A 144,179-nucleotide genomic window follows, 5' to 3' on the forward strand; every position below is an offset into this window, starting at 1 on the left:
GAAATTTCTGTTTTAAGACCACCTTTTCTGTGACGTATCTGAGGGGTGGTCTTAGGTTACACCCCTTCTGTGATTTATGTATCATGTTTCTGGGGTTGGTCTTGGTCTACAGGATGGGAATTTCAAAAGTCTTTATAAGCCATTGCACAGCATTTTTGTGGGTCCTCCTCCTCTCCTGTTGCAACAGATCAATAAATATCAAGCTTACTAGCTGCTTTGCTTCTCAATATTCTCTGGTTGGCCTCTGTTATTTTCTCCTACCTATGTAAGGACTCTATATGGGCTCTTGGATACCCCATAAGGGAAAAGGGCATATTTTTATTTTCAACACTTGGAAGCAAAGTCCTTACGGTTTCAAAATGCCTAGTGGTTGAAGACTGTAATGCAATTACTTGGGAATGACTCCCAGTGACCTGAAATGGATTTACTTCAAAGTCCAGAACCAGGTCTCAATTGTGCTTAACATTACTGTCATGGCGTATTAGCATGCATTCTCACTCGGGAATAAATCTTATGGGAATAAATCCCACGGGGCTCAAGGAGGCTTATTATTATTCCCAAACCAGGCTGCTTTTCGGATTGCTGCCTCAATTGCTGAAGCAGAGCTTGCCAGAATCAAAACAAAACAGCTGGATCGCTTTTCATAGCTGCCTCTCCTCCTTTCTGGGCGGCCTCTGCCGCCGTTGAATCCTGCTCCATAACGCATAAAACAAAAAACTCAGCCATCCCTTTCGACAGGACATGCGTTGCTCATTGGGTTTACCCAACGCCTCCCAGGCACAGGCGCAGTTAGAACACAGCGGGGAGGAGGAGCCGCTGCAGGCAGCGTTCACGTGCAAAAGGGCGCTCTCTTTCCTCTTTCCGGCGTCTCTTACGGAAAGCCGGATGCTTCCTGCCCCAGAAAGGCTCGCTTAGAGCGCATGCGTGTAGGGAGAAAAACAGAGCGATAGAGAGAAAAAGACGCCCAGCTCAGCAAACCATCGAGCGATGGAAAATCGGTAGCCTAGAAGGGACCCCACCAGAGGAAGACCAAGGCGGCGGAAAGGAGCAACGGCCCGGCGCTCGGTTTCCCCGCGCTCCTGGTGAGGCGTTGGGCTCGCATTTAGGCCTCAGGCCAGGCGGGGGGGGGAGGTTTGGGGGCCGAGAGGGCGGGGAGGGCGGGGAGGGGGAGGAGCCTCTGGAGGGTCTCGGGCGGGAAAGCTCCTTTGTTTGCTGACCGGATTTCCTGGTTGTGGGTGGTGTTTTTTTTTTAAAACCCTCCGTTCTCCCTTGCGTAGCTCCCAAGGTGGGGAAGGCAGAGCAGGAGCTCCAGCACCTCAGAGGTTTGTGGCGCCGTCGTTTCCTCCTCCTCCTTCCGCGCAAGGCACGTAGGAGCGAGGGCCTACAAGTTCCGCGCGGAGAGGTTTTTCTTGCATCGCAGGGGGCGGGCGAAGAAACATACACGCACGCAAGTTGTCCTGCAAATGCTTCTTTCGTGAGAGAGAATATTCCCTCTCTGTTGGAAGGGATCAGGGACGAGAGAGGCTTCTGCTGCGAAGTCACATAGTCCAGGTCGGTCTAGATTCCGTCGCGACAAAAGACTCTCTTGCGTGTAGGAATATTGTGCTCTTTATTAGGCCGATTTGTTTCTTCGCCCTTGTTTCCTTACATTTCTAACCCTGTTACGGAGATCGAAGGAGGCCTCGCATTTAAGCAGAAAATTGGTATTTTTTTTACTCCAGCCTGTATTCCCGCTCGGGGGAGTTGAGACAGTAGCCGAAAAGTACAGGTGAACGAATGGAGGAGGGTGTTGGATGCGGGTGATGCTTGGAGGGGTGGAAGCTTCCAGGGCAAGGAGAGAACCAAAGATGGAGAGCAAAGGCTGCAAGAAAATACAGATATTTCTTAACTTCTGGGGTGGAGCATAGGAAGCTAATTCTGGCAAAGAAATGTCTGGGTGGATTGCCTTGTTAAAGGGGTTTGGGGGATGATTCAGAGCATAATTTGGAAATCCTGCTTTTTTGGATTTGTATAACTCACTGAAAGCAGAATGTGAAGTAGATTGATCAGTAAACAGTACTGTATTATCTGCTGTTTGGCTGAGGCGGAACAGTCTGATTAAAATGATGTACTGTAGAGTATTGTATTGCCTATTTTAGATGTAACACTGGAGTGTTGTAGTGAAGAGTAATTAACAAATATACTAATATACTTGGAACTAGTGGACATAGTTTAAGATTTTTGAGATTGTTACATGAGGTTTTCTTTAAAGACTGTTGGGTTAAAAATGATTATACATAATGAAAGTTCTTAATATCTAAGATATAACTTGGTTTCATAGAATATTTTGGAAACAGCACAGTTTGAAGCATCTGTAGGAAGGCAAAGATTGTTCTTCTCAAACTTGTGAGGCAAAAATGATCCTGTTGATTTTTATGCATTTTTAGTACTGTTACTGCTACTCTGAAAAGCAAATATAAATAAGGAAATGCAAGAAGAATGTTCAGAATAATGGCATGGTTTTTAGGGCAGATAATTTTACTGAAGGTTACTTGGGTTTAGAAAAAGATGCTGGCTGGTTCGTATAAAATAGTGAAAAGAATGTTCACTTGGTTGTGTTTAGGGACACTCAGAGCAGCAGGCTTAAAACAAAATCCTTGTTTCACAACAAGCAATTCTGAGAAGCCTAAAGTTTTCATAGTCAAAAGGTTAGACAAAGTAGTGTGAAATATAGCACCATAAGAGAGGAAGCCAAGTTACTACTAGACCTTGAAACTGGAAGTACCGTATTTTTCGTCTCATAGGACGCACCTAGTTTTTTGGGGGGAAATAAAGGAAACCCCCCCCCCCGTTTATTTCCCCCTCAAAACCAGGTCGGGGAACAGCGGGTTGGTGCGCACCGACCCCTCTTGCTCTCCAAGCTTCAGCGAAAGCCTATATTTGCACCATAGGACGCACACAGATTTCCCCTTCATTTTTGGAGGGGAAAAAGTGTGTCCTGTAGGGCGAAAAATACGGTAAATATCGTCACCAATCTTGTGGTAGTGAATGCCATAGTTTAACATTCTGTTACTGTATTACGAGAGAGGGAAAATGTGTTTTTATTTTTTATTTCTCTATACCGTGTTTAGTTTTTATAAACCTGTATTATTTTTCATCTTTCTTTTTCTAAATGGAAATATTTTTTTCCTGGTTAGTTATTACCAGTTCAGCCTCTACTGGTATATATATGAAATTGATATTTTTTGCACCAAAGTTCATCATACTACTTTTAACAACTTCATTTGCCTCCTTCTTCTTTGGCGATCACTTGTAGCTGAGTAAGATTGTCTTCCATGAATATGGTCTTAATAGTGAGTCCATAAGTGACTGTGGAGGCCAATTCTTATGTTGTTGTTTCACTCCATTCAGAAAGATCCTTTTGAAATGCTTTGTGATCTGTTTAGGTGTTCACTACTGTAAAAGAAATTGGTGCCACCCACAAACTTGGCCACATTGAATAACCCTGTTCTGTGAACCCAGCATAAATAGTCTCCCAAGTTCTTTGCCTTTGCATGGGAAGAAATAAGAGTGATTTTCAATGGACTTTTTTAGGAGGCAGAAGCAGCAATGCATGCCTTGTGCATTTTGATTTTCTTTTTTTAAAACACCAGTCTTTTAGGAATGTGCATATCTTAACAGTCTTTTTGTACATTCTCTGGTCAAGATGCATATTTATTTACTAATTTTATATCCTATCCTTCGTTCCAGAGGAACCTGGGCAGCAAACAACAAGAGGCAAAACAGCAAAAATATCTTCAAAAATATCTTAACAGTTCTGATATGCACAAAATCAGACCGGAAAAGATCTCAACTTAAAAAGGCTGTTGAAAGAAGGTCTTCAGTAGTCACTGAAAAGATTACTGAAGACTTGTTTAATATTCAAGAGGAGGAAATTCCAAAGGGTAAGTGCCACAACACTTAAGGCCCAATTCCTGCATTGTGTGGAATGGATCTATTTAAATTGTAATATCCAAGATGCATTGGAAAATGTGTATGCTGTGGCAGAATTGTGTACAATGCCTGCTCAAAAAGAACATCCTGTGGCCAATATATGGAGCCTTGAAGAAATATGCCCTGTTTCTGTCTCTAGTTGCTGCAGTCTACAAGGATCCAGGGCACAAGCCTTATGCATAGTCTCTGGGGTGTTGCTGGAGAAAGCGGATCTGTCTTCCAGTCAGTATAAGAATTACACAAACGCCTGTTTCGAAACAGCAAAACACAAATGTAGAAAATGCAATAGTTTTAGTGTTTATACCCTTAAGGAAGATACAAAATACTGTAATAAACCACTGATAACCTTGCTCACCAGACAGTGGCTACAGCTTTGCTATTGTTTCCCCTCAGAATCTGATCTGGGGGTTGGGGGGAGCCCCTAGAGCTGATTTTGAGGGTATGCAGGGAGAGAAAGGGGAAGTCTTGAGTGGAACTCTGCCATCTGTGACTTATTTCTAAGTAACCATGTATAGGATTGGACTCCCTGTCCCTGATGTTTTTCTCCCTGTTTTTCTCTGAAATGAATATCTTGCTGGAATAAGCACTTGTCATTTTTCCTACATATTTAGGGTGGTTTATCTTGACATCTTGGCGCTCCCACCCTGCTCTTGTGATTGTGGTGCAAATCCCTCAGGATGCCAGCGGCACTTGCAGAAAACAGTCAGGTGATCTGCGAAGTATGGGCAAATAATCTAGAAGAGGAAATGAGAAAAATTCGGGAAATAGTTCTTAGTTACAGCTACATCGCAATGGTAAATATGTCTTCCAGTATTCAGCTTTCTAAATATAGGATTTATGTAGACAAATGAGTTATTATAGCTTAAATTGGTGTGTTCAGCTAATTGGTAGATGTGATATAACACCTGATGAAATTTAGGAGGATTTTCAGTGTCCTTAATGCAGATTGAGATATCAGATGAGCAAATGCCTAGCTTCATTGGTTTGGGCTGTAGGGGATGAAGCTATAAGCAAGTATAAAGTTCCTTTTGCAATGAGGTTAAACCTAAGAGAAGCTCCTTCCCAGCCAACTCATATGACAGCCTAGATTGATAAAAGACATGGTATGTGAAGATGCCTTTAGCGTGCACCATAGCCTAGTTATTAAAAGATTGTAGAGTTTATGTAGATTAAATAGTCTCTAGTTCACTGAGTGACCACAACCTAAGATAACGGGTTCTTCTGTTCCAGAATCTGAAAATATGTAGTGTTCATGTGCGAAAGAGCCATGTCCCTTCCTCTTTAGCTTATGCAAATCCTATGTGAAACTGAAAAATTGTATTTCAGTCAGGAACAGTTCACATGTTCCGGAACATGGCTTAGAGTTGGGGGAGCAGGACTCTAATCAGTCTGAGGTTTGCTTTTTTACTTTTATTAAGCTAATTAGACTACTACAGTTTAAATTGTAGGCGAAGAAAACCTTTTTTTGTTGTTGTTGCATTCCTGTTGTCCTTCATTCCCTTGTCCCTCCCAGTCACCTTGTATCTCCTTCCGTTGAATTCAGGGGCAATGGCACATGAAGGATTCACTTTGCAGATAGTGCACAGATAGTGCCTGCAACAGGCTGGAAAAACAGCTGCCAAGGGCATCTGAATCACCATGTGTCTCTGTATCCAGGGGGAGGAATGGCTATGCAGTTGTAGTGCTGCAGGCATTCTCTCACTTTATCTCCCATTTTAGAATGGCTGGGGGGGGGCAGATGTTTCACCAAAGAAGGAAAAGGGCCACAAAAAGAGAAACTGCAGTTGGCTATAGGCATTATTTTATGCATGCTTAATTAACTTTTCGTGACGCTGATGCCAGGAAGCCGGTAACTGCAGAATTCAGGAGATAGTCTGTGGTGTTTATTGCATTGGTGTGTGTTATATCTGTGAATAGAACTTACCAGGTTTGGGTTGGACTTCTCTTTGTTTTTCTAGGACACAGAGTTTCCTGGGGTGGTTGTTCGACCAATAGGTGAATTTCGCAGCTCTATAGACTATCAGTATCAGTTGCTCCGATGCAATGTTGATCTGCTGAAAATCATCCAGCTAGGCCTGACCTTCACAAATGAGAAAGGCGAATACCCTGCTGGGATCAACACATGGCAGTTTAACTTCAAGTTCAATCTTACGTAAGTCTTCAAAGTTGGGGAATGTGTGAATCAGTTTTTCTCTGAAAGGTTGTTCCCACATAGGAGGAAGAGCTGTTTGCCAGCTAGGAAAAAATCCCATCTCAATATGAAGGGGTTATGTTTCAAATCAATGTGCCAAGCACAGAATGATGGGTTTTTTGTCAAAATGTTATTAAAAACTTTTAAACCTAGGATTATTGCCAAATTGTTCGGGCTTTAAGTCTTTAGCAGGCCCTTCACCCTAATCAGGAAAAAGTATTTCTTGTAAGTATCATTATAAATTTTTAATTTATGAATTGCCTTTTACATGCTTCTCATGGTAGTTTGCAAATATGCCATACAAGCAGCACAAAAAACAATTCAAGGCAAATGTTTATTATTTTTAAACCAAAAGGAGATACTTTTTTATCCAGCTGGAAAATATTGTCAAAACAAAAATGTCTTCCTTTTTTTTTACCCCAAGTATATGGCAAGAAGCTGGCATTTTTTATGGCAAATGTAGACATAGTGGCCCTGCATTTACTCAAATGTTCTGGGGCCTTTGTACTTACACACTCCCAGTCTCCTATTTCTTTGTGGACTTTCCTCTCATTCCCCAGTGAGGAGTTTATGCTGGAGAGTCTGGAATTTTGCACAGGGATAGCAGCTGTTCCTCATACAAGCCTGCCTGGGTTTTGACATCTTAGGGGGAGGCCCATCATCTTCACAGGCATGCTGTGTGGAGCCATGGGAGAGGGCCTTCTTGGTGGCTCCTCCCAGACTTGGGAACACCTTCCCTAGAGAAGCAAGACTGGCTCCCTTCTTGCTGTCCTTCTGAAGCAGGGTTGGGCTGGGTTTAAGACTTTCTTGCTCCAAGACGCTTTTGGGAATTGACTTCTTTTAATGAAAGGGCTACTGTCGTGCTGTTTCTGTTGTAATTATTTCCATGTTTTACCCTGATTTTATATATGTATATAGTTTTAATTCTATCAATATTTAATTGCTTTTAGATGATTGTTTTTCCCCTGTGTTTTTAGTGGTTCATGTTTTTATCTGTAATCTGCCTTGAGCCTCATTGGGAGAAAAGGAGGGTGATAATTAAATATTATAAAAGTTCCATTGATTCATTTAGGCACAGTGAAGACCTGATATATAACATTTATTTGCCCTTCTCACTAGGGAAGATATGTATTCTCAAGATTCAATAGACCTTCTTGCAAGCTCTGGATTGCAGTTTCAGAAGCATGAAGAGGAAGGGATTGATACCTTGCATTTTGCTGAACTACTTATGACCTCTGGTGTGGTGCTCTGTGACAATGTCAAGTGGCTTTCATTTCACAGGTTTGTCAAATAGCATTTCACTTCTAACATTTAGCCACTTTTATGTTATGTTGTGAAAAAAATATGCTTGATTGTAGAGTTTTGCATATCCCATAAAACTTACATTGGGGGCCTTTGACAGAGAAGCTGGGAGCAAGTGCTTTCTGCCCTCCCCTTCTGCTTAAGTCCCCTTAACTTGAACGGGTTATTGAGTGAGGTAATTATGAGAGATGGGAAAGGTGATGAAATTCTTTGTGCTAAAGTAAGACTCCACAGTGTAGGATTCTGCATCACTGTTCTGTGCCCTTTGCAAATAAATATAAGCTTATTAGTCGGCCCCCTGCAGAACAAAGCCTGCATTGTAGGGGGTTGACTAGATGACCCTCGGAGTCCTTCCAATCCTACAATTCTGTGAAGCATTGCCTTGTTTTTAGTTTTCAGAACTACCAGCACTCAAGTGCTTGCTGGTTGATTAAATTAAGTACATGATTCACTATGAATTCCAAAAAGACCCTATTTGGGAAATGTTCTTTCCCTGCCAGAAATCTGCAGTAGTTGAGCGTTGAGCATGTACTGTTAATTAATGTTGATAATAATGATAACCTTGGCTTCAAGGTACCTTCTAGTAACTGGTTCTAGGATATCTCCTAGTAACAGCATTTTAGTAGTACCAGCCAGGTTTGAAAATAATGCATTTAAACCACTGGTTGATCTGTCTTTGCATAATTCCTTCCTCAGTGGCTATGACTTCGGTTATATGGTAAAACTTCTGACAGATTCAAGGCTTCCAGAAGAAGAACATGAGTTCTTTCATATCTTGAATCTTTTCTTTCCATCTATATATGACGTTAAGTACCTCATGAAGAGCTGCAAAAACCTAAAGGTACAGTACTTGATTTTACTGTAATTGCAAAATTTGAGATACATCGGTTGCTGCTTTGTATAGATGTAAACAAAGTGAGCTGAAATATGGATTATTTGGTAGGTTTATGGCTTTTAAAATAATAAATAGTATAACAATAGTAGAATTGGTTTGAATTGCAACTCCCTCTTACTGCTGGGCTGGGTACATGACCAGCACCTTCACAGTGTTCCATCACTTCCTTCCTATTAACCAGACTACCAAATCTCCCTGATAGCAGAGCAGATGAGCTTTGCCAAGATGAGGTGTGTGTGTGGGAATCTTCCTTGCATTGAGAGGGAGTGTGGGCTGGTAATTGCAATGGAGGGTTGAATAGAGCTGAAGGGACAGAAAGAGAGACTGGGGTTGGGGACAGCTGAAAGCAGATAAAACCAAGCTGCCTTTATGCTTCCTTAGAGATGGGTATAGGGTGTGAAAAACAATGATGGAGAAAAAGAGCTGACACTGACTCAGCCTCAGCCACTGTTAATATGGCCCACAGAAAAATGGTTCCCTGCTACTGGCCTACTATTTGATGACCAGTGTCACATGCTCCTTGCAGTAAACAACCATTGTGTGAGTGGCAACCTACTGTACCATGGTGTCATTCAATACAAATGGCAGAAGTGTGCACTTGACCCTTGCTCTCTGTGAGTAATTGTGCACATATGCCTCATTCACCAAGCTGTTTTCACACCAGTGTTATAGGGAGTCTTCCTGTGATCTGATGTGGTACTCTGAAAGAAGTTTGCGACTGGTCTCTGGCGAGCTAGAATTTTTTTGTTTTGTTTTACATTTTGTGAACTACACTTTTATTACTGTTCACTTAAATTTATGACTCATGGGTTGATCAAATTGAGTTTGGAGGCAAATGTCCAAATGCCAATCCTGAGGCGTGTACTAAGATATGCCGATAGCAAAATTGAACTTGTTTGATAGCTCTGTGTTTGTATTGTAGTTTCTAAAGCTTGCTGGTATAGTAACTATAAATTCTTGTCCAAGGTTAACCTTATTAATAAATACAAGTCTAACCCTTGGCCTTCGATTTGAAATTCTTGTAAAATGCTGTGAGCTCTCTAATTGTCATAGGCAGAGATGACAAGAAGTGAGGTGTATTAGGTCTGATTTCTTCTCTCTTGCAGGGAGGCCTTCAGGAAGTTGCTGACCAGCTGGATTTACAGCGGATTGGACGGCAGCACCAAGCTGGATCAGACTCGCTACTCACTGGGATGGCATTCTTCAGAATGAAAGAGGTAGGCGTTTCTTGTCTCCTACCAAATAGTGAGAGTGTGCAGTAGCTTGCCAGCAAATTCTAACCACCTTGGTATCTCCAGCTTTCCTTTGACTAGACAGAGTTTCCCTTTCCATGCAGTTGGTTAGTCATATGAAACAACTTGTGACGTGTATTTTTTCTGTTTTGCAGTTGTTCTTTGAGGACACAATTGATGATGCAAAGTACTGTGGGAGACTCTATGGCCTTGGTACGGGAGTGGCTCAGAAACAGAGTGAAGATGTAGAAGCAGCTCAAGAGAAAATGAGTATTCTGGCTATTATCAACAATTTGCAGCAGTGACAACAGAATGCTGTTCAACAGAACATGGGTCCATGGGGGCAAGCTTCCTCCTTTAAAGTGTTACATCTCAAACACATGGCAGAAGAACTAGCGTTTTTACAGAGGGCAAAAGGCATCTTTGCTATGAATCTTGGCTGATTCTAATCAGCAGTTTCATAATGGCTGGTAGAGTGTCATGCTCATAAGTAAAAACAGATACAAACTACAGTGTATATACCTCTTTTCTTTTAAAACTTGCTGAATTTGCAAGGCGCAGGTCATTTCAGAACTTTCAGCAGTGCTGCAGTTCTCTCATGCACTTGCAGATTTAGCTTTTGAAAGCTTATTTTAAACCTTTTTTTGCTCTCTGTGAGGGTGATGTGTTCCTAAGCCCTCTGCTAGCTTTTATCTTTTGTGTAAGTAATTCTGTGAAAGTGATCCATTCAGCCCTGGTGGTGGAGACATAATGCATGAGATGCTTACATCTTAGTAGCAGCCGTAAGGGTTGTGCTGGCTTGTATTATAGCTAGCTTCTCCTTTTAGATTGCCGGGCCATGTGTCATATAGCAGTATGCTTCATCTTAACTACCATAGAATCAAAACTGCCTGCATGATTGAGACTACAATAACAATGTGGACCGAAAATTAATTCCAAGTTACCCTTCTACCAAGTTGTTGAGTAAATGGATAAAATCACACGTACCTACCAATGAAGGCTAGTTCAGCTTTTAGATGTCCCTTTTATAGTACTTTAAAGAGCAACCCAAAATTGTTAAACGGTTACAGACTAAAAGTGCATTTAATAGCAATTTTCATACAATCTTGAAAACCAAAATCTGTTTGAGGGAGAGACAAAATCCTGATAGTGTGGTATTTTTAACAAGCTTAATAACTCCCCATTATGTAAAAGTATTCACTGGTTGCAGTTAAATGCTCATGTATATATGATTGGTTCTTAATTTTGTAAAATAAAGAATTTTCTTAAGGCATGAGACTTTTTGACTTTTTCCACACTTCTTTTGAAATTGTGTTTTAAAAAGGTCTCCTAGATCAAAAGCTACAAAGCAAAGCTGGCAGCATGCCTTAATCTGCCAACTGATTTCTGTGAGAAGTTACCCCCCCCCTTTCAGTAGTTTTAGCCAATGAGTGATATCAAGCGAGTTTTTGGGATCTTTGGGGGTCTTAAAAGGCTGCTGTTTTCCACCCCACCCTCAGCTAGTGGCTTCTGTCTCCTTAGATCTCCTAAGACTTGTGGCAAATATAATGTACAGTGGTACCTGAATGCCACAAACCCAGAAGTGTTCCAGTTTGCAAACATTTTTTTGGAAGCCAAACCTCCATTTCAGCTGTTGGCATTGTTTCCGGGGCCAATCAGCCGCGCCTTGGTTTGTGAATGTTTTGGAAGTCGAAGAGACTTCCATAACGGATTGAGTTTGAGAGCCAAGGTACCACTGTACTTACAGATAATGGTATACTGAGGGGAGGTCAATAATATCTTGCCTTACCTTATACGCAAGATTAATTGGTATGCATACTACAATTAGCACCATCCATGCATGTTTTTTTTCTTTATTCCCCATCCTACGTTTGGTGTAAAATATCTTCACAAGGTTGCAATGATGAGCGGTCAGCTGTGCTTTGTATCATCCATACTAGCATTTTTAAAAGGTGCCCTTGCAGGTCCCTTCGTGCAGTAGGCAGCATCCATCCTCAAATCTTTGCAAAATTTGCTTATGAAAGCAGTGATGAAAAAATAAATTTCATTTTTAGAACATATACTATTTATTGGTCAATTGTCGTGCACAGAAAGTTCATAGAAACTATGTACGTTAGAGAATGTACATTGGAGAATCCTTCCACAGAGTATTGCCTCAAAATAGAAAATAAGTTGACAGCACTAGAAAAAAAATGGATACTTCTGGTAGGTTGGGTTTTCTTTCTGCACATTATTTCAGAAAGCTCTCACGGACCAGCATGACTATGTAGAAGTATCTTGTTCATCCATTCTAGAATGAGACATATTTCGTCCTTACAAATGTGAGTTCCTTTGTATTTTCTAAGTAGTTCTAATGACTTCTCCTGTAATTCTGGAACTACTTCATGGTGCTGGACACTCATGTGAAGCACAACAAGACAGCACTCAAGTACGTCGGGGAAGGGAGAAACCTGGAAAAAAGAAAAAAAAATTTACACACTGGAAACTCCTATGTATAACTCCAAGCTGAGGTGATATAACGACATTGCCAGATTTAGTGCTATTCCAAAGAGCACATTTTAAAGCTACACTGTGCTGCTGCAGTAAGCAGCTTTTCAGCTGCATGGGTATCTTCAGTGATGACTGCTGCATGTTTCAGGTGAACATAACTCGCTTGCTCATAGGTTATCACACATGTATATTCTGGGGTCACATATTTTAGAATTCATTCACTTTTCCAACTTGAAGCTGTACAAGTCAGCTGTTTTGCCAACCAGTCATTGACATCATTGAAAGGGTAGCTTGAAACGAGTGCTATGCAGATTTTTAAACCAACTGATCTTGTAAAAAACAGGATTTTGCCCTCCAGCTGTTGCTGGACTACAACTCCCATTCTCCCTGGTGAAATTGAATCTTAACATCTGTAGGGCCACAGGTTAGCCACCTACTGCTACAACAAAACAAGCATCTTCAAACATATCTTCAAGGAGACCCAAATCTCTTGATTTCCTTCTGTCAAGTTATAACAATAATAATTTATTATTTATACCCTGCCCATCTGGCTGAGTTTCCCACAAGCTTGTGCTATTAAGTAAAGCAGGGAAACAAGGATTTTGCTCCATGTTAAAGTCAGACTTACCTTTATACTATCTGGGAACTCTGCCAGTTTCTGATTTGCTTCTGTTAGTTGTTTTGTCAAATCCAGAAGAGAAACTGGTTCATTCACTTGTTCCTTACTGTAAAGAAGTTTTAAGAGATCACAATTTCAAAAATACAAAAAAGTTAAATATTCCCAACCTGCCACTCACTTTAACTTAGAAATTAAAGTGTGATTATAAGGCTTGATAACTTTGTGTCATTAAACATTATGAAACTGACTTCAATATAATAAATACCACTATAGAAGGAATGCAGCAACTTGTCTGAAGCAAAAAAATCAGATCAGTTTTTTGTGAAGTGTGTCAAAGGTTTCTCTTAGGGTTAGTGTATCAAATATTCACAGCCAAGGTCTCCCTGAAAAGCTCACACTGAGTGGAGAGACTATTAACACCTTTTCCATGTGTCATATCCAACTAAATCAATGCAAACATGGAACAACTTCTGCAAGTACAACAGAACTTCTCTCATCTGGTAATCCCAACCACACCGTCAGAAGGTCTGAGGGTTTGCTTGGGTTTTTTTTACAACTATCACACAACAGAAATTTATGAATTGGGGCCTAGTTCAATGGGATTCCACAGCCAGCTTTGAGCACTACCATCATCACTAAAATGCACCACTTACTTCTGACTCTGGCTTGCTGGGGATTCAGCTAAATCCTGGCTGTTGGTGGCACTTTGGTGGAGGTTGTTTTTCTGATGTTGGTTGATCATGTCCGCCAAAGTCTGCTGAATTCTAGAGATCTCTCTCTTTGTACTTTGGATTGCAGCATATTCTTCTGAAAGGAGCACACTACAGCCCCTCAGTTTTGCTTGTCTTTCCACTAAAAGGCTTGAGCTGGCTACTGAATCAGTCTCTGAGTGTGTGCAATTGTTATGTCCTCTTGAAAGCGGATCTTCAACTTCAGTTTCTTCAGGCAAAGAGACTCTTTCGATGTTACTCTGGCCAGGAGTAGACAGCTCAAAAGTGCAAGCCTCAGAGGTCAGCCCTGGTTGTTCCACGACATGCAAATCCACACGTTCCGGGTTCCACCAGAGATCGTATAGTTGCCCATAAGCTACAAATGCCTCCAGGCTTTTGCAGGCTGCCATACTTTGCAAATCTGTGCTGTCCAGCTTCTCTCTTAGATGAGCGCAACCTGTCAAAACATAATATATGCACAGTTGGAAAGGAACATGGGTTCACTTACCATACCTTCTAGGCTGGCACATTGAGGAAGGCATTCATGTGATGGGCTGCTTGCCCTGATTCACTCAGGAGGGACTACATGACAGGTGATTTAATGTAGAACTTCCTCCCCCTAGATACCCTCCAGTTTTTCATCTGTGACAACGCTACAACTTAGTAGTATCCAAAAGAAGTAAAACACAGAAGACATCCCCGTCACTAAGCAGAGGCCAGTTCCCTTTTGACTGGTGGAAATGAAATACACAAGAAGTGTCATTGGAAGTGGCCTTGTAGATGCCTCACTATGCCAGCCTAATCAGGGTCAGATACAGAGTGGAATGTTAGTTATTTTTTAAAACAATGCCTTGGTTTACACAACAGAACTTCTCTAGAACACTGCGCTGATTATCCATAATCTGCATACTGTATAGAACAAGGAGGACGTAAGCAGTCCTCTCCCTTTCAACAGTTCAGTACAACTGCTTTGTTAATCTATTAATTATATTTAATTCTCTGCTAAACTTACGGATTGTGGTGTACCAGGGCAAAAAGTCATGGGTTGTATCCAACTAAATCATTACGTGAGCATGATGAAAATTTCCTTCCCTCTCCTCCTTCATGTGCCCTTACAGGGGAAGTTCCGATGCCCCAACAGTAGATGTTCCGTGTATGCAATGATTGAGATGGATACAAACTCATGGTCCTAGCTTCTGATGCAACACAGCTATCCCTTTCTTGATTTGCTTATCAACGTGCATCAAAGCTGGAGGAACATGGTTGCATGCAGAGTACGGTTGCTTAACCCAAGAACCTTGGCATCCCATTACATGCAAATGCAGCCTCTGCTCAATATTGCTTAAGACAAATTGAACTATGCCCTTTTAATGAATAAAAGGGAAGCCAGAGGTGCCAATGATGGGACCCAAGAAAGCAAAATTCTTATAGGAAAGTTACCAGAATACCATCCTTGGATAGGAACTTTGTAAGTTGGGGGGCTCGAAGTCTTGATCTGTTCCAATGGATTTATATAAAAACTGACCTAAATGTGGGATGAGTTTTTATACCTGTAGGGAGGAGGAGGTTGCAGATTTCTTGCATAAGTCTGAAGTTTCCAGCATCGTAGCTACGGGTCACAGCTGCAAGAGTGGCTTTCACTGTCTCCTCCCAGGAAGCAGTCTGATGGCTCAGAATTGCCAGTGTGAGATCGTGGGAAATATGGAACAAAACCTAGAGAGAGAGGGGGGTGGGGTGGGAGGGACCGTGAAAACACAAAAGGTTTCTGAAGATCCGACATGGGGAACCTCTGGCCTATGGGCCAAATCAGGCCCACCAGAGGTCTTAATCTGGTTTCCGCAAGTTGGTTCCTCCCCCTGAGTGATAAGCATCTGCCCCAGACCCAGTGTCATGTGATGTCAGGTGTGGAACAGGCTCCAAAGGGACAAGAAGGAGCCTTAAAATATGCCCCCAGTTGCTCCTCATTTGGTGGCAACCTGGGAGCTCCAGAGTGTGGACTTTGACACTTTGGTTGACCGTGGGTCAGTCAATGTGGACCAAAAAAGGGTGGCCACCCCTGCTGTAGAAAGTGGCTTGATGCTTTTAGCTGTGGTGATCACAGGGGCTGTTTTTAAAAGCACCGTTTTTACAAAAAAATATGGTTTTGAAGCAGGAAATGAAGCTCTCTCTGTCTAGCTGTCTCTCCACCCCATGAACTATCACGCAAGCCTGTCCACAGGAGACAGTATGTGAAGGCTTGCACCATTAACTTAAGGGGCTGGCAACCAAAGAACCAGCCTGATATTCAGCAACATCCATGCCTGCCTACTCAGAAGCAAGTCCCACTTAATTCAACAGGATACTGAATGTCCAGTGGGACATCTAGTCCTTGGGAGATGAGAGTCTCTTCACTTGGCTCACTCCTTCAAGACGCCCCTGCCTAGCAAACAACGCCAAATGATGGAAAACACGCAAGTCAAGAAAACTGATGCAAGCTCTCTCTCAAAGCACACAATGCATACATCATGAAGCATAAAGTCGCCCTACCAGTACTTTTCCTAAATACAGAAGGAACAAAATGGATTGATTGAAATGGGGATTTACAGCACTATCTTCTTGACCCATTTTGGAAAAGCATGGCTAAGAACTATGCTTAATCCTGCACTGTACTCATGGCAGTGAGATCACCTTTCCTCACCCTTCTCTCCAATTCAGAGAGACCATACAGGCAGAGCCCACATGCAAATTACCTGCCTGGGATGACTATGGCTAGTAGCGGGAGGATACTCAATAGTTCGCAGCTGTTCAAGCAGGTTCTTGGACTGCTCAGCAGTATCGACACCAAATATGCTCTGCCACACATCCACCACCATTTCTGTGAAAGAGCAGCCTTGTTTCACTGTCCAGCTGTGGTAGCAAGGTAGGGATGGGCTTCGGTTTTCCACCAGATTCTTTTCAGCAAGGCACTTTTGGAGCAATTCGTTGACGCTGAACACCAGCCTTTGTCCCTGTAGATTAAAACCATAGTCAGGAGGAACAAGGCACCCAGGGACCGATTCATTTAAACAGAAAAGGAAAAGCAATCCAGAACGAACATTTCTCGTAAAACTTGATGCAATGTATTCAATGGGGTTATATGGCTGAAAGGTAGATGTCACATCACAAATACAAATGTCTCTTGGGCGAGTTAGGAATATTTTATCGGAAACTTAAATAATGAAGGTATTTCCTATTAGCAGAATTTTCCTATGGCAGGAACTGAAATTCTGATTTTACAACAATAAGGAAAAAATAAGACCACTGTATTGAATGAAGAGTACTTCTTAGTAAGTATGTATTTGGACTGTAGCTTAAGGATTTCTGTTTGGCTCTAGTTGTTTATATACACGTACAACAACTAAGCAGACCTGCATGAAGTGTCTAAAACTAATAAACACTTCAGAGGCAAGTGCTAATAGTTGTGAAAACAGTGTTTCTACTTGAAACAAGAAGTAGATTACCATGTTGAATGGTTGACTGTATTGTATAACTTGTCACATTTGAGATACTTCATCTCATAAGTTGTGTTATTGATAACTTTCCCACCAAAAATCAGGCTTTAACTCTATTTGTAGTCATGGATTCTGTTTTCAAGCAATTAAGATGGTAGACTTTAATAAGTTATTTGAATTACAAAGAGATATTATATTTAAACCAATTATTTTAAATGACACAATATACATTAAAAATTCAGACTTTTTGAAAAAGAAATCACTTTTTCACATTTACCCTGAGTAGGAATGATCACTTGGGCTTGCAAAGCTAACCAGTATCTCCCTCTGAACAAAAATGCACAGGACTGAACAGGTGATACAACTCCAGAGTCATCCATGGTGCAACAGTAAAAGGAGTAACACACACTGACCAACAAACTCTCATGCTGCTGGAGGACATCTTGTGCCCCAACCCAATTCTTGGAAGACAGAAGTTCTTGGGCGCATTTGAAGGAGAACATCGTTGACAGATCTTTCTCTCCAGCTATCAGAGACAGCTCAGCAGCAGCTTTAAGGGAGGTGGTATCGGCCTTTTTAGCCAGCACTTTGGCTGCATCATAGGGAGAGGCAGCTCCCAGGTAACTGAAAGGGAACCATCAACAAAAGAAACTCTTATTTCACCAGCAGACACTTCGTTTCAAGACAACTTAACCACCCAAGTCAAAAGTTAAGTCTAATCTAGTGCAAAGAATCAATGCTTTCGAATTATGATGCTGGAGGAGACTCTTGAGAGTCCCATGGACTGCAAGAAGATCAAACCTATCCATTCTTAAGGAAATCAGCCCTGAGTGCTCACTGGAAGGACAGATCCTGAAGCTGAGGCTCCAGTACTTTGGCCACCTCATGAGAAGAGAAGACTCCCTGGAAAAGACCCTGATGTTGGGAAAGATGGAGGGCACAAGGAGAAGGGGACGACAGAGGACGAGATGGTTGGACAGTGTTCTCAAAGCTACCAGCATGAGTTTGACCAAACTGCGGGAGGCAGTGGAAGACAGGAGGGCCTGGCGTGCTCTGGTCCATGGGGTCATGAAGAGTCGGACATGACTAAACAACAAGTGCAAAGGCGCTGTGGTTCAACTGCTGACTGGAGTAGAATATCAATGCCATGTTAAAACACTGCTGAAAGAACTGGACTCGCTACCAAGCTAAGTTCAGCATGCTGGTTGCAAAGTGCTACAGCAGCTTTAGAATGCCTAAATGAATGTCTCTCCCTTTAGACACGCAACCAATCTCTGTACGCTGCAGTGAACTGGACCCAGTGTGGCAGCACCCATCCTCTGCAATACCCAGCAAGTTCCCTCTCTTATTATCTTTACAGCACTTGATGAAGACCTTCCTCTTCCAGAAAGGTTTATAACTGGAGATTCTTATCCCAGTCTACATCTGTACCAAATCTGAAACTGTTTTTATTTTTAAAACATATGGGAAGCAATTCACAAATGAAAAAAAATCATTTTCACTTTCTTGAAGTACCTGATTTTATATCAAGGCTGGTTCAGGGGGTACATATGTGAATCAAGCTGGTTGAACAAACAAACAACGTCTGGCACCACCAGTGCAACATCCTGCTAAGACCCAGGTTCGTTTATGGCATGAAAGGGGCAAATCTTTATCTCCCTTGACCTTGATGGGCCAACTATTGACAGGTGAGCAGGACTACACACCTATCAAAAGTTGGCCCGCACAGGGTGGGGGGAGATACTCCTCAAGCCCATCACTGATACATGGGGAATTCATTCCTGTTTTATGCAGCATTTCCTGGTGGGAACTGGCTTGCATGACCCAACTGAGCAGGACTGATGTCCCTGCACAAAAGAAGCAATCAAAATAGAGGTATGTGTTTTAGTGCTCTTTGCTGAAACTTTGGGGCAATCCACACATTCCTAGAGGGAACGGAGCAGGATTCAACTCCTTATGCATCAGATCCATTCTGCTGTCTGCGGCTGGCATTTCTACCTTGCATATGATGTCAGGTGCAGGTGGCTGGAATTTTGGAAAAATGACCTTGTGGACCCAGTACGTCAGGCAACCTGCAGGTTCCTCACCCCTGCCTAAGAAGCAGCTGAAGGGAAGTGATTCAATATTCACCATGGCCATTACTGCACATCACATTGAGCATGGCAAAGATCAGGTTGAAGCGAACAGCATTGAGCTGGCTGTCACATTCCAAAATCTGTGGATCACAGTTCTACAGTACTCTGCACCAATTAAATGATTGTGCCCTCTAGCATCTCATGTTGGAAGGAAGGCTCTCCAAAACAACCAAATTATTTAGGAGATCCTGGCTCTTAGGTTCAAAACAGCTCTCATTTAAAGTAAGAAAAGTGTTGCTTGCACCAATACCATTTGGCTGCCATGGAATAATGGCCGTCCTTCTCCAGCACTGCTGCCCAGCTGGTGTACAAATCCTTCAGAACGGGATCTTCAGGACGCAACCTAGCCTTGGCAACTGCAGTGGCTTCCCTGGAGGAAATGAGAAAACCATTTAGATACACCACACTAATGCACAGGAAAAACGAGCATGCTTCCGTTTACTTCAAAAGGAAGTTGATCCTAACAATGATCATGAATTGATTCTACTTCATTCAGATGCCAAGGCATTCACTAAACCAGCAACAGTCTAACTTGAATGACTTGTAGCACTGTTGCATTATCTGTGAACTTTACAGGCTCACATACACATGCACAGCAGTAGAGAAATCACACGATTGCTGAAAAGTTGGCAAGTCTTTCATGTATGTGTGAATTACTGTCACTGGAAGGATTTTATCTGCGTAGTAACAGGCATATATGACCTATCTATGACCATTCATCTGCAATGGTTCATGTACAAGCGAGTAATCACTTGATCTTTGGGGGCTTGAACACATGTGTGAATTGGGCCAGGTTCTTTACCAGGTGGGATAGAATACAGTGTTATTTAAAATGAGAAAAGTAACTACATTAGCTCCTTACGCAGCTCTAACACAACCGTTTATTACACCCTTGTGCTAAACTTGATATCCATCTTTGGCCACTGCCACTTAAAAGGCTGCCAGCTATGGATTTATCTGGCAATACATTTTCCTTCGTTACATATCCAGAAATGCAACTGAAGGAATGGATCTGAGTGTTCACTATTCCCAGGACTTTTAATATCTAGGATTTAATGTATTTTAGTTTTTAAGCGGCCATGGGTGTGTGTGTGTGTGTTCTACATTGTAACCCATCAAAACAACAGGAGTATAGTAACCTGAAAAGGTTGTGTGATTTCAGCAGCTCCACAGCCTCATACACTTTATGAATGGAGAGGAGATGGGACGCGGCTTTAACGTACTGCTCTTGAAAAGAGAGCTGCTTTGCGAAGGCTTCTACAGTCCATGCCCAGGTCTGATAGCCAGCTGAAACAGTGACAGCAAAATTATAATACAACAATGAAGTGAACACATAGAAGAAAGGACTTCCTACAAGAACGGAAAAACATTCTTGTCTTGTAGTGTAAAGATAACACAGGATTCTTAACTGTGGGGGAGGAAACCACTTTAGAATTATTCTGTTCTCCGGAGTCCAGCCACTAAGCCCTCAGAGTAGCCTGGTTTTGCTGTGTCTGGATTAAGCCTGCTTGGTAGAAAAGTAGCAGGTGCTTCTTTCAGGGTGAGGGATATCAAAACATACCCATTGGCGAAATGGCCACCAGCTGGTCTGTCAGCTCTCCCCTTTCTGCAGCGGACTGAAGAGCACTTTTCAGATCTCCTTTCCACAGCATGAGCTGCTGAAATAATTCCGGGTGTCCATTCTCCAAGTGGCTTTTTCCTGTGGGAAACAAAACGTGTTCCCTGGTTAGCGCCACAGAAGGAGAACGGAAAAATACGTACAGCAAAACAACAATAAAATATTCAAGTCACCACTGGAACACAATGTCTATACCAGCTTTCTACTATGAGCTCTTCAGTTTAATGGTGAAATTTTGAGACCATGCTGCCACCTCAGCCCCTTAAACACCCACCCCATCCTTATTTTCTGTAGTTGGAATGAATATTAGGCAATTTGTCATACAAGCGTACAAGAGAATGTAGAGGAGCCACTTATTTCAAGGTTAAAGCTTGATGGATTCACTAGGTACTAAACAGCCACACAAATATCACCCCCCCCCAAAAAAAAAGAAGGTGGGGAAACTTGAGTTAGGATTCAAGGACTAACCTTCTGCTTCTATCATTCTGTACAGGGCAGGTCTGTCTGTGAATAGCCCCAAATGGATAGGATCCTTTGAACAAGAGGATATATCTTCATTCTGAGCTATAAGAAATAAAACAAAATCACCTTCTGTTTCACATATACGTTTATGTTCCTCATGACAGGGTAAAATATTTTGAGTAGTTTTACAGTTTTCGATTACTTATAAAGCACTATTAATATACAAAGAACTCAGTGAAGTTTGCGGCCCGGCCTAAAACCATAATTACTTTAAGAACTCCCCCCCCCCGCCCAAGAACAGATTCCAGATGACCACTCAGATTGAGGCTCTCCCATACACACATTCTTCTTATGTTCAGTTTGATGTCCTTTTGTTCGCAAGTAGATTTTCTGCTTAATCTCTGGAATGGCAATTTACTGTTTCATATGTATTCATCTATTAAAGACACCCTGGCCTACTCTGCATATTTTCAACCCGTGTTATTTAACAGTACAGACATTTCAGCTGAGCACAGTCAAGCGTAGCCATCATTACTGAATTTGCTGCCCATACCTTTGGAGTGCAAGAAAGCTGCTAGTCTCATACAGTCCTGGTGCAGGTCTTCTTTTGACCTATGGTCCATAGATGTGCTGAGAGGTAGGATGGAGCGAGGCTTTTTCCTCTTCATAGAAGAATCTGATCCTGAGAAGAGAGTTGCCATAATATTGTTCTAGGCTACAAGTGGGAATCTCTAGCCCAGTGTTCCCCAACCTTGGCCTCCAGCTGTTTTTGGACTACAACTCCCATCATCCCTAGCTAGCAAGACCAGTGGTCAGGGATGATGGGAATTGTAGTTCAAAAACAGCTGGAGGCCAAGGTTGGGGAACACTGCTCTAGCCACAGGCTTCAAGAAATTCATTTCCAAAACACACTGGACAGGATTTATGGGCACAGGATGCTGACATATTCACTGAATGGGAATAACTAACCTCAGGTTTGCCTACCATAAAGTACCATTATTTGAGAGCTAAAGTAGCCTTCCCTAACCTAGTGCTCACCAGGTATTTTGGACTCCTATAAGCCCCAAGCAGCATGGCTGATGGTCAGGTGCGCTAAACCACAATTAGTAATAAAAGCAAATGTATTTCCTTTTTAAAGCAAAGAAGGCTTAACATGTCCCCATCCTATGTAGCCCCCCTAGATTTCTCCTACAGGATGCATACCTACCTGGTTTAAACTGATCCTTCCTCACAAGCGGGGTCTTGTGGATCACAGGTGGTTTTGGAATATCGGTCACACAGGCAAGCGGTGAGCACACTGGAGAATCCTTATGAACTACAGTGAATAACAAAACTACATTTGCATAATGTCTAGCATAAAAATGGCCAACTTTATACATGCTATGGAAACAGAAACTCAAAATAAATAAATAAAAGCTGGGCAAAATAGAACTAATGTTCACATGCTTCTTATTTCCTATGAAATATTTCATGGCCTCTGGCTTTCAACGCTGGTTGAAAAACAGGTAAAGTGTAAGAGAGCTGAGAAGTGTAGGCCAACTTCCAGTTCAGTTTAGTTTACCTCAAAGATAACACCGTCTGATTTCAGAGCTACAGAAACTAAGAGCCCAGAGATCCTACTTGTGCCAGATGTCAAGGGTTCATCCTACTTTGTTTTCGGTATTCAAATTTCAAATAAAATGAATGAAGATGACAACCATTCTCATAACCACTTAAAAGGTAATCTCCGCTCTTTGAACTACTATGAGAATGATTATATCCACAGTTCCATTTGCAGACCGGAGAGGGACCTTCTGTTCTTTAAACAAGATCTGGGGAATCTTTGGACAGATGGTGTAAGAAAACGTACAAACGAAGTAGTTACCTTCCATGGAAATCCTCTCAACTGTATCCTGCTCCTGTTGCTCCTTTTCTCCCTCTTGGTCTGACAGGCCATTCTCCTCTAAGAAAGACTCTTTTGCGTTCTCACCACCATTCACCCAGTCACTTACATCCGATATTGAAGGCAGCTTTCCCAACGGCTTCTTCTTTTTCTTGGCTTTTGGTTTGAGCTGAGTGTTTCTCTTTTTCTCCAATTCAGTGTTCTTCTTACCTACAAAATAACAGAAACGTCCTGAAAATAAAAGCTGTGTGCGTTCAAAATGCGCTTAGGAGAATAGCCACACACCCTCACTCAAGGAGCGTGCTCCAGATGAATTGCACTGATGAGTTGTGCTCACCATCATTCTTTGGAGCTCTGTCTATGCTGCCAGGTGAGCTCTCATCTTCATCACACTTCATGAGGCCTCAATTCCTGCTGACTTAGGAACACTCACCAGGGCTACGTTTGAGAAACACTGAACTAAATGCAGAAGCAAATGCATCTACTTCCCCTCACCCCCTTCCTAGTCCCCCTGGTGTCAACATATCAGCAATCTACTGACCTTGGGGAGGGCGGCTGTGCTCTTGCTTTGTAGCTACCCATTTATGAACACAGAAGTCATCTGCTCCAGTATAAATGGAGTCCGCTTCCACAGGTGACCACTGCACACAAAGCAGCCGGCCCCGGTGTCCCCTGTAGTTGTGCAAAGGCTCTTCCTTCAGAACATTCCAAACCTGTAAACATAACCTCGCATTAAGAAAAGCAGTCAAAACTTTTCCTGTTTTCAGTAAGAAGGCTAATGCAACTGGGTCACCTCAGAGGAGGAGCATCTGAGTCTCCAGACCCCTCCACTTTGGAGTACAGCAAGCAGCACTTCCAACAGAGTCTGTGCAAAGATTGCCTACTATCTGTATAGACATTCTCTTTACCCACATCCCATTTTTCTCAATTCGGCATTTTTTGCTCATGGCATATTTGTACAAGGTCAGTTTCCTCTCTTTGTGTGTGTACCCCCCCCAAAAAAAGTACACTTCCTGTATTCTATATTTACACATACACCAAAGTACAGTGGTACCTCGGGTTAAATACTTAATTCATTCATAACCTGAAGCACCACTTTAGCTAATGGGGCCTCCTGAGGCCACCGCGCTGCCGGAGCACGATTTCTGTCCTCATCCTGAAGCAAAGTTCTTAACCTGAAGCACTATTTCTGGGTTAGCGGAGTCTGTAACCTGAAGCGTATGTAACCTGAAGCATATGTAACCTGAGGTACCACTGTACACTTAGGAAGAAACTTATGTTGTTTTTTCTTATTACTTATGTTTTGCAAGAAAGACAAAATACAAGAATGCACCCGTCTATAAAAGTGCTGATTTCACCTACAAAATATCCTAAAGCAGGACCCTTTCATGGCAGCTGCCTCCATTTATTTACACAAGTGCCTCCTTAACACCTAACAAAGCACACACATATTGCGTACTCTGTACAAAATGTAGCAAAAGAAGCCACTATTCAAGATACAACTCTCCCTGATTAAAAAGAAGAGCAAAATAGGCATCCCTAAATCCCCTATCTATTTAATTAGCGGCGGCAGAGGGAAGAACTGTACAAAAATCACAACCCTTTCACAATCATACCTGGGCAGTGCCATCATAGCAAGCAGATACGAGCCGCCCGTCATGATGTGGGCTCCAAGACAAGCTAGTAATCTTAGCTGTGTGCCCCGCCAAAGTACGGAAAGGTTCAGTTATTGTCACAGGTCTCTCTGGAGAGTTTTCTAAAGACAAAATACATGGTGTTGGAAGCAGCTGGACAAATGTTCCTAAACACATGTCAGAGAATAAAAAGTGCTTCTAAAGGTGCCAATGTTATTTGGTCAGAGACCCTCGGCAGCGCAAGCACAAGGGAACAGTAGCCCATGTCCACACTCTAGAAATCTTCTGTCACAATGGCTAATGCCATACACACCAATGTGCTGTTAAGTAATGTGTTCCCAAGGATAGTTTTCTTGCACAGTTCTCTCAAGACAGCAACAATATTAATGCTTGAATTTCTGAAGAGTTTGACTTCAGTGGATTTAACACAACAATACTGGGGGGGGGGGAATGCAACCATCACAACGTAAGGGAAACAAAGCGTACTGTCAAAGCCAGGCATAGGCAAACTCGGCCCTCCAGATGTTCTGGGACTACAACTTCAAGCATCCCTAGCTAACAGGACCAATGGTCAGGGATGATGGGAGTTGTAGTCTCAAAACATCTGGAAGGCCAAGTTTGCCTATTCCTGGTCAAAGCTAATGGTGACTCAATAACAATATACTCCTTGCATCCTATTTGCTCAGCAAATTTGAATCTACCAAGATTAATGGTTTCATCTGAGCAGGTATTACCAGTCCAGGATCACAATTTTGGTTGGGCATAACATAATTTCTGTCAAATCTCTGACTGCACAATCAGCTCCTGAACATGCTAGTTCTGTGTTACTGTCATCATTTCAGTTCTCCGTTACCCCATTAGTTCCAGTGCCCCCCCCCAACCCAAGACAACATGCTAACATTAAGGCTAATTTTATCATATAGTTTACAGCTTTTTCAGAAATCTCCCATGAATGCCAAACTTCACTGAGAAAATAGTTTCACAGGAACAGAGGTTTTTGCTGTACCACACACAAAAAACGAGGTTTCCAGACTTAGCTGCTGTTATCTCTTGACACTTCCATAAAAGCAGATCTGTGCAATGACCCACATACACACAGAGCATTGCTCAAACAAACGGAGAAGAAAGAATCCTTTAGTGTTTGAAGCCACGAAGGAACCAACACTGCCCAGGAAGAGGAGAAATAGCAGCACCGCCAGTTTGCTGTCTGAACAGAGTGATTGATGGCAGGTTCTAAAAGCATGAGCAAGAGTTACCTATGACACTCTTGATATTGTGTACATAAATGACAGCATTGTTTGAGCCAGAAGCTATCATGTAACTCAGTTCTGGCTGTGCCCCATGATCGTGATGCCAGCGAATAGCATTGATGAGCTTGTGGTGCTGCTGGATGGTGCACAAGAGTTTCAAATCAGGAGCCCGAAGTATTTCAATAGAACTGCAATATTAAAAATAAAGGAGGGGGAGAAAGGAAGAGATGATCAATTAACAAATTGAATAATGTGGCAAACAAAAATGTTTGCCACCTGCCTTCCCAAAACAATATATGCAACGCCTTAGGCTAGCAAAAAAATAAATAAAAATTAAACAGCTTAGTACGTCCAAGTAAGCCACTTCTATTTTTGTCATGTTTAAAATTAAGTTAGATTTGGAAGGTTGTTAAGTACACCCTGTGCTGACCTTAAATCCACAATGCCTACTGCATATATAGAGTTAGCATGAACTTAAATGTTAGTACATACCCATCTTCATTACCAATAGCCAAGATGCTGCCATCTGGTTTCCAGCTGATCTCTGTGTGTGCTGGTAGTTTGTGCTAAAATGAAATAGACAAAGTAGAGAGCTACCTCAATAGTCCCGACACTCTTTTTATATAACCAGCAAAAAAATAAAATACACGAGAACTGATTACTATTATTATTTGAATTCATATACCGCCCTATACGGTATAAGTCTCAGGGCGGTTCAAATAATAAAAGCAATGTATGAAACCACAAAATACACAATCAAAATGAAAACAACAACCCATTAACACCCCCCAAACAAAAACCACACCCCACATCTTGAAAGGGCATAGGATGTCAATCAAATCAACCAAAGGTCTGGTTAAAAAGGAACATTTTTGCCTGGCATCTAAAGGTGGATAATGAAGGTGCCAGGTGAACTTCCCTGGGGACAGCATTCCACAGACGGGGAGCCACTGCAGAGAAGGCCCGTTCTCGTGTTGCCACCCTCCTGACCTCTCAAGGAGGAGACACACAAAGAAGTGGCCTCAGAAGATGATCTCAGGGACCAGGTTAAGTTCATATGGAAAGAGGCGGTCCGTGAGGCACTGCGGTCCTGAGCCATTTAAGGCTTAATTGGTCAAAGCCAGTACTTTGAATTGGGCCCGGAAACTAATTGGTAGCCAGTGCAATCGGACCAGGATCGGTGTAATATGCTCAAACCATCTTGCTCTGGTGAGCAACCTGGCGCTGAATTCTGCAGTAGCTGAAGTTTCCAAACCGTCTTCAGAGGCAGCCCTACGTATAATACATTGCAGTATTATAACCTTGAAGTTACCAGAGCATAGACAACATTAGTTAGGCTATCCCTGTCCAGATAAGGGCGTAGCTGGGCTACCAACCGAAGCTGATGGAAGGCACTCTGGGCCACTAAGGCCACCTGAGCCTCGAGCGACAGCAAAGAATCCAGGAGGACCCCCAAACTACGAACCTGCTCCCTCAGAGGAATAATAATAATAATAATTTATTATTTATACCCCGCCCATCTGGCTGGGCCTCCCCAGCCACTCTGGGCGGCTTCCATAAAAACCCAAGGAAGTGTAACCCCATCAAGAGCAGGTGATCTCCCACCTATCTGGTCTAGAGAACCACCCACTAACAGTGCCTCAGCTTTATCTGGATTGAGTATCAGTTTGTTGGCTCTCATCCAGTCCATTACTGAGACAAGACACTAGTCCAGCACTTCCACTGCCTCACCTGAAGATGTAAAGGAAAAATGGAGCCGAGTGTCATCAGCATACTGCTGACAACGTACTCTAAACCTCCAGATAACCCCACCCAGTGGTTTCATGTAGATGTTAAACAATGTGGGGGATAGGATTGAGCCCTGCAGAACCCCACATTGGAGGTTCCACGGGGCTGAAAAGCTGGAAACGACCATCCAAGTAGGAATGGAACCACCACAAAGCGCTGCCACCCACCCCTAGTTCGGACTGTCGCTCCAGAAGGATACCATGGGTCGATGGTAAGAGCTGCTAAGAGGTTGAGAAGAACAGGGCCATGTTTCCCTCGTCTCTCTCTCTCAACAGAGGTCATTATACAGGGCGACCAAAGCAGTTTCTGTGCCAAAACCAGGCCTAAACCCCGATTGAAATGGATCCAGAAAATCAGTTTCTTCCAAAATTGCCTGGGTTAAGAGGAGATAGGAGCACTTGCACATAGGAGATGGGAATCCATGAAATTCCTGCACCAATTTTCACAAGTGAACAATTTCAGTCAGCCAACATGCCAACATGGCCTGGCACAAGAAACACCAGCGAGGAAAAGCCATTTGTGGCCATATAACTACCGCCTCCCTACAATCTCCTGAAACCATTTGATTACGTTTTTCCATTTGTAGTTGGATTTCCAAGCCATACATCTTGCCGCAGATGTGTGAAACCTATAAAGCAACTGTAACTTCTCCCTGAATGTAGAATGCTATGACAAAAGTAAACAGGAAAATTCAGGACACACCATTGTCTGACAAGCCAAAAGGGGGGAACTCAAAACCTCTGTTCTACCCCTGTTCTCTGGCCTCTCATTCCTTGCCTTATTTCCTTAATTCGCCAGAACGGCGTTAAGGACATTTGCTCACGCCAAGAAGGAGGCGCACACTATAGCTTTGAAACCAAATTACGAGTGTTTATTGACTATGAAAAGCTTCAGGCTAGCACCAGCCAACACATGGCTGGCCCAGAATCCAAAGTCATGTCAATTGTTCACCCAGGCTTTCCTGTGCAAATAGGTTACAGAAGAGTAAGAACAATGGATGGCAGCCTCACCACAAGAGACGATGCAATGCCCCAACATGCAGAAAGAGAGCCCCAACAAGGGACAGATGTGCTGAGGTTTGGGGAGGTCTTTAAAACATCTGCTCAAGTTCATAATTGAAGGTCTGGAATTTCAAGTGTGCTAAATCTACAACAGATTTGCAATTGTGGGATGGATGGAAATCAGAGTAGCAGCCTGCAGCTTAAGAACTGGAAGTGTGAAATTCAGCCCCTTCGCCAGCAGCCTCTTACTTTGCTCTTGCAGTAATCCTCTCAGGGTTACTAAGTCATTGCGCTGTAGTGACAGCTGATGGCATTCTCCTCTCATTCACTCATCTGTCTATTTGTATGTAGCTTTCTTCCACAAGATTGTGCCCCAAATGGTCCACAATGTATCAAATAAATGACAAAAAAAAGTAGTACAGAAGACCAAAAAGATGTCTTCCAGAAAGTGTCCCTACAATTAACCTACACAGCTTTCACTTCAATTGTGGCTGCCTTCCTCCCAGCACCTCTTCTTTGATTTCATTCTTCATTGCTCAACAAGGAAGGAAAAGATGGTTCTCTTTCCTCAGAGCCCCATACACACTCATGGCGATGACACTGTGTGCACACTCCCTCCTCCATCAAACTTCCATTCCAGCTCTGGAATCTTAGGCCTAGCGATCCTTTGATCCTTTTACTCCCTTTCCTTCCCAATGCCTTCCTCCTAGTAGTCCACAATTCCCATTCCCCCTCATGCCTACGCTATTTCCCTGCTGTTCTAATTTAATCATGGTTTCACTTTTCTTCAGTTCCATGTTTCAAACCCCAAGCCTTTTCTTAGGTCTTTGCTTTTCAGATCACTTTGTTCCACCTCCTGAACTTGAGCATACTAAGTCTTCGGAGGCCCTGCCATTCCCTTGTCCTTCCTTCAGCCTCTTTGCCTCTGGACTCCCTCAGCTTCCCAACCCCCTGGAGGCTCTTCCTGGCCCACAGTTTTAATTCCAGCTGAACTGACAACTCTCTTTTCCTTCAGAAACTGTACTGCAAATTGTTCGGTTCCCTGAGCAGCAGCACACCTAACTCAGCCCATCAGTATCAAAGGCTGCACTGCCACGAGCACAACACAGAACACGTAAATTCTTACTCACTTTGACTGAATTAGTTACTTTGATTAGTTTGTTGATGTCATGGGCTTCATCACCAAGTTTCCAAGGATTGTGCTGAAAGACAATCCCCTCTCCTGCACAACTATACAAAGTTGCTGAAGGTCTGTCACCATCCCCTCCTGCAAGAGAGAAACAAAGAAATTAAACCGGTTAGTCTTTTTAAAAGCAGACACCTTGAATACAGCTGGCAGAAAGAAGTGTGCTGACCAGCTTAGCAAAACATATCGAACAGGATTCAACTAACTAAATCCTGCTAGCAAAACCCCATGCAATGATTAACATTAATGCAATAGGGCTCTTCTCCCCACGACAACAAAATCACTGAAGAATTAAGCCAGATGCACTACTGCCCCACCCGATACTTAACAGGCAATAGCAATTTCTTTGACTCACCATTCACACTGTGCGGCAACATTTTTAGACAGGGCACAATGAATACAAATTTCTTAAACGTCAGTTGTTTTTCTTTGTACACAGTAATGTTGGAGAATGCAGGGACAGGCGTACAGTTCATAGAATGTATCAGAAGTCATAGAACAAGGGACTCAAGGGTCATCTAGTCCAACCCCGCCATACAGGAATCTAAGCTAAAGCATCCACAACAGATGGCCATCCAACCTTTGCTTAAAAACCTCCAAGGAAGGAGAGTCCACCGCCTCTCGTGGGAGTCTGTTCCACTGTCTAACAGTTCTTCCTGTCAAAAAGTCGTCCCCCCCCCGAATGCTTAGTCGTAATCTCCTTTCTTGTAACTTGAATCCATTGCCTCAAGTCCTACCCTCCAGAGCAGGAGGAAACAAGTATTGTACTATGCTTTGATTCTTAACACTGGAGACTATAGACACCCCACTGTCTGCTAGTTAGCTTCTTAAAGGCTATTTCAGCGATCCTAGATGGATTCCCCAGACTCACCAAAGGACAACGGAAGGACGGGAGGTCCCCAGGCTAACGTGTACACCGTTTTCTTGTGGAAGGTGCTGGAGATCTGTGGGGGCCTAAAGGAGAATTTGGGTGTCATATTTAACAGAAAGCTCACCGAGCATGCATTATCTGGTGTAAAATGCAAAGCATAATTGAAAAAGATTGCAAACAGAAATAAAAGTGGTAAAATGGCTAAGCAAGTTAGGAAGCAAAAGTTAGAATGGCAGAACTTTTCAAGATACTTTTGCATTCCTCCACGGCAAATTTTAGGAGACTGTTGGTGCTCTGTTTTGCATATGCAATTTTTTGTGCCGAGTCTCTATTCAGAGAATAGTAAATCACTGTGAGCTTTCCAATGTCAGTTTTGCTCAGATTTTAACCTTATGAATTACTTTAAATGAAGTAAATCAGCTTAACAAAAAAGGTTTACATTTTATATTCAAAACAAATTCAAAGCTTTATTCAGAAAATTATGTTTACTGGAATATCTGTAAATATTTTTGGCATGACATTTCAGGAGTACACAGTTCCTTTCATTGCATTAGAATGTGAATTTTGTAGACTTCTATCATATCCACCTATAATCTCCTTAAAAAATACTCCCCCCCCCACCTTTATAACATTTCCTCAATTATTTTTTTTAGCTTGGTTATAATCTGCCGACTCACACAGATCAACAAAAGCCAAGTCATTTCTTACTTGTTGGAGTAGGTGTCATAGATGCCGACCTTCCCATCATCTGTTCCAAAAGCTAAACAGCCTTCTTTCTTTGGGTGCCAGGCCAACTGCAAACAGAAAGAGCCACAAGGCTTTCAACACTTTGTGGATGTCTGGGATTCATTTATATCTATACAAGGTGCTGCTTTCCACATTCGTCAGGTTATCAAAAGGCGAAAATTTTAATTGGAAAATCAATCATTTTAAATCAGATTTGCCATTTTAGAGAATGTATTTATTTTTACTATTACAAATCGGCCAGGTATTGGACTCTGCTACTCTAGGTGCTTCCATACATTCCTGGTACAGCAAGCATTAGTCGTACCCCCATTTAGGTTGCTACCAATATCAATCTCGGAATCAGAAGAACTTTTTAAAAAAACAGAGAAGCATCAAAGCACACACTTACAGCTGTGACCTTGGATTTAATGCCCTGCCAAAAGGTTTTCACATCATAGTGATTGTTGATAGACGTGGTGTTCCACACCCGAAGCATGCCGTCCCCAACTCCTACAGCAAGGCAGCCTGTATCCACGGGGGAAAAGGCCAAACAGTACACAAAACCCCCAAGAGAAGGCAACGTCCAGCAGCAATTTAAAGTTGCCAGGTCCCAGCACTTCACCTAAAGAGAGAGATTGGGGGGGGGGGAGTTAAAGGTTTGGGGGGGAATTAACAAAACATTTCTCCAGAAGCATGCCGTTTACAAAAGGGGAGCAGTGCTGATAAGCAGATATCTGCTCCAAAGATGACTAAGTGGTCCTATATGGAATTTTAAGAACTTGCAGACCAAAATCATTTCCACAAAATACAAGACAGGGTGAAAAAATGCCAGGCTGGGTTTGATTGTTTCCCGGCTGAAAACTTAAAAGATTACAGGACTTTCAATCACTTTTCGCTTCTATAAAATTGACATTATCAAGGAAACTAATTCTCAGAAGACGGAAAACAATCTCCAAAACCACAGGTAACACAAAAGACAGACAGTTGTTTGCACTGATAGCTGAGCTGTTAACTGAAGGCTGAAAAAGGCAAAGACCAGAGCAAATCATGGGAGGTCCAGAGACAATGTTAATGAGACAATAAAGCTGGAAAGTGAGTCAAGGTGAATTATGGGAACAGTTAACCCTGAAATGCCCTTGACAGACACCATATTAATTCATTCATCACCCTCCCCTTCCGGAGTTATTTACAGTGGTACCTCGGGTTACATACGCTTCAGGTTACATACGCTTGAGGTTACAGACTCCGAAGTAGTACCTCGGGTTAAGAACTTTGCTTCAGGATGAGAACAGAAATCGTGCGGCGGCAGCACGGCAGGCCCCATTAGCCAAAGTGGTGCTTCAGGTTAAGAACAGTTTCAGGTTAAGAACGGACCTCCGGAACAAATTAAGTACGTAACCAGAGGTACCACTGTAATTATTTTGGAGAGATGTTGTGTGCTTTTGCATAATGCTAGAATACGTGCTTGCTAGGAACAGATTCATGGCTACTGACAGCAACTTAGCAGGGTAACCCTGCAAAACAATAAAACTCTGGAATATTTTAAAAGACTTTTGGTTCTTACATCCCTGTCCATTGAAATGGAGAGAAGTAGCTGCCTAGCCTCTACTTGCAGGGAACACAAATTGAACGCTATTCTGGAGTGGTTTTGTCCTTCGGATGAAGCTCCCAGAAGTTCCCATTTCCGCTTCCCATGTTGAGTCAAATCCCACTGCAGCAGCTCACCTCTGTGAAGAAAAGAACAGCAAGACATGCCAAAAAAACACTAGACATGGTAATGGTATTATACACGAAATCCTTCCATTAAGAATGGGAAAGACTCCACACATCACATTCTATATATGACTCAGGCTGCCGAGAAAGGAGGAAGTCTCCAGAAATGGGGAGGCTACAGAATGCCAAGGAATTATTCCCAAATCCCATGCTTGCATTGAGTTTTCTATTACTGTTGCACTGCATTTAGTACTCACCCAAAGCAGCTGGATAAGATGTGTGTGGGCTGACTTGGGGGCCAATGTAGTGTTAACCAGAGGCGTTCTTTCACAGGTGTTTCAACACCTCCACCTCTTCTTTTCAAAAAAGGCAATTTCAGAGTCATTACCACTGCAGAAACAGAAGGAATGGTTACAGCATGCTTACCCACAAGTGCTGCCAGGCTCCACTGATATCAGGACAAGGGAGAGAACAGCTCGAAACAACTATCTTCCAAAATGAAAAGCTGACTCCTCACATGTATTTGAAGTGCACTTATGAATAACCAGGAACTTTATGAACTGTTCTTGCCTCAGTTCTTAGAATCCAATCTAACTCCTGGCCCTTGATTTTCTGGAGTACAAGACACCAAAACTTAGGACTAGCTAGGCCAGACTTAGTAGGTTTCAATTTCTTGCACACTTAGAAGGAAGAAAATCCATAGAATGCTTATTTCTGACTGAACATGCAAAGGATTGCATTTTCGGTTTAAGAGTATCCTTCACTTCAACCAAGGAACTGCTCTGTCTTCATGTTTCACTCAGTCTTGGATGACAACAGTGCCAGAAATTACATGGCATCAGAAGAGGTTTTGTCATACTTGCTTAGGGAAGCAAAACATTGCACGTCAGGGGTGCTAAATGCAGTTACAACATGTCAGTACTATGCTGTGAACTGTCAAAATGGTAATGCACAAAGCAAGCAAACTGAGAAACACACACAAAGCATGCCTTGCCAAAGAAAAACTAATCAAATTTTTATACACTTACCTCTGCTTCTGGTGCAGCTCCACACACGGATAGTCTGATCTTTGCTTCCTGATGCCAAGTAATAGCCTTTTGTTACAGCTGCCTCTTCCGTCACACCTCCAACAGCAGTGTCTTCTTCCAAGAGTACCATGAAATCAAGTTAAACAGTACCACTTTATTTTTGAATGAAAGATCTTCTACATAGTCTTCAGGCGCTCTTAGAGCACCCGATACATACAGGGTGATGATCACAAGAACAAACACTATCCCTTTGCCCCATGTACAGGAACATACCTTGGAAGTCATCTTGTCGACCACATATACCTTCCTCCCCAAGCTCAGGGCACCAAGCCAGAGAGTGTATTTCATCATCATGACCTCTCAGTCGATGAACAACCTCTCCCTTTCTGCTGATGTCAATCACAACCACTATTCCATCTTTATAGCTTAAAAGAAAGGACATACGTTAGGGGAGGGATGCCTGAATTCTCAAGCTACCAATAGTGCTTTACCGAGTTAAGTCAGTACAAAATGCAACCCATAAATATTTTGTGCAGTCTACTGTCCCTCCTCCACACGCACATTCCTCCTCTCCCATTATACAAGGAAAGAAAGAGCAACATATGTCTAGAACAGGGGTGGGGAACTGGATACAGCCAGTGGAATCTATACTTGATTTCCCCGCTGTTCATGGACAAAATACTGCCAGTCACCCAACATAATAATGATCCCAGGCAACTGACAGTTGTCAACATTCAAAGGAGATCACTGTAACCAGCAAGTGCCTTCAAAGTGGCTTGATGTACCCAAAGATCAGCCGATCAGCCATTACCCTTCAAAGTCCACTCAGAGGATACAGACAACTCTGTTGGTGGTGACCTGTTTAGCCTGGCAAAGGGGCATCACCACCCAATCCAAACCTCCTCCCACAGACTGGTGCAAAGACTTTGGAACCATTGGTACCCAATAAGGGAGGATGCAAATATAAAAATTTATAGAACATGAAGAATAGCTCATGAACAGTTCATGAAGAACTACAAACACACACTGCTGCCCAATTCATGAATGTTTACAGTACTTGCAACTTAAGTCCCATTGTGATTAACTGGATTTGCTACAAAGTGAAGTGTGAATGGGGTTGCTACCTTAAGTTTCCCTGGTCTGTCAGAATGCTAAAATCAACCATTAATTTAACAAAATTTATATACTGCTTGCCTGCAGTAAAAACTCCAAGTGGTTTACAAGAAAATTACTTTGAGTTATTTGGAGCAATGCTAACTATCCTGGCCCAGAAGAGGATGCTTGCCTTATGATGGAGTGAATAAAAATCTCTAGAAGTGTTATGTGACACAAAATCTGAACAAACCCTGGCATAATACAAAGACCAACTTGCAAAGTGGCATAGTTTTCTGCCATGTTTTTGCTTTTCATCTATATTGAGGAAAATGAGGTGAGAACTGTACCACCCTGTAGTTACCACTTAGTAAACTGGCAGGATGTATTAACTCTGAAAAGCTTCATTGTAGTTTACAGAATCCAAAAACAGGTGCAAAATATATAAGGATATCTAGAATGTGACATGTGAAAATTATTTACTCTCAAATCATTTTTTCTTTCTCTACCAATGCCCCCCCCACATGTGTTATAGGCATCTTATAAAAGCAAAAGTCATTGCAAAAAAAGGCAACCACAGATTCATGAATTAGGGAATGCCAAGAACAGAGCTGAGTCCTTAAGTTCAGGCACTGATGATCAAACTACCGTAGTTTCATCTACGTTCCCCTGGTGAAAACTGAGTGAAACACGTAATCACTCAAGTCAGTGAGAATTTCATTTATTCTGTATTCCTCTTTCTGCAGGGCCAAGTAAATAATCTAACAGCACAATTCTATATGTCTACTAAGAAGTAAGTGCCAATGAGTCAGCGGCGTAGCGTGAGTTGTCAGCACCCGGGGCAACGCAAGTAATTTGCGCCCCCTAACCCGGGGCAAGGCACGTAATTTGCGCCCCCCCCTAACCCCTAACCTGCGAGTTGCCGCTGGCGCTGCTGCCCAAATGACGCCGCTTGCCCGGAGGAGGAGGGGGGCAGAGAGGCGAGGAAAATGCAACAGCCCAGCAGCTGCAGCAGCACCGGCGGAGGCGGGGCTGTGAGGAGGGGCTGCCTGGCTCGTCCTCCGCGGCGCGCGCTGAGAGCCGCTGCCTGCCAGGCGCCTTCAGCCGGGCGCCGCGAGACATGCGGCTCTGCTACAGCCTGCGCCCGAGGCTCTTCGGCGACTCCGGAGGCAGCGAGCGCGCTCCCCAGATGTTGCGCCCGGTGCGGCCGGCACCCCTGGCACCCCCCACGCTACGCCACTGCAATGAGTTGCTCCTGGATAAACTAATAAGATTTTTTAATATAGAGCTGCACAGTAAATCATGTATGCAGCCTTAGTATACTTACCCAATGGCTACCAAATTCTCGTGGTGCAGAGAACAGGTGAGACAGAATATAGTTCTGGGCTCTGGGAAGAACTGCTGGCTGTCATTTCGATTATGCCAGTAGCAAATTACTATTCCCTTCTCATCACCAGACACAACCAAGTCTTTCATTTTCGGCGACCAGTGCACTGCAGAAATTGTATTCTTGGGGACGGGGGAGAGAATTGAGAAAGAAGATTAACATGGATGCTTTTTGGAAAGCTATATTGTATACACTGTTCTGTAGAGTAGACCAGTGTTTTTCAACCTTTTTTGGGCAAAGGCACACTTGTTTCATGAAAAAAATCACGAGGCACACCACCACTGTGTACGGAGAGGGAGATGTCAGAGCCCCGCTGCTCTCTATGGGGAATCGAATGAGAGCGGACCATCTGTCCGCTCTCATCCGATCCCATCCGATCTGATCCCCACCCAACGGATGGAAAATAGGGTGGACACAGTCCGGCGCCCGCCTAGTGGGCGAAAATTTGACTTTTAAAAAAATCTTTCGAATTTTTCAATTTTTCCCATGGCACACCAGGCAACATCTCGTGGCACACTAGTGTGCCGCGGAACAGTGGTTGAAAAACACTGGAGTAGACAACAGCAGCAGTTTCCCTGGAGAATGCCGCCGATTCTCCATTTGTCAAATGACAGTGGCACCGCAGTCAACTGCTTTACCTGATGCAACGCATGTTCAGTCATGACAGTCAATGTTTGTGTATCCCAGATTTTCACGGTTCCATCATCAGAGCTGCTGGCACAGAAGCTGTTCTGACCAGGATAGGAACAAAACGAGAAACCCGAAACTCTTTCGGTGTGGCCGACTAGCTCCCCTGTAATGAGAAAACATTATAGCTGTAAAATAAAGCAATGTTTGGTTTCAAGCATATTTTTTTTTTTTTTTGGGGGGGGGAAACAAAGCTTATTATTAACATAGGCCTATTGTCTACACACTTTAACATAACTTCCAAATTATGTTTAAAGCTTCTGAACTCTCTCTTCTCTCTTAATTTTTATTTAAAAAATATTTGTGAAAAGTTACAACCTATCTCCTGCTAAGGGAGGCACAATTATGCAAATGCTCTAGTACGGTTATTCTTAACCTTTTGGTTTCGGACTCCTAGAGAGTTCATGGACCACAACTTAGAAACCCTTGCTCTAGTAGCTATTCAATGAAGTCTTCTCATACAGTGCTTCTTACCCTTCCCCACATCGGTTTGACTAATTCTATATTCCATTCACTGTTAATCTCATTCTCGAATTGCCCCCCCCCTTTAAAAATCAAATTGCCCCCCAGTTGGGAAGGCTTTAGAGATTCAGGCAGGATCTTTCCCCCAGGGGCTGAACCAGAGACCTTCCACACTTGCAAAGGAAGGCGCATGCGGTCCTAAGTGTGCTTAGGGCTGCTGCACTGTAGAGAGACACCCGCTGGCGAGGGATCCCAAGTATCTGGTATACTGCCTCTGGACAAGGAGGCTCTACTTCAGCCGCTCCCCCAGAATTGAAAGCCCGCCCTGAGAACTCGGGCACGGAAGGAAAAGCCCGAAGTTTGAAGGGAGCCCCGCGCAGGATGCAGGCAGCGGAGGCGCCGGCTCCGTACCGTGGAAGGAGGGCGCGGAGGGGCGGATCTCCAGGAGCCACACGCTGTTGCGAGCCGCGAAGCCGAAGAGGCGCCCGTCCTGGGAGGTGTCGCTGCAGCGGCTGCAGTACCAGTTGGGCGAGGCCGTCAGCACCCGCTCGGCTGCCCCGGGGCGCCACGCCGCCGCCATCCTGTCTCCTCCTTCGCAGGCGGCTTCCCCCTCACGTTTTCTTTTTCGCTGCTCGCAGCCGCCGTCGCCCCGCGCCGCCGCAAAGCGCCGCCCAGCTGCGGCTCCTTCCTCGCGTGTGCCGCAAAGCATTTCGCGCCGAGCTACGGCGGCTGTTTGAGGACATTCCGGAGGGGAGGGAGGGGGGAATCGCCCTTCTCTGCTGTCGTAAAATAGGCAGACGGGTTGTGGCTGCGAAGATGGCGGCGCCCGCAATGCTCGGGGGTGAGTTTGGCGGTGGGGAGGGAGGAAGAGGAAAACGATGGTGGAATGTGCACAGGGGGGGCTGAGCATTTCTCCACCACCCCACAAAAACAAAACGTCCAGCTTCCTGCCCTTAATGGTTCGTTTCTCGTTTTTAGGGGCCGCCCGATTGTGGAGCTTCTTCAACTCCGCCCGGACCGGGAGGTGAGTCTGCCCTGCGAAAGGGTCTGGGGGCCGGCCGATGTTGTGGCTGCGGAGGAGACTGCAGTATCTCTCTCTCTTTCTCTCTGGGTGATCAAGAGGCCTCTGGCGCACGAAAACAGCCAGTGCAAAGCTGTCATCTTCTTCTTTTAAGGGCACTTTTTGTGCATTTGGTGGTGTAGAATTATGGCGCCCAATGCAGCACTTTGGTCGTAGTCAGTATCCAGGAGTAGTAACCACTGAGACTTAACAAACAAATTTTCCAAAGGTTTCTGTACTCCCAACAGCCTTGTATAGGGATTGTGGCTTAGGCAGTGCTGTTGCCGTCAGCTGGAGAAGAAAGGGCTAGGCTGTTTGTGCCTCCAAGGCCCAACCTGCCTCTAGAATCATGGAATCAGAATTGTAGAGATGGAAGGAACCCTGAGGGTCAACTAGTCCAACCCCCAGCAATGCAGGTACAGTGGTACCTCGGGTTACATACGCTTCAGGTAACAGACTCTGCTAACCCAGAAATAGTACCTTGGGTTAAGAACTTTGCTTCAGGATGAGAACAGAAATTGCGGCGTGGCGGCAGTGGGAGGCCCCATTAGCTAAAGTGGTGTTTAGGTTAAGAACAGTTTCAGGTTAAAAATGGACCTCCGGAACAAATTAAGTACGTAACCAGAGGTACCACTGTATATCAACTAAATCATCCATGACAGGTGGCCATTCAACCTCTCTGCTTTCTTAAATCAGTGCAGGAACAGTAAACTTATTCCATCAGCAGCTACTAGGCTGCCCGGCTGAGGAATTTGCAGCCTTGAAGTGACAGTGTATAAATGCAATCAATCAATAGGAGTATCCACCTGATGGTGAAATGAATCACCCTCAGATTGTGCTTGAGTACAGATAATATTTAAGTGAATGAAGGTATGTGTAGAACGTCTTCACTCTCAGGTTATCATGCCTTGGACGTCATTTCTTGGTAACCTCTAGAATGGACTGCCTTGAAGAGGGTCCAACAATTTCATTTAGTTCACAGTATAGCTGCCAAATTGCCAGAAAGGACCAGGCACTATAAGTCAATTGCTCTGCTTCCTGATCAGTTTCTGGGCTCAGTTTAAATCCCTTCACAATTTTGGACCAGAATATCTAAAGGATTGTGTCTCCCCACGTGTGGTTAAGATATGCATTAGAGGTTTTTCTTCAAGTTGACGTGCAGCAGGTGATTACTCTGGAAAGCTCCCCCCCCCCATCATCACTGAACACAGGAGCCTTTGATAGGGTACAAAAATGTTTATGAAACTTCACTCCTTGTCCCTCAGCTGCAGAGTTACTAGGAAAGAAAAGTGGAGGCCAGCATTTCATTAGGTGACCAGGAGGGAGCACACTTCTACCGCAAAATGAGAAGCCATTCCCATTCAGTAGGGTATTACAGAAGAACAGTAGGGCTCTGATCTTCGTTAATGAAGAATCACAGGGGAAAGATTTGGGAAGAATAAAAACACATGCACAGTTTTTATTTTATTTTATTTCAGTGGGATTACACTTATCTGCATGGTTAATGAATCACACCTTTATATAAGATGGCTTTAATGAGTATAATCCAAAGCCAGTATTTTGCATCCTAATGGCAAAAATAAGCAATAGTTTCCATTTGTTTCCTTTGGAGAAGTTAATTATAGAGTTGAAATTCTTCTGGAATAATTCTGCTACTGGTCCAACCAATAGGATCTAACAAACTTGGGCTGTGCTGGGAGACAGCTTGTGCCTGCTTTTAATTTTACAGCCTGACTCTTGGTATTTGAATACCATTGTGAAGACACAAAATACAAATGTGCATGTGCATATTTTTACAGATGGAAAAACTGAACATTTCAGGAAACTTGATATATATATTTATATATATATATTTATATATATATATATATATTGCTTTTTATGGACATTAACATGATTTGATAGTACTAGCTGAGACCCAAGGTGGATAAATGCTTTTTTAATTATGAAAATAATTTAAAAGATATGTATCTGTAAATACGAATAGCAATAGGTATTTCCTGTGTTCTCTATAGGGGTGTCTTGAGCACTAGAGGGTGCCATCACCTAACGGTTTCTTGCACATGGGTAATTTGTCTCTGCTGAAATGTGACTGGATATGGAGACAGTGGACAGAAACTAAAGAAAAAATAAATATTCCAGTGCCCAAGTTGTGTTTCTCAGACAGAAATTCTCCTATGCTATATGGCACCTTGCTTCTGAAATTGAGGAGGCTATAAAAAGAATTTTGCAATATTCCAGAAGCTTCTGTGCTTCAGAAATGAGTGTATTTGTTTTGCTTGTTTTAAATACCATTGATACTGCAGAAGCCTTAGTTATTTCTATGGGTCACAGCTGTGTGAATGGATCACATGGAACTACTGGCTGCGTCTCACAGCCTGTGAATTGCATCCTACACTGTATGTGGGGAGTTCTGCTCACACAATAGGACTTCCTTTTCTGCTGTTCTCCCCGGGCACCCTTAAAATCGGCTTTGGGGGGTCTTCCAACCCTCTGGAGCAGATTTTAAGGGTGTGTGTGCGGGGAAAGGAGGGAAATGTTCAATTGTGCAAGTGGAATTCTACCACACTAGTTGAGCAGCAGACGCGGGTGGCGCTGTGGGTAAAACCTCAGCGCCTAGGACTTGCTGATCGTATGGTCGGCGGTTCGAATCCCCGCGGCGGGGTGAGCTCCCGTCATTCGGTCCCAGCTCCTGCCCACCTAGCAGTTCAAAAGCACCCCTAAGTGCAAGTAGATAAATAGGTACTGCTTTATAGTGGGAAGGTAAACGGCGTTTCTGTGTGCTGCGCTGGCGCTGGCTCGCCAGAGCAGCTTCGTCACGCTGGCCGTGTGACCCGGAAGTATCTCCGGACAGCGCTGGCCCCCGGCCTCTTAAGTGAGATGGGCGCACAACCCTAGAGTCGGACATGACTGGCCCGTACGGGCAGGAGTACCTTTACCTTTACCTAGTTGAGCAGCAGTGTTGGATATGGCCCCATGTGAGTGTTTTATTCAGCCTTGGGACCTTTCCCTCTTTCTGCAAGTGGCAAGAACTGATGTAGCCCTGCAAAGAACAACTGGGCCTGAATTCTTGCATAGTCATTTCTGGGCATCAATAAGTTCTTACAGTGTTCCAGAGGGAAACTTAAAGGGGCCTTAGTCTTAAGAAGATGCCATTTACACTTTATATCATTAACAAATTCTAGGTCTGTCATTATCTGAACAAAATTATAAATAACTTGCACATATTCTACATGGCACCTGTACGTGCCAAATAAGGTAAACTCCATATGCATTGGAAATTTGCCTTCTCATAATACCTTTCATGCTATGAATGCCTGGCAGCTTTAGTGTCCCTCCCATAATTAACCAGTGTATAATCTTTTTCAAGGAAGTAAGCAAAGCTGAATTATAAAAACTGCTAATCACTGAAATTCTTTCCTTTCCCCCCAGAAAGACCCAGCTTTCTTATTTTCCTGTCTCCAATCCCAGTCCAGAAGTTAAATCATTTAGTTGGAATAATAAGAGAAGTACTGGGAGACATATGCCCAAATTAAAACGTTTAGTGTGTGGTTTCTGTTAGTTACTTCAAGCTCAGCTTTTCCCATATAGTGTATCTAACTGAATCAATACCACTTCATTTAGTAATTGATATTGAATATATTATTAGGAGCATATGCCCATAATGTATAAATAGGATAGCATTATGGATGCTGCCTATTGGGCTATCTTTGCCCCCTTTCCTTGCATTAGGCCTACTGCCCCTCAAACCAGCAGGGCAATTGAGCCATCTTGGAGTATGTTGCTCATTGGTTAAGAGAGACAGTGAAAGAGCACATTCTCATAAGTTGGGATGAAAAGCATCTCGCAATCAACCTCTTAAGTGATTATTATAATCTTGGTGGAATGACAAATTCTTGTCTCACAGGTTACTAGCACCTTGCAGTGTTCCTCTTCTGTCAAATATCCATACAAGTGCATCTCTTGGGGATATTGGAAGATGGGAAAAGAAGAATAGGATGGTTTATCCTCCACAGCAACCAGGAGAACCTCGAAGACCTGCTGTAAGACTTACATCTATATATTACAGAATTGTAGAGCAATGAACAGGGGTTCATTTTGTCTATTTTTGCAAGGCTGTAATTTCCGAGAACAAGGCTAGCACTGCATTTGTATCAAACACACAGGCTTAAATGTTGGAAGCAATGACCCCCATTTTTTTTAAAAAAATGTTAATTTGGGGGGGGGGAATAAAAATTAATTCACAAAAAAAGGAAGCAGTGACTCCCAGACTTACCATATCCCAGCAGCTCTTTGGCACAATTAATGACTGAAATAAAACATGATTTGTTCAGGATCATTACTCAGTTTTCATCCACAAGCCTCTTTGAGTTCTGTCAGGGAAAAAGACAGGGTATTATTATTATTATTATTATTATTATTATTATTAATTCCAGCCTTCCGATTTTGATTTTGTCCTCTGTAATAGCCAGTCAGCATTTTCTTGCTATTTAGCATGTCAGTCCTCACTGGCTGGTTTTTTTAAAAGATTTTTTAAAAGTTTTTTTTTTATGTAAGGTCAAAAGTACAAATGATGTAACTTTGCCTAGTAACTGTGGTTATGTTTTTCTGGTTTGTTTGTACTTTAGAATTTATATTAACAAAAAGCTCAGTGGCCATTATTTTGTGTGTGTGTGTGTGTGTTGTTGTTGTTTTTTTGTTTCACTAAAGATGTACGGCACTTCTGCAGACCTTGTGGTTTTCCTGAACATGTTGAAACCTCCTTCCATTTTGGCTACATAAGGATCCAGTCTCAGGAAATTGAGTTTGCTGTTAGTATCTAGGATATGTGTGCTTGGCTAGATGGCCAAGCACATCATGCTAAGTTTTTAAAGTATCATTTATTTTATTCTCCCCTCTGGTAAACAAAATGGATGCTAGATCTTGAATAGACATCATAGGATAAGGCATATGTATCCCTAATTCTGTAGAAATTGAGTCTCATTCTGTCTGCTGTGTACAGCTAATGGGTTTATTCTGGCCTGAATTTCACTGTGATCGCATCCTTATTTCTCCTGCCTTGGGCTGTACTTAGGAAACTGTAGCCATAGTGGTACCCTTGTCAGCTTCCATTGTGTGCGGAACTAGATAAACTAAATATTAAAAGGCTGGTCACTGCAGGAAAGAGATGCTATTTTTAAAAAAGCTTGAAATCACTAGCTGGTAGCATGATATATGGGGCACTTGGGAGACTTGTATGAAAACTCTTTCAAGTTTTCCCATCAGGTATAGTAATCTTGGTCTTGCATTTTTTACAGCTTTTCTTTACCTTTAAATAATGAATTTACTGTCAGATGGTTTGGCTTGCTGCTGAGCGCAGCTAAAATGAAAAATGGTTTCACTGCAGACACATACAGTATTTATTTTTAAGTTCCTCATTTTTGTCTTCTGTGCGCATTTATCGGCTCTGCGAGCAATATGATTTGAAGTATACACACTATATTTTTGAGCAACAAAGCACACATGAAATTTCACTTCTCAAATGATTAATGTATCTGGGTGAATTTTGCTTCTCTTTTACAAAGCTTTTTTAAAAAATATATAAAAATGCATTCCCATTCTGTAGCTGGTACTGGACCTTACGTGTGTTAGCAAAATAATAGTTGTGAAGGGATTATTATAAGCAGCTTTTTAATCAGTTGTATACTGAGAACTTAACCTGCACTGACCTATTTTGTTAGGGTTGCCATATTACAAGAAATTGTTGAGCTTTTTTTTTTTTTGGGGGGGGGGAATTATTGAGCTTCTTGAGCATGGGTTGCCATACACCTGGATTTTCCTGGACATTTGAGCAATTACTGCCAGGACACTGTTTCCGATGGGCGAATCCTGGCAGTGTCCGGGAAATTCCAGACATATGCCAACCCTATGTTATGTGCATTAATTTCATGAAATGTATCTCACCTATGAAGACTGATTGAGGCACAGCTGAGAATTAGTATGGTAGTTGAACAGCTTTGTGTTGAGCAATGCTAGAAAAATCTGTGTCAAAGGCCTGTTGGCTAATTTTTGCACCTGGAAAATGGAAAGGATGAATTCATTTCAACACGGAGTGAACTGTGTGTGGAGCATGGATCCTTTCTGTCCATGGCCAGCTGCAAAGATCAATAGGTGTTTGCAGGTAGGAGAGAGAGAGACAAGCAGACCCATTCAGCACTGTGGTGGGAGAAGAGTACTGGAAGATGGGGTCATGGAAGACCCATGGCAGTGCATAGCTAGGCAAAGCAAGCAGCTGGTCAGCTGTTCCCTATGTTATCTGTAAGTATGTATTAAATTTCACTGCTTCAGTATACACTGGTACCTTGGTTTATGACCATAATCCGTTCTGGAGGTCCATTTGTAAACCAAAACAGGCCGTAACCCAAGGCGCGCTTTCGCCAATGGGGCCTCCAAAACAAACAAACAAAAGGTTGTAATCCAAAAAAAATTGTTCGTAAACCAAAATAATTGTTCGTAATCCTAAAAAACCGGCCGTAATCCAATTTTTTTTTTCCAAACTGGGACGCGCACTTCTGGGTTTGAATTGGTCATAATCCAAAATGGTCGTAAACTAGGCTGTCCGCAAATCAAGGTACCACTGTACTAATGTGTGCCCACCTGAGAAGGGACTATAGCTTAGAGGTAGAGTGCATATTTTGCATGCAAAAGGTCCCGAATTCAATTCCTGGCAACCTCCAGTTAAAAAAAAAAGATATTTTCTAGCAAGCTCAGAAAATATATTTTCCTGAGAACCTGGAGAGATGCTGCCAAGTAGGGTAGGTGGGACAGCAGTGTGATGCACCATTTCTGATACCTTTTTAATCTGCACCAAGCCATTGCATGGCACTGTTTAAAGGCAGGGACAAGTCAGGGACTATAGTTGGTGACCATAAAGCTGCCCACGTGAAATACTAAGCGTTATTTATTATGTAGTAAGAGACAAATGACACAACATAGTTGGAATTAGTTTTCGCTGCTTCCATTCTTGCCTGTTGCTGCCATGTAAAGTCTGTCTGACATAATTTTTGGCAGGTGAAGGAGGAAATGTTTTCTGTTCTCAAAGTAGTAGAGGAACTGAGGGTGGTGGGGAGAAAACAAAAGACATTGTTGTCCCCAGAACATAAACATCTCTTTTATATAGGAAATATACCACTGTCGAAGACACATTAAATACAGTAAGGACAAGATGTGGTACCTGGCAAAACTGGTAAGAGGATTGATTTTTGTAGGCTTAATCTTGTTAGGATTATGAGATTTCTTTTCTTGGTGATGGCTGTATTTTCGTGCCCTTTTTACACGTGATTGCATTTGATTTTTTTTAAAACCCTCTTTCCTTGTAAAATCCCTGGATAAAATGTTACGTAAATTTACTTAAAGAAGCAGAGGATGCTTTGCGCTACTGTGCAAGAAGATCCTGCTCTGCCATTTTGTCCCGGTTGGGGGGGGGGCGGGGAATATACCAGGAGGAGATTTAGATAATATAAACTTTTGGTGGGATGCATGGAGTGTAGCAAATACTGAAAAATGAAGAATTGCTTAAATTTCCTCTGGAAAAAGCATTGCAGGATCATTTGCAGAGGTCAAGTCAGGTCCCCTGTATCTGTTGACTATGGCTTTCTCATGTTACAGTTTCCACGTGAAACCTTTTGAAACTCTCTTCATGCCCTAAACTGTTATTTATGTATGGGAAACATTCTTAGTGACAGCTTATGCCAGGTGAAGGCAAGCCACATAGTGGGGGCTGATCATACAGCAATTGCATAGGTTGCTGTGTCAAGCAGCTGCACATGAAAATAGTTTTAAATAGCCTTTTCCTTTCTGCAAAACGCCAGCCAGCATGGCCAACGGTCAGGGATAATAGGAGTTGCAGTCCTTCAGCACTTGGCACGCCACAGTTTAGCCATATGCGCACAATAGATTTGAAAGCCTTATTCATCAGAAGCTTTCTATTTATTTATTTTGCAGTGCATTTGAGATTAGGAATTTTTCTTCTCGGTATCGATTTGGTAGTCCTTAATGCTCTTTGTCAGAGTTTTTGTTTGTTTTAGTTTTTTGTACTATAGCACTTCTATAAAACTGTGTAAAGCAACTCAGTGTTGCATAGTTCGTCTACACTGAAACTGATGCTTATGATGCGGTTTGTTTCACTATATATGAATTATATACTGTATTGAGAATTTCTCCCATCTCTGTGTTGCTTTTCATTTCAGATACGAGGCATGTCCATAGATCAGGCACTAGCTCAGTTGGAATTCAATGACAAAAAGGGAGCAAAAGTGATAAAAGAGGTATGTTACAAGTTTCTTCAGAATTTAATTTACCATTCTCTATTAAATCCATATATTTCTATCTTTTAGATGATATTTCTGGGCTAGTTCATATTGTTTATAACTGGTTTATTCTTTTATAAGCCTTGGGTTGTATGCTGTATTTTTGAACAAGTTGGTGAACTGCTTAGAGAACTTTGTTAACTGCAACACACACACACACACACACACACACACACACACACGGGATGTGTGTGGCTGAGAGCTTGAATAGTATCTTGCAGAAGTCTCTCATCCTCACTCAGTGTTGTGCTAGTTGATGTGGGTATATCTAATTTTCCTGGCAGGATTTTTATGCCTGAAATGGCATTTCCACTTTTGTGCTGGCAAAAGTGTAATAATAATAATAATAATAATAATAATAATAATAATAATAATAATTTATTATTTGTACCCCGCCCATCTGGCTGGGTTTCCCCAGCCACTCTGGGCGGCTTCCAACAAAGATGAAAAATACACTAAAATGTCACATATTAAAAACTTCCCTGAACAGGGCTGCCTTCAGATGTCTTCTGAATGTCAGGTAGTTGTTTATCGCTTTGACATCTGATGGGAGGGCGTTCCACAGGGCAGGCGCCACTACCCAGATGGCCCTCTGCCTGGTTCCCTGTAACTTGGCCTCTCGCAGTGAGGGAACCGCCAGAAGGCCCTCGGAGCTGGACCTCAGTGTCCGGGCAGAATGATGGGAGTGGAGACGCTCCTTCAGATATACTGGACCGAGGCCGTTTAGGGCTTTAAAGGTCAGCACCAACATTTTGAATTGTGCTCGGAAACGTACTGGGAGCCAATGTAGGTCTTTCAAGACCGGTGTTATATGGTCTCGGTGGCCGCTCCCAGTCACCAGTCTAGCTGCCGCATTCTGGATTAGTTGTAGTTTCCGGGTCACCTTCAAAGGTAGCCCCACGTAGAGCGCATTGCAGTAGTCCAAGCGGGAGATAACCAGAGCATGCACCACTCTGGCGAGACAGTCTGCAGGCAGATAGGGTCTCAGCCTACGTACCAGATGGAGCTGGTAAACAGCTGCCCTGGATACAGATTTGACCTGTGCCTCCATGGACAGCTGTGAGTCCAAAATGACTCTCAGGCTGCACACCTGGTCCTTCAGGGGCACAGTTACCCCACTCAGGACCAGGGAATCCTCCACACCTGCCTGCCTCCTGTCCCCCAAAAACAGTACCTCTGTCTTGTCAGAATTCAACCTCAATCTGTTAGCCGCCATTATATTGTTTGGCACTTGTGGCAGGGAAGCCTCTGACTCTGGATGCAGTGGCACAGAATGTAGAGCGATTTGGGGAACTAGACTGTTTGCAGTCCTACTTCTGTGTGGGAAAAGAAAGTTTTCAGTTTGGCTGGGGTTAAAATCTGCCACAGGACATGTTGCCATGAGGTAGGGAAGCTAATAAGCAAAGTACCCTAAGGCAAGGAAGTTGAAAAAATACATTGTTTCCTTTTTTAATTTAAAGGTGAGTAGGTATTACTGTGCATATGAAAACTCCAGGATTAAAAATTTACATAATCTTAATTTGTAATTTTTCCTTTTTTACAATAGGTCCTTCTAGAAGCCCAAGAAATGGCGGTGAGGAAGCATAATGTAGAATTTAGATCCAACTTACACATTGGTAAATAGTTTATTATTATAGAAGACATATTTTAAAGGGCCATCCCTTTCTCTGCTTTGCAACCACCTTTGCCCCTAGAAAAGCCTCTCTGGAAGGTTGGCAGGCCATTCTGAACAATTAGGGATGGGTTACATAAGGTTTGGAGGGTGGTGAAAGCTCAGAGTCCTGAAAGTGAACTTGATAAGGTAAGGAAAGTCCGCCCCCCACCCGGCACTTCCTGTGTCCATCTAACTTTGCTCAACAGGGCCCAACCAGAGCTTTGTGTATCCAATGTGTTCCAAAGTTTGGCATCTCCGAGTAATAATAATAATAAATAATAGCCTTGGCATGAGAAAATTTCTCTACTGGAAGGTCACATAAAAAAAATTCAAATTAAATGTTGGGTTTTAAAAAAATGTAATCCATGCTAAGGATGATTGATTGATTCCCACTCCAATCAAATATTTTGGTTCGAATATTATTGTTTATTGGAAAAACTTCCATTTGTACAGCAAGTAAAATACACACAGCATATCCCCCACCCCCAGTATGCTTACTAAACACAACCTAACTGATCCCAGGTGATTAAGGGCATCAGAAAATGTTGTGATTTTTTTATTTCTGCCCCCCTCACAAAGAAAAATCCCACAAAAATTCGATGAAAGCTTCAAAATGGAGGGTTTTGTATGTATCTCAGTGTCCTGCAGTTTCTTGGTTTATTAAGTACTGAAATGTCATGAGAGCTATTACATAAAAATCAGTGGGATATGTCTAAGATGAGGATGTCAGATTCATTGTGTTGATTTTGAGTATCTGTGTGTTTAGATAGGGGAAAGGTTTAATCAACACAACATGTAAAGCCTACTGATTACCTGTATACACAAAACTTCACAAGTTTTACTGAGTGCTTTCAACTTCAATGGGAGTTCTTGGCCTACTAGCCATTTTATGTAGAGTACAGATTCCTTGGAGCAAATATATTTCATTTCTCAAATTCTGGCAAGGAGTAGACTTGCCTGATGACATCTTCCAGTAGATTAAAGATGGGCTTCTAATTTCCTAGCACTGTTGGGGATAGCAGCAATTTTACAATCAGCATACTTTACCGATAGCTTCATAAAAAGTAGGGTAGACCTTTGAAAAGTTATTCAACCTGCATGTGGATTAAGTATAACCTCAGTTCTTGTAGCTGTGGTTGTTTGACATTACTTGCCCTAGCATTTGTATACATGAAAAGTGCATTATTCCATATAGGTCTTAAACACAATAATCCATTTTTCATCATCAGCCCATTTCTGTTGGTTTGTAATTCATTTTGCTGTGGCAGGTTAGCCAGCAGTTCACACTTCACTTCCCAGCAACTGGTCATCTTTCAACCTTTAATTGAGGTAAAAAGGTTCTAAATTAAGTGCATTTAGATCTGGCATTTAGGTATAGCTCTCTGAGTTCTCCATATCAAATGGACCCTTTTAACTTACCTTTATAATGCTGCTGTCATAGGAAGCTCATTTCTCTTTTAAACATATGATGACAAAAAGCAGTATAGAAATGGCTTCTAGCAAAGGGGGAAATAAAATGTCACTTCGTCATGATTCATAACGCCTCGAGTGGACATTCTAGGGCAAAGTGACTGACCAGCTTAGTGAATTATGCTTTCCTAGGGGAAGGCTTAAAATGGGTGGGGTGGGTTTTGGCTGCACAAAAACCTTTGATAGATGAAACTCACAGTTATAGAAGAAATACTTAGTGAAAAATGAGTAACAGTAGTAGTTTTCATTAATTTGTTTAATGTTTTTGCTGCTGGTTGTCACAGGTCCTGTTTTTTCACCCATTTTTTTAAAAATAAATATTTTCTTGTGTACTAATTTCTTCTATGCCATGTTGTTACCACACTTCTTTAATAAAGTTAGTGGTCTGCCTAAATGGGGGTCGGGGCATTCTGAAGGTAAAGGATTTACATATATCTTTATTGTAGGCCCAGATAAATAAACAGGACCGGTACATTTTTCCATGGTTTGATTTGTAATTTTTGATGTGGCACATTAAAAAGAGAATTCCAGGTCTGTCAAGGCATTGAGTGAGCCAGATTTTTTAAAATAGAATTTATGTTATGGCCTGCATTCTCCCTTTCTTTTAACGTCTATTTTATGTCTTCTAGCTGAATCCTTCTCTGGAAAAGGGCACTACCTGAAAAGGATCCGTTACCATGGCAAAGGCTTTTTTGGCATTATGGACAAAGTCAAGTGCCATTACTTTGTGAAATTAGTCGAAGGCCCACCTCCACCTCCAGAGAAACCAAAGACTGCTTTAGATCACGCAAAGGAGTATGTGCAGCAGTTGCGTAGCCGAACCATTACTAACACATTGTAATATTCCCCACTGCGTTGTTCCCTTTTTTATGATAACCATGTAAATAAAGTACATTTTAAAAATCAGTTTCTTATTAGGCTCAGGTGTCTCCTATAGACACAAAAATGTGTACGGTAACTAGGAAAGAATACCAAGCACTAGGCAAGTACAGTGCCTCAGATCTAGATGATACTTCAGAAAAGTGGTAGGGAATGGTCTCAAATGAGGAAACTACAATCTGATTTTTCAGTTTGCATCATTCCCAGTAGCACTTTCACTGGGAGTATTGCCTTTCTTGATCTTTTAGTCTGCAAGTATGCTTTAGCACATGCTGAGAATGCAAAAAAGATTTAATGGGATATCCAATCTAAAGGGGGCTTGCATTGACAGAAGTGCTTTTAGCTACTGGAATGATAGTAAATGGATTCTGCCGTAGTTCAATTAATGGTGTTTTGGGTTTGTAGCTATTTTAGATTTCCGCCCTGTAGTTGAAACACTTTTAAAGCATTATAGATCTACTTCATTAAAGTGTCCCAGCCTGAACATGGGGCATATGCTTAACGCTAGTTACAAATTTGTGAGGGGTGAATGTCTCAAATTACAATATTTCATGAAGGCACTTGATTCAGCTGCCATGCTGTAGTCAAGGAGCTTTGGTTATTGTCAGCACCTGGATGAGAGACTTGCCTAGGAACTGTATGTACACTCGATTTGAATTCCATCAGGAAATGCAGGGAATAAAAAGCAAACAAAAACACCAACTGTTCATGTTCAACTAGCAGGCAAAGCTCTGTGAGTGCAACTGCCTTTTCTTCATTCTTTTCTTTTGCGTAATATTTCATTAAAGAATATGGAATCATAGAATCATAGAATCATAGAATCATAGAATCATAGAGTTGGAAGAGACCACAAGGGCCATCGAGTCCAACCCCCTGCCAAGCAGGAAACACCATCAGAGCACTCCTGACATATGGTTGTCAAGCCTCTGCTTAAAGACCTCCAAAGTAGGAGACTCCACCACACTCCTTGGCAGCAAATTCCACTGTCGAACAGCTCTTACTGTCAGGAAGTTCTTCCTAATGTTTAGGTGGAATCTTCTTTCTTGTAGTTTGGATCCATTGCTCCGTGTCCGCTTCTCTGGAGCAGCAGAAAACAACCTTTCTCCCTCCTCTATGTGACATCCTTTTATATATTTGAACATGGCTATCATATCACCCCTTAACCTCCTCTTCTCCAGGCTAAACATGCCCAGCTCCCTTAGCCGTTCCTCATAAGGCATTGTTTCCAGGCCTTTGACCATTTTGGTTGCCCTCCTCTGGACACGTTCCAGTTTGTCAGTGTCCTTCTTGAATTGTGGTGCTCAGAACTGGACACAGTACTCCAGGTGTGGTCTGACCAGAGCAGAATACAGTGGCACTATTACCTCCCTTGATCTAGATGCTATACTCCTATTGATGCAGCCCAGAATTGCATTGGCTTTTTTAGCTGCCGCGTCACACTGTTGGCTCATGTCAAGTTTGTGGTCAACCAAGACTCCTAGATCCTTTTCACATGTACTGCTCTCAAGCCAGGTGTCCCCCATCTTGTATTTGTGCCTCTCATTTTTTTTGCCCAAGTGCAATACTTTACATTTCTCCCTGTTAAAATTCATCTTGTTTCTTTTTGCCCAGTTCTCTAATCTGTCAAGGTCGTTTTGAAGTGTGATCCTGTCCTCTGGGGTGTTAGCCACCCCTCCCAGTTTGGTGTCATCTGCAAATTTGATCAGGATGCCCTTGAGTCCATCATCCCAGTCGTTGATAAAGATGTTGAATAAGACCGGGCCCAAGACAGAACCCTGTGGCACCCCACTAGTCACTCTTCTCCAGGATGAAGAGGAACCATTGATGAGCACCCTTTGGGTTCGGTCAGTCAGCCAGTTACAAATCCACTGAGTGGTAGCATAGTCAAGACCACATTTTACCAGCTTCTTTACAAGAATATCATGAGGCACCTTGTCAAATGCCTTGCTGAAATCAAGGTAGGCTACATCCACTGCGTTCCCTTCATCTACCAGGCTTGTAATTCTGTCAAAAAACGAGATCAGGTTAGTCTGACATGACTTATTTTTCAGAAATCCATGCTGACTATTGGTGATCACAGCATTCCTTTCTAGGTGCTCACAGACTGTTTGCTTAATGATCTGCTCCAGAATCTTCCCTGCTATTGATGTCAGACTGACTGGGCGGTAATTATTTGGGTCCTCTCTTTTCCCCTTTTTGAAAATAGGGACAACATTTGCCCTCCTCCAGTCTGCCGGGACTTCGACTGTTCTCCAGGAATTCTCAAAGATGACTGCCAGTGGTTCTGAGATCACATCTGCCAGTTCTTTTAATACTCTTGGATGCAGTTCATCTGGCCCTGGAGACTTGAATACATCTAAACTAGCCAAATATTCTTGTACTATCTCCTTAGTTATTCTGGGTTGTGTTTCCTTTGCTGAAACATTTGCTCCAAATTCTTCAGGTCGGGCATTGTTTTCTTTATTGGAGAAGACTGAGGCAAAGAAGGCATTGAGGAGTTCAGCCCTTTCTGTGTCCCCTGTTTGCATTTCACCATCTTCTCCTCTGAGTGACCCCACTGTTTCTTTGTTCTTCCTTTTGCTACGAACATACCCATAAAAGCCTTTTTTGTTGCTTTTAACCTCTCTAGCAAGCCTGAGTTCATTCTGTGCTTTAGCTTTTCTGACTTTGTGTCTACACGTGCTGGCTATTTGTTTGAATTCCTCTTTGGTGGTTTCCCCCCTTTTCCATTTTTTGTACACATCCTTTTTTAATCTTAATTCAGTTAAAAGTTCTTTAGATAGCCACCCTGGCTTCTTTAGGCACCTTCCATGTTTCCGTCTCATTGGTATTGCCTGACGTTGTGCTTTTACTATCTCCCTCTTAACAAACTCCCAGCCATCATGAACCCCCTTTCCTTTTAGTATTGCTGTCCATGGGATCTCACCCAGCACTTCCCTAAGTTTTATGAAGTCGGCTTTCTTAAAGTCAAGAAATTGAGCCCTAGTATGCTTGGCTGCTTCTTTCCGCTGTATAGTAAACTTCAGAAGAGCATGATCACTCGCGCCTAATGATCCTTCCACATCTACCCCACTAACCAGGTCATCAACATTGGTTAGGACCAGATCTAAAATGGCTGTTCCTCTTGTTGCTTCTCCCACTTTCTGGACAATGAAGTTGTCTGCAAGGCCAGTGAGGAATCTGTTTGACCTTATGCTCTTGGCTGAGTTTGACGTCCAACAAATATCCGGGTAATTGAAGTCCCCCATTACTACTATCTCCCTTCCTTTTGCATGCTTGGCCATCTGTTCCAGGAAGGCATCATCTATGTCCTCCGTTTGGCTTGGGGATCTATAGTAAACTCCCACAATGAGGTCTCTGTTATTCTTCTCTCCCTTAATTTTGACCCAAATGCTCTCACTTTGGCTTCGAGGTTCTAAATCTTGGATCTCTTCACAGGTATACACATCCCTGACATATAACGCCACTCCTCCTCCTTTTTTGTCTGGTCTGTTTCTCTGAAATAGATTGTATCCCCCCATTATTACATTCCAATCGTGGGACTTATCCCACCAGGTTTCAGTGATGCCTATTATGTCATATTTAGTTTGCTGTACCAAGAGCTCAAGCTCATCTTGTTTATTTCCCATGCTTTGCGCATTAGTGTACAGACATTGAAGTCCATTAATCATGGAATGGGCAGTCAGTTTTGTTCGCTGACAAGAATTGGCAGGGAATATGCATTTGGTTTGATGATTGCTTTTGATATCTTCTCATGCATCGCAGAAGGGGGGGGGGATGTTTCCGAGCAGTAAACAAGTAATGAGGAGAAATTTCAGTTTAGTACAGTGTAACTGCAGATAAAGCTACTGTTCATTTTCTGGGGGTACATAAAGAAATATGGAAAACTTGCAGCCCTTCTTAGTTGCCTCTTGGCACTCAGTTGCACTAAGAAGTCCCTGATATGTGCAGAAGCCAGTTAATCTCTGAGGAAATGACATGCTTACAGTAATAGAGCATGTGCCACCTAGATTACAAAAGGAAATTGTCAGTGATTATACAGTTCTTTATTTTTGACGGGAAGCAACTTACTCTGTATGCATTTTGTGCTCTTAGCTGCGTATAACAGAGCAGCCTTCTCTTCTAGCTCCAAAGTCGGATAATGATGCATTTTGTTTCAGGTCAGGGGTGAGGAGGCTTAGGGACCGAATGCAACCCACCAAGCCTGCCTATTGGACTCTCCCTAGGCTACTCTTCCTCAGCCACACCTGTCTGTCTAGGTCCCACTTTCTACCAGCCCTACTTTTGAGTGTTTGCCTGGCTGGAATCTATCCTGGAACTCTGACAACTCCTCTTGCTTATCTGGATGGAGGATAGAGCAGGGCGGGTGTAAAACTAACCTAATACACAAAGTTTACAATTGTTGCTCTTCCTACTTTGCCTCTGGCGTCACCTACCACTGCCATGGGCTCCAACCATGCTGACGGGAATGTGGGTTTCAGTCTGAAAAGTTTTCCTACTCCTGTTTTAGATGGTGAGGTAATCTAGCTTTTTATTTAATTGTAACCAGCTAGGTTAAAGAAAATGTATAGCTGTAGGAACTGAAATTTGTGTGACCTGTATATTATTGAGTGACCTTTATTAGTCTAGAGCAAGCTTGAAATCCTCAAAAGTTGGCTTGGGTAACTTGATTTTTGAGGATTTAAAACTTCCTCCCTCAAACAGAGACAGTTCTAGGGGAGTCGCACCAGGTACAGAGCTTCTGGGGCACCAGAGCAGGCGCCACCACTATTACTCCAATTGAAGGCTTGGAGGGGGGAGGCCGCCAGATTTTGGCGTTTCACCAGGCGCCCCTGAAATTTGAGATGTCAAGGTCCACCAAAGGCAACATGTGGAAGGTGCTTCAGGGAGAGTAAGCAAAGATAGTTTCACTGTGTTCCCATGGAACCTTCCGGGCCTTTAGCTAGAATCCTCCACAGAAAGCCTTTATATCCAGTGCTAGAACCACACTCTTCTCCCCACCTCCTTCCTTCCAGCTACCATAAGCTAAATACTGGTTTCCAACAAAGTTGTAGATTGTTCCATGTTGCCTTCCTTTTTCGTAAACAACCCAGCTTCTCAAAGTCTGAGGGGAAAGAAGTTATTCCTTCGCTCCTTGCCAAGTGCCTGCTAGACCACTGAAAAAATCCCTCCCTTTTGTAAATAGCTCTCCTTTGTTATTAAAGTGGGGTGTCTAGGAGTTTTGCTGCTGCCTAAACATGATGCAGAAAAAATAGATTTTTTTGTAGTTTTTTTATTTGCTAATCGTTGGTAGGCTGATTTCATCTGATGGCTTCCAAGGAAGCTGACAAGACAATGCAATAATTTAAAAATGACAAAACACAAGCAATAAAAAAACAAATGGTAGAAGTAAAATTTATCCATGGAAAGGTAGGAACCTCTTTGCACAGTGCCAGAAAGCAAAATCATTGACAGCCAAGTGTCTCTCTGGAGAACAATCTACAACTGAGGTACCATCACTGAAAAGGTCCCATCTCTGAAATAGGGCTTCTGATGTAGATCTTGAAAAACTGGTGGGCTTATATGGGCTAGGTGATTATATGGATGTGTAGGGCTTTAAAAGTTAATACCAACATCTTGAATGTGGAAACAAATTTAGAATTTGTCAAGATTTTTTAATACTGGCAAGCTCTGTTCAAAATAGCCAGTGGTGTTTAGCAACCTGGCTGTTGTGTTTTGAACCAGCCTAAGTTTCTAAATAGCTTTTAAGGTCCACTCCTCCCCTCTGTTCCAATATACTGAAGCAACCTAGTTCAAATGTTTACTAGATCATAGATACCTGTAGCAAGACTTCTGTCCATGAGGCAATTTGTGCCATGGATATTATTTGGTAATATAAGTGAAGCACTGGATCTAACAGCATCTGCAAAAAACATACTTGATTCTAGGGAGAGTTCATTGCTCAAGAGCAGATTGAAGACAATCTCTAAAGCCCATCATCAACGGTACCTTCATCTTGACTGGGCTGAGCTTATTAGCTATCATCTAGTCAGTTACAGACTGCCGGGACCTGATCTACATTCCAGTGACTCACCTGGTTCAGCTGAGACCTGTTATCCTTGCAGAAAAATAGGTAAAAACAAGCTCTCCACCTCTTCAAAATATCCCCAGCAGCAGAAGGCAGTAAGCACACATAAGGCATCATGTTGCTTGCTTGCGTTGTTACTGGGAAAACAAATACTTTTCAAAAACCTTCAAGACTACAGTGAGGAGAAGTGTGCTGTCTGGTGCTGATTTTGCACTCCGCCAATACAACCAGCCACTAGGACTTTGCATTCTCTCACCTGTTTTCCTGCAAAAGGATCCTATACAGTGGGGTGCAGGAGGGAGGCTAGCCTGCTGCCTTCTAGATGTTGAACTCCCAGTTCCCATCCTCCTTAACCATTGGCCATGCTGGCTAGAGCTGATGGGAGTTGGAGGCCAACAACCTCTGGAGGGCCACAGATTAACCACTGCTGCTTTGGGAACAAGGGGACCCGCCCTTTTTCATACAAAAAGGATTGGGCAGGTTTGAGGAGTTTGGTGTTTGAGGATTTGTGCCCTCTGATGCATATCCGTAAGAATCCAAAGCCTTCCATCACCTGCACCAAAATATCACTTTGGTGTCAAAGAGCCTTCCAACAGTAAAGGGAATAATTGGCTGCATCCTTAGAGCCCAAATCCTTTCTCTCCCCAAAAAGGAATTTCTCCTTTCCTGCCCAAGGCTAATCGTGGTGGAAAGTACCACCCATGGATTTACATAGATCCCTTCCTTCCTGCATTCTTATTCTAATAATCACCCACAAACTAGGCTATGTTTTATTTAAAGCAATTTTGCCAGAAAGCAAAGGCAATTTGTTCGTATTTTCTGTGCACATGTGGCAAAAACTCCCTAATGAGTACAGCTCCGGCAAGGAATTGCTTGTTACTCAATATCCATAATTTTCTTTGATCATCCAGTTTTTCAAAGTCATTTTCAGAAGGTTCAGCTATTTTTCTTTGATATTGACATACATTGAGCTTATCTTCAATAGTGGTCAATACTTTTTATAATGCTCTTGCCACATGGGTAGGTTCTATCTGGATGAGGTATGTATATTTCACTTTTTCATCGTCAGGGCTGCTGATTCCATCTGAGAGATGCTTAAGCATGCAATATCTTTCCTCCGAATGTGATTAGTTTATATTTAACAAGCACATCTCTGCCCCAAATTGTATTCTTACATGTTTAAAAATGGAAAAATGTGAAGTGCCAACCTTCCTCGTGTCATTTTGCATTGCCATACCTCAGAGAGATTTCGGCATGATGAGACTTCAGAGGAAGAGGATCACATTCCATCAAATTACCCAGCCCATTTAGCCTAAGGCATTTATTAGCATCCTCTAGTCGAGGGAAGAAAGTTGTCTAAAGTGCTTCTTATGCAACTAAAAAGCACAGTTTTAGTCACTGGTCAGGCAGATAAGCTTTGATTAACCAGTACTGTGGTTTATTGCTCGTAGTTCAATTCAACATTGAAAAGCTATTTATATCACACAATGTGATTGTTTTCTAAATTATATGAGCTTGCCACATGGGTGTAGCCAGGATTTATTTTTTGTGAGGGAGGGCAGGCTTTATGTTGGGGGGGAGGGGGACAGAACTGAGTTATCTGTGACACAATTGTTCAGTTAGTTATTTTCATTTCTTGATAGGGGGCAGCTGCCCCCTCCTCCCCGTGGCTACGCCCATGCCTTTCCAGAATATGTGTTTGCCTGCATATACATGGTGTGAAAAGGGTATTTGTAATGGTAATATGAAAAGCAACCTGTGAATGAGGATGAGGTTCAGATAAATGGAATACCACTTGGGTGGTAAAGCTTTCCAAAATCTTGCCTGTGGTAGGATGAGGACCTCATAGCTTTTGGAGGCATCTCTTATTAGATTTTTTTTGCCTATTATTTCAAATTTTCCTATTTCTAATTAAAAGCATGTATAATCATATATATATATATAGAGAGAGAGAGAGGCTTACACAAGTAAAATAAGGCAACAAAATTAAAAAAACATAAAAAGAGTGAATAAAAACTAGCAGGAATAAAATTACCACAGTTTTCACTATCAAAAGCCTCAGAAAAAAGGTCTTTCCTAAAAAGATAGCAAAGATGCTAGTAGGTAAGCCTTTTTAGGTAGAGCATTCTGTATTCTATCGTGGAGAAAGGCCTCTCTATGCTGCCACTCTAACTCACTTCTAACAGCGGAAGCCTCAGTTTATTATCTCAGCATATGAGCAGGCTGATATGGAGGCAGGCATGCCTTCAGATACCCTGTTCCCAACCCATGTGGGCACCACCACTCTAAATTGTTATAGAATCATGGAATCATAGAACTGTAGAGTTGGAAGGGACCCTGAGGACCATCTAGTTCAACGAAAGAATATACAGCTGTTCCCATACAGCTTGGCATTATTAGCCTCACACTCTAACCAACTGAACTATGGAGCATGGTTTTAACTATGGAAAGGCAGCATACAAAATGAAATGACGAGGATGATAAATTGTGCACAAAAGTGCACCAGTGGCTAAAGTTTAAGAACCTGTGAAATGTATTCCAGTCTCAAAGCCAATGCAAATAGATAGATCATGGATGGGATAAAAAGCTTAAAATGACCAAGCAGTATAAAAGCAAGTTTGCCATCTTGCCCTGAGTTGAAATGTTGAAAAATGCAAAGCTTGGATTCTCAGTGGTGCAAACATAAATGTGATTATGAGGTTTTAACATGGCACTCCAAGTGCATCTGTGAGATGTGTTCCCACCTATTGGTCTTGGTCCAAAGCCTTGCAGCTGCATTTAGGGAAATCATATTCAACGTCTTGTATACATGTCCGGCCTACCCTCCTGATGAATACGCTCCTGTGTATCATGTTCAAACCTGAACTACAGAACATATGGCTCTTAACCTACAATGGCAAAGCATAGCTGGTTCAGCAGGAGTGTCAGTGGGGAAGACTTTAAACTGACAAGGGAACAAGCTATCTTGAATCTTCTTGTAGATATTTTATTCCCTTGTGATACACTTTAGCTGATAACACAGAGATAGGTTTCCTGATGTTCTAATTTCTCAGTCATTAACATGCCTGTATTTGAGCTGAGTATCTGAGTCCTAATTATGGAAGAAAATCCTCTGCTAAGAATGGTAGCAGACCTTTAGCAGACGGTGATCATTAATAGTGTGACCTCCAGTAAAGGAGTTATTTCAAGAAGGATCCTACTGGGGTCAGTGTTTTGGGTCTCTACTGCCTACTAATTGTATTAATCAGATGCAGAGAACAACGTAGATTCAGCATTATGTATATCTGCTGATCATACAAAAATTGAAGAGCAAGCATGCATGAAGGCAGACTAGGCTTTGAGAAGAGACAGATTAAAGCTGTAAACTGTGCTTGGTATAATGAAGTTTAATGGAAGGAAAAACGAAACTTCAATGAAACTTCTATTTGAGTCTGATTCCAACTCTGACAGTCTTTATCAACGACTTGGATGATGGACTCAAGGGCATCCTGATCAAATTTGCAGATGACACCAAACTGGGAGGGGTGGCTAACACCCCAGAGGACAGGATCACACTTCAAAACGACCTAGACAGATTAGAGAACTGGGCCAAAACAAACAAGATGAATTTTAACAGGGAGAAATGTAAAGTATTGCACTTGGGCAAAAAAATGAGAGGCACAAATACAAGATGGGGGACACCTGGCTTGAGAGCAGTACATGTGAAAAGGATCTAGGAGTCTTGGTTGACCACAAACTTGACATGAGCCAACAGTGTGACGCGGCAGCTAAAAAAGCCAATGCAATTCTGGGCTGCATCAATAGGAGTATAGCATCTAGATCAAGGGAAGTAATAGTGCCACTGTATTCTGCTCTGGTCAGACCTCACCTGGAGTACTGTGTCCAGTTCTGGGCACCACAGTTCAAGAAGGACACTGACAAACTGGAACGTGGCCAGAGGAGGGCAACCAAAATGGTCAAAGGCCTGGAAACGATGCCTTATGAGGAACGGTTAAGGGAGCTGGGCATGTTTAGCCTGGAGAAGAGGAGGTTAAGGGGTGATATGATAGCCATGTTCAACTATATAAAAGGATGTCACATAGAGGAGGGAGAAAGGTTGTTTTCTGCTGCTCCGGAGAAGCGGACACGGAGCAATGGATCCAAACTACAAGAAAGAAGATTCCACCTAAACATTAGGAAGAACTTCCTGACAGTAAGAGCTGTTCGACAGTGGAATTTGCTGCCAAGGAGTGTGGTGGAGTCTCCTACTTTGGAGGTCTTTAAGCAGAGGCTTGACAACCATATGTCAGGAGTGCTCTGATGGTGTTTCCTGCTTGGCAGGGGGTTGGACTTGATGGCCCTTGTGGTCTCTTCCAACTTTATGATTCTATGATTCTATGATTCTATGAAATGCTCCAGTAAAAAAAATCAATGCAATGTTATGCAAGTCTGTTTAGAAGTCCCATTGATTTCAGAAGGATAATCCCAAGTAAACTGATACAGAATTGTAGTGTGCACAACTATATGGAAGTTCCCTCGCTGCGAGAAGTGAGCTTACAGGGAACCAGGCAGAGGGCCTTCTTGGTAGTGGCGCCTGCCCTGTGGAACGCCCTCCCACCAGATGTCAATGAGAAAAACATCTACCAGACTTTTAGAAGACATCTGAAGGCAGCTCTGTTTAGGGAAGCTTTTAATCTTTAATACAGTATTGTATTTTAATATTTTGTTGGAAGCTGCCCAGATGGGCGGGGTATAAATAATAAATTCTTCTTCTTCTTCTTCTTCTTCTTCTTCTTCTTCTTCTTCTTCTTCTTCTTCTTCTTCTTCTTCCAACGAACTAAATAGTGCTTACTTCTGCACAGCTATTACAAGATTACACTGTTAACCACTTACCAACAAAAAACACAAATCCACTGATTTCAGCGGGTCTACTCAGTGTAGGCCCCTTCACCTTGTCGTGGTGAAGGGGCTTGAATGACTCCAAGAAGCTATGATCTATGCCATACAGGGCCACCTAAGACGGACAGGTCATAGCCGAGAGTTTAGACTAAATGTGATCCACCTGGAGAAGGAACTGGCAAACCACTCCAGTATTTTGCCAAGAAAACTCCACGGACATTAAAAAGGAGAAGCTTTGAGAAGAAAGTGAGAGTTTCCAAGGCATGCTCTGGTTCATGGGGTCACGGAGAGTCAAACATGACTAAGACATCGAAACAACTCAGTGTAGGACTTAGTTGGGTCTCATTTCAATTTTCAATTCTTAACTGGTAATCATTGTTACTTATCACCTTAATATACATTTTATCCTCAAAACAGCCCAGTGAGGTAGCTTGGGCACAAAACCTTTTGGATCAGTGGACACATTTGAAAATTTGAAAAAGTGCTGTGGGTGCCAGTCATAACTGGGTTGCTACAGGGGCATAGCATATTACAAAATGGCTGCTGTGAGGCATGACATGAAACAAATTGGCTGCCACAAAGAGGTGGTTTTAGCAGACTTTGCAGCTTGGGTAAATTGGATTGAAAAGATCACTTAAAGTTTCTGGGGTTCAAAGGCTTTACTCATGCAGAAGCTGTTTATAGGATGGGTAAAGACGAGAGAGAGGAACAGCAGACATCTTGCCTGGAGAGAATAACAAAATGGCTCAACATTTAGGGAAGAAGTTAACAGACAGAAAAGCTACAAACGGGGTGACTAGATCACTAGACCAACAGTGCCCTCTTGTGGGTTAAAGTAACATATGCATAGATTACAAACTCAGGAGAAGGAAATGTATTTACATCTAAAATAGCAGAAAAAGAGGAGAATTAAATGGAGTGAGCATGTAGCCCATCAGTAGGAAAAAGGCACTTGCATAAGCCACCACCATGCTCACACCCAAAGTGCTCTTTGCACCTTTCCTCTGTTCAGACTAGATGGGAAGGTGGGCATTCAGTCATGGCATCCAGTGAAATGTGGTCATCATGTTTATGGGGTGTATGAGTCCATGCAAACAGGAACCAAGGAGGAAGAACAAACAGTCTCTCTTTCACTGTGGATTTTTGAGGGCATATTAAGAACATATAACAAGAGCCTGCTGGATCAGGCCAATGGCCCATCAAGTCCAGCTTCCTGTTCTCCCACTGGCCTTCCATTGGTGACCTTCTGTGACCTTCCATGGGTGCCCTAGGAGGTACTGATGGGCCACAACATACTGGCATTTTAGTTTGCTTTCCTGGTGGTTCCATTGCTTCTCATCATTGCAACTCAAATTAGCTAGATATGAGTGGCACGCTGGGATTGACTCCTGTTCAAGTTTAGTGAGCCTGTCTAATTAAGGGCCAACGTGTAGAGTAGCTGAAAACTGGGCTTGGCTACAGAGAGAGCCTAATGCACATTAGAGTACAACACATGGCCAGATTTATTTTCAGTTGCTAATGATACTGATTGTATTTCCCACACACTTCGTCATGGGCTGAAAATCAATTTGGCCCCACAAAAGAGCAATCAGATAACTACTTGGCTGTGCAGCAAGCTCTAATGCACAGTGAATTCTCTCAGCAGCCAGGGCTGGTTTTTTTGGTTAAATGCACTGGCCTTAAGAGTTGTCTTTGGCTTCCTTGATTACAGCTCGTATCTGTGACTGACAGTAGTAAGATCCAAGGATATAAAGCATTAGTGTCTGGAAAGGAAAAGCAAAAGTTCAGCCATAGAGAGAGAAAGAGGTCATATCTCCACAACTACTCTAGTGGGTGGTTACCAGATGTTCAACAGTTTCAGCACTGATTATTGTAGATCAAGTGTAAATTCTCTCTCTCCCCCCCCCAGTAGGTATTAATACACAGCTGTTCACGTACATCGAATGTAATAATCACTGGCTTGTTGAGCACAATTTTGTGAAGGGCCAAATTGTGTAGATCACATGCTCTGCATGCAGAAGGTCACTTGTTCCATCTGGCAACTCCAGGTAGGGTTGGGAAAGATCTTGATTCAAAAATCTGGGGAGGCACTGCCAGATTCTACCAAGCTACAGCGATCAATGGTCTGACATGATAGAAAGCAGCTCCCTGTGTTCCTCGTAATGGGAGCTAGTACATCTACAGAAAAGAGGCCTTACGCAAATCATGTGGTAGTGTGTTTATTTACACATGTATGCAAAGTCAGTTATTTAGGCTATAATATATTTGGGTCCCAAACCATTTAGGGCTTTAAACATCAAAATAAGCACCTTGAATTGGTCCTGCAAAACAATTGGCAACCAGCATAGCTGGTTTATTTATTTATAAATACTACATATATTTATTATAATTACTATAATACTTCTGCTCTTTCAGCCCCTCATGGGCTGGCAACATTTGCTTCTCTCCTCATATTAGAGAACTAAGGTTAATACAATTCAAATATCCCTAATGAACAACAGAAATCAAGCATGGCAACTGTCACCACACACTCCACAAGCCTCAGAAATATATCCTCCTGTAATGTTGGCTCGCTCAAGAACAAAATCCTGATGGCTGAGCCACATTAATCCAGCTGCACTTCAACCACATGTAATTTAAAATAATTACTAATTAAACAGAAATAAAAGTGAGCCTATAATAACAACAATAATAATCAGTGCAGCTTTTGGATATTACCCAAGTCACTGCTTGGAGACTTTCCTGGGGAAAATAACTTAAAAGAAAGGGAACAACAACAACAACAAAATGTAAATCTTTGGAGCTGGTGCCAGAGACTGATTTGTTGAACATTAACACTCAAATAAGAACCGGAATATCTCAAGGGCATGAGCTGCATCAACAGGACTGATTTTATATTCTGCGGACAACATCAACAATCTCTTCTTGTTTCAAGAATTCAAGCCCAGATACAAAGGGCAGGCTGCCATTGACTGGAGCAGGCACAGGACAGCTGTGCTTTCTCCTCGATGGTCTGCCATCCACCTCAGAGACTCTCACTGAGGAAAATAATCTCTGTCTAAGCACCTCTTTGCTGATTTACCCCAGACCTGATGCATCAGTCAGTGGGACTGGAAATGGTGCCGCCAGCTTGAGTTTCTGTTTGTCGCCACATTTGTACACCACACAAAAAGTCTGTGTTGGTTTATATTAATATTTCTAGGCTGCTTTTCAACCTGAGGGCCTGCCAAGTGGCTTACAAAGTAAACAATTTAAAATCAACTTGAAACAAAATAGAAACCATAGCGGGGGGGGGGGGGAGCGGCGGGGGGTGGTGAGGAAGTAAAATTGAAGCATACAACACAAGATAGAATGTTAAAAAAGAAGATAAAGAACTAGGGGACAAATAATTCTAAACCAAAAGCACCATGAACTAAAACGGTCTTTACAGACCATTGGGAGAAATATGAATTTCTAAAGGGAGAGAGTTCTATAACTTGCACTGTAGCTGGGTTGGGAATTAATGACCATGGGTCTATCTCAAGTGGTCACCAGCCCAAGTAGGGCATACAATTCATGTAGTCTTTGCCCCAAGTGATATGAGGGGTGGCCTGAAGGTTGGCGTGTGCATGTAGTGCATCCTGTTGTCGTGCTCTGACCAACTTCTGTTGAAGTTTGTATTGGCGGCGGCAATTCTGCTCTGCAAGGGCAGTAGACCTGTTCATATGGGCTGCCCCCAGAGACTGGTGGATTGCTGAACGCTCTGGGAGATTTTCCAGAAAGCTGATGGTCCTGCTGAAGCCCTGGTCTTGTCTTGCTATGGAATGGCAAGAGGTACACCTGCACCTTCAGTGGCAGACGGTAGCAGATGCGGGGGGCGGAGGGCGGGAGAGACCTCCTAGCAGAGGAGCCTCTGCTGCTAACCGCAAGGGAGAGGAATGAGGTAGTACAGAGGTCAGTGCAAGCAGGAATGTTGCATTGTCTCCACTTGTGTGTTCACACCACACCAACCTCATTCCCACCTTGCCCTTCCCAGTAAGCAGTAGTTATTCACCTGCTGGGAGGTTAGGTAAGCGCCTCCATTCCCCCCCCCCCAACCTGCTGCTTTCTGACCGCTTTGAATTGAGGTGGACTCCCAAACTTCATACCTGTTCCTTCATGGGAACCTTCACCCAGAACCAACCATTTATCCGATTTCTAGACTCAGGAGCCCTAGAGAAGTCCACTAATTCTCTTCCCTTGATCTTTATTGCTAACCAGTTTAAAGCATTTTTATTTTGGGTTGCGTTTCAGCTGGTTATCTGTTAAATATCTGATGGCATGTTGCTAAGCATGCTTTTACATCTGTTTATTTTGTGCTTTCATTTTAGCTATTTGGCTATTTCAGTGATTTGGATACAATCCTGTACATGGTTGCCTGAGAATGAACAGAGCGGGACTTACGTTTCTGTATACACTTCACATCTTGCACCACACATCTTGTTTCAATCTATATATTTTTGAATGCTTTAACTTAAATTAGTTCGTATTTATCCATTTTGAATATTATTATTTTTAGAACGCCAACTCATAAGTGGCTATGCGTATAAATATACATGCACAAATATATTTCAACGGCACTGCTAAAAATGAGATAAAAAGCATTGAAAGTATTTCTGTACCTGCGTGATTAGTCCCCGAGTGTAACATTTTCTCATTAATTATTTGCTTCAGAAGATGGCAAATGCAATCCCTTCTTTCAGTAAACTGCCTGCATAAATAAAGATTGAATTAAATGAAAAATAGAATGGACTGCATGATCTACGACACTGGCTGTTAGAGGACTGCTCTTCATAATTTACTGGTTAAGGTGTCCGCACACCTTGTGCCTCTCTCTGCTTTTTCTTCTTCTCTACAGTAATTCCCAGTAGGGCATTAAGATGAATGCTGTAGTTAGTAAATTCCCCCCTGTGCATTTTACAAGCTCAAGGTTATGGGTTAGGACAAGGGCTGTCATGCCATAAATCAAGCATAATAGAACAGCTTGAGAGCATGAGCCATAGTGCTTCATGCTGTGCTATATTTCTCAAAACGGAGGAGGCATTAACAAGCCCAGCTCCAATGCTCTGATTTTTCTAATTGTAATGCATTGTGAAATGCAGTGTTTGCAGCTTAACATCGTGTGAGGTCTAGAACCTTTCATCTTGGTTTACCAATGGACAACTGGGGGTAGAAAATCAGTGCTGTTTTTATATTAACATGCCTTGATTCTCTGAAGAGAAATGAGTAACTTTTGTATTATGCCGATAATGTTCCCTCCTTGCCTCTCGGCCAGGGGTAGGCAACCTAAGGCCTGGGGGCCGGATGCGGCCCAATCGCCTTCTCAATCTGGTCCGTGGACGGTCCAGGAATCAGTGTGTTTTTACATGAGTAGAATGTGCGCTTTTACAGTGGTGCCCCGCAAGACGAATGCCTCACAAGACGGAAAACCCGCTAGACGAAAGAGTTTTCCGTTTTGGAGGTGCTTTGCAAAACGAATCTCCTATGGGCTTGCTTCGCAAGACGACAATGTCTTGCGAGTTCCTGCTGGTCCCCCCCCTTTTCTAAGCTGCTAAGCCTCTTATCAGCTGATCCGATCAGCAGATAAGCCGCTAAAAGCCGCTAATAGCGCTAATCCGCTAATCCGTCAATGGGCTTGCTTCGCAAGACGAAAAAACCGCTAGACGAAGAGAATCACAGAATGGATTCTTTTCGTCTTGCGAGGCACCACTGTATTTAAAATGCATCTCTGAATTATTTGTGGGGCATAGGAATTTGTTCACCCCCCCCAATATAGTATGGCCTACCACATAGTCTGAGGGACAGAGGACCGGCCCATGGCTGAAAAAGGTTGCTGACCCCCGCTATAAATAATAAATAAATTTTTTTTTATTTATACCCTGCCCTTCCCTGTTCAGAAAACCGGGTTCCGGGTGGCTAACAACAAATTTAAAACACTTCATTTATGCAACAAAAAACAACTTAAAATACAGCATAAAAAGCGAATAACAATAAATTCAGAATTCAAAAATCAGTTTAGGGGGGAAATCCATCCAATAAGCAGTAGATTATCACCAGGGCTACCTGGCTAAATTAATCCTATTTGGGCCAGCGAGGAGACCAGGGGAGAATTAGCTGTGGGATCCCAGAGCGGGTAATCTTCATAAAAAGGGGAAAATTTCTATCCTTAAAGACTTTCTATCCTTATGGAAACCTTTTCACATCAAAGAAGGAACGCCTTTCAAAGAAGAAACTCCTGAACATCTGACATGGAAGTCCTGTCTATTAGAGAGGATTTGGGAGCCAAATCATGAGGAGGCTTTGGGATCTGGCAGCTGTGCATTGCATAGGAAGATGTTTAAGGCTGCTTGTTTACCATCACCAACCCCTTTATATAAGACCTCTGACAAGCTCCAGAGGTTCCTGGGAACACAGTTTGAAAACTACTGTGATGGGAGACATCAATAACTTCTATGATTTGCACATGCTAATTTCCACCATGTAGTTCCAGAGACAATAGTGAGAGGAGAGGGGCCTGGAGTATATACATCATGTCCAATCACATTTCTGTCATGTTCCTTTCCTCTCTGAGAAAGAAAACTGCCAACAGACCAAAATCTGGTGATCCCATTTACTTATGCCTAAAGGATGACCTGGGATTTATCCTGGGTTTTCTCTGGCTATTGCAACCCTCTGCCTCCCTCCAATCTGCACCTTGAACAGATTTGTAGCCTCTCGTCCATAGTTTTAAACTTGGCTGGTCGTGTGGATCTAAATTATGGTCTAAGCATGCAGAGAGAAAAAAGAAAAGGAAAAGAAGAAATGAATAAAAGGGGGAGAAAGGGAGCTTGACTTCACCAGTCTGGTTTACTTTTCAATGAATTACACTGAAAATTGGAAATTGCTGCCTGTTTCCAGCAGCAACGAGATGAGCTATTTTTTCTCTGTACCGTTTTTTGGAGCATATCAGTGTCACATCAGGTCCCATATTTCTTTATTCTGTGGGGGTAGTTGGATTTGAACAGATTACTTTGCTTGTCTCTCCCCATCTGTTCTTCTGCCAGATATTTGCGTCTTAGGGGCCTTCTGCGTATAGAATGGGGATATTTCCCCCCTCTTTTCAGTGTGGAGAGATTTATATTTTAATGAGTATTTGTTTTATCTATCACATGCTAGACTTATTCATTTGATAGCTGTAACCTCCCCGCAACTTAGCCAGCTTTTGCATCTTGTCTTGATGGAGAGCACAGGGATTTTCACCCTTCTTTCGGTGGAGGGTTTTGATCAGATTGTTAGCAGAGATCAGTGTGATGTGGCTCTGAGTGCCCTGCCAGCCGTGGTGGGTCACTGTGCAAATGCTTTCAAATTAGGCGCATAGCATTTGTAGGATTGTCACTTCATCATTCTTGGAGGAAGTGTCTTAACAGATTGTGATGCTATCTGTTGCTTCTCTTTGCTAAGGTTGGGGCGTTTTCACAAGTAGGACTTAAATCCACCTGTGTAATACTGTACAAACACAAAGCACTGGCAACAACATACATCCCCTTTCTCTTTCCTACCTTCTACGCCAGCATTTCCCAATCTGTGGGCTGCAACCTACAAGTGAATCTCAGAGCCTCTGCAAGTGGGCAACCCAAAATAATGGCTTGCAATCTTTAACTGGTGTAACGAATCCCTTTTACAAACTGGCATTAACAGAACTTTGTAAGTACTATAACTATTTCAACAAATTTCATTTTTAATAGGGGTGTTAAGGACATTATTTGCTTGGATGCCTCATGTTAAAGGTAAAGGACCCCTTACAGTTAAGTCCAGTCACAAATGACTCTGGGGTTGCGACGCTCATCTCGCTTTACTGGCTGAGGGAGCCGACATTTGTCCGCAGACAGTTTTTCCACCTCATGTAGCGGCTACAAAATAGGCAGTCTTGAAGTTAAAATGCACAAAACCAATGGCTGCTGAAGACTTAAATCCAAATTCATGGGACAAAAAAATGTTAAGCCATCATACCAAGTGAATTTGGACTTCTGGATCACCATACCAAAAAGACTGGGAACTGGTGTTCTATATAATTGCATGGCTCAAGTAATGGGAAATAGATGGAAAACCACTCCTATTTAATGTTTTCTGTGAAAACATTCTTGGGGCTCTTTCAGGCAGCCTGTTTATTGAGCATTCACCCAGATTTGTATGCAGGGAGATTAGATGATGGTGGCTATTTGAGGAGGATTCCTTCTGATTTGTTTGCAGGGAGACTAGACAACACTGCTTCAAGAGCAAGTCTTATCCAGCACTTTCCGCCATCACTTTCCTTATTGCAAAAGTAAGAGGCTTCAGTGTGTTGAGGGCCAGCAAGATTAATTCCTCATTAGAGACCTTTCTCTGGGTAGACGTAAATGACAGCAGCCTGTTGAGGAGTCCGTTTGAGCGAGCTAACCTTGCCCATGGAAAGCAAATGGAAGAACTTTGCCACGGTTGCAGCTGTTTCCAGGGAGAAGCCTATTTACTTGGAGGCTGTGTGTAACGAGAGTGAGGGCACCCCCCTTGGACAAGTGTTTGTGGGTCGGCTTGCTCCTGGATAAGAAATGGGAGAAGTCGGGGTGGGTGATGGCAAATTTGATTCAATCTGATTTCCAAGTCAGTGCTAGAGATGTGTTTGCGGGACAGCACAAATTTAGTTCACAAATGTATGTGATTGATGGCAAATCTGGGTTGGTTTGTTTTTTGCTATGCCATATTTTTATTGATCTGTTGTATATATTTACTGGACTTTTCTACTTGTAGTGGCTGTGTTTTCATTGCATTTTCTTTCATATTAATCTGTTAACCACTTGGGGGCTAAAAAGCAAGATACGAATGAATCAATGAATGGATGAATATATATATCTATATATCTGGAGGGCCGCAGGGAGAGGTTCCCCATCCCTGCCCTCTTGGAACTGACAAGCACATAACTGAGAGGTCCTTGAGAACTGCCTAGCTCTGTTCCCGTTTGACTCGCATAATCCATCCTTCCTCAACCGGGAAAGGAAATGGCATTATCTTCCTAATTGAAGACTGTCCTCCAGCTCCCCAGTGCTGTCAGCAGCAAAACAGCCTGATGTACTACTTCCTTCCTGTGACAGAGATGAAGTGGTTATTAAACGCAATAGGAACCATTCAGGCCCCTTTTCACTCTTATGTTTAGGTCTCAACATTCCTTGGAACCAAACCAGGCAGAATTACACGAAGAAGTCGAAAATCCTAGAGCGTTTGGTAACCTTTCTCTTTATATCAGCATACAGCTACCCTTTTATGCTGGGCTATGGAAGTCTTTGCCTCTTCCACATTCTCACACCATCATCCTGGGAGGCAAGTCTTTAGAATCTGTTGCTTTTAAGTTAGGATGAAAGCTACAGGGTACCTGAATGGGAGCTTCTCCTGCTTCCCGAAACCAAAGCTAGCACTGTATCCTGGATTATGTGGACAATCCCACATTAGTTTTGATACTCCATGGTTGTAGACATTGAATATTTTATAAACTGGGCTAGATGCATGCTCCAAAGGCGTTCTTTATAAGAAAAAGGATCTTTCACCTTGCCCTCCTTCCTCCCACTAAAATATGAAATGCTGCCAAATGCATAGTTAACTACACCCCCATTTGGGTTTACTAATACAGTAGTACCTCGAAAGTCTAATAGAATCCATTCTGGAAGTCCATTCAACTTCTGAAATGTTCAGAAACCAAGCTCCTGCATCCAATCGGAAGCAGCGGAAGTCACGTCAGACATTCGGGTTCCAAAGAATGTTCACAAACTGGAACTCTCACTTCCGGGTTTGCGGCATTCGGGATCCAAAACCTTTGACTCACAAGGCGTTTGGGATCCAAGGTATGACTGTATGTAAATTGTATTGGGTTACACCATCGATCTTATATTCGGCTCTCGGCTTAGGTTTTGAGCATATTATTATTATTATTATTATTATTATTATTATTATTTACCACTTATGTCACAATGAGTTCTTAGCAGTTTACAAATCAATCTACAGTTGAAATACAGAATAATATTTAAACACCATTTAATTAAACTATACATTAAAACAAGCAGTTTAAAAACAGTGGAACGGACTCCATCGAAAGGTGGTGGATTCGCCTTCATTTTAGTTTATAAAGCTGACATTTGGTGGCCATCTGCCATGGATGCTTTAGTTGGGATTCCTACATTGAAAGGGTCTGGACTAGATGACCCTTGGGATCCCTCCCAGTTCTACAATTCTATGATAATTGTTATGTACTGAAGTTCTCACTCTGGGCCAGCAGGGGGATACTGTAGATAGTTATGCAAATGAAGGATCGAAAAGTGACGTTCAGTGATTGGATAGTTTTGTATGCAAATGAAGGATCGAAAAGTGACGTTCAGTGATTGGATAGTTTTAGAACGTTGCAACAGTTACAATTGTTCTGTAGCTCTATATAAGCAGGCTGACTGAGCTCCTCAGCTTAGTTCTGTTCCAGCTTACAAAATAAAGAGCTGCTTTGGAGAAATCGCTGTGTCGTCTGCTATGTCAACCCACAACTTAACAATAACAATTGGAAGAGTTAAAATAATCAAATCACAATTTCAGTTGAGGGGAATGCTTGCCCAAACAGGTGTATCTTGTTCAAAACCCTTTACTGGTACTGATCAAAACCCTGTGATACTCAGCGATACAAAGCACTGAGAACTGCTGAAATGGGGTAGAGGGAAATGCACAACATTGTGATATCACGCCTATGTGATATCAAGGATGAGGAGAGGGCTTAGCTTGTTTGGTGGAACATTAGCTTTGCTGGTCCCTGGTTCAATCCCTGGCAACTCCAGGGGCAGCTGGGAAAGACACTTGCTTGAATCCCTGGAGAGCAGCTGCCCATCAGACAATTCTGGAGCTAGATGGACTGTATAAGGCAGCTTCCTATGCAAGGAAGGGTGGACTGGAAAGAAGGCCATTTTTGATAACAGGTGTGGATTGGGTTTGTCCCTGAGTCCTTTAATAATTCAGTCATTCCCTGTGCTACCTAATGACTTTAAAATGTGTGTGTGTGTTTACTTTGCTAAGACAGCAGAAAATATCTTCCACCTTCCCTATTTTGATTTATTTCACACAGCGTACCTCAAGCCACTCTCCCATGGGAAATAGCAAAAGCAACGGCATTGCCCCTCTGGCCTCTAAATTTAAAAATGAAACACAAATCAGACCAGAGCAACTCTATTTCAGTAAAGGACCCTCAAGACATGATCTGCAGTTACCACAAAGCCGTTTCACTTTCTGCATTAGGGTTTTCTTTCAATGTGTGTGAGGGATACAAGATGGGATGTACTAATCAAAACGCTACCTCTCCAAGGGGTTTATTTAGATGAACAATGGACCCCTACAGAAGTAGAAAAAGTTGTCTCCTTTGTCAAACTCAAGCCAATTTGTTTGACCCCATCCTCCTTAATTTGGCAGTGCAGACTGGGCACAATAAGGTATAGAACTCTCCAGATTTAGAACCAATATCCTCTCTTATTGAATATACTCCAGAAAGCTGAAATGTTTGCACAATCTTCTTCTTCTTCTTCCTCCTCCTCCTCCTCCTCCTCCTCCCCCTCCCCCTCCTCCCCCTCCCCTCCCCCTCCTCCTCCTCCTCCTCCCCCTCCCCCTCCTCCTCCCCCCTCCCCCTCCTCCCCCTCCTCTTCATATCATCACATCACCCACCTATTCATTATTAAGGATGCATCTCTAAAGTTGATTTCACGGTGCTTCTGGCTGATGCTGGCAAGACAGAAAATCAGAAGTCGATTCTGGGGACATTTCCAGCTCAATTTTGCTGGCTAAAGCACTTGGTATATTTAGGTCAGCCCTAGCCGGTAACAAATCACTTTTTTTTTTAAAAAAAGCCCTCACTATCCAAAATGATGACATAGTTGTAAATAGCACTCATTTCTTCCTCTAGCATGGCCCACACAATGGTAAGGTGGGAAGCTGGCAACCAGCCAATCCATCTGTAATGCTACAGTTAGTCTGGTGTTGTGCGTAGAAAACAAAAACAAAGTGGTGCGTTGATCGCAGAAATGAATTTGCTCTCTGCCGCCTCCATAGAGCATAGTTCATGGGAAGCTGTGCTGCAAGAAGATAAATAGGACATCTGTCAATATAGCGTGAATGAGACTTTATGATCCAATGGCACAATCAATCTGTTCTTTTAAAAAGACTAAGGTCTAGTACCTCGAGATTAATTTTCTAAGACCCAATTTCAAGTGCACTCTGCACATCAGAGACAATGGATACAAATTTGTCTTTTTTAGAATAAAAAGGTGTTTAATAATAATAACCCCCCCCCGAAAAATGTTATGCTTCAAGTAAAAAAATAGACCCTTTCAAAATGGAATTAGACTTCCAGGCAATTGGATTCAGGAGTGTGGCATGAAAGCTCCTTTTTGAAATGTATTTATTCCAAATGAATGAACTAGCACTATCTAAGCTGATGCTGGGTTTTTACAACTGATACTCCCCAGCCAACCTGTTTGGGGACCAGTTTCCTTCCTGACCAAAATCTCACATGTCACGTATATACCCTGATGATGCCTCAGAATGACAAACCTTTCCTGTACTAAATGAGAGGATGTCCCAGAGACCTCTGTGAGCATATAGAAGCCCTTTTGGTGTCCTTTCCAGCAATATGCAGGAACCCACCTTATAATGTGTCTGACCTCTGGTTCATTTAGCTCAGTATAATCTACATTATCTGACAATGCCTTTCCAGGATCTATTCTGACAACAAGGGAAGCTGTCACGCTGAGCCGGACAAACATTGGACCATCTCCCTCACTATTGTCTGCACCGACTAGTAATGCCTCTCCTGGGTTTCACACTGGGGTCTTTCCTAGCCTACCTGAGATGCCAGGGACTGAACCTGGTACCTTTTGCATGTAAAGCTGAACTATAGCTCTCCCCCTCATTTTGTGCTAGGAAGGCTGCCACTAGCTTGACTTGGCCAGCACTTTCTTTTGGAACAAAGTTGATGAAGAAGGTTGCGCTGTTCAAGTCAGCCCCTGCAAGAATCATGGTGTGCCCTGGTTGCAACTTCTGATCTTCTGGCCATTGCTGGTCTAAGTTGCTGGACACAGGGCTGGATCTAGAGCAGGCTTCCTCAACCTCGGCCCTCCAGATGTTTTTGGCCTACAACTCCCATGATCCCTAGCTAGCAGGTCCAGTGGTCAGGGATGCTGGGAATTGTAGTCTCAAAACATCTGGAGGGCTGAGGCTGAGGAAGCCTAATCTAGAGGGACATCATTTGCTTGGAGGCAGGTGTTTCTTTCTCAAAAAATGAGGACTTCCTCTGGAGGAAGCTCATTTGGATTCAGCTGATATAGGGCACCAAAAGGTTGGTGTCTGGGGTTTTATTCCTAGTCATGGTATCCTGTCCTAAACCATGTCCTGTCCTAAGTGTTGTCCTGCCAGGAGTTCAAGGCAACTTGCAGGACCTTGAAGAGCTCCCAGGGTGCAAGTGTTATTTGTGTAAACATCTAGCTAGAACTAAAGTCTTGACATTGTCTGGACTTGTAGTGCAGTAAGACCTGCTTCCCAAGGGTTGCTGGCTGGCTGGCTATTTCAGGGCTCTCAGTCTTTGATTCTGCAGGGCTATGAAGGGAAACATCTCTGAATCAGAGAAGGACAACAAAACTCTATCCTCTGCTTGGGAGGGTCTTGAGGACCATCCTGGCTGCTCTTTCCCCAGAGACAAAGTTGTAGCTTCATCTTCCACTGAGTGCATGGTCTCTGGGTTGTGGGTCATGACATTCACTGAATGTGCCATTCAATGTGCCGTTTCATAATGGACATGCCATAGTGTTCATTTTGTATTCAAGAACACAAGAAAATGCCAAGGACCAGAAGTAAAGGCTGTGCTGGTTCTTTGCCTCTGAGACTCCCCCATCTCTTCCGCTTCTCCCATTTCCCCAATGTGTTGAGTAAGTTTGGCGTTTATATTGAACTGTTTTTCTTTTGTAAGAACAATTGCATTCTTGACTCTCTGTTTATTACTAAAGTGAACTTCAGGTGAATTTTGCAGAGCGTCCCCTGGAAGGTTTGCCCAACTGGAGCTATTGAAGTGGCGGTTATTGTGGCCTTGCTGGATTGTAAATAAAATCTATTTCATGTAGCCTGTTGCAGTCTACTGGTGCAGAACGACTCTTCATTCAGGGATGAAATTAACTTGGGAACTCACATGGGTCTACTTTATGAATGATAGGTATGTGCAGCTGGTTTGGATGTTGTCATAGACGTCTACAGCAGGCCCTTGATCACCTCAGCGAGAACCTGCCTAGAGAAGCAATAAATCTATTTCCCAGTAAGTTGAATATAGCTTTTGGGACAATCTGCTCCTCTTTAGAAATTTTAAATAGATGCCAGATTGGAATGTTTTGCCATAGATTACAAGGCAGCTCGTACCCTTTTGTTCTTTAGGAAAACATGGCACGGAAGGCATTAGCCAAACTGCACACATTCAGATAAAGCAAGTACAGTGGGAAAGCAGGAAATATTTTCATGCAAATCGGCCAAATTAAAAAGCAAAGGGAGTGTCTAATATTATTCATGCATACTTTTGATGGTAATTACAGCAATTTCACAGCAAAGAACCCCTCAGCGCTTAGAGGAAATTATTGTGTATAAAGATATTGTTGATTAAACATACAGTTACTGGTTTGGAATGTGTGGGTTTTTGTTTTTTGTTTTAATTTGCTAGAGGAGCTGTGTGTTGTGTTCAGTTTGAGGCCAATATAAATGAAAGGTGATACCATGAGGAAGGTGGCAGTGCATGGCTTTGAGACAAAGAGAAGCCTGGTGTATGCAACAAGCACAGGAGGTAGCTGCACAATTTGAAAGAGGGTATGACAGAATAAAATTTGTCTACCAATCTGGCCACTGGTAACCAGCAACATGGAGAGTACCGTATTGGCCTAAATATGAGCAGCACTCCCCCCCCCAAAAAAAAATTCTGACCGTGGGAAGTTAAAGTGCAGCTTATATTCGCGACCTCATGGTATGCAGCCAGGAGCGTGGGGCAAACAGTGCCGGGAGCATGGCAAAGCGGCGCCTGCCCCATGCATAGTGGCCTTTCCTCTCCCCCAAGCCAGGGAAGGGAAAGAGCAAGGAAGGGGAACAGCTGCTGGCAACACAGCACAGCCCCCCCCCCCAGAACGCAGCCAGGAGCAGCGAGGAATGGAGTGGCTTATATTTGGGTATTTTTTCTTTTTCTCTCCTCCCCCCCAATTTTAAAGGTGCAGCTTATATTCAGGTACAGCTTATGTTCGGGCCAATACAGTATCTCTAAAAATAGAGGCACACCACACTCTCTCATCGTAGGGTGTCCTTGCATTGAAAGCAGGAAGGCAGTCATGCTGAGGGTTAAGGGCCATAGGTCAGTGGTAAAACAGGGGCAATAGGTCAGATACTTGGCATGTATGAGACCAGAGGTCCCAGGTTCAATGCCTGGCTTCTCCACTTAAAAGCTCGGCAGTAACAAGACTGGGAAGGCATACCCTCCAACATGTCGAGGCTCAAAACTGAGACAGGCTATTGGGCGAGTCATGTGACCCTCTGAAATTAACCATAGAGTAAAAAAGGGAAAGGGACCCCTGACCATTAGGTCCAGTCGTGGCCGACTCTGGGGTTGCGGCGCTCATCTCGCTTTATTGGCTGAGGGAGCCGGCGTACAGCTTCCGGGTCATGTGGCCAGCATGACTAAGCCGCTTCTGGCAAACCAGAGCAGTGCAAGGAAACGCCATTTACCTTCCCACCTGAGCGGTACCTATTTATCTACTTGCACTTTGATGTGCTTTCAAACTGCTAGGTTGGCAGGAGCAGGGACTGAGCAACGGGAGCGCACCCTGTTGCGGGGATTCGAACCACCGACCTTCTGATCAGCAAGTCCTAGGCTCTGTGGTTTAACCCACAGCGCCACCTGCATCCCAACCATAGAGTAGCAAGAGCTAATTGAAAAAAAGTCAGGCTAAAATACAGAAGAGGCATGTATACAGTGCACCATCTACATGTCTTCCACATATTATTATCATTATCACCACCATTTTTAAAGGAGAGGTTCCTTCTGAGAATCCTTCTCCTCTGAACACCTAAACTGCTGTGAAATTTCGGCTCACTGCCCAGTTTTTAAAAGCAGAATTCTGGATGAGATCTGATCCAGCCAGGCTCTTCTTATGATCTATCTATACTGCTCATACGCTTCATACATTTTGATTATTAGAGCAGGATTTTTGAGGAGCATGCAGGCTGCTGGGGTTCACAAATGGGGAGAGTGCTGTGGCTTCCCACTGGGATCTGGTTAGCCACTGTCAGAAATGTTGGTGGGCTAGATGGGCTTTTAAAGGCCTGATGCAGCAGGACTCTCCTTATACTTCTTTCCACACTTCTCAATATCTACTACTCTTCTGCTAAGATATTCTCCCTAATTTGGGTTTCCCATCTGTGCAGAGAGGTTGTTATTCCCCTGTCAGTATCACTATGTTCTGCCACCTGTTCTGTAACCTAGCCTTCCCTCATTCTCTCTCCCTCTCCTTTTCTGCTGCATCGCTCCAGGCTTCAGATACAAGTCTCGTAATTCAAACAGCTCCCAACCTTTATCAGCCCAACTGGTGTGATGTCCCTCTCCTGACCTTTCCACACATACACTTTGGAATTCACTTCCCCTCAGTTCAAGCATCCATCTTTGCAGAAACAACTCTACATATTGGCTGTAATCAAGAGGCTGAACTGTGTACTATTCTTTGTGTAGTCTGTTGTCATTGTCACCCCATCCCCGCCCCCATTTTCATGAACCTCTTTCCATGAACCTTTCCCTCAATAATTTCCAACAAACTGTTTTCCCACACCGGCCAACTAATTTCCTCGGCAGCTAATATTCAGAGACATATGCTACAGAACGTAAGACATAGCCACTGTGACTAGTGGCCATTGATAGCCTTATCCTCCATGAATTAATGTAATCTCTTTAAAAGATACCCAAGCTACATCTTGTGGAAGCAAATTGCATAGTTTAACATGAAATCCAGTTTCACTTCCATTTGAATGATGGCAACTCACTTAAAACATATTTACAACTTCCATAGTGATTTGTGCTACAGATGTTTTCGACTTGTTCTTCAACACTGTGATTTATTTGGGAGACTTTTTTAAAAAGAAGATTAAAGATACAATAGGTAATGACAATCTTATTTAATCAGGGTGGGGGGAGGGAGGAATACATTTCCCACATAAATAAGATCTAAAAATAAAGATACAAAAAATAATATAATCAACGGCAACAAACCTCCCTAAACAATGCCCCCAATATTTCAGTCTACACGCCATATCTTAAAATGCTGTTATTTTGTGAGGTAGAAAATAAAATGCTAGGCTATTGACTTGTACTGACTGATACTGGCATATGACAATTTGTTTACTGTCCAAAATGTTAGATCAAGTCTGACACACCACTATTATAAAGTGAATAAAAAACAGGAGATTTAGCAAGACTTTGTCATTTGGCACATGCGATTTCCTAATGGCGACCTCAGGCCAGGCAAAAGAGCTTTTTGTCCAAAGCCCTCTTGGTGGAAAAACACATTTTGGCATAGAAATGTCAGTCCATTATTATGACTGATTTCCTTTCCAAGCACCAGATTCTTAACATTTATAATTTAGAGCGGTTCAGAAGGAAATGACAATTTGTCTTTTCAAAAGCAAAGGAGAAAATGGGCTTTCATTAATTATTCCTTCTTAGGTGATGCCATACAGATCTTGTGATGGCATAAAGCCTTTTTTTCCTTTTTTTAGCTTAGTGGACAAACAAAAGGCCATTATACTGAGATGCAGAATAACCTGCCAGACACTTTTTGGGGAAAAAATGAGACAAGGTTACTTTTGATTGACACCCACTCCAAATACACAATTGCCTGCCTTGAAACAACAGAGGATATTGTTCAGTGTTTCACAGCATCTAGTCTCTTTTGAAATATTTATTGACAAGTTTCTGCTTTACAGGATCCTAGGCACCTTCTTCCAAAAATACACACTTTGGGAAGGTGATCCAATTTCTTGAGGGGTGGAGCAGCCATGAGCACCACTCCATACAAACAAATGTTATTTCTTGTCACATCTGAAAAAAAGATGATCAGCCCTAATACAGATAATATAAACTTTTATATGAGCATATGCGAGGATCCAGCTAAAAGCTAACCAGCTAACTAAAACGTATATCTTGCAACAAGCCTAATTGCATATGAAATACCTTTAAACCAAAATACCTTATGATTTATTAATGTATATGAATGTATATTTACTCTTGCACAGCTTTGTGAACACAATATGACAAAGAGTTCTGTAGTCATTATGCATATTTTTGTCATTATCAGAATGATGTCATCTGTTTTGGAGTCTGTTTTCCCAGTTTCCTTAATTTTGTGTATGTATGTACAGTGGTACCTCGGGTTACAAATGCTTCAGGTTACAGATGCTTCATGTTATAGACTCCGCTAACCCAGAAATAGTACCTTGGGTTAAGAACTTTGCTTCAGGATGAGAACAGAAATTGCGCAGCGGCAGCAGGAGGCCCCATTAGCTAAAGTGCTACCTCGGGTTAAGAACAGTTTCAGGTTAAGAACGGACCTCCAGAATGAATTAAGTTCTTAACCCGAGGTACCACTGTATGTACGGTATGTATGTATGTATGTATGTATGTATGTATGATAATCCCATGGACTACAGTTGGGGAAGGGAGGTTAATGCTTGCCTCCCCAGCTGCATTCTGAAGGAAGATCACACCCTCCCTCCAATTAAGTTTGCTATGTGTGTAGCAAATGCGTGTGTGTGTGTGTGTGTGTGGTGCCCATGACACTTTCTAAGCCAGCTCCTGCACAGCTAACAATTTGCAATATTAATAAAGCTGTGGCCCAATTTTGTCCATATTGTCTCCTTATTCTGAGCACATGGACATAAATAGTACTCTCACTAATGTGACGTGTGGGGAGCTCCACGGTTCTGTCCTGGGCCTGTTGTTGTTCAATATCTTTATAAATTACTTGGATGACTAACTGTCAGGAAGAACTTTCTGATGGTAAGAGCTGTACAGCAGTGGAAGGAACTCCTTGAAAATTCTCCTTCTTTGGAGGTTTTTAAGTAAAGATTAAGTAGGATGCTTGAGTTGAGACTCCTGCGTTGTAAGGGGTTGGACTGGATGACCCTCAGGGTCTCTTCCAATTCTACAATTCTACGGTTCTATGTTGATGCAGATTGTCTATTATATTGGTTTGCTCATAAAAGATGAACTGGTCAGAAATCAACTGACAAAGGAGTTCTGTTTTCCCTCCAGCATTCAGCTTGCTAAAAAGAGAAGGGAAAAGAAAAGAAAAGATGAACTATAACCTATTTGTATTCCTGGAGAGATAGTTATTGTATACAAGGGCTTTTTCTTCATCACTGAAGAATCTGCCCCTCTCCATCTCATCTCTTTCCCTTGTCAGGTTCCCCCTGCAAGCCAGGTTCTTTTCTCCCTTGCAACAAGCAGCGCTGAACAACCTTGTTCCTATCTAAGTTAAGAAGCAAGGAAGTTTCATCCTTTCTGTTTTGTATCTGCTTTATTTGGTACATTAACCTTTAGCCGATGCACTTATTTACTTTGTTGCTGCTGCTGCTGTTGTTTTAAAAAATAAGTAATAAGGTCACAATAAATTTTTGGTGTGTGTAGCATTTTGAATGCTCAAAGCAATAAATCATATACTGTCTCGTGCTTACCCAGGAGCTCAGGAACGGAAGAAATCCCATTTGGCCTATACCGCGAAGGCCAAATAACAATGGGTATCAGTGAGCAGAAGCTTTGATGTATGGCTCTGGAAGAAGAAGCTCCAGACTTCTTCTCTATAAATTAACAGCTATTTTGCAGTGCTGATGTTTGGAACAGATTCTGCCTCTGGCTTCCTTCCCTTTCCAGCCTCTTGATCTTTTCCGAAAACCTAAAAGGTGGGGGTGGGGAACCTTCAAAATCACACCAGTCTAAATATACTATTTAACACAGAGAAAGAACAGAGGATTATTAGCAAATCCCCTGAAGCCAGTGTACCATCTTCAGCCTAGGAAAAACCAGTGGTTTACTCCAGCTGTGTCCTAGGTATAGAATTTAGGCTTCAACCCTACACTCACTGACCTGGCAGGAAGTCCCACTGAGGGTCAATGAGGCTTACTTCCAAGTGGACACACAGTGTAAGGGTTTAAATGTGCGGATTATATACAGGTAAGTGTATGTAACAGAGAGCCAGTGTGGTGTAGTGGTTAAGAGCGGTAGCCTCTTAATCTGGGTAACCGGGTTCACGTCTCCGCTCCTCCACATGCGGCTGCTGGGTGACCTTGGGCTAGTCACACTTCTTTGAAGTCTCTCAGCCCCACTCACCTCACAGAGTGTTTGTTGTGGGGGAGGAAGGGAAATGTTAGCCACTTTGAGACTCCTTAAAGGGAGTGAAAGGCGGGATATCAAATCCAAACTCTTCTTCTTCTTCGTCTTCTGTCTGAATGGACCTTTTCTGGTTTGAAAAGCTGCTTTGAGATGTGTCAATGGAAGTGGAGAAGCTACCTGGTCCTCAGGTGACAGGTTGCAACTGAGTTCAGGTTGGGAGACAGTATGAAATACAGATATCAGTGCTAGGCTTTATTTCTATTGCTAGGCCCAGTAGGGAGCACAGGAAGCCCACACATCATGGAGAGCTCTCCATAGAATTATTCAGCAAGCTACCTTACACCAAGTCTGGACATTGGTCCATCTAGTTCAGTATTGTCTACACTGACTGTCAGCCGCTCCCCAGAATTACACATGGGGGTCTCTGCTAGACCTACCCATACCCCTCAACAGTCTGGATGGCCACGATTCTCCTAAAGTCATCACGGTTTCTGCCTTGCTGCCGTGGTGCCCTGATTTATTCTGGCCAGAAGACAGCATTGAGAAGGAGGTATGAGGGCTCCTTCCCAAAACCTAGTTAGCAGCAAGAGAAATGTTGAAAACAGAGATGCTCCTTGTACATCACCTTCATATACTTAGTGAAGACATTTTAACCTCATCAGCTGAAAAGGACTATTCACTCTGCTCAGCAAGAGAGGATGCCCACCTAAGCTTCACAAGATGATCCTGTCCTTTCATGAGAACATACATGGTACCATCCAGTATGATGGTTTACCCTCAGATACCTTCTCTAAAGGGATGTGGGTGGTGCTGTGGATTAAACCACAGAGCCTAGGGCTTGCTGATCAGAAGTTTAGCGGTTCAAATTCCCGTGACAGGATGAGCTCCCGTTGCTCGGACCCAACTCCTGCTAATCTAGCAGTTCGATAGCACGAAGTGCAAGTAGATAAATAGGTACCACTGCAGCGGGAAGGTAAACGGTGTTTCCATGCGCTGCTCTGGTTTGCCAGAAGTGGCTTAGTCATACTGGCCACATGACCTGGAAGCTGTACACCGGCTCCCTCGGCCAATAAAGCAAGATGAGCGCTGCAACCCTAGAATTGTCCACGACTGGACCTAATGGTCAGGGGTCCCTTTACCTTTACCTTCTCTAAAAAGAGCAGTGTGAAACAGAGCTGTGTTTTTACCCCAACTATCTCTGACATATTCTTCCCCCTGTTGCTTTCATATGCATTCAGCTTAACTGAATACAGAGTGCAGTTTCATTCAAGGAGTGACAGGGATTTGTTCAACCTGGCACATCTCCAAGCCAAGACAAAAGTGTGGCAGGTTCTTATCTGCAATAAGATGATGCAGCATTGACAGCGCATTCTGAAGAAACTCTACAATGACTCAACAATTGTTTTGCCCAAGACTGCATGGAGTTTGGCCTCACCCTCATCTTACAAAGACCAACATCTTGGGTCAGAACATCACTAGCACTCCATGCATCAGCTTTGGTGACTGCATGCTTGAGACAATAAACAATTTTATCTACATGGGCTCCACCATAACCAGCAACCTTTCCATTGAGACTGAGCTGGACAAGCGTACTGGCAAGGCAGCTATGCCAATAACTCATCTCTCTGAAAGGGTATGGGAGAATGTGATGCTAACATCCAATACCAAGATGGTCTACAAGGCTTGTGTGTTGAGCATGCCAGGTTATGGAAATGAGGCGTGGGCAAGTTACACCCGTCAGGAGCGACACCTCAATGCCTTCCTTATGTGCTCTGTCAGGAAGATTTGGGGCAACCCATGGCAGGACAGGGTCCCAAACAAACATGGACTCTCCCAAGCCCACATTCCCAGCAGGTTCGCATTCCTGTCTCGGGGATGTCTATGCTGACTTGGTCAAGTCCACAGAATGGAAGATGGTAGGATCCCCAAGGATGTGCTTTACAGGGAGCTGGCTTCAGGTACCAGGCTTGTTGGTATACCAACTCTGTGTTACAAAGATGGCTGCAAACGTGATATGAAGGCTGGCAACATTAACCCTGCCATGTGGGAATCCCTTGTAGATGACCACAGTGCCTGAAGACAGGCTGCACATCCACAGCTGTGACCAGAAATGACATCTGGGAGGAGCACAAAGAGAAGAAATGCCATGGTGCACCTGTAACAGCAAAATAGATGCCTTCATCTTCCCCAGCTGCAATAAAACATGCCTCTCCTGTATCAGTCTATACAGACACGTTGTTGTTGTTTAGTCGTTTAGTCGCATCCGACTCTTCGTAACCTCATGCACCATAGCACACCAGGCACTTCTGTCTTCCACTGCCTCCCGCAGTTTGGTCAAACTCATGTTCGTAGCTTCGAGAACACTGTCCAACCATCTCGTCCTCTGTCATCCCCTTCTCCTTGTGCCCTCAATCTTTCCCAACATCAGGGTTTTTCCAGGGAGTCTTCTCTTCACATGAGGTGGCCAAAGTATTGTAGCCTCAGCTTCAGGATCTGTCCTTCCAGTGAGCACTCAGGGCTGATTTTCTTCAGAATGGATATGTTTGATCTTCTTGCAGTCCATGGGACTCTCAAGAGTCTCCTCCAGCACCATAATTCAAAATACAGACACAGCAGGCACTATAACACTCCAATGTTTTGACTTTATCCTGGATGCCACACTCTTCCATTGTCTCTCAAGACAGACAAATGACAACATTAATATATGAGCAGTGCACTGACCCTCTTTGCATGGATGAATTTCATACCCAAGTGTTTTTGACTTAAGTGATGTTTTTGAGAGATGTACATACTGGCAGGAAACTACAGAGCTAAGCTGTCCTGCATGGCGATTCCTCTCTGTCTGTAATACAAGAAGAGTGAGATTGATTACCCCCTTTTTGCTGACTGACCATATCCCTAATTTCATATCTCCTCTGTTAAACTCTACTTCAGCCAGTTTAGTGAAAGGTGCATTTTTTGAAACAGAAGTAGAACACTCCATATTTTAAGGAGGCACATACTGATTTGCTTGAGGGCAAAACTAGTTGTGATGTTAAGTGCTTATTTGCCTTCAACATGAATTTTTAAAAAATGCAAATAGCTTCTGTGGGGTGAAAGTGGGAAGCTGATAAGGATGAGGATCTCTGCAGGTGGGGCAGGGGAATCTAACCCTTTCCTTTCCCGCTATAGCGTTATTATCTGGAAAATTGCTCTTCAGAAACAATTTGCATTGAGAGGAACTCCCCCCTTGAAACAGCCCTGGCTACCCCTCAAAAATCCTGGAAGGTTAGTTTGTTAAGAGTGTTGAGGGTTGCTAGGAGATTCTCTTCACAGAACTACAGTTCTCAGAGTTCCATGGGAAGAGAAATAGTTTGTTAAACCACTCTGGCACTCATCACGGTGTCCTGTTGTGCCAGAAGCAGTTTAATCATGCTGGCCACATGACCCGGAAAGCTGTCTGTGGACAAACACCGGCTCCCTTGGCCTGAAGCGAGATGAGCGCTGCACTCCATAGTCAAGTTTGACTGAACTTAACCGTCCAGGGGTCCTTTACCTTTACCTTAACACCTTTTGGAAAGTGTGGAGGCAGGCTGCCACAGTGTTAACTACTGTTGGATTTATTTCCACTTCTCTGCCAGATGGAACTCTTTCCTCAACTTGTGTATTGTATTGCATTTGAACACGATGGAGGGCTCAAGCCACTGACCAATCTTTAAGTGACATGGCGGGGTGTGGCAGAAGTGCCCCACAACATTTCACTGGCAGGTCAATATCCCCCCTGTCTTTTCTTGTATTATAAGGCTTGCTCTCCAGTGACTAATTTCCCATACTTTCACAGCACTGTGGCAGCTCTTGTTAGAGTATGATCCATGACACCTACACAAAATTAATTATTTGCTATGGTAGTCTGCCTCATTTGAAAGGTTTCTTTATTAAGTGCAATTGTACATATAAAATTATGGCAGTGTGTGGCCCCAAGCTCTTAATTAATATTGGTTTGGGCACACTGCGTAGTCATCCTAGCAGAATTGTTCATCTCTGTTTTGCCATACACACCCACTCCATAGGAAGTATGGGGAGATGCATTTCCCCAAAGTGTTATTGTGCCTCTTGCAACAATTCGAAACCTTGTTTTCTTTGGTTTCATTATATCCATGGTCCATGCCTTAGCATTGTGAGAACCCATTTACCATAGATAACCTGCAGTCATTAGACCTAGTTACATCATGTTACTGACATGACCTCAACCTCAAAATTGGCTCTGGGGCGTCTGGAGAATCCCCAGAACAGTACATGTAGTGAGGAGAGGGGAGATCATTCTCTGGAGAAAGCTGAAATGTTTGTGCTGGGATGACCAGAAGAGTGTCATGTTGATTGTGTGGCCTCCTATTTTCCACGGAAATAAGGATTGTTTAAATGTAATAGTATGCTAGATAAAATAAAGACATCTGCAATGCTTCAGTTACTCTTCTTGTTATCCTTCCATGCAACTGAGTCTTGAAAGGAGCTCTCTCTTTCTCTAGCAGTGCAGCACTTGCAAAGCTGCTCTTCTCTATGCTGTTAATAGTAATGATAAGCATCATCTGGCCAAAGTTAAGTGATTCTAAGCCCCATTGATTTCTACTGAAAAGATTTAAGCACAGGCTTATTCTCCCATTGAAACCAACAAGGCTTAGTAGTACTAAACTGAGATTGGATCAGGTCCACAAAATCAAAAACCTCAGCGAAGGTAGGTAACTAGAGGCAGAGGCAGCTTTGCACGTTCATATAGATCTGCCTCTACAATAGCAATTTATTTCCCAAAGTGATGTTGTACCCAGTGAATTGGTTTTGTCTCTTGAATGAGAAGATGTTGATGGGACTTTTAAATGGAGGAAACCGGATGCATGCTGTGATTGAGGGGCAATAAATCTTCAGTGGAGAAATGTGGTGCTTTTCCTACTTCTTTGGCACCATTTCTCCACATTAAAGAGACAGCATTGAAATGAACATCATTTGAGTGTTTCACTGTATTAGAAATGCAATTTGCTGTATCAAATGTAAGGAATTCAGAATTCTAGTGAACTGTAAATCACTAGAAGCTCTTAAAAACCAAAGGCAGGTTCCTTCTCAAGGTGACTTTGTTAATCTGGGCTTTACCGCCTAATCACAGGAAAAGACAAAGAGAAGTCAGTAATGGCTGCATGTGGCCCCTGTTAGGAAGTCCAGCAGGCAGCAATAGTATGTGAAACTGAATACTTTCCATCTAAAATTAATTAAATTAGCTGCGATTCCATAAATAATACGCTTGGATCCCAGTGCATCTCCCAGGAGAAACAAGTTCTGAGTGGAGTGTACCAGGAGACCATTTGTGGAAATTAGGCAATTATTAGTTTAACATAGTCATCAAATTAATTTTGCAGAAGCAGAAAAATGCCAAGCATTAGAGGAAGACAGCACTGACATGGTGTATGGCCTGTGAAATGCTCTAAATTAATTGGACTGGAACTCAGTGGAGATTGCCAAGACAGACCGCAGCATACTTTGTTTGCCTTTAGGGTCCAAGCAGAAGGTCTATGCCCCCCCCTTTTTAAAGCAAGCAAACAAAAAATAGTCCATGTCATGTATTCATTCATACCTTATGGTATGAATGGTACACACTTTCCCTAACCAATTATATGAAAAAGAGTCATATGAAGCAGTTCTTAGACCAAAGCTACTATCAGATATATTTTGAGCTTTCATTTCCCATGTTTTATCACCCTTCAGGATAGTCAGTGATAAAAATCTGCTTCAGGCTAGATCAACGGAATGCTTAGTAGTGCCCAGCATGAGGTTATACCACAATAACAGAAGCATATGCTGACATTCTTCCAGAGCAGGGATGGTCAGGTGCCTTATGTTCTTCTGAAGGCGACACTCTGGGAACTGACTCTACCTATCAGATCTCATGATGGATAGAAGATATGAAGACTATTGTTACGACTCTTTCCGTGCTAGCCTAAATTGTTCAGCTTTTCACGACTAACTAGAGATGGTTTTTTTGTAATGAATATCCTAACCAAATCTGCTACAAGATGGAAAATTGTGGGGTTTTTTAGGTTAGTATATCAGAACACAGGAAGAGCTATCTAGTCCCACCCATAGATCGTCAGGAACTAATCTCAGCTGTGGAAGAAACATGCTCCCCTCTTGGGCTTTCTTGGGCGCAGGAAATTAACTATTTACAATTTTTGTTTAACCTGCAAGAAAGAAGGGCTTTTCCGCTGGCTAGGTTCAATTCTAATCCTTCTAACCTCCTTTGGGGTAGGTTTGCGGGTATGGCAGAAGGAGATAGGATCTGCCCATGTGATGCCCATCTGGTGGAAACTCTAGCTCACATGGCCCTTAAATGTAAACTGTATGATGATCTCCGCCAACAATTTTTAGACCATCTATGTATTCCAACATGGAAACCAGAGACAGAGGTTATACACTTCTTATTATAGGGGAGAGACCAGGAGCTCACCAAGACAGTAGCTAAGTTCCTCTGTTTGATTTTTTGTCGCCGAAGTACACTACAGGATCCTGCCCTTGCTGGAGACCCACAGAGATGAAATAGATTGCTTGCCTCTTCTTCCCTTTGGCAAATGACTGTACTGTTGAAATGGTGATGAGATCGCACTGGCTTATTTATTCTGTATGTTTGTAAGTGATGCCAATAAAGGTTTGATGATGATGATGATGATCTAGTCCCACCACCTTACAGTGGCCAAGCAAGTCCCTGTGGGGAACCTCCAAGCAGGACCTGAGCACAAGAGCACTCTCCCCTCTTGTGCTTTCCAGCAACTGGTATTCAGAAGCATTCCTGCCTCCGACCGTGGAGGCAGGGCATAGCCATCATGGCGAGCAGCTATTGATAATCTTATCCTCCATGAATTTATCCAATCCTCTTTTAAAGTCATCCATGTTGGTGCCCATCACTGCCTCCAGTGGGAGCAAGTTCCGTAGTTTACCTATGCATAATAATAATAATAATAATAATAATAATAATAATAATTTATTATTTATACCCCGCCCATCTGGCTGGGCTTCCCCAGCCACTCTGGGCAGCTTCCAACAAAATATTAAAATACAGTATTGCATGAATAAGTACTTTTTAAAATCTGTCCTACATCTCCCAACATTCAGCTTGATTGGATGTCCACGAGGTCTAACATTATTGGAGATGGAGAAAAACTTTTCTGCATCCACTTTCTCTATGCCACTTTTTCTTCTGTTGTGTCGTATCTTAGACACCTTTTCTCTGAACGAAAACCCCCCGAATGCTGTATTCTTTCTTCCTAGGAGAGTTGCTTCACCCCCTTGGTGATTTTTGGTTGCTCTTTTCTCTATTTTGCTTGCTATCACCATAGTTAAAATCCTTGTCCGCAAGGCATTACAGAGGCTTAAGCTTGTCAACTTACCGTACCTGATGGATGGGAGTCCACTTTATTCAAGGATTCTATTGTGTTATTGACCTACTGTGACCTACACCTAAAAATGGAGGAACAGCAGAAACCTGACTGTAATCCACTGGACAAACAAAGTTTATAGGCACTTTTTCTATTGTAAAACCCAAGCAAGGAACAAACATTATCTATATTCCCTGCATTAATGGAATAGGGCAAGCTTTACTGACACACACATGATTAGGTCACCGTATTTGCTTCAAGTACACCTTGAACAGGTAACTTTTTATGACTGCCACCTCCACCCATGCTTGAAGCCAAATGAGACACAAAGGAGTGCTTAGAAGACAAATATTCTGTATGGCGTGAGGTGTCATTAGCTGCCCAACCTGAACGCTTTTATTACTAATGACAGTGGGTTCGTTGTCTCCTTGTGTACCAAGCTGTAAAAAGATCCTCTTGGGGCAGTGAGGGGTGCCTCCGAGACTCCCTCTTGGCTCTTCTGACATTGTGGTGATCATTTGCCTCACCACAGAATATGCTTTGCTGCTCTTTCGTATCAAGTTGTCATTATCATGCAGCATCCAGTGAATGTCTAGATTTAGTTTGAAAGTGTGTGAATTGTCACGTCATTCCCCTCGTCACTATAAACAGATGGGCAAATTGGAATGGTTATTGCATTCTAAGTGAACTTGAGAAATACATAAATGTTCCTACACTGCCTGAGTTACAGAAATCCCTGAAGCAAAAGCAAGGAAGGAGGTTTTTCAGCCAAGCCACCCTACTGAAATGTGACCTCTGCATAGTTGTCCTGTTAGTGGGGTCTCACAAGGTAGGACTGGGCACGAAATTCAGTTTAGTCTTTGCTAAATCTGAGATTTACCCATGCTTAGCAGTAAAAGTGCATGGACAATGAGGATGCACACAAGTGTTCCATTTTACTTTACATGCTATTCGGTTTCATTGGAAGTACCTCATTGTAGTAGAGAGGTTTCTGAAGTTGTTTCATCACAGGCTCAAGATGATTTGGGGGCCACACTATGAGATTCATCATCGAATCTCTCTATATTTACTTTAAAAAATAAATAAAACCAGAGCAGTTGTAGATTGGGGGTAACTGGATTATGACCACTGAACAGGAGTGGGGAAATAACACTTCCCCTTACCCCATTTTTCATATGTCTACTCCAAAGCTGCTGTTTGCTCTGCTGGAGGAAACAAATTGGTAGTTCTCTACATCTCTCTCTACTTATTACCAATGCATGAACATTTTGGGAAGAAAGTCGGTAGGCTTCCAGAGGCAGTTATTTCCCATCTTATGGATCATGGCCTTTGTGTTTTGCTGTCATACACATTTTTGGCATGATAACTACTAAATTTAGCATTATTTCATGATGGATTAATTTGGCCCCCAGAGTTATTTTCTTGCCCAGTTAAGCATGTTTACTTACTTTTGTTAAAAAACAACAACAACAACACAATACGATGCATGAAAATTGAATTATTACAAGAAAGAGAAGTTTGCAATAAAACCTGTCTCCTTGGGTGTGCTAATTCCATTTTACAAAGGAATAACATATTGTTTTAATTAATCATATGAAAGCAAAATTAGCATGATTACGTGAAAGGTGTTGTAAATCATTCTGATCCACTTCACTAAACAAAGAGCATCTAGTTATTCCAGAGTTGTTAAAGATTTTATCTATCCAAGTGAAAATTCAATTAGCACTATCCCGTCTCATATTAAAAAAATGACAACCATAGGATTCCAACAACAGGGAGGAACAAACGTTCTATGCCTGTGAATCCTACCTTGTGCCAGTATGATAAATTACTGTAATTAACAGTATCCCACGCAAACTGAACAATATTTACAGAATGGCTGTTCCAAGAATACCCTGCCCCTATTGCAGGGGCAGACTTTGGTATTTCAAATTTCAGTGGTACCCTTTGTGAGCCCCAAATTTGGGACCCCCCACCTCTCACTTTCCATTCACTACATCACAGTTGCAACATCCTATGGTACCCACTAGGCTTGGCACCCATTGAAGTGGAACTGGTTGTGATGCCTTAAACATGCGTCTTCCCATTGTTCTAAAGACTACTACATAACGGCTCCAACTGTTCTCAAAATCTCCTTATGGGTGTTGTTTTTAAAGCAAGGAACAGAACCAGGTGCACCACTACAATCAATTATAAAGTTGGTTGAGCAAGGGCATGTGGAATTATCATTTGCACTTGCGGGACAGTGGGTTGGGTGCAAATTCCCCATGGACGAAGTTCCATTCACATAAAGAGTGCCCCGGGTTGGCACAGTGTCACAGTGCTTGTACAACCTCTTTGCAAGGCACCACAGAATCCTGCTTTGACAGGAAAGTGGGTCCCTGTATGCAAAGGGTTTTGCGAATAAGAGTTAAGAGGGAGTGTTTTTTTAACTGGACCAGTTCCATATGAATCATTCTGGACACAAAGTCTTGCGCACCATTTTGTCTTAGTGCTAAGCTGAGAATTCATCTGTCTCATCGCCAATTCAGAGGGAAGAGCACCAGCAAAAGCATCACTTAGGTAATTTCTGGCAAACTCCCAAACTCGTAATGACCTGGCCATGATCATTTGATTGTAGTCCAAGAACAAAATGTCCACATATCCATTCGGTGTAATTTTCAGTGCTTGCACCAGCTGTGAGGATCTGGGCCCCAGTTTAGAAAGTAAAGATGTAAGCCAATTTTATTTTATTTTTAATGTTGGTAACGGACAACAAAAGGTACAGTTGGCAGCAGAGTCAGCCAATGTGAATATAAATTTGACATGCTGTATGAGGAAGGAAGGGGATGCTACAGAACATTTGCAGCAGCTGTCACTGTAATTTAGATTATTTAACTGGAAAACATTTACCCAAAAGAAAAGTAAAAGCCTTGGCCAGGCAGCTGATTGGTGCATTTTGAGAAACTTATGCGGGATGGAGGAATTTTCCCCCTGCATATTTCTTTTTTTAATAAAATTGTTTGCTATGTTGTCATTTATAAGCTGACTGCTGCTTGAGGCTGTACAGTTCCCTCCTGACTCATGGCTAGAGATGGGAGAGAAATGCAATTTGGCTTGTATTTAAAGGTGAACCTACCAAATTTGTGTGAGTTATCTTTTGAAATTTTCACTTCTCCAAATTTTGCAGTGCAGCTCTCTTGCCAGGTTAGGTGCAGAAATATGTGTATACTAAAAATGCAAGTATTAGTGAAAATAGCATGCAGAAATACATTATAGTAGGGGAAATTGCTTTTAAAAAATGTGTATTTTAGGCAAAAGTGCATGCAAAAGTGTCTATTAGGAGAAATATACATTACATTAGCAGAAATACATGTTTTTCCTGATCCAGAATTGCCCCTAAGAAAGCATGTTTAGGACCATAGACTTCATTATTTCTTTTATTTTTGCATTTATATATTTCATTTTTATCCAAGGTAGCTCTCTACCTCTTCATTTTATCCTAATAATAATAATAATAATAATAATAATAATAATAATAATAATTTATTTATACCCCGCCCATCTGGCTGGGTTTCCCCAGCCACTCTGGGCGGCTTCCAAATGAATATTAAAATAGTGTGATACATCAAACATTAAAAGCTTCCCTAAAAAGGGCTGCCTTCACAAGAACACTGTGAGGAAAGTTAGGCTGAGAGATGGTAGCCAAGGTCACCCAATGAGTTTCTTGACTTTCGTGGGGATTTGAACTAGGAGTATGTAGGAGGCACACCCCCTAGCCTGGTCAGAAAAGTTTCTATTAGAAGTTCTTAAAATTAGCTGGACTGTTTGCTAAGCCACTTGGTCTAGTTATGCCTGAGTCCTCTGGGCAAGAAAGATGCAGAGAACTGAAATTCTGAGGACAAATACTACTATAATAGACACTTTAATAAATAGCTCAGAGCATTCCACCGCAGAATGACTCATAAAGAGCAGTGTGTGCAGAGGGTGTGGGGAACTCTTGTCATTCGTTGAAACGGAATAGTGCCAAGGACAGGAATGATGAAGGTGATACTGCAAGGAAGTGCAGCATGTATCATGTTGTGAAAAATGTTAACTCTGGGTTATAGAGGACACTATACACCTTTTTAGTTTCTTTCATATTTTTTACGTTCTGCATAAAAAAGCCCTTCTGGATAGTGCTAATCTAAATTCCATTGTAGTCAATAACGGTCTCCTCCCTGACTACCGTGAGATAGATTTTAAGACTCTTGTCTGTGTTGGACCCGATCCAATTGCTGCACAAGTGTTAGTTATGAGGCATTTCCTCAACCCTACCCCAGTCTGAACGATTCCTTGATCAACACTGCTGAACAATCTTTCAACTCCTAACTTTATTTCACTAGGTTTGCTCAGTGGTAAAGGAGTTAAGGAGTATGTAATGGAAAAGGATCTGGACCACAGCCAAACTGCAACCTCACCAAGAATGAAATGCTTCCTTTCTCTCCCTGAAAGAAAGGGGGGGGGATAACATGACAACAACTCACTTTTTTTGTGGCTCAGTTGAGCTAGACAGAAGGTGAGCTATAGCCCTAGCGCAGCAGAACTGATGGTTGTGCCTAGTGTTGGGAACTGAAATGGATCCCAGCATGAGCAAGACGTGTTAAATATTCTGTTCACACACTTATCACTTCCCTAAGCCTTCCAGGGGCAGCTGTGCAGGGTTTAATTTCCTTCAGTTGAGAGCACTCCTGGAATTGATGGAGCTCTCCATAATGATATTTGCATCATTTACAAATATTCAAGTGGAACTCTCTTATATTGGAAGCAGATCTCCCAGACTCCTTCATGGGAAGACAGATTTTGTACCCTGAGTTGTTTTAGCTTCAGCCTTAACACATCTCTCTCCCCCAGCAAACCTGTTGCTATGTTTCACATACATTGTCCATTAAAAAACAATAACATTTCCAATCATTAAAGAGCATAAAGGTCCTTTTTGTGTCACACCCCTAACTCCCATTGTGGGTCACTTTAGGCAAAAACCATTGAAAGCCAGGCCATTTCCAGAATCAATTTTAAGAAAATTTAAAAGAGATTTTCTAGCTGCTGCAGAAAAGTGTTGATGGCACAGGGACTCTTTTAGGTCACCTCACCTAGAATGCCTCACTCTGAGTGGGGCAGAAAGGAAGAAGAAGTGGAGGCAGATTGACAGGGTGCTGCCGTATTAATGGCAGCAAAACCTTTCAAATTCTAGGAGGGAGAGGAAGAAGAGGAAAGTGTGGGATAACACTTGCTTTGATGCAATGTCATATAACCTCTCCACAGACAAACCAGAGACTCAGCTAGATTGGTAAAGAGAAAGCGTTTTATATGCGTTGTGTATGTATTATAACACTGTGACACCAGATGGCGCTGTGGAGTTACGTTTTTGCCAACCCGATTTCTCACACAAAGTTTACAGCGTGTTTAATAGCTAGTGTCATCTAATGTCGCCATAAACAAATCGGGATGAATGCTCAATAGACATGTCATCTGGAAGTAGTTCTACAGAGATAACAATAACTATTGCAGGCATTTATATGGTCAGTGTCCACATACATTGCTGGCCCACAGTTTGATCTCCTTGGCAAATGCCAGGCTTACCCATGCCATGAACATGGAATTGCACTATAGCATCAACCCTATGGTTTGCAGTTCCATAGTTTTTATTGCTTATTCTCCCTTTCAATGTCACGGGCAAGCCAGTTGATAAAGAAAATAAATCCAGGGGAAGGGGAGAGTGGCATAGTGTTTTTATAAAATATTTTTTATTGAATTTTATCTTAATAATAGGTATTGCAACAAACCAAAACCACAAAATTACAGAACAAAAGAGAGTACATCATGAAAACATAAATAATTCATCATTTTGCCACAAATGAGCAACTGTGGATAAAACACAAAAGATTAAAAATAGGAGCATTAGTTTGATATTAAACCTAACCATAATTGTCCATGTTTACAATGAGGTTTCTTAAAAAAAAGAAAAATGGAGCCAGCTGTATTTATATGTGGGATATTCTTTTTACTATGCCAACAAAAGAATCTTGCAAACATGAGAAGGGTATGTGTCCTTCAGTGGATAGAGTACCAAATACTAACAAAGTGAACTTTAAAAATCCAGAAGACAAACTCCATAATGTACAACTATATTTAATTAAGGAAGGCTGCTAGAACCTTTACGGATTACAGAGCATAGGTAAATGGGATTTACAGGGTGGAGTATTTGTGTCCCTGCTCTAAGGAGTGCATGCAGGCATATTCAGCAATGAGAGATTAACACGTAACAGATCCATGTCAACATCTGAAAACTGTCGTTTATGTATTCTGACTTGGGAGGCATTCCATTGCATTTATCAGTTGTGGCATCTAGCAGAGAGATTATCTTCCATGTCTGTATGACATTTCATTCTACAAAGTCTCCTTTAGTACATATCTGGAACTAAAGGAAGTACTTTCCAAAGTGCACCTGGACATGGATATTTCATATCAGATGTAGACCAGACTTTAGTTTGTGAGTGTGTGCATTTGGCAAGCTGAAGTCTTGGTGTTCACTATTATAGGCAGGGGTACCATATGGTGTAGCTGGTAGCAATTAGTCAGCTGGAAGGGCCTGTGAGACAGCTATGCAGCCTTTTTGATACGAGTAAACAACAGAGTGTACATCCAGGTTTCTCAAACATCTTACAATATGGTGCTACTGGAAGGAATTTTTTTATCTTACAATAAAGGGCAGCTTCACTGAGAAGAGGAATAACCTTCACACCTTCGGTATCCAGCCTCTGAACCTGAAAGCAGTGCAAAAGGGTATGCTATGTTTGAAACTTTGGAAACTACAGATACGCCAAGGTGACCTCCTTCAGAAAAGCACATTTGTGACTGGATTTGAAATGAAAGGCATTTCCCAGGCCCTTTAAGTTTCTTTCAAACATAAGGACTAGAAGGCATGAACTAAATGTAAGACATTGTTTTGGCTTGCAGGGTTCATGGCAGAATTTATTCACCTTGGGAGTGCTCAATACAATGCAAGAGGGAGATTAACAGCAAATAGACTCATGGAAGACATGCCTACAAGGGTATAGCGCTGGAAAGCCGTGGAATATGGGAAGCCAAGTATTTCAATGCCGGCAATTTAATTCAAGACAAGAAATCAATGGGGGGTGCTCCGGGGCAGTTCCCCACTTGATGTGGCATACATGATTGGTGTGGGTATTCTGCCGCAAACACATACAGAGTGGATGATATATCTGCATCTTTTTCAACAGCCGTGCTTCTGTGCTGAGGAACCCCAACCCTACCAGTGCTGTCTTGTATATGTAAACAGGTGTTTAAAGGCACACACGTATCATTTATATGTTACTTCCTTTCTGCAGGAAACATCTGCAGCAATTGTGAGCCACCCCCAGCTTTTTCTGTACTGCAACATTTCTAGAGTCAATTTTATGCAGGTTGAATGTGCATCAGTCATGGCTTATTTGCCTTTCATAGTCTGCTGCTTGCCGTGTTTTGTGTGCATTCCATTTTAAAAAAATTGTTTGTTTGAATGTTATTGGCTTATGGTGGATATCACCTAGAAGGCAATTGGTTCCTTTTGTTTCCTCTCCAATGTGTGTTGAAAACAGTTCAATGGTGCATATAGAGGGACAGCACTATCACAACAACCTTCAAACGTCTATAGTAAGTCATATGGTAAATTTGCATGGGCATACTATCATGAAACAAACTATAGCAAGAGTGGAAAGCTCCATTAATCAAATGCAAAGTGGGCTCACAAAGGTGTGAATATCACTCTTTGTACTAAGGAAATGGTGACAGGAGCATTGCAGGGAGGAAGCACTGAGACATGCCATATCATCTCACAAAGGTGAATAGCACATTTGGTTTCACCATAGCATTTACATCCACCTCAATCCACAACAGGTGTTGATGTGCATTTTGCAGATACTGCAGGTTAGAGGCATCTTAATTACATCTTTAATTGGTATTAATGCACAATGTGCTTTCTGTGCAGTCTTAGTGGATTAGAGCTTGAAGAAAGAAAGAAAGAAAGAAAGAAAGAAAGAAAGAAAGAAAGAAAGAAAGAAAGATGCAAAATCTAGAATTGCCCAGCATATTCAGAGTCAGAACATAGGAAGATGCCTTATACCAAGACAGTGGCTGTCCAGGGTTGAACCTAGGACTTTATGCATACAAAGGATGTGCTCTTCCACTTCTAATTGAGATCTTGGGCCAATGGAATGTGATTGGAAGCTATTTCCTTGTCATCATTTTCCTGAAAGATAGAATGGGGTAAGAAATTTTCAGGAAGTCCACACTAGTTTTTTGTAATCATGAAAGCAAGTGGAGTTGCATTATGTATAGCTAAAGGGAGCCCTGACTATTAGGTCCAGTCGTGACCAACTCTGGGGTTGCGGTGCCTATCTCGCTTTATTGGCCGAGGGAGCGAGCATACATGTAGCCAGCATGATTAAGCTGCTTCTGGTGAACCAGAGCAGCGCACAGAAACGCCATTTACTTTCCTGCTGGAGCTGTACCTATTTATCTACTTGCACTTTGATGTGCTTTCGAACTGCTAGGTTGGCAGGAGAGGGGACCGAGCAACGGGAGCTCACCCCGTCACGGGGATTTGAACCGCCGACCTTCTGATCGGAAAGTCCTAGGCTCTGTGGTTTAACCCACAGCGCCACAATATATCTCTGCCTAGTTATTGGCCTGAGCAGTAGTTGCAAGGCAACTTAGGGTAAAACTTTAGAGCTGAAAAACAGTAAGCATGTAAATTTTAGGGAAAGGAGTGGTTTGGATTAAGTTGGTCAGTTTATTTTCTTAGCTTTTGATAGATTTTCATTTGCACCTTTTTTTTTGTGTCCAACCCCACTGTTCTCTCTGCTCTTCCCGCCCAAGGAACTGCTGGCAAAAAAATAAATTTACAAAATGGCTGTCACTCCTAGTGACTGACAAAAGAAAGGGCATTTGTCCTTCTGCGTCACAGCATGATGAGCAAATGGCGGATCCACAACCACTCATTTGCATTCAAAGTGGACCATTTCATTAAGAATTTCATTAAGATGGTAATGTTTAATGTTTCCTGGAAAAAATTAGTTTTTTGAGGGGGGGAGTTGTTCAATTATATAATTAAAGTTGGGGAATTAAGGGAAGATTGCAAAGTGCTTGCATAATGTTTAATGGTAAAACTTGTAAATAAGTTTAAAAGGAAATTAGGGTTTGAAAGTTCTTTTGTGTATGTGTGTGTCTATTACTTGACTTGAATTAAGTTTTCCACAAGTCAGGGAACACAAGAGATATAGGGTGCAGCAGAGAAGTTGATAATGTAGGACACTAGAAACCATTTGTAGGCAGGACTGATTTATATTCGTAATTTGGAGCTAAGAGACATGCTGGCCTCGTTACACTTAGAACATAATGTGATCTATAGACTCAGGAATGGAACGCAACCCAAACCCTGGTCTGGAAGATAGGGACACAGACCCACCCTAGGCATCAGCTTCCATAAGATGGACAGCTCTTTCATATGCATCCCAAGGGAAAGGAATTGTCATGAGAAGACATGTGGACTTCTAGTCACCACATTCTGAAGCAGCTGAAATTGCTTTTCGGAGGCAGCCCAATACAAAGCACATTAAAGTCTTCTACCTTGAAAGTTATCTGGGCATGAATTATTGCAGCAAAATTACTCTTTTTTGCCCAGATGCCACCATTGCTACCAGCCAGACTTGATAAAAGGCACTTTTGGTTATGGCATCACTTGGGAACAGCTGGGTCTAACAGCATCTCTCGACAGTAAAACCTGAAGCTTAAGGTAAAGTACAGATCTATTAAAGTAATGCTTGAACACCATCACCACCTCCATCTTCCCTGCACTGAGTTTCAGATTTTTAGCCTACAATCAGTCCATACTGACTCCAAGACACCTTCTACAACACCTGAATCAGCATTCTGATAGCACCATGACCTCACATCAGATCACTGATTGGGGGACCATACAGAATCCCACTTGGAGCTCTCCTCTTATGGGGCCTTTTCAGATCAGGAATCAAGAGCTGAAATCTAAACGGAGACCAATTACACAATGGCATCCCTGCTACACTTGGATAATCCTGTTGACTTCTTTTTCCTTTTGAGTTTCAAGGTTCATTTCTTAACAAGAAATGCAAGGGAATTTTTTGACAGTTGTGATTTTTCTCATCGTATTACTATACTGTTGGAAGAACCTGTATCTTGTGGAAATTTCCTTTCTTGTGCAACTCTTCAAGGTAGGAGGTGGTCTCTCACAGCCTTGACCCGCCAACTGTATCTTCTGATAGAGATTACAGCTCCATTACATGGATTTTCCAAACTCTGTTATCATAAATTTGCTTTGTGCTAGGATTGAAAAAGGAACATAAAACTGAATTTATTGGGAAGGATTCCCAGCAGAAGCTTTAGCAATGTAACACCTAAAAAAGAGATGTTGACCTACACATGCAGCACTAATAAATCATGTGTTATATATGCTTGTAGAATTTAATGCCCACTACATCTGCTTTCAGTGGATAGTTGTGTTAGGTGCACCACTATTCTTTATGTCCAGTAAAGATATAAACCTTGTAATCTTACTGTTGAGTTGTGTAAAATGAACCCAACCACTTTTGAAAGGTCTTTAACACTTTTTTCTTTATGCAGTTTAGCATCTCATCAAGTATATGTTAAGTGACCTAATAAATCATGAGAATATAAGAATTGCTTTGCTGGGTGATACCAATAGCCAGCCAGTCAAATCCAGTATTCTGTTTCCAATAGTGAACAGCTGGATGCCTCTGGGGAGGATATGAAGAGGTCATTGAAGTAACAGCTACCCTCTGTTATTTGTCCCCAGGACCTAGTATTCAGATCCTGTGAACTAGTGCTATGCCAAAACCTGCCTTCCAGAGTCTGGAGAGCTTTCTTTCTTAGCGTAGGAGGCTTCCATTTCTTGGCTGCCCATGCTTCCTTATCTGAAAAAACCCATAGGAGGAGTTACCTCATGAAGTCTTTTCCAGGGCTTTGATTGTAGTGTGAGCACCCAGGAAGACTGCAGAGCACAGCCCATTCATAAGATTATTTGTAGAAATGAAATATCCACCATCTACTTCAGATGTAAGATAAGCGTGTAACTATATATATATCCTGCACCCCAACAATGCAAATGTCAGAGTTTTCTCTCCCTCTTTAAAATTTTGAAATGCAATTTCAAAGCTGCTTTTCAGTTAAAAGTCAGATAACTTTATCATAGGGATCATAATTTTTCAACCTTAAGTGCTACTTGTGAAATGCCCAAAGCCCAAACTCTGGCGTTATTTTTGTGTGTGCATATTTTGTGTTCTTATATTTGTTTACAGTGTTGCTTTTATTTATTTGTTTGTATATCTTAATATATTGTTATATACCATTCTGGGAGCCTTAGGACTGAAGGGCACAGTGCAAATTCAATTAACCCTCCTCTGGAAATTCTTTCCTTCACTTTGGACTCTTGAGTGACATAATGGTTTTGTGCATGCTTGGTAATTTCCTTCCTTTTTATAACTTGAGACTTTTTCTTGAATTCTGGGGTTATCCTCACTTTAACCTGGAACTTAAAGCTGCAAAATGTTTATATTTAATACAATTAAGGGCTGAGATATTTGTGCCAGAGCAAAAGGCTAATATTCAGGTATTTTGACAATGAGTAAATACTACCAGCGAAAGTTGTGTGCCAGTACTCAGTAAACTAGTTTCAAACGTATTTAGCAGTAAGATGAGAGTTTACTTGGAGTCTAATTTCTCATTCTGACAGGTTTCCCTATCAGATCTAGCTTGGGAGTTATGAAGGGCCAGTAAGGCATCTTAGCTCCTAAGCATGTCACTTTAGATGAATAGCTCTTCAAAAATGGGAACACCTTCCAGATCCTTCTTCCCAGGTTCAGAGTTATGCAATAGTTACTGTTCTGAGCCCCCTTTCAACCTGGTCAGAAGAGGAATGTCCTCTAAGATGTTAGCAAATGGGAGCTTAGTCTGCCACAGAGGCAACAAAGTTCTTCCAAAGTCATGAAGTGGAGTAAGACACTTCCCTCCACGTCTTGTTATTATTCCAACGTATGAAGAGGCACTTTTTTCTGGCTGAAATTTATGGAGAAGACCTACAGTCATTTTAATTATGCACAACATACTGGTGCCTGCTTCGCTGATCATAATTGCAACTTTGACCTGTTTTATTTTGTGATTTAGGTGTCTCCTCTTAAGCATTGCTCTGGGGTGTGATTTACAGGAGGAAGATGCTGGAAATGAGGAGGCAACCATTCACAGCGGAGCCTTGGCCACCAGAGAGGAAAATGTGGCCACCATGCTTCATGGTGTAAAATGAGTGCAGGTGGCTTGAGCGCATCAGAATCTTTATCCTGATTCTAATTTTAATCAAAGGCATTTCTGAATTGCATAATATTTTCATAAGGACTACGTGTTGTATAAAAATGCATGTTTTTTTCCATGTCACTCTCTGTGCCACAAACAACATTTTCAATGAGCATAAGAGTCTTTCTCCTTGCAAAAGGGCACCCAAGCCACGGGTAACGAAGATGATAGATGATGATAGAGTGGTGATAATATTAACAGCAACTTTGACTGAAAGTTGTTCTAGGAGAATCTCCTCTTCATAATATGTATAGAAGGACAATAGGGCAGAAGCAGCAATTCACAGGGAAAACTCCATCATCATCATCATCATCATCATCATCATCTATTAGATTAATATACCACCCTTCATCTCAAGGTCTCAAGGCAGTTCAAAGGGTAAAAAGACAAGGTAAAAACGAAGTGAATAGTTAAAACAAAAACAACAAAACAATACTCCCCTCCCACATGTCTTTACTCCATTACCCCGGTGTTGTGTGTTTCTTGGAGAGAGTGATCTTGACACACAAGATTTCTTGTGTGTGTGATCTCCGGTGTTGTGTGTTTCTTGGAGAGCAAAGGTTTCAGGAGAAAGTGTTAACAGTATTCTTGCTACATTAAAGATGCAACAGCCACAGAAACCTGCTTCTTGTCAAACAAGGTAATACGGACACACGATGGCTTCGGCAGCGGTTCTGCTTGTCCCGGCCATGATTTAATTCTCTAAGTGACTTGCCAGGTTGCTGTGTCACTCTCATTTATTGGCAGAAGTGTCAGCTGAACAAGTCTTATGTGGGCTGTTAGTGCCACATTGTTGTCACTTGATGACATGCCAGTAGGTGATTATCAGGGGCAAATGTGGGGGGTCGGATGCCATTTTTTTGTTTCAATATGAAGCCTCTTGTCTTAAGAGCCGTTTTGCATATTGTGTTTTTTGACCGCTACTGCTGTATCTATAATCTTATTTAAACATTATGTCGGAAGATCAATGCATGCATTTATCTGCAAGGAAGATATGTAGGCCGAGACAGAAACACAGGCCTTTATCTACCCATTCACAGGGTGAGGTACCTGGATGGATTACAACAATTTAAAAATGCAATATCAAAACAAATTGCAGTCAGGAGAATGAGGTGGGTCTTAAAATAGGGGTGGGCAGTGTAGTGGGGCTGTGCCACTCATATAACCTTCCAGTTGAGTTACTGATACATACTGGAAGGGAGAGGTGCAAGGCGGTGGTGAGGTAAGCATGCTGCAAATGCATTGGCAGAGCCAATCCAGCCCTCTTGCCCATGCATTTTCACTGTACTGGCCTCAACACCTCACTCCTCTGGCTCTCCATTCCAGTGTGTAGCAGGTGCCGGTCAGAAGTGACTGGCATAGGTCCACCATGCCATTCACTACTTTCCTAAAAATAAATATCTCAGGTGTCAAAAGACAGGGTAAAGATAAAGGGTATAACCCAGGTCCCCTCAAATGCAGCTATTTCCATTGTTGTGTGTGAGAGAAAACGTAGCATATGTGCACAGGTATGTGTTGGCCCCTGGACTGGATTCAATAGGCAAGAGAGGAATGGATTGTAGCAGTGGATACAATAGCCTAAGAGCTGACTCCACTGCCAGTCGTTTTAGCTATTTATTTATTACTAAATTTATATGCCACCCTGTATCCAAGGATACCAGGGCAGTTTACAGTATAAAAACACAAAAATACGTAACATTAAGAAACCAAACCAATGCTCCCCACCCGTTGTCAGTTCTCCCACTGAACGCATGGAGGGGGAGGGGGATCACTGTCACCACTCCCAACCCCCAGGCATGCAGCCAAAGGTCTGAACAGAGCCTATGCATGAGCATAAGTCCTGCACACCTAATCAGAGACTGTCCCCTCTGAGAGAGAATATGTACAATATGCACACACACAGGCTCTGTTCAGACCTTTTACTGACTTTGTAGAGCTTCACAATTCCGCTCCCTCCTTCCCACTGCGGTGAGAGCAGGGCAACAGTATTTTTCAGTAGACTTCAGTTTCACAAAATGCTCATGCAATATGTGTGTTCTTCCTTGTTGTGGAAATCAATGTTCATCTACATGAGAACATGGAGCAGCTGTGCCTCTGTATCATTTTCTTTCCAGAATACCTAGAAATCGGGAGCAACAATATTAAATAAAAAACATTGCTAATTAGTGTTACATGGAAGCACTTTCCCCTTCCTCCTTCCTCCTTCTCTTTTGCAGAACGGCCTCTGCTGCTTACTTCTGCTATAGAGGAATAATATCACTGTTTCTGTCACACCAAGCTGGAAGCAAAAGCCTTGCTCGCTTCATCCAGAATCAAATGATGGTGAAAATGGCAGGTTCTCAAAGTGAATGTGACACTTACAAGAGGGCACATCAACCGGATGGTGCCACTAGAGCCAAACGTGACAGTTACAAGGCATTCTCTCAGTCCTGCCCTCAAGCATTAGAGCTCCTGAGAACATCTCAAGTGCAAAGTAGGCTATGAATCATTGACTAATAAGTGGGTTTCTGCTGTAGAGATTACTACAAGCCTGCTTTACCAAGTTCAGTTGTCTCCCGACTTGCTCTGCATCACAGAATACACACAAGGGCAGTAGTCATTAGTTATTAGGCAGAATGCACCTTGGCAGGATTCTATTTGAGCAATCTATTTCTCCTTAATATGGCTATCACTACATTCACGGGCAGTGGCTTCGTAATATGCTTTCTAGCAGGGCTGTGTACCAGATTCTGCTGAGTAGGAAACCAAATGAGGCCTCTTTGGAGGGATCTGAGCATCAGTCAAGTCAGGTTGAGACACCCGTTTTATACAGGTCAGGTTGGGTGGCCCAGAGTGCACTGGGGCTGCAAGTGGGCAGGATGTCAGACAGGAAGGAGAGGTGGGCATAAGCAGGAAGAAGGAGAAACTGCAAAAAAGATGGACCTACTGGGAAGCTGCAGCCTCATGGGAGAAGGTAAGGATTAGCATCTTTCCTTACTTGACCTCTCCTTACTGTCCGCTGAAGCAGGATTGTACAGGATCTAATCCTCTCGTAAGTGGGAATATTTGATCCTCTATAGTGCTGGTTCCTGCTCCAACCCGAGTGACTTCCCCTGCAGAACAACAGCATTTTGCAGGATTGAATCCTCCCATTTTCCAGTGCAGCAATCCTTTGTGAGTGGCTTCTGAAGGAGAACTTGTCTGTTCCTTTCCTTTTCTACCATGTGTTAAAGAAAAAGCTGTAGCCCTGCTCCCATATTTCTACTTTCCCATTAACACTCAGTCTGTTGCTAACTAAATCCCAACACTTCTCAGTATTCCCAGAATTCCATTCCATGTAATTTACTTTCCCATTGTGCATGGTCTTGACTTTTGTGGCTGCCTGCTCTTTGGCCCCTGTTTCCCCACGCTTTCTTTACTTCTTAACTCTGCTTAATTTTTACCATTTGTCAGACTGATTGCATTATTTCTCTTTTATGCTCTTTCTCCCCTGACTTCTTCTTTTCTCTTCTTCAAGACACACAAATGTCTCCATTCACTCTGCTTCTTTCCCCCTTGTTCTATAAGTACCTTTCAACCCACTGGTACCAATTTCATTGTGAAATCCAGAATTATTTTTGCCACCTCTCACCTCTGTCCCTTTTCTCTAGCTTCTCACTGTCATTATAATTCTCTGTCACCAGATCTCTGCTTTACCTCTTCTTAAGAATCCTTTTTCTCCCTCTCCAACTTTTTTGAAATAATAATCCTCATTGCTTTCCCTTCTTTCCTTCCTTCCTTCTTCTCCTTTTCTTCCTTTACAATGCAGGGAACTGTCTTAACTTTTTAAATCATGTCGACCCCCAAGCTAATTCTTAGGTGTTCTGTACATAATAATAATTTTATTGCACATTGGCAGTGAACAAAGAACTGCTATAATATTTCTGACTGAAACCTGGTGGGAAATCAAGATATCTTGACTCCCTTAGGCCACATGGAGAAACTGCATGGCTTACCTTGCGAGTGGAAAGTTTCTTTTTCACAGGAGACACCAGAAGTGTAGGACAAAAATGCACTAACCACTTGTATATCCTCTGCTACTGCTTTTGTGGTGCAAACTATTGAAGGTCAGAGACCTTAAAAGTAATTATTCTAGCAGAGTTACAATACACAGCACCTGAGGCTGCTATCACCCAACCTGTTTTGAGCCAATCACTTCCTTTGCCCACAGCACAGAGTTTTAAAAACCCATCCAATTTTCTGAATATCTTGATACTGGCTCAAACAGATATGACTTTCACCTCTTTGACTTATTTGAGTTTTCTGAGACAGTTTGGGGGTGTGCTCTCTCCTGACTCACAGCATTCAAGTTTTGCAGGATCCATTTGGCTTACACATTTTGCCTCATGGACAGCCTGACTTAATGCAACCTACATCTGGGTGCGCAGAGAGATATGCTTGAATTTCCCTTCACTCAGGCTGAGTGGTCAGTTTAACAATAGCCATTTTAAATAGGTCACAGTTGGTGCATAACATACTGCCTCTGCAACTTCCACAGACGCAATGGAGAACATCCAGTGACAAATGCATTGCTCAAAGCTCACAGCAGAGTTATTGCACATGGTGATTAAGCAATTCCTAATGCAGCTTATGACAAAGCATCTGTTTGGTTTGGAAGCCTTGGCTCATGAGCACATCCAGCCAACAGTCCTGATGCATTATTGATACTGTTTTAGAGAAGTTGGAAAGCTGAACTTGGCCAGCTAATAAGATAGAGGGTTGTGAATTTGAAGCATCTCGCTTGGACCAGGTTTTAAGTCATCTGGAGACACCAAAGACAGCTGCTCCTTTTACTCTGACTGCACAGCCATTAGGACACCTCAGCCTTGTTTCATACAGTAGTAGAACCTTATGCTGGGTTTGTAACTGTATTTTGTGAAGAAAGAAGGGACTATCGGTATGAAAGGAAGTGATACATATTGCTATGCCTCTTTTTTCCTCTCAGTATTGAACTTCATCTTGCTTCCCTTTTCAGCACTCTTTACACATTATGTTGAACACACACAGGGAGTAGGAAAAACAGGATGGTGCCAGGGGTTCAGTGTCTCTCCTCTAATGGCCAGAGACAGTACCATGGTTTTGTCAGCCCAGCCATATTCTAAATAAATATTTTGCTGCCCCTGTATAACTATTGCACCTGACCTGATTCCTCAGTCTGAGAAATATGTTGATGAGATAATGTGTTAAACAGATTTGCCATGCCATAACTTGCCTGCCCTGCCGTGGAACTAGACCCACAATCCTTCTTTGGCAACATCATCTGCCTCTGGTCATCTGGATCTTTGCTTGCCTGTTCCAGAACCTGATCAGAACCTGATCACACCATTTGCCTCTGAATTTGCTGGGCCCCAACATCTATGCACATGCACCAATGCGCATTTCTGTACAATATTGTGTATGCATAGGTAGGTGTGTGAGCAGGAGTAGGCACAAAACCTTCCAATTTCATGCAATGTGTGTTTTATTGCTTAGCATCACACCCACAATGAGAGTTAACTTTAAAAAGCCATTTCAAACCATAGCTTCAAACCATAGCTTGAAATGGCTCTCAAATGGTGCTTTAAAGTTCATTCTTGTACGCATTCAACCTGGCACAGATATACTGCTAATCATAGTTAGTTTGTGCAGAAAACAAGGCAACATCTTTTCTAACCAGCTTCTTGTCATGAGACTCCAGCTCTAAGTTACCTTCCTGGACAGCTCCTCAGCTGTTTTCTGCAGCCTGGCTCTGACACCAGCTCCTTGCTGTGCTGGACAGCTCCCCTGCCAAACTGGAAGATAGGGATCCAAGACCATTTTAATGTTTTAGGTGTGGTTTTAAAATGATTTTAGATGTTGTGAACTCCTTCGGTCATATTGGTGAGGCAGCATACCAGCGGAACATGTACTCATGTATTTTAGCTCCCATTTCTGGCCCCATATAAATGCTGCAATCAAACCCTGCAACCATCCATAACGTTGCAAAATATTACCAAAAGCTGTCCAGCCCATTTCCGTACCTTGACCCTTCTCACCAGACATCTTCCTCCCTCCAGGCTTATACCTTTCCCTTCACTGTCAAATTCATAGCCCACCTGCTCTCTTCTACCCTAACATGACTTCTCCAAATGCCTTCAACACAGTAGGCAATGTTGAAACAGCTGCAGCTCAAATCTTTGTGTACCACAGCTGATGTATATGTTTACTTCTGTTATTGTCTATGGGATATTACCAAGTATCTAGAATATATGTGTATATGTATATGTATATGTATATGTATATGTATATGTATATGTACAGTATATGTATGTATGTATGTATGCATGTATGTATATAGCCCCCACTCCACCACCACCTGCTATCATTTGTGCATTTTATTTTATTAATCAATTATTTTACTGTTCAGGGGGTGGGGGTGCTCTTTTTATTTTTGCTGCAAACATTTGAAGACACAACCCCTTGAGCAAAACAATAAGCTTCTATCTCTGCCACTATACACCCTGTAGCTCCAGTCCTCTTACCCTATCTCAGGTGTAAGGAGCCTGTGGCGCTGAGATGTTGTTGGACTAAAACTACCATCATCCCTGACCACTGGCTACGTTGACTGGGGCTGATGGGAACTGGAGTCTAGAAAATACCTGGAGGGCACATTCCTGCCCTCTCTGCAACATCTTTCCTGTTGAGATCTACCAGGATTCCTCTCCGGTCTCCTCCATCCTTGCTTGTTGTCATTGCTTCAAGCTGAAAATGTTTCTTTTTTGACCGGCTTTTGAAGGCTGCTGATGGTTGTACTATAGTTAGCTGATGGTTGTACTGTAGCTGCCCTTTTTGTTTATTCATGGTAGTGTTTTTAATACATATTTTGCCTTTTAGTTTCTGCTTTGAATGTCTTATGCTGCGAAGCCACTCGAATAGCATGCCCTATAGGCAAACTATAGGCACACTGCCTTCCTCCCCAAGAACTGGCATTTCCCCTTTATTTATTTTTTTCATATATATTCAGAATGGAAATGTGTGGATGTAAAAGTTAAATTATATGGAGCTGATCTGCTTGGGATTGCTATGATTGGAGCAATAATCTAGCTCATAGCTTTCCAAACTGTGTGTCACGACACATTAGGGTGTCGGCTACAGTGTGTAGGTGTGTCGTGAGAACACTCCTCGCACTCCTCCCGGGCTGGAAAGAGGTTGGTTTAACCTCTGGTTTGCTACTAAAGTGGAAATACTGTGTCGCAAAATGATGCAAGTCTAAAAAGTGCGGCGCCAACATGAAAAGTTTGGGAAACTGATCTAGCTCCTTCTTTGCTTTTGTGGGTCTGTAAACAGTACAGTGCTGTATTATGTGCCACATGGAACTGCAGTAATAGACTTAGTTGATTGTAATAGTCCAGTTGATTGTAGCAAAGCAATGTATTTTCTGCACAAAAGAACCTTTGCATGAGAGCTGCCACTCTTTCTCCCTGCTCCCCGCTTAGGCCAGTCACTTCCTCTCAGCCCAACCTACCTCACAGGGGATTAAATGAGGAGGGGTACATCATATTGAGTTCCTTGGAGAAAAATATGGGCTATAAACGCTATATGCTACAACTTCCCCTGTTCCCATTAGAGCCAACTTGCAATCTCCAAACATCCATCAAACACCATCACAACTTTTAGGACATGTGGGTTTTTTATGTAGCTTATGGTGGAAGGACTATACTACCTCCCTCACTCAGGTCTCTTCAAGAGCTTGCAGTTCATTATCTCTGCGTTTTCAAGTGCTCACAGCAGCTACCCTCTCCTAAAATGCTATGGTGCATGGCTGATGAGCTCCATGTAGACCAGGGGAAGTGGTTAGCTCCTAGGGGAAAGCAGGGAGGGGCAGAAAGATCTATCTAGATTGCCTCAACATTTGTTTCATGCTGGAAGGATAAATGGTTTGTGCTTACCCGGCAATGCCTTTGCATTGTCAGCTTGCTGGCTGTGATGTGCCTTCTGAAATGCTAGTTTGATTATTCCAAGTGGCACTTGAGTTACAACAGCAGCTTTCGTGGTAGGAGAGAGAAAGTGAGCAAGCATACACACAACGGCCACCCAGGGACAGGTTGAAATTGTCACTTCACTCTTTAATGGAGACAGGGAATGTAATTAACAGCCAGCATTGTGTACAAATTTGTATTTCATGGGGAAGATGACTCATTTTGGCTTCGAGCAGAAACAAGAAGGAAATTAAACCAACGTCTGCTGTCATGCCAGGTAGTCTGGGTGCAATAAAAATGCCTTCTCTACTTGTACCTGCTGCAGAAGTGAGTGAATTGGAGGGACTTCTTTGAATAGAAGCATTCTTCCTCCCTCTGAAGTTAGAGCAGAAAACTGAAGGTGCAACTGGCAGGGCTGATTTGCACACTTAAAAAATAAATAAATAGACAAGTGTGCTAAAGAAGTGGCCTTTCATGCCATGCACTGTAGTTTCCAGGTCTTAATTATTTCTGCCTGTATAAAACAGTTAATACAGGGTTTATTATTATTTATTTAAAAGCATTTCTAAACCACTTAATACTTTAAAAATCTGTAGACAGGAGTGCAGAAAGAAGAACTTCATGGTACACCTGCAGCCACACCTGCAACAAAGCATGTCTCTTCCATATTGGTCTTTACAGCCACAGCAGGCACTGTAACTCTCTAATGGTTTAACTTCACCCCCGAAGGTGCACTCTTCCATTGCCTCTCGAGACAGACGGATGCCAGCCATGAATTACAGGTAACCTTGTCCTAACTTGTTCAGGGCATTCCATTCCCGTAACAAGACCTTGGACATGGCCTGGCAACACATCAGATTTACAGAAAACGCCACCATTTATCACCAGTATCATCAGCTCTACATAGGATGACAATATTCAGGTTTTACACAGGAATTACTTTTGTGTTGGGGAATGAAGAAACAGTATGGGCAACTCCTGGAACTTTGCTACCACTTGTCAGGGATTGGAATTTGACCCATACTTAGATTTTCAACAAGGCTCTGTACTTTCCAGGAAGGTTTATAATTGGTGCGTAACAGTTAAAAGTTGGCAAAATGTGTTTTAGATTAGTAAGACAGCAAACATGACATGCAAAAAGAATTTGGCAGTTGTGTGAGCACAGTGATGTTATCTTTCCTTGTGTGAGCACAGTGATGTTATCTCAAGCATACACATTAACTAGTCTTGAAATGATCCAGATTGCTGCTAATAAAATTCTTTCCATGTAGGGCTGGATCTTGATTATCCTTCCCTGTTGCCCAAGTTGCTGCTCCGTGTCGCGCTTGGTGACATAGGGTCACGTCAAACTACAGAATGAGCCTGAATGCACTTGGAATTAACAAACAGCCTTTTGCCAAGGTAAAGACCTTTACAAAGGACTCACCTTAGAAACTTTAATAGAAGGGGTGGAGGGAGAAGAGGGGGAAACACATTTTCTGTCACTCACTCCACAGAATAGAAGTCAGCATAGCACATAGGTTGTTTGGATGATCGGAATAATCTGTATTCATTTCTCACGGAAAACATCAGTCGGACTGTGAACGATAAAGGAATCAGAAGGGTTTTCGTTTTTGTTGTTGTTAAAGGCAGGCATAGAACCCTGAGAGCATGGCTCTTCATGTTAGGCACATACACAAAGTGCCATGACCTGCTTCAGTCCAACCTGCAAAGAGTTGCCACTTACATTGCTCTCACTGTTTGGGAAGTGGTGAGCTATTTGTACCCTGTCTCTTAGCGTTTAGAATGACTTCCAATGCAGATAGTTGACACCATTATACAGTAAGTTTCTGTGTCCCTTCTCACTTTGACAGCTGCGGGGTGGGGGGAAGCATGAAAATTGACAATGTCATGGCAGTGACTGGTGTGATATGTAATTGATACTGGCTAATTTGACCAGGGGGTTAGTAAGCCTGGACAGTTTCGACGCTTTTGTGGCACTTCTCTTCCCTTGCCTTAAAAGTATTTAACATAAATGCTCCCTTATCACAACAGCAGAACCAATAACTATAGGGGAACATTCTACACAATAAATGAGTGTCCACTTTTAGAAACTAGATATTCACTCCTTTTTTATAGTCACATTATAATTGGGGTGAAATCAGTGTTGTGAGAGTGAATTTCTGCTTGCTCAACAGTACATCCACTTCCTCTCCTTCCCCCATTCCTAAATCTGCTCTGGAGGATCCTTCAACCCTGTGGAGCAAATTTTGGGATAATGTGAGGGGCTTGCAATGGAGAAGAGGGCGGTGATGTTCTGCTGTGTGAGTGGAATTCTGTTCTGCTTGTGCACAATTACCACTGGATATCACCCATAATACGCATACATTGTAACCCACCCCAACTATTTACAAAAAGACATTATGGTAATCTAGGACTTCAGTATCACACCTATCATATTGCCTCTCATTCTCAATTTCTCAGAAATCTCATAACTACATAAAGGCCACTTCCGATCCTTTTGAAATCCAACTTTTGTCTAACATAGCAATTAATATTAAGGGTTTGAAAAAATAAAAATTCCCAGTGCCATCCAGAAAGGTCCCATTGGTTGGATGCTTTGAATGTCTCTTAAAAACCAAGTTGCTGCCATTTCAAAACCATAGCCCTGAGCAGTCAATCATTCCATCATTGGTTCTTCCCCTGGTCTACATGTGTTCAAGGTGCCATTTACAAAGGGACCTATGCATATATACCCAAATTCATGTAAAACTTCCTGTGCATTATTTTTTTATTATTATCAGGCAACAGGTAATGGGTGGGAAACCAACCCTATTTCTTTTCTTTCCATCATATAATAAAAAATGAACAACTGCACAGGACTTACATTTTCGGTACATCTTCTATTTGTTTTAATGTAAACCACTTTAAGATACTTCCCCCCTTAAAAATATAAAGCGATATAGAAATGAAATGACTAATAATAAATAAATAACCTCACCATCATTGATAATGGGTTTTCTAAGCCTTGAAGACAAAAGTTCTATTTCATACCGTTAACTTAGATGAAGATGCCACAAGGAATGGAGACGATGACAAACAAAGTAAAATGATTTAGAGCAACATATTCATCATTCAGTGACATAAACGTGCTCCACCATTTATTATCCTTGATGAGAAATGGCAGCTGACAAAATTCTCCTATTAGAATGGCTTTGTCCTAAAGTCAGAGCTGCTCAGGGTCTTATTCATTCTGCATACACTTTTCTTTCTTTCCCCCTGAACAATACATTGAATATCTGATCAGCTCCCTATGTTTATATCTGCCAACTGGCCATCCAACCCTAGAGAGATGCAGGCAACTAGTAGAGCATCCACCCAACCACTGATCTTGATAACTATAAATGCTCCAGTAAATCACTATGGCCAAGAACTGAGCTGGGGCTCTAGTGCTCTTTCAACTTCAACAGAGTGACAAAACAAACAAATAAATAATAACCATGTTATGCTCCAAGAAACATGTTGAAAAATGATCTTAGCCTGAGAATCTTACCTTCTTATCAATGGATGTGCTTCCCAAGCTCCCATGTTATGGTGTGTCTATAGAGATGAAGCATATAGCATACTACGAGGGAGGGCTAGGCAATGCCTTTTTGGTGCTGGCCCTGTGTCTGTAGAATTCCATCCCCTCTGACATGTATCTGCCACCTTCATTACATTCTTTCAAGAAGCAGGTTGGGGTGAATCATTTTTGGCAGGCTTTTGAAGGAAGGATAAGATGAAGGATTGTTTCTTGATTGCCAACAGTTAGATCAGCTAGATTCAGTTAGATTCATATGGAAGTGATAGAGTAGTGTAATGCTGCCTTTTCCTATTGTATCTTTGAGTTATGGAATTATTTATATCATATTAATATTTTTATTGATATACAGTGGTACCTCAGGTTACAGACAATTAAGGTTACAGACGCTTCAGGTTACAGACTCTGCTAACCCAGAAATAGTACCTTGGGTTAAGAACTTAGCTTCAGGATGAGATCAGAAATCACGTGGCGGCAGCGGGAGGGCCCATTAGCTAAAGTAGTACCTCACGTTAAGAACAGTTTCAGGTTAAGAATGGACCTCCGGAACAAATTAAGTTTTTAACCCGAAGTATCACTGTACATCACCTTATCTTACAGGAGGTATGTAAGACTGATAAATAAATTGTTGAGATTTCATTCCAAAGAGATTAAAAAAAAATAATAATCTAGTCTTAGCTCAATAACAGCAGTTGGATTTCTATGTCACCTCCATTCAATTAGATTTGTTAACAGCTCATATTTCATTTAAAAAATGATGTAAGAATGGGTGAACCTTTCACCATTCTCTCTGTTTAGTCATCTCTTGGACTAAAAAGTGCCTTATTTTAAGTGACTATCCAACTTACCATGACATTATTCTGGGTGAAAACAGGCAGTGAAAGTAATTCCAGACATGCAACTTTCCAGAAGAGCCAGAAATCAGGAGTCAATTCTCATCACTCTTTTAGACTGATAACATTGTCCCATCAAGTGCTGCCATTACTGGTTCTCAAGCACTGAACTTACCAATTAAATTTGCTGGATTTTTGCAGTTCTCAACCATCTGGCATGACTGTCTCTCACTGTCATGAGAATTTATTTAGAGGCTAGGTCCACCACTGTAATGATTCTGCTCTCATACAAATAACTGGACAGTTTTCAGCTAGCTGAGGCAGTGTGGAAAAGGGATTAAACAAAAAGTGTGCCTTCAGAAACAAAACGCAAGAGATTTGTCTGTGGACGGTTTCCAGAGAAGTGGTCTGATCACAGATGCTTTAGGAGGTACTGTTGCTCTGCTCAGAATATAGTGTTTGTCACACATGCATTCCCTCCCCAGTCTGTTACACATAGTGATATGCAGGCCTGCCTGTCCTTACTGAAGTAGACAGTAAGAAATACAAACAGCAAGGGCCCTGGGAATGTGAAATCTTTCAGTGCCTTGTTTCCCACCCAGTAGGAATGATTTCACATGAGAAAGCTGTGATGTAGAGTGTCAGCCTGGGGAGAGCAAGGTTCAAATCCCCACTCAGCCATGAAACTCACTTGGACCAGTTACCAACTCTAGGTTCACCTACCTCACAGAGTAGTTGTGAGTATAAAATGGGTACAGTGTGGGATAATCAGCCTCATATAACCAACATGCTTAAGCCTAAGTAATGCATGAAGGGGTTGAGCCCATAGAGGAAGCTATCCTGCCAGACTTAGCTAGGTCACTCCCCCCGACCTTGGGAAGAAGGGTTACCACGCTTTTGTTCTTCCATTCCACCTTGTGAACTCTACCAGTAAAGAGAGGTCTGAACTGGTTGCTCCAAGCTCAGACCAAATAATTCTATACAAATAATTTAGAAACATTCACCACTTTGGAACCTAAGTTTTATTGCCTGTGTTTCTCTGACTGCTGTGTGGAAAAAGCACATGAACATGAGCTTTGAAGAGTTTGTAAAGAAACCATTTTTAACTTAAGAAATGTGTGGTCTCTTTCTATGCTGAGGGAAGAGGAGGACTTTGGAAGCTACTTAGAAGGGGATATTGTAAAGGTCTAACGGCTTATATTTTTTATGCTTTACTTTGCTGCATATTTTGTGATTTTAAATCTCTGCTTGGGTTCTCTCCCCAAAGAGTACTTGCCCCAAACTTGGATCTAGGCACACAGGGATTCTCTTTTGATATACCTATTTTTCTTTCCCAATCAACATAAAGCGCTTTGAGCTTCTTGAAGAAATAAAATGTAACATAGCAGGATAAAATGTAACAAGCAAACAATGGTAGTACTCTTATTTTCTCACCTTTCAGGCCTTACAGGAGAGTTTTAAAGAAAAGAAGAGACACTTGTGAGTGATAGGGGCACCACAGCAATGAGTGCTATAAAGCACTATGGACAGAGAAGATGTGATCTTAAAAGATACAACGGTTGTTTCAAGATCTTAGAAATGTAGCCTATGAGCATAGGCTGGACAAGAGCTCAAAATAAAGAAGGATAAAAGTGTGTCTCTAGTTAGCCTGTGAGTTCTTCGCAGAGGGCAGGCTGCCATTTAAGGTTTGAGGGAAACCAATTTGATAAAAGGAAGGGACACTTTTAAATAATGTTTCTCTGACTGGATGAAGGATAAACCAGTCCATAGTTTTATTGTAGTGAGAACAAAATTAGGCTAACAACGGCAGGAGACCAGAAGGGAAAGGTTACAGTGCAAAGCAAATGGAGCTAAAAACAGAAAAGGAAGCGCTAACAGGTGGTCACAGACAATGAAGGATGGAGATTTTTGAAAGGCACTGAATAGAAATGTGATTGCATTTGTTAGCAAGGGGTTTTTCATATAATGGGGAAAAGATGTTGGGAGTAATATAAACCTTATAAAGATCTGTTTAAAGAGCATTGTTCCCAGGAAACTGTAATCAATCTAACTGACATGCAGAAAGGTCTGTTTAAATTACAGGTTTTACCCCTTCCATCCAAACAAACTGGAGAATAAATGCTGAACTTGTCGCCCACCCCCACAAACAATATGAAGTTGCATTTTAAATCTTAATTGCACATTGTGCTTTCATTTACTACCACATATCCGGGTCCATTTTTTGAGTAAAGAATCCTCTGGAGAATACTAACTCTGAAAACCAAATGTCTTCCTTCCTTGTCTCTGAGGTAAATTCCCACCCACCAGTGCCATTTTTCTGAATGGAAAGAACAGAGGATATGTTGCTAATGTAATAAAAGCATAATTAGAGGTTAATCATTTAGGGATTAAGCAATTAATGAAAGAATAGGCCACATTGTACTATGTTTAACAGCCAACGTTTTGCTGAAACTTTCATAGAACTGTTTACTCAAGAGCCCCTCTGAGTTTGAGGATAGAATACCAGGCTTAGGAGGCTGGTGTTCAAAAACCTTGATTTGATTCATTTATTATTTGTATTTATAACCTGTCTTTTACTAAATGTTTGAATTAAAACAAGTACAATTTACATTAACATAATAAAATAAAACAGCAAAATTGCAAAACAGTAGCACAGAACAGAAACACAGGAGGAAATAATAAAACATTGATTGGCTGGGGTTCCCCTATATTATATGAGGATATAGTGAACTAAGATGAGACAGCAGAAAATTATGATTGGGTCTATTAGAATTTTAAAAATGGCAGATATAGTTGCACGGATGTGTGTGATTCAGCTCAGAACCATGACTCTGTGGTATATCTTAATAATAATAATAATAATAATAATAATAATAATAATAATAATAATATAATATAATAATAATAAACTCTTTCCTATCCTTGTTTTCCTGGTTGAAAACCTTCCCCAAAACTGCTATTTGCTCTGTGGGGCAAAATATACAGGTATCATACAGAGGTGCTTAAGTTCACTTCTGGTGTAACCTCCCCTGCCCCAAAATAGCAGCACTATGATACTGGTGATTGTCTGCTAGGATGCATATCTGGGTAAAGAAAAGGGTAAATTCCGCACTAGATTTCATTTCCCCAGAAGACAGGGTTGAGCTCAGTGCCTGTTGCCTCTTCTATTTTCTCCTATGCAGCATAAAGAAGTAATGCATCACTTCTTTGAATTCAATGGTTCTTTCTTCTTTCTATATGAATCTTTTCCATCAGAGGGAGTGCAATTCCCCCAAAGATTTATCATCTTCCTCATTCTCAGAAATGGGAAGTGCCTACCCAACAGCACCTCCATGCTATTCATATTCAGTCTCTGTTCACCGGCCCCAAAATGCTGGACTAGATAGGCTTTTGGTCTGACCCAATAGGGCTCTTCTTATGTAAATGATACATATAGCTAGCTGGACACAGGAGTATGAAAGAGAAATTCAATGAAGTCTATGAAGTCTGACCTCTTTCTACAATGCTTTTTGTTATGTACTGAAGTTCTCACCCTGGGCCAGCAGAGGGATACTGTAGATAGTTTTCACTCAGGTCCACATATGCAAATAAGGGATTGAAAGTGACGTTCAGTGATTGGTTAGTTACAGAAAATGGTTACTGTTGCGTTCTAGTGGAGCTCTATATAAGCAGGCTGGCTGAACCCTTCAGTTCAGTTCTGTTCTGGCCTGTGAATAAACAAGAGCTGTTTGAAGAATCGCTGTATCGTCTGATATGTTTACCCACAACTTAACCCTTTTAGTTTTTTAGGGTAACAACCAGGTGGATGGTAAAAATACCTAAAATAAATTCTGGCAAATGAGTATCGTATTTGAGTACTAATATGCAATTACAAAAAATCTGTCAGATTCACATTCAAGATTCTAATGAAAGCAGGATCTTATTTTGACTAGTGATGTATGTAATTCTGAGAAACAGACCACATTAAGCTTGCTCTTAAATGATACCAAATAAATTCACTGCAATCTTGAGGTTCTTAACAATGTGCTTTAATCAAAGGTTTCAGAAGTAACCCTCACTGATCTAAACTTAGTTTTGAAGACAATCTTTTCTTTACCTTGCTTTTTAACAAGGAAAAGTTTTAGGAATCTGTTCCATTACTGACTTTTCCTTATTTTTGATTGAAGTTGTTGCTCTTTCCTCAAGATATTGATTTAAAACGAAACTGTTGTGTTAAGACAATAATTAGCCTATTTTTTTCTTCTTTAGCTCAGGGACATGACAGTGTCTGTTATCCTCTCAGTCAAGCAGATCAGATATTCGGCTCTTCTATTTGGTGGAAACACATTCATTTTGGACTTCTCTATTTTAGAGAATGGTTCCTATCTGAGCAAGCTTTCTTTCTAATTTTGGCTACTGACTTTGATTGATGCCATTTATTTGTTTTGGGTGCTAACTAATTACACCTATTCTAACAGATCTGTTGGCTTTGGCTCTGTGTGTGTGAGAGAGAAAGAGAGTGTGAAAATGTTATCTTGAGTCTGAAATGGTGCCTATCATTAAACGGTTACTTTTTCTTTCTTTTTTCTTTTTTTTAAAAAGGCATAGCCTTGAACAACATACATTCAAGTGAAAAACACTATTCTCTTTTTTGTAATATTTTGCCTTGTATTTAAGGTGCACAAGTTTTCAAGAGAGTATTTCCTTAAGTGAACTCTGGACCTGATCTGCACCCTCAGAAAAAAGTATGTGAAATAAACATCTTTGGACTGTACCAATTCAGAATGCAGAACAAATGGCTAGGCTAGAATTATTCCAGCATACTAGGCAGGGGTAGGGATTTTTTGAAGTTTGTAAGGATTAAGTCATGTGATCCTCCACATTTGTTCTGGTGGTAGATTCCTAAATGAACTATAACAAGCGTTTCTATCTGAATGTGCACAATACATTATCACTAAATAGAGGAGAAGTAAGTGCCTTAAATAACAAAAGGAAAGTTTTTCCAGGCATGGAGAACACCATGGCAGAAGAGATGGGAATGAAAATGGAAGAAGGAAGAAACTAGATATGTTCATATCGTCTAGAGAGCACACAAATGGATGGCATAGCTATTATGAGAAAACATATGAAGAAGAACAGTGAACCCAAAAAGTAATAGTTCTAGATGTGGTAAGAAGCTAATGGACAAATAAAAGGGATTAGTACATACAGGTTTCTGATGGCTGAATTTTTAACACACAAAGGATTTTTTCAGAGTGTAGTGTAGTATCACTCGCAAAATACAATGCTGGTTGTGTTTATGAGGTTTTAGACATAGGAGTTCCCTCCTTTCAAAATAGGTGTTTAAAAGATTGCCTCTCACCTTGTGGGGATACTGTGAAGAAAATTAACTAAGGGAAGCCCTTCATCACCTAAGAAAGATGAATGTCCAGTCATTGAGTATTGATACATTGAATATTGATACATATCTTTGAGCAGGCCTTCAGTCAGACAAAGTGTGCTGTACTTCCTACCTCTCTCTTTCATTCTTTGTTATATACACTTTCAGAAGAACCTTTCAGGTGGTGGGTTGAATTCTGGATTTATTCTGGATCAACAGTGAAGGTAAAAACACTGATGTCTAACCTTGCTCCTGAAAAACAAGGAGAAGTTCAACCATAGTTTATGTCAATTCATCTCAGAAACAAAAACAACATTTTTGGCAAAACGTTCATTTTTATAGCTGCAATTCGGCCTAACAAGGATAATTTCAATCTTGACCAAATTTCTAGATCTTTTTTGACTTCTGACCAACATTTTTCATAATTATCTTTAAATAGATTCAAATTCTTAGAAGACAGATTGACCCCCAGGTATTTCACTTTTTTAACAATGTTTAGTTCTGTTTCCTTCTGAAACCCCTCTGTTTCAGTAACCGTCAAGTTTTTCCCTAACACCTTAGTTTTTTGTTTGTTCAGCTTAAAACCCGCCACCCGACCAAATTTCTGAATCAATTCCAAAACTCTTTTTGTACTAGGTTCTGGCTCCTGTAATGTTAAAACCAAGTCATCTGCAAATGCTTTCAGTTTATATTGTTTCGCTCCGACCCGTATTCCTTGTACCTGCCGATCCTCCCTTATCATATTCAGCAAAACCTCCAGGACTGAAATAAACAACAGAGGGGATAGGGGGCACCCCTGGCGTGTTCCTTTTTCAATATAAAGTTCTTCTGTCACCACATTGTTCACTATCAACTTAGCTTTTTGTTCTGAATAGATTGCCTCTATTCCATTCTCAAACCCCCTTCCCACTCCCATCCCTTCCAGGTTTTTCTTCATAAATTTCCAAGAGATGTTGTCAAAGGCCTTCTCCGCATCAATAAAAATTAACACTGCTTTGGTGTTAATATTTGTTTGTAAAAGTTCCAGAATGTCGATAATATTCCTGGTATTATCAAACAAATGTCTACCTGGGAGAAAGCCTGCTTGGTCCTTATGGATTACTTCATTTAGTACTTTTTAAAATCTGTTAGCCAAAACATCCGCAAATATTTTGTAATCCACGTTTAGGAGTGAGATGGGGCGGTAGTTCTTAAGTTGAGTCTTTTCAGTTTCCACTTTAGGTATCAGTGTGATGAATGCTTCTTTCCACGTATCTGGTGCCCTCCCTCCCCCCATAATCTGGTTGCAAACCTCCGTTAATGGTTGTATCAAGTAGTCTTTTAACATCCTGTAGTACTTGGAGGTGAGTCCATCAGGGCCTGGAGATTTGCCTAGTTGCATATTCTGAATGGCATCCTCGATTTCCTGTTGTGTTATTTTACAATTCAAGATTGATCTCTTCTCTTGAGATAATTTTGGTAGGCCGTTGTCTTTCAAGAATTGTTCTATCTCAGTTGCTTCCTCGGGTTCTTGTGTATACAGTTTTTTAAAATATTTCTGGAAACACTTTCTAATTTCTCCCGGTTTCTGAATGTTTTTCCCTTCAACTTCTAAGTTGGTGACATAATTTAATTTTTGTCTCTTTTTCAACTGCCAAGCAAGCAGTTTCCCACATTTGTTCGCAGATTCAAAAGATCTTTGTTTCATTTGTTTGATTTTCCATTCCACTTCTTGGTTAATCAATTTCGCATATTGTGACTGATGAAATTTGATTTCTCTTAAAGTCTCTTTTGATTTTGGATTCACTCTTAATTTTTTCTCTCCATCTCTTATCTTCTCCAATATCTTATCTTTTTTACTATTCCAAAATTTTTTCTTGATTGTATTCTGTTGTATCAGAAACCCTCTCATAACAGCTTTGCTTGCGTCCCAGATTATTCTTTTTTCCACCGAGGTATTCAAGTTAATTTCGAAATAATCCTTTAAAGCTTTTTGGGCCTTCTTTACAATCTCTTGATCTCTTAACAGGTTGTCATTCATTTTCCATCTGAAGGAGTCGGCAGTAGTAAATCTCATTTCCATTTTCAAAGCGTTATGGTCGGAGCAAGTCTTTGGGCAGATTTCTATTTTTGTAGTCTTAGGTGCCAGCCCTCTAGTTGCCCAGATTTGGTCGATTCTTGTCCATGACAGGTGGGCCTCAGAAAAGAAAGTTCCTTCTTTACCTAGGGGGTTTCTCGTCCTCCATAAATCAATTAAGTCCATATTGTCAGTTAATTCAAAGAAAGTTTTTGGTAGTCTTCCATCTTTAGTCAGATTCTGATTCTGTGACTTATCCATAAAGGTAGAGACGACCCCATTCATATCTCCCATCATAATGATGTTAGAGTAGTCCAGATAGTCCAGTAGTGTCTCATGCAGCTTCTTATAAAATTCTGATTTCCCCTCATTTGGTGCATAGATTCCTAATATCAAAACTTTCTCTCCTTGAGTCGAAATTTCAATGGCCAGGATTCTTCCTTGTTCATCTTTAAACAAAAATTTTGGTGATAGATTCTCCTTGGCGTAGATCACCACGCCTCTCTTCTTGACTCTATCTGATGAGATAAATTCTTGGCCTAATCTTTTATTTATTAACACCTTCCTATGTGACCTGGTCACATGGGTTTCTTGCAAGCAAATTATGTCCAAATTCTCTTTCTTTAAAATATGGAAGATCCTTTTGCGTTTTTCTGGGGAATTCGCGCCATTAATGTTCCAACTATACAGCTGCAGAGACATCCTGTATCAATCTGTTGTTACTCTTGTTGGGCGTCTTCTTTTTTGTCCAAATCCGAGGGTGGTAACTCTTTTCCAGACTCTGGTGGTGGCCAAGTAGCTGCCACTCCTTTCTGCAAGTCTTCTCCGTGGTCGTGTAGGAACTTCTGGCTGTCCTCTTTCGTTTTGATTTTTGTCTTCTTTCCTTTGTATTTGAATGAGAGGCCTTGTGGGAACTCCCACCTGTAAGGTATTCCGTTACCTCTCAAAAGTCCAGTTAGGTCAGTGTAGTTAGATCTGAGATCCAGTAATTGTTTAGGAATGTCCTTGTAGATTTGTGCTCTTCTGTCCTGGATCTCAAGTGCTTTATTGAAATGTAGGTCGAGTAGCTTGTCTCTCTCCTGCTTAGTCCTTAAGATAATCAAACAGTCTCTAGGTCTGTCCTTCCCAGCAGCCCTTCCCAATCTGAATGCAGTTGTTATTTTAAAGTCTATATCTTCGTTTATACCCCAGAATTTAGAAAATTCTGCTGTTAAAAAGCCAATCAAGTCCTCTTTCTCAATCTCTGGGATAAAGCGTAATCTCAAATTATTTTCCCTGTTTCGCAGTTCCACCAAAGACAGATAGGCCTGCTGGTCAGTAATATGTTTATGGAGCGGCCTTACCTCTCCTTTCAATTCCTCCACTTCTTTAGTTGCTGCTTCTGCTTTTTCATTCGCAGCCTCGGCCAATTTCCGATTTTCAGATACAACGTCCTTTAGATTTCCAATATCTTGTGAATGCTTAGCCACCTGTTCAGAGAGTTTAGTAATTGAAGATGTGGCTAAGTCAATTTTTGCAGTTTGATCATCCACTTTTTTGTTCAGAATTGCAAATTGTTGTAGCATTTCCTCTAGGAGAATGTTAGATCCCCCAGCTGCCATATCTTCACTTGTTAATTGTTTGGGTTCTTCAGCTGGGGTTGTTGGTGATGATACAGCCTGTAGAACCGCAGGGACTGAAGATCTGCGAGCCTGGGAAACCAAAGTTGTTTGTACCAATTTGCCTTTCCCTGCTTTCGACGCAGCTCTTGTTTTTGGTTTACCACTCATTCCACACTCATTCCACACCTGTCTTTGGATTCAAGGTCAAACTGTCAAAAGTTCCATGGGAAAGACAGGCCTCAGAGTGAGTAACCAGACCACAGAGAGACAAAACAAAGTCAGTTCTCAGGAAATTGTAAATCCCAAACTCCACTAGAGGGAGTATTGTTCAGTTCATGAAAGAAGAAACAAAGTTTCAGTCGCCATTAAAGTTCCTACAGTTAAGTAAATTAACCAATGTCTTTAGAGAAGACCTTTTCCCTCTGGCAGAGCCCTCTCAATTTTGCCACAATAGTTTCTTAAAAGGTGCAAAATACAGTTGCTTAATTGTATCCACCAGTAATGCCTCTAAGTATCTGTTTCAGCTTTGTAAGTGTATCCGCAAAACAACCTTTTGCCCACTGCAAGTCCGGGACTAGGGGTTTTCAAGTCTTTAAAGTTTTTAAAAGTCTAGCGGAGGAGAGAAACCCCAAACAGAGTAAACACAATAGCAGGAAAATAAAGATAACTTGCCTTTCCCTTCAGTTTCCAACTTTTCCAAACGTATGCTGTCTCTCGTTTAAAAACCCTTTTGTACTGCTTCCAGCTTGTCAGTTCCTTTGCCTTTGATCACTAAGCACCACCGGGAGACGGACTTCCTTTTTCTCGTCTCCCGCTTTCAGCCGAATTCACAAATTTGTAATCCAATCTCAGATAAATCTTACTCACGAGTAGTTGATTTGTAATCCAAGGTAAAGGAAGAAAGGTCGGCGCTCATCCGTAACAGCCGCGCGGCTTCACTCCCGCAGAAAGAGCGATGAATCCACAGCACCGCTTCCCCTCCGCGCTTCCGGAGCCCCTTACGGGGTCCCTTCTTCGTTTTGGGGGTCGCTCTAGGTGCCCGCCGGATCCCACGGCCACGAGCTCGCTCTGCTCGTGGTTTAACTTAATGGGTCGTCGCTTTGCCGTAGCGAACGACCCTTTTCTGCGGAGCCCCTCTTCGCTGCGCAAAGAGGACCGCCATTACTCGTTTCGCGCCGCCTCCGGAAGTCCCACATCAGAAACTCTAGAATGTGCTTTGAGGAAAGACAACTGAATCCCCTGGAAATGTTAGTGGAGCACCAAATATACATTCATTACAGATGAGGAAAAAATATTCCACCTTGAATGCCCTGAACAAAGAAAGAAAAATTGCTCCTGCTGGGGAAAAATGGGAGCATAACTCTAAACTAGAGAAGTGTTGGATCTAAACACAATCCATTCGGAGTGCAATGATTAGCTTAATGAAATGTTGCTTGAAGCAATACGGTTAATGAAATGTATGCAAACAAGCTTTCCCAAATGCCCTTCCTCTCAGGACAGAGGGTTTCCCTTTTTCTCTCTGCCGAGTGCTAGCGGATATAATGGATCCTTCCATGAAGGCTCGCAAAGCCTCTGATTTTCTTCCACTAAGCCAGCTGTCACCTGGGATGCCCAGCAGAATCAGTCATGGTGTTTCTCAGTAATTGGTCTTTGCCAGGTAAGAAGTAAATAAAAGATGCCCAGCAAGAATTGCCCCATTGCGTAGATTTTCACAAACAGAAAGCATATTAGCTTCTGACAGCTCCATTTCTCCATGGACAAAAAAACCAACAAAACAAAGCAAAAAACAACAAAAACAAAAAAAATCAACAAAGCAAAAACCTGTGTTCCTAGAAGCAAAGTACTTCACTGGTATACCTGAATTCGAACAGTAAAGAAAACGCCTCCCACATGCTTACTGTCATCCACACCTGGGCAAAGAGGCATAAAAGGTTACCCCTCTGACTTGAATCCTGATGTGCATAGGTGGACAGGAAGCAGTCTGCAAATTGCTGCTTCTAGGAGACAAATCTTTGAAGGGAATATGTGCTTGCACCTTGCAAAAAAAGAAAAAGAAAAAGAAAAGAAGTAAAGTTGGTCAGTTGGTTTCTCCTTCTTTAATATTTGTTTGTTCTGCTTGTTTAATATTTAAAGATCTGATGGACTATTTGTGCAAAGCAATTCATGGATCAGCAGTGAGAACCCCTCTGCTCAGTAGAGAATTACTGACGATCCTTTGCTGTTCAGCCTTTTCCATGGCCCATAGCAGATACGTAGGAGGCACAGAAATCACACAGGGCTGCATCCAGACTTAGTTATGTCTAGTTTAGATCCACCTAATGCCTAGACACTTGGTCATACCTAGGCTTCTGGGTGCACTCTTCTGATGGGAAGGGCTCCTTTACATTCTCAAGCCTAAGCATGCCTGCTGGCAGAAACCATCAATTTTTAGGAATATGTTTGTGGCAGCTTGAAGAGTGGGTCATGCATGGACTTCAAAGCTTGACTTTGATTGCAGATTCAAGATTCTCCCGACCTACCCACTCACATACACTGTCCTATCTCTCACCTATGAAATTCTGTCCAAGTACTTTCTTAGGCTTAAGAATTCAGTTTTCTTTCTCCATCCCATTGCACCAGTAATGGCAACTACCAGCATACACTCACAAACTGGTGGTACTGGCTGGCTGCAATATTTGATTGTTCCGTTTCCCAACCTTTTAAGCATGTATCTTCCTTCTACAGCCCAAGAAAGTATCCATACATTCCATCTTCATGGTTCTCTCGCTCTCTTTGCCTAAATTAAGTACTGTATATAAAACTTATTCATCTGCATATTGCCCTTCATTGGAAATTCCAGAGTGATTTGTGGCAATCTACATAAAAATCAGTACAATAAAAACGGAAAATGTGCACAGTAGGTTGTTGAATGCATAGTCTGAATGGCCTTAGTTACACATCTAATCTACCGATTGCTTATACTGAAATGAACCTGGCAACTCCTTGGTTCAATGGAAAAGTCCATTTAAATAGATGCCTTTTATGAAAGACAATGACTACAATCAACAACAGACATAGCTGATTTAAATGGACTGCAATCATAGTGAGTTTATGCCTGTGCTTTTTGAAGGAGAAAGAATGCATTGTATTTGCATCCCCAATTGTGTTTATTAAAACTCTTATGTTATTTAGGTCCTGTCACTGTACTATTACAGTGGTACCTCGGGTTAAGTACTTAATTCGTTCTGGAGGTCCATTCTTAACCTGAAACTGTTTTAACCTGAAGCACCACTTTAGCTAATGGGGCCTCCTGCTTCCACTGCGCCACCGGAGCATGATTTCTGTTCTCATCCTGAAGCAAAGTTCTTAACCCGAGGTGCTATTTCTGGGTTAGCGGAGTCTGTAACCTGAAGCGTATGTAACCTGAAGCGTATGTAACCTGAGGTACCACTGTACTAATAAAAGAGTATTGTCAGGTGGACATTGGCTTGAATTCCTAATGCCTTTAGCACTTTTTACCAATCTTATTTTAGAAGAAGAAGAATAAACTTTATTACAGTAATAGTCCAGCATAAGAGAAACAAATGAATAAGGATTTAAACAGGTAATTGTTAAGGCAAATAAGAACAAAGAAACAAACATAGGCTAAAACATGATTAGAGTACGAGATTAAAGACAGATAATTGATGAATAAGAACTGATAATGAAAACAGATAAGAACTAGAAAACACGCAGTTAAAACAACTATAAGGGGTGGAGCTTAGGGGAATTGCAATACAGGCCTTCTGTTTAGGACTGGTTTGTAGCACAAACCATCCTTCTGCAAATATCCATCATGGCAGCGCAAAATCTAGCAACTGAGTATGTAACATCTGGGTTTTCATCCTGTAGTGGTAGGGAAATGTTGAGTTGTTCTATACATCCTGGGAATTTGTGCAGGATAGGCAGGATAAACCTGGCTCGTATGTCTACATAGTACTGGCAATGAAAAAAGGCTCTTCTGTTGTTTCCTGCTGCCCAGAACCATATGGGCATTTCCTCTCCTCGTATGGTGTCTTCCTATAACGGCCTTCCTGAATGGCTGAGGGCAGGGCCTGACAATGGGCCAGGGTGATTTTACCAATCTATACTCACCATGAAAGCTAAACATAGTGCATGCCTGAAATCTGTCATCAGTTTTCAGTTACCTCTGAAGCCTGTTAGATTTAAATAACAGAGTTCTAATTTTTGTTGCTTGTTAACCATCTACATGAGAAGCATACAGCAAGAAAGGCAAAGCCTATATTTCACAGAATCATAAAATCATAATTTGGAAGGGACTCCAATGGTCATCTGCTCCAAGCACCTGCAGTGTAGGAATCTCAGCTAAAGCATCCAAGACAGATGACCATCCAACTTCTGATTCAGAACCACCAATGAAGGAGAGTCCACAACCTCCCAAAGGAGTCCATTCCACTGTCAAATAACTCTTACTGCCGAAAAGTTCTTCCTGATGTTATTTGGAGTCTCCTTTCTTGCACCTTGAAGCCATTGCTTCAACTCCTGTCCCCCAGAGCAGGAGGAACCAAACTTGCTCAAAACTTCCATGTGACAGCCCTTAAGATGGCTTTCATATCTTCTCTTTTCCAGGCTAAACACACCCAGCTCTTCAACCATTCCTTATAAGGCTTGGTTTCCAGACCCTTTAGCATCTTGATTGCCCTCCACACATGTTTCAGCTTGTCAATACAAGGCAATGTGGTCTGCCCAATGCAGAACAGAGTGGCACTATTAATTCCCTTGATCGGGACACTATACTTCTGTTGATGCTGCTACGTCATACTGTTGACTCATGTTAAGCTTGTGGTCCACCAAGAACACTAGATCCTTTTCATGTGTACTACAGTACTAGTACATTCATTTTGTTAGTTTGGACCCAGTTCTCCAATCTGTTAAGGTCATCTTGAACCTTGATTCTGTCTTCTAAGACAGAGGTCCTATGGCTAGGTTGGGATGGCATGGGGATGAGGGACCAACTCCTTTCTCTTGCGGGGGCCCAATTAGTGCCATTGCCTTCTGTTAAGAGTTTGGGTGTAATCCTTGACGCCTCCCTTTCCATGGAGGCGCAAGTTACAGCAACAGCCAAGGCGACATTTTTCCACCTTCGCCGCATCAAGCAGTTGGTCCCTTACCTTTCCCGCCCCGACCTGGCCACAGTGATCCATGTGACGGTCATCTCCAGGCTTGACTACTGTAATTCGCTCTACGCGGGGCTGCCCTTGAAGCTGTCCCAGAAACTCCAGCGGGTACAGAATGCTGCAGCGAGGCTCCTCACGGGGTCTCTGCCATGGGAGCATATTCACCCAGTGCTTTTCAAGCTGCACTGGCTCCCGGTGGAGTACAGGGTCAGATTTAAGGTGCTGCTTTTGACCTTTAAAGCCCTTCACGGCCTAGGACCCTCGTACCTACGGGACCGCCTCTCCTGGTATGCCCCACGGAGAGCCTCAAGGTCCATAAATAACAACACCCTAGTGGTCCCAGGCCCTAAGGAAGTTAGATTGGCTTCAACCAGAGCCAGGGCCTTTTCAACTCTGGCTCCGGCCTGGTGGAACGCTCTGTCTCATGAGACCAGGGCCCTGCGGCATCTGATTTCTTTCCGCAGGGCCTGTAAGACAGAGTTGTTCTGCCTGGCCTTTGGCTTGGAGCCAATTTGATTCCCCCCCTCCCTCTCTTTCTTTTTTCTTTTCCATCTCCTCCTATGATGAGGCTACATTTTAATATTTTAATGTTCCATTATTTTAATGTTGTATTTTATTTTTGTTTTTAAGTTGTAATCATTCATCTTGTTTTTATTATTGCTTGTAAGCCGCTCTGAGCCCGGCCTTGGCTGGGGAGGGCGGGGTATAAAAAATTATTATTTATTATTATTATTATTATTATTATTATTAGGCATTAGCTACCCCTTCCAGTCATCTGCCCAAAGCAGTTTACAAATAAAATACAAACATAAAAGCATCTATAATCCAACCACTAAAACACCAAATTAACAAACAAGCAGCAACAAATATTTTAAAAGCATTGGAATCATACAGAGGGAAAAGGTGAGGGGGGGGGAGAGAAGGTATTTTTGGGGTCTATCTATGAGAGCCAGTGTAGTAGACAGTCAGATTATGACTGCAAAGATTAATGCACCATTTTAACTACAAAAACAAGAAGTTTTTAGAAAAGCCCAAATAATTTTTGTTGTACATTTCAGGCATGTCTTTTGTGACTTTTCAGTTCGCCCATAGTGACAAATTCAAGTGCAGTGACTGCTGCAGTAAAAAGAAAGGCTCTCTCTTGTTTTCTCTCAGCCTCAGGAGCATAGAGTCCCTTGAGCCATTATAAAGCTCCGAGGACCGAAACACACTAGCTATGCAATCTCCGGAGAGCAAAAAAGACCAGAAGAAAACAAAGAGCTAGGGGAGAGCTGCCTGCTAGATTCATGAATACCTATTGGAAAAGATGTTCCTGGTTTGATTTTTCATAATATCATAAATACCCATGTGGGCCTTGGAGCCAGTGACAACGCATTTGGCCACAGATCTCTTGGACATAGACTCAATTTGGTGTGCCTGTTTGGATAACAGATGGGAAGAGAAGATTTACAACTGGAATCTTGATTAGGGTGACCTGTCACTGTCCCTGTGAACAGTCAGGATAGAGTAAAGGGAAAAGCAATAATTGGTGCAAAGTGTTTTTGAATATATACCCAAGATTTTATACCCACTTGACCTGGCTACCAATTTGGCAGGTGCATTCGGTACATGTTACTCAGGAGCAAGACCCTTTGAATTCAGGTAATTGAGTATAGGGTCGTAGCCACAGTTATTTGTTATGACAGATTCACTACAAGGAATACCAGGTAAAGAAGTGTTCAGACCTGTTCTACAATTACATAAAATGGGCACTCTAGGTTTTGCGCAGCTTGGTACTTGATAGTGAATGATAAGGTGATGATCAGTAACACATTTTGATGGGAGGTAATTATTCCAGCTCCTTGAATTTACCATATACACCTTGCCACTAATCTAGTTTGGTGAAGAGGACTGAAAAGGAGCAATTAGTGCAGTTTGAACTTGCAGAAATGAAAATGGATGAAGGTTCTTTCTTTCTCTTTAATGGAAAACATTAGGAAGCATTCAATCTAAACTAATATTTACTCCAAGAGATGTTGGGCACAAGACGTTGGACATAATATTATGTTTGCTGACTGGGAACAGTTGTGGACCACAGGTATGAAATTTACGGCATGTAATGCCCTAAGAGAGAATATTATGAAAATGATATACAGGTGGCACATGACCCCAGTCAAGCTTGCAAAAATCTATCATTTGCCCGACAATAAATGTTGGAAATGTAAAGAAACTGAAGGTACATTCTTTCACCTCTGGTGGACGTGCCCAAGCATTAAGGCTTTCTGGGAAATGATATATAATGAATTGAAAAAGGTATTTAAGTATACCTTCTTGAAGAAACCAAAGGCCTTTCTCCTGGGCATAGTCGGCCAATTGGTGCCAAAGAAGGATAGAACTTTTTTTATGTATGCTACAACAGCTGCAAGAATTCTCATTGCAAAGTATTGGAAGACACAAGATCTACCCACTTTGGAAGAATGGCAGATGAAGGTGATAGACTATATGGAATTGGCAGAAATGACTGGCAGAATCCGGGACCAGGAAGAAGAGTCAGTGGAAGAAGACTGGAAGAAATTTAAAGATTACTTACAGAAATATTGTAAAATTAATGAATGTTAGAATGATGTTGGATAGAAATTAAGTGGTTTCTAGCTGTAATGCTTTAAGAGAATATGAAACAAAGGTCTATAAATGGGTAAAAGCTTAATGGTAAGGATTTGCTGAACTAATACATTTAAGTGGAATACAAAAAAGGGAGGTATGAGGAGGTCCGGGGAAATAAGCTTAAGGAAAATAAGAAACGGAAAATTAATGTGTTTTTAACTGTTTTTATTTTGCATTTTTCTTTTTCTTTTTCCATTTTTATTGCAATGTGTGAAAAAATCTTAATAAATATCCTTAAAAACAACAACAATGTAAACTAATATTTAATGCAAATTCTCAGTAAACATTTTCTGAAAGCACCAAAAAGGTTGGAAGGCAGGCAGCACATTCTCCTTGCAGCAAGTTTAAAATCCCCCAGACAGCCTGCCTCCAATATGCAAGATGTTTGCTAGCATTTGCGTTAAATGTTTTTCCATAACACTTTTGAGACATTCTTTAATTTAGCCAGAAAAAAGAAGTTCTTGGGGCTTCAGGCTTCAGCTGCTGCTTATGACACTGCCTCCCCTTGTTTGCTACTTGCTCAGTCTTGTACATTGGTAAATATTGAGATGTTGCAAAACATCAATTAAGTTTCCAATAACTCTTTATACTGTTGCCACAAACTGACCCAAAGCTGGGCTGAAATTGTAGGGCACAAAGGAAACTGACACACATTTCTGCACGTATACTAACACATTTATTGGATCTAGTTCTAGAGTGAGGAAGAGGGACTGAAAGCAAAAGAGATTCCTCAGGCAGGTAAGGCCTATTGGTATGCCGCCCCTCCCAACAATGGCTCACACTACAAATCCTTCTTAATTAGAAGTTGCTCATTGGCTTCTACCTTTTGATTATTTCCATCCCTGTTAATTCACTGTGCAAGAAGAAATGCTATTAAAACTTGCTGTTTACGGTGCCGTATGTTTAATGTCCCTCTTAATGAAATGGAATAGAGATGAATTATAGGTCTGGATTGGTAAGTGCAATTTGCCGTACTAAATAAGGAAAATGGAAGCAGATCACACATTAAAACATTAATTTTACTTTTTTATTTTATAATAGTAATATACAGTCTGACTGTCTTAGATATATTGGTAACAATACCATTTACAGTGTCACAGCTCAACTGAATGAATATTCAGTTGGCATTTGAGATGTAGAATTGATAAGCTGTAGCAGGTACTGGGAACCTGTGGCCCTCCAGATGTTCTTGGACTGCAACTACCAGAATCCCTGACCATTGGCCATGCTGACTGGAAGTTTTAGTCCAACAACTTCTGGAAGGTCACAAGTTCACTACCTGTGCACTGCTGACAGTCTTGCTTTTTCTCATTTGTGGGTTATATCAAACTAAGGCACACTCAGGGTAGGCCCATTGAACTCAACCTAAGTCCATTTTTTACTTGATACCTACCAGTAAGTCCATTTTTTCAATGAGTCTGACTTAGTTCAATGCAACCCGGAGTGTTTGCATATTATTATTGTTATTATTACAGTGGTACCTTGGGATGCGAACGGGATCCGTTCCGGAGCCCCGTTTGCATCCGGAAGTGAACGCAATGTGCATCTGCGTATCTGCGCATGCGCGGGTCACGTTTTGCCACTTCCACACATGCGCGTGATGTCATTTTGACCGTCTGCGCATGCGTGTGCTGCGAAACCTGGAAATAACGTGCTCTGTTACTTCCGGGTCGCCATGGAGCACAACCCGAAAATACCTCACTTGAAGCACATTTATCCCGAGGTATGACTGTATTACCAAAATTAATTGAAAGATAAAAGTATATAGAGTTTATTTGCTTAAGGAGCACCTGTGCTTTTGACAAGTCTCTATTTTCAACATTTAGGTTAGCTACATTCAGGACACGACTTTCCAAGAGAATATCCATTTTTTAAACGTCTGCATTTAATTCCAAGGAAATCCTATATAACCTAAGCAGCTAGCAATGGGATTTGTAGGCCCCTTGTCCCAGTGCAGGAGTCATGCTCAACTGACTTGAATTGCTCCCTTTAAACCATTAATTCCACACTAGAATGGCTCTAGAGGTCTATTATAGCAGAACTTTCCTGGTGGTAACATTAAGAAGATATTTTGAATATTTTAGGCAATATTTTCCCAGAATAACATTGCAAGGAGGCTATCTTGCAGCTATAACAACATAGTTCCCTGTGCCTGAAATGCATTTTCACAATATGTGCTGAATGATAAACAATTTATTTATTTATTTATATGGGAGAACACTGCCTTTTCTGGTTTTCTCTGGGCTTTTGTGGCTTAGGTAATGTACTTCTTTCTGATTATTTCAGTCAGTATGATGATCTTTTGGCACTTGTGTATGATAGTGCTGCTGGAAAACAGATTTGATAAGCACCCTTTGCACTTGTATGTGATAGTGTTCCTGGAGAACAGATTTGATAATCACACTTCTCAGGTGATTAGATTAGGAGAAGATAGAATGACTATTCACAACAGAAACTTCTCTCCTTCTCTTCCCTCTTCTGAAACTTCATCTGTCAGAGAAGCCTGAATTATAGTCCCATTGCTATTAACCTTTTGACTGCTGGAATTTTAGCAGATCACTCAGCTGCAGCTGACAAAGATATGTAGAGATGGGGTGGGTAATTTTAGCAGCACTGTGGTGATAAATAGGTGAAGAAAGACTGTTCAATCAATGGCTGTTCTCTGGAAAATATCATGGCTTCTGCTGCTTTGCAGTCTTAATAATAGAATCCATTCTGGAAATACAGGTACAAATATTGGGAGGCAGACGGTATGGAAAACTTCCAGATGTCCCAGGTAACGATGGAGTACATCTCTACATTCTGCTTCAAAATTATTTTGAGAGATTGGACTGGAAACTTAACGTCGGGGGTGGGGCATGAACACAAGGGAACATTATCTGTATTGGCTTCTGTAGTGGAGCAACAGTTTCACCAGTGACAATGGATGTCACTACCACTTAACAAGAGGGAGGGGGTGAGGCACAGTGTAGGTGTAGTAGCAGGGCATCAGATTGGCTTTGCTCCCTACACTATCCCCCTGTCCTCTTAGTAAATGGCAATGACACTTGATTTCCAGAAGCCAGGTACGCAATGCCATTCCGCGTTCCCTGACCCACTGACTGCTAGTAGGTGACATTTCCTTTCATTGCAGAAGAATAGAAGGAGCTGTTGTCCAGGAAGTAGGGGCAGCAGCAAAAAGACATAGAATGAAAGGAGAGGTACTTGCTAAGCTACCTGCTTCTTCCAAAAGGAAGACAAGCACGGGGTGTGTGTGTGTTGATGCATGTAGATGCCCTTGGGTGCTCTTAATATCTTTCCTACCTTACCTCTCCTTCCTGGCCAATGCCCACCCCCTGAAGCAGCACCCCTCAGAATCAAACAGGGTCAACAGCTGTTGAGTGGAGGATTTGATCCTGCGGGGTGCAGGGTGCTCCTTTGCAAGCTCTTTCCCCCACAGCTCCTCAATACAATGCTTAGCTTCAACAAGATGGTGGTGTTATGTGCCTTCAGTTCACACCCTGAGACCCTCTGCTCTCCTGGAAAGTGGTAGAACTTAGCAATCTACCTGTACCTTCTATTTTGACTGTGAACCAATGGACAATACCTCTCAGCCTTCCATGTGGAACCTACCTTTGACAAAGAAGAAATGGCAGGTGATTATCCTGCACGGTTCCATACTCAAGTTGGCTCTTTGCCGCATATGAGTGTGTCTAAGTGGCGGCTTGATCTGAAATCTTTTACATTGCACTTGGGAAACGAAGAACAAGAAAAATCCATCCAAGGAAACAAATCTCACGATTGCAATTTAAATGGAGAGTAATTGCATGGAGGCCCTATAGTTCTGAGAGAAGGTTTAACTCACATGGCTTTTGAGAATGGGCTGGATTCTCTCATGAGACTCCAGATGACTGAGTCAAAAGCACATTCTCCTTGTCATGGGTCCCCCACCCCATGCATTATTGATTCATGCAGGCTCTCTTCATAGATGATACTTCAGGCAAGAGGCCTCTGTGAGTTGAGACCATTAAGTAGCTAGATCAGGGTGGTTCAATAGGTTTTGAGTCAGAACAATTGCTGGTGCCATCTCTCCACTCTCCCTGGTACAAGGAAGGTTCTGAGCAGCACAAGAAACAATCAGCAAGTATCATGGATTGACAGCAACCCTCCCAGTTGTCCGCAGTACTAAAATTTAACTGTGCTCTTAATAAAAGAGCTTGGAGAATTTGAAACCCAGAGTAAAAGAAAAAACAAAAAACCTGATACCGATTCTAAAACCATAAATGTCTTTTTGGATGATACATCTCTTTTCTGGTGGTGTGCACATGACCACCATAGTTTGTGTCTGATATGCCATTAAACCCATAGGCTAGCCCAATCATATTAATTAACTTCAATAGAACGTGAGGTGCTGCTCTCAGGGTGCCGCTTAACAGCAAAACCAAAGGTTTTCCAGACTTATTGGCAAAAACATTACAAATGCAAGCAATCAAACATAACACTTGCTTATTGAGAAAGAAGGTTCCTTATCCCTAAATCTCCATTTTGTAATTTAGGAGGCATGAAGTTGTGTGCCCCTTTTGGAGAATATTCTTCTTCTAGCTTAATATTTTGCCAAAGAGAGGAAGGATTGCACAGAATTCAGAGCATGGTTTATTTTCTTTCAAACATAGATGCTGGCTTGCTTGAGAGACAAATTCACCAGAGACTGAAATAATTTACAGCATCAACTAAAAGGTCAGCAGTCCAGTTAATTCTATGGGGCCTGCAGTTCTTCATTGGCAGTCCTCAAACTGGGATGGCGGTAGGTCTAGCTGGCCTTTTCATCTTTCAAGACAAACTTAGCAATCTTTCTCCTTTCCTTTCTGGGCGGAGGATGGGGGGGGACATGAGATGCAGGAAATCCTCATTGCTCTAGCTGGCTGGGCAGGAAATGGGCTGATGCTACTGTGACCTTTGAAAAAGAAATTATATCTATTACTGTAGCTCCAGAGTTAAAGTTGCCATTCCTCACTGATGCCGGTGGCAAGAGGCCAAGGGGATGGCAATCCATAAAAATCTCTGTTTGAAGAGAGGTGATTTCTACAAGAGCCTCTCCATAAAAGCAGGAAACTTTGGGCCAAAAGACATGATACATAAAATGCACTATACATTTAATGTGTGCCTTGGGCAGCCACAGTTGGGACCTTAGCCTTGGGGCTTCCTGCACTATATTCCCAATGAAAATTGCTTCTCTGAAGCTGCTATTTGCTGCCAGCAGAAGGACGAGAACCTGCTATTAAAAAGCAAGATGAATATTTAATAAATATATTTTAAAACATACTTTTTCCTTATAGCTTTTTTTAAAAAAACCCAATGCCTTAAGATCTCAGTAAATGTGCAACATCAGTATGATGAAAGCCAAAATAATGAATAAAACCAGTGCTTTTTTTTAGAGGAAAAATGGTGCTGGTACTCACCATGAAGTTGTTACAGTGTCACATGGGGGGGGGAGCTGCTGGTATGGTGTGGCCTTGAATACCCCCAGAAAAAGCACTGAATAAAACACATGAGTGCCTAATGTCCTAACAAAAAATAAGGGGTGCATATCAAATATTAGATTTTTACCTGTTCGTTGTCTCAACAACCCTACATCATATCTCTTCAGAAGCCCTAGATGCTCATTTTATGTGAAGTCTATGCATAGGTTATATGAAGTCTATGCATTCGAGAACAAATAAATATTTTGAAGGGTACCAGCTGCCGCTGTATCATTTTTGAAAGGAATGCTGGAGCATTCCTTATTGTAAAAGTAAGCTGCCATTACTGAATCACTTTTGTTAGGAAGAACCAATGATCCAGTTCTGTCAGTTCACCTTCTGGTTCTGACAGGATAAAAGAGGACCTATCATAGCTGTTCACTCAGTATAATGTATTCTTTCTTTCTTTAAAAAAAGAAAGAAATTGGGTTTTTTTTTGGCATTGACTCTTTCGTGATACTGCTCTATGTTTCAGAGGAGCAAGACATCTTGGGCATATAAATTACCACTTAGTGCCATCTGCTGGGTGCTGTGTTCTGATAGCTTAATGCCCACAACAGCACACACAGTCCTCATCCAGTTCACTGCCATATTTCTGACCCTTTATGGTTCATTTTCCATCTGGATGACTAAACTGTGATATACTTAGAAGCTCCACTGACTGTGCATGAAGGATGGGTGATTATGGTGACTCACACCTGTGGCTCTGAGTGCTGCACATGGTGAGCCCAGGAATTTGCTGCCTTTTCACCTCCCCGAGTCCACTTCTTTGGAATTTGTAGCCTAGATTCAAATGAGATCACAAGTTTGAGGGGGTGTATTTGCTTCTTCCAGTTATCATGGTCAAATATAGGGTTACAACTGTTGTGTGCCATCTGCCTAGTGACAGCATGATTCCCAGGGGTTCCAGGAACTCACCAAGGGTCATGCTTCTGTTGTAAAATCAAGGCACAGCAGAGACTAGAGTCTTTAAGAAATATGGTTTATTGTACACATATTTATACCTAGATCTACTTTTGGAAAGAGTTCAGAGCATTACATATTGTTCCCCACAGCAGTGCAGCATCAATGCCTCTGTCCCAGCTTGCCAAGGTGGTTCTGCCCCACATGGCCTCTGCCTGGAATTCTGGCTCCACCCTTCTCCTGCCCAAAGACCTTTGCCAGAAAAACCCAAGCCTTGTTTAAAACAACACTTTTATACTGTGGGCACAGCCTGCCCCCATCACTTTAGCAACCTCCTCCCCTCACCAGCAGAGTCTCCTGTCTGTTTGATGGTTCCCAATGATGGATTAATGACTTGCTTCTAGTACCTTTTGCCATTCTTAATGACTTCTGTCTCAGTTGAGGGTCTGGCTTCTTCCTTTCAATACACCAAAGATGATCTAAATCTACTATTTATTAATTTCTAATATTTACTAACGCTAACAGTTATGGGTGCCCTTGTGTGCTCAAACTCTTGTTACCTCAGATCTGTAACAATTGGTAGATTTAAATAGATCAGGCCGGCCTTGTTTTTTTTAAAATAAAAACAATTTCACTTCTCCACATTTCCATATCAGTTTGCATTTTTTTAAAGTCCTCATGAAAATTCCTCAGCTTTTCAATGCAAATTTCTCCTAAAATAATTCATTTTTTGCATGCTATCATCATCAAGATATGCATTTCTTTAAACATTTTACTCCACTGTCTCTCTCTCTCTCTCTCTCTCTCTCTATATATATATATATATCATTGGTACATATTACTAGGCTGGAAAATTGTATTACAAAATTCAGGAAAGTGCACATTTTGAACAATGGCTATGTTTTGTTATTGTATCATTTTGGAAAGTGAAAAGGTAGTGTCAGGGAACTGCTATCAGTGTCCGAGGGAGAGAGCGAGCTCCAAAGGGATCCCAGAGAGCGTCCCGGGAGTGGGAGAGGCAGCCCGTCTTCTGGGGAAGAGAATCAGCATAGCTCCTGTGGAGAAGGGGGGCAGATGGGGGAATCGGCGAGGCGGTCCCATGACTCCTTGCCGGGGACCAGCGGGGAGAGGAAGGGTCCTCCGCTGCCTACGCCCTCCTTGCGCAGAAGGCTTCCGCGCAGGGAGAGTAGGAGGAGACTTGGCGTCAAAGAGCTTCTTTGCTGGAAGAAGTTTAAGAAACGCCCACTGATGGATTCTGCCAGCGATTGAGACAGCCACGGGCGAGTGGCTGCCCGGACAGGAAAGGTTCACTCAGGCAACCCAGCCAGAGGTTAGGACAAGCTTACACACGAGCAACCCCTAGAACCATTACAGGTAGGTTTGTCTATAAATGGGAAATGAATCAAATTTCTCCCCATGCCTTCTGTTACACTCTCCTCTTTTCTGGGAGGATGACATTCTAGGGGTGCAGTGCCTACTTAGGTTTGGTTTCTTTGGGTGGAGGCCAATTCTAGAGTTTCTTTAAAAATATACACAGGAAAACTCATCTTAAACAGTACAATGGACAACCAAATCCACTTCCCCACTCCACACTGTCTCTCCAGACCACAGTGGCAGCTCTGGTGCTTTAAATGTAAAAAGCTCCCCAAACACAGCTCAGCTCTACTGTTTTTCATTAACAGCTAGCTTGTATTGTCCCTCCTCTGGCTAGCTGGATGTGGAAACACGGACTAGTCATCTTACTTTAACTGTAACCCACCTTTCTTCCATCATGGAACCATGGCAATGTGGTTTCTAGTTAGTCTCCCATCTAAGTACTAACCTGGCTCAGACCTGCTTAGCTTTTGGAAGGAAATGGCCTCATGTGTCTTCATACCATCCCTCTGTTGAGGTAAGTCTTGCCCAGCAGCGCTAAGCTCCTTTGTTGTGCACTTGAATCTCCTCTGGCATCAATTCACAAATATTATAGGGCAAGTGGGATTCCCCATTTGAAAAATGACATTTAAGAGAAGCAGAAATGGTTTGAGGAAAATACACCAGAATCACCAACCAATCTTGTAATTCCATGGCATAGAGGGGTACCGGAAAGAAGCATACATTCATAGGAAGATTAGTGGCGGCCTTTTTTTAATTGCTGCATTATAATGTTCTGCATAACGTTTTCTGTTGTTTTAGGCAGCAGTTATTGCACCATGTTTGGCAAAAGGTCAAGCAGCCCTAGCATTTGCAGCATTGCTTACTGTGGCTGGTATTTACACTTGGGTAAACTGCATCTTTGACCTTTTAAATGTTTTGGGTTTTTTTTGGAGGGGGAGAAGCTTAGGAGGCTTTTGCCTGTCATGCATTCAAACCTCTCTTGAATTAACAGTCCAGGGTTTTATTTCAGCTGAAAGGGAAAGCCATTTCTGTTTGTGCTTCAGCTCAGGGGCTGTGCTGAGTTTTGTTTTCTTGTTGCATTTGTGTTGCTTTTCATTATGGTTTTATGTTTTAACTTGTATTGAACTTGTTCGTTTTAAGCCACCCAGACAACTTTGTATTGTGGGACATTATACAAGTACAATTAATAGGACAGTCCTACACACAAGGAACTGGCACACAGCAAGCTCATGTAAATGAGGCCTACACCAGATCCATACCCTGCAACATCCCTCAGAAAATAGGGACATTCTATTCTACATCTCTAGAATGTCCCTATGATGAGCCCCAGGGACCGGAAAATGCCAGCTGAGCCAGCTCTAGCTTGATGGAGCAAGGATTAACACCCCAGGAAACCAAAAGAGCAGCCACTCAGCAGGTATCAGCATGGGAACAGCAGCCAACCATTGATACACATAGGAGAGTGTTCCCAAGTCCCTAATCAGGTGTATATGCACTGCAATGCCATGCAGGAATAGCACAAGCGCATAGCAGGAAAACACCAGCACAGGCATATAAACACATGGAGTGATGTGTGTGGCGTCCCCAGCAACATGTGTCAGCCAAGCATGCCATGGACCCCAGCCACACCCATCACACGCTTCACCAATCACACAGCCACACGCAACACAGCACAGCCATGTAAATAATTGCACATGGAGACCACCAGGATCCTGAAACCCATGCACAGGCTTCTTTCAGGCACTCCTCTCCCTCAGCAGTGGGACTGGTGGCATGAGCATGAGCTACCTGCCCCCATCACAATGACCAGCACCACTTGGATCATGGAACAGAGAGGGGGAATGGGAAGGCAGCAAGACGGAGCTGCCCCCATGGCCAGCACCCTGTTTAGGTCTCCACCCATGATCACAGAACCAGGGAATTCTTTGGGCCAGGTGTGTCCTCTGTCCAGCAGGGGAGCTCCTGGACATCTTCCACCTCCTCCCTGGCTGGGCTGGCAGCTAATTCCCCCACTCTTGACTCTCATCTGTTGCCTCCATGAGCTGCTGTGTCCATTCTAGCACCAATCCACCCAGCCACTCCCTCCCGATGGATCCTAGGGTGCACTGTAGTGTTGCGGTTTCATCTCCCTCCCCCTGGCTGTTGCTGTTTGCATCCCCAGATGCAAGAAATCACAGATGGAGGCTCCTGGCCAGGATTTAATCTCATGGAAAGACAGAGATGTTTTGCAAAAGGGGCTTTAGATCTGAACTGCCTCTGGCTTGGAAGCTGTTTGGGATTGCCTTGGGAACTATGCAATCTCATATATAAAACAACAATTTCACAATAACCCTGGACAGAAATAATTTCAACCTGGGGACTTTATATTTGCATCTCAACTTGAAACCCTTAACCCCCCCAGCTAATAAAGGGTAGTGTTTATCTCCTTGCTTCTCCAGGTTCAGCTTAACAATAACTGATAATGATACTGCATTTTTGAGGTATACTCAAATGGCATGTATTATGGTAATTTAAAGGAATTTTACAATTGCTCAAGGCCTGGATAATCTTGTTGTTACTGACATGGACACAGTGTTTTCATTCACACTGGAAGTTAGTGTGTGTGTGTGTAAGTGTAATATGCACGTTCATTTCACACAATTCATGCGTCTTTTCTCCAAGTAGCGCTTTACTTGCCGGAGTCATCACATTTTCCACTGCACTTCTGAGTGTTTGGGAAATCTGATATCCCTGTAACAATAGTGCTTATCTGAAAAGCACTTATCTTAGATTGCCATCATAAGTAATTTTCTAAAGTATAGTACAAAATAACACATTGGTTACTTATCACAATCTAAGATAAGGACTTTTAAGCCTCTTTGGCTGAAGTTGGGGTTATTTACAGTCCAATGGAGTTCAATCAGACTTACTCCCAGGTAAGGTTTAGTATTTTAGTATTTTACTTTACTATTTCACTGAGGTCAATGAGACTTAAAAGTGCTGAACTTTGATTGGACTGTGAACATGTGATTTCTCTGTGCAATGTGGTTACAAGTAGGACAATCCTTGTGACATATTGAGGTTCAGCTTCAGTTGGGCAACTCCCAGCTTCTCATCCTTAAGCATGTGTCACTTTGTGAAACTTGAGCTGGGGGGTTTGGGTGAGGTGTAAGGGGTTGGGGTTTGGCTGAGGGATGAGAGCAGGTGGGTTGGTGAACAATGCAAGCAGGAGTGACAGCTCCTAGTATATGTTTGTGTGCATGTGTGTGTGTGTAAACACACACACACACACACACATTAGCATTTCACCCCTCCGTTGCTGATGTGTGACTGTTACATCACATCACATGTCTGTGATTACTTTCTAGGCTAGAAAGCCTGAGAATGGAAGCTAGCCTTATATCTTCCCCTCTGTTGCGTTTTTGTACTTTTCACTTCCTTTTCTCTCTCGCCACTGAGGTAAGAGAATACCATGATCGCTTCGTTCTGTTGCAGAGTGTGCATGCACATAGGCATCTGCTATGTGTTGCTGGAGCGCCCCAGGACTGATGATTTATGAACGTCCCGGAGCTGCGCAACACCAGGAACATGCTCAGAGAGGTTTGTCTCATCCCGGGGGCTGCGTGGGCCCCTAGGGGCGTATTCTGACAACAAACATACCGAGCGAGATTATACCGCTATTCTAATTTGTGCTGACTGAATGGGAGTGAGAAGAGTGAGATCACACCTACTGGTTCCACCCTCAGTCTTTGCAAAATGTATGTGAATAGGCTTAATGTACATACAACTATACACATGCTGGCTCTGTGTGCATAGATGAGACCCCAGATTGTGCAGGGACCTCCTGGCTGTGAATATGATCCTGTGCATCCCATTATGTATCTTTAGCCATCAGGCAAAAATGTTTGTCTATAGCCAGATCTTTGCCTGATTAATAAGGTTCACCACGAGTTTGATAATAGTTTTTTTTTTAAGATCATTCTCTTCTGACAAGCTTTATTTATTTCTATTGGTAAAAATGATGCAAACATATTCCTCGAAAATAAAAGAACATTTTTTTAAAACCCATAAACACTGCGCTGGAAATGTTAGCACTGTGACAGGGAAACTATAGTTCCCAGGGTTCTTTGGGGGGAGTCAGGTGCTTTAAATGTGCATTGGGTGTGGTTTAAATGAATAGTGTGGACCAGCCCATTTTTAAAAAAATTGTAACCTCAAGGGACTGAAGGTGAGCAGCTTCTCTAATTTGAAATGAACTGATTCTATCACTACTTGCGCTACAAAAACAGAGCAAAACCATTATTTGCATCTTCTCTCCCCTTCCCCGGCGCAATCCCAGTTCAGAAGTAACATTTATTACTTACCATAGGTCGTCATTGAGAGAGCTTCTCTGGCGAAGAGTCCACAGAGCCCAATGTACAAACACTGCTTTCCCCGCTGTGTGCTCAAGACCAGCTCGGTGTGGTACTTGGCTGACAAAAATCCCTCTCAAGTTCATTTAGAGTTCAGTGACTGCTGTGAGAATGAAGCACCTTCATTACAGCAAGCTCCTGGATAATGGGAGAGATGGAGGGGGGGGGAGGTATTGTGGCTGTCAATTTCTGGGCACAGCTCTCAGCGATTAATGTGTGAGATTTCTTAACGTGGCTGATTACTTCACTTGCATCCACAGCAGAAAGGTTACTGAACATCCTCAAGGGGATCAGCTATAAATAATGGTATTTACACATGGGTAAACCATAAATCTTGATGACCTTCATGCGTTTAGAAGAATTTAAAGATGTGTTATTCCTTTAGCCTGCAGGCAAGGCTTTGATAAAACTGTCAGTAACCTTAAATCATCCATT

At 42.2% G+C, this 144,179-nt stretch overlaps 3 protein-coding genes across 7 annotated transcripts; 2 read left to right on the forward strand and 1 right to left on the reverse strand.

Moving 5' to 3' along the window:
* Window positions 1-895: 895 nt before the first annotated feature.
* On the forward strand, window positions 896-10,868 carry CNOT8 (CCR4-NOT transcription complex subunit 8). 4 transcript variants are annotated; one of them, XM_082211833.1, is made up of 8 exons: window positions 896-1,082; window positions 3,730-3,923; window positions 4,584-4,766; window positions 5,931-6,124; window positions 7,283-7,444; window positions 8,162-8,306; window positions 9,467-9,577; window positions 9,748-10,868. In XM_082211833.1, the coding sequence occupies exons 3-8, from the start codon at window positions 4,650-4,652 to the stop codon at window positions 9,895-9,897; spliced, it is 879 nt and encodes a 292-aa protein (XP_082067959.1). In that variant the 5' UTR covers window positions 896-1,082; window positions 3,730-3,923; window positions 4,584-4,649; the 3' UTR covers window positions 9,898-10,868. The 4 variants fall into 4 exon arrangements, with proteins under 4 accessions (XP_082067959.1, XP_082067961.1, XP_082067960.1 ...); XM_082211834.1 differs by lacking the exon at window positions 896-1,082 and adding an exon at window positions 1,181-1,322; XM_082211835.1 differs by lacking the exon at window positions 3,730-3,923.
* Window positions 10,869-11,634: 766 nt separating this feature from the next.
* GEMIN5 (gem nuclear organelle associated protein 5) lies at window positions 11,635-38,527 on the reverse strand (the record flags this gene model as incomplete). Of its 2 annotated transcripts, none has more annotated exons than XM_082211731.1 (28): window positions 11,635-12,042; window positions 12,711-12,807; window positions 13,355-13,868; window positions 14,962-15,124; window positions 16,141-16,398; window positions 17,295-17,505; window positions 19,267-19,386; window positions 20,156-20,303; window positions 20,578-20,715; window positions 21,103-21,198; window positions 21,650-21,778; window positions 22,304-22,411; window positions 22,961-23,188; window positions 23,520-23,691; window positions 24,595-24,734; window positions 25,869-26,050; window positions 26,355-26,428; window positions 29,782-29,918; window positions 30,709-30,791; window positions 31,417-31,502; window positions 31,844-32,056; window positions 32,999-33,161; window positions 33,405-33,537; window positions 34,176-34,289; window positions 34,449-34,600; window positions 36,595-36,776; window positions 37,293-37,447; window positions 38,215-38,527. In XM_082211731.1, 28 exons carry the CDS (start codon window positions 38,510-38,512, stop codon window positions 11,839-11,841), a joined length of 4,698 nt encoding a protein of 1,565 aa, XP_082067857.1. In that variant the 3' UTR covers window positions 11,635-11,838. The 2 variants fall into 2 exon arrangements, with proteins under 2 accessions (XP_082067857.1, XP_082067858.1); XM_082211732.1 differs by having other exon boundaries at window positions 34,176-34,286; window positions 38,215-38,512.
* A 33-nt stretch (window positions 38,528-38,560) lies between these two features.
* Window positions 38,561-51,241, forward strand: MRPL22 (mitochondrial ribosomal protein L22). Its single transcript, XM_082211844.1, has 7 exons — window positions 38,561-38,644; window positions 38,782-38,827; window positions 42,771-42,906; window positions 46,023-46,088; window positions 47,092-47,169; window positions 48,758-48,827; window positions 50,965-51,241. Exons 1-7 carry the CDS (start codon window positions 38,620-38,622, stop codon window positions 51,174-51,176), a joined length of 633 nt encoding a protein of 210 aa, XP_082067970.1. The 5' UTR covers window positions 38,561-38,619; the 3' UTR covers window positions 51,177-51,241.
* Window positions 51,242-144,179: the final 92,938 nt, after the last annotated feature.

Source organism: Podarcis vaucheri, assembly GCF_965113315.1.
Source record: "Podarcis vaucheri genome assembly, chromosome: 2".
Taxonomy (NCBI): Eukaryota; Metazoa; Chordata; class Lepidosauria; order Squamata; family Lacertidae; genus Podarcis; species Podarcis vaucheri.

What these genes read in the sequence shown, in the direction of transcription:
- CNOT8 (XM_082211833.1), top strand. Translation starts at nt 4,650, where the DNA reads ATGCCAGCGGCACTTGCAGAAAACAGTCAGGTGATCTGCGAAGTATGG. An exon ending in AACTTCAAGTTCAATCTTAC is followed by an intron (nt 6,125 to 7,282) that starts GTAAGTCTTCAA and finishes CCTTCTCACTAG; the next exon opens with GGAAGATATGTATTCTCAAG. An exon ending in CATTCTTCAGAATGAAAGAG is followed by an intron (nt 9,578 to 9,747) that starts GTAGGCGTTTCT and finishes TCTGTTTTGCAG; the next exon opens with TTGTTCTTTGAGGACACAAT.
- MRPL22 (XM_082211844.1), top strand. Translation starts at nt 38,620, where the DNA reads ATGGCGGCGCCCGCAATGCTCGGGG. An exon ending in AACTCCGCCCGGACCGGGAG is followed by an intron (nt 38,828 to 42,770) that starts GTGAGTCTGCCC and finishes CTTGTCTCACAG; the next exon opens with GTTACTAGCACCTTGCAGTG. An exon ending in GAGCAAAAGTGATAAAAGAG is followed by an intron (nt 47,170 to 48,757) that starts GTATGTTACAAG and finishes TTTTTACAATAG; the next exon opens with GTCCTTCTAGAAGCCCAAGA.